The sequence below is a fragment of the Sebastes umbrosus genome, chromosome 4 (genome assembly GCF_015220745.1).
Source record: "Sebastes umbrosus isolate fSebUmb1 chromosome 4, fSebUmb1.pri, whole genome shotgun sequence".
NCBI lineage: Eukaryota > Metazoa > Chordata > Actinopteri > Perciformes > Sebastidae > Sebastes > Sebastes umbrosus.
The window spans coordinates 20,878,971-20,984,305 of record NC_051272.1 but is presented as its reverse complement, the minus strand read 5'-3'; the positions used below and the strand labels follow the sequence as shown (position 1 = coordinate 20,984,305).

The 105,335-nt window shown below is 38.8% G+C and overlaps 6 protein-coding genes and 1 pseudogene across 9 annotated transcripts; 2 read left to right on the top strand and 5 right to left on the bottom strand.

The window, feature by feature from the left end:
* Positions 1-3,707: 3,707 nt before the first annotated feature.
* hsp90b1 (heat shock protein 90, beta (grp94), member 1) lies at positions 3,708-12,753 on the top strand. Its single transcript, XM_037766997.1, has 18 exons — positions 3,708-3,875; positions 5,214-5,316; positions 5,642-5,783; positions 6,561-6,677; positions 6,774-7,105; positions 7,245-7,356; positions 7,488-7,616; positions 7,726-7,842; positions 7,938-8,075; positions 8,191-8,268; positions 8,375-8,440; positions 9,736-10,005; positions 10,145-10,390; positions 10,491-10,627; positions 10,760-10,838; positions 11,781-11,936; positions 12,230-12,361; positions 12,472-12,753. The coding sequence occupies exons 1-18, from the start codon at positions 3,827-3,829 to the stop codon at positions 12,496-12,498; spliced, it is 2,430 nt and encodes an 809-aa protein (XP_037622925.1). The 5' UTR covers positions 3,708-3,826; the 3' UTR covers positions 12,499-12,753.
* A 3,508-nt stretch (positions 12,754-16,261) lies between these two features.
* Positions 16,262-28,070, bottom strand: LOC119487335 (very long-chain acyl-CoA synthetase-like). The gene is made up of 10 exons (XM_037768126.1): positions 27,463-28,070; positions 23,449-23,658; positions 22,598-22,756; positions 22,357-22,481; positions 22,052-22,246; positions 21,272-21,362; positions 20,010-20,208; positions 19,528-19,625; positions 19,277-19,407; positions 16,262-17,486 (listed from the first exon to the last, which is right to left on the bottom strand). Exons 1-10 carry the CDS (start codon positions 27,938-27,940, stop codon positions 17,310-17,312), a joined length of 1,863 nt encoding a protein of 620 aa, XP_037624054.1. The 5' UTR covers positions 27,941-28,070; the 3' UTR covers positions 16,262-17,309.
* Positions 28,071-32,384: 4,314 nt separating this feature from the next.
* Positions 32,385-41,802, bottom strand: LOC119486837 (annotated as a pseudogene).
* Positions 41,803-44,048: 2,246 nt separating this feature from the next.
* Positions 44,049-55,167, bottom strand: LOC119486835 (very long-chain acyl-CoA synthetase-like). 2 transcript variants are annotated; one of them, XM_037767276.1, is made up of 11 exons: positions 55,090-55,160; positions 54,624-54,920; positions 51,371-51,580; positions 51,125-51,280; positions 47,046-47,170; positions 46,753-46,947; positions 46,575-46,665; positions 45,911-46,109; positions 45,730-45,827; positions 44,776-44,906; positions 44,049-44,674 (listed from the first exon to the last, which is right to left on the bottom strand). In XM_037767276.1, exons 2-11 carry the CDS (start codon positions 54,754-54,756, stop codon positions 44,498-44,500), a joined length of 1,515 nt encoding a protein of 504 aa, XP_037623204.1. In that variant the 5' UTR covers positions 54,757-54,920; positions 55,090-55,160; the 3' UTR covers positions 44,049-44,497. The 2 variants fall into 2 exon arrangements, with proteins under 2 accessions (XP_037623204.1, XP_037623203.1); XM_037767275.1 differs by having other exon boundaries at positions 54,624-55,167.
* A 3,628-nt stretch (positions 55,168-58,795) lies between these two features.
* Positions 58,796-76,520, bottom strand: cep152 (centrosomal protein 152). Of its 3 annotated transcripts, none has more exons than XM_037767272.1 (28): positions 75,913-76,520; positions 74,150-74,264; positions 72,574-72,683; positions 71,172-71,232; positions 70,756-71,076; positions 70,088-70,247; positions 69,688-69,828; positions 68,989-69,128; positions 68,647-68,847; positions 68,413-68,560; positions 68,150-68,241; positions 67,876-68,039; positions 67,514-67,715; positions 66,845-66,949; positions 66,622-66,752; positions 66,396-66,524; positions 66,192-66,306; positions 65,653-65,826; positions 65,302-65,562; positions 64,364-64,483; positions 63,606-64,262; positions 62,900-62,975; positions 62,598-62,744; positions 62,439-62,517; positions 61,377-61,459; positions 60,966-61,122; positions 60,775-60,878; positions 58,796-60,680 (listed from the first exon to the last, which is right to left on the bottom strand). In XM_037767272.1, exons 2-28 carry the CDS (start codon positions 74,234-74,236, stop codon positions 59,854-59,856), a joined length of 4,992 nt encoding a protein of 1,663 aa, XP_037623200.1. In that variant the 5' UTR covers positions 74,237-74,264; positions 75,913-76,520; the 3' UTR covers positions 58,796-59,853. The 3 variants fall into 3 exon arrangements, with proteins under 3 accessions (XP_037623200.1, XP_037623199.1, XP_037623202.1); XM_037767271.1 differs by having other exon boundaries at positions 71,172-71,235; positions 72,577-72,683; positions 75,913-76,519; XM_037767274.1 differs by lacking the exons at positions 74,150-74,264; positions 75,913-76,520 and adding an exon at positions 73,044-73,407 and having other exon boundaries at positions 71,172-71,235; positions 72,577-72,683.
* Positions 76,521-76,742: 222 nt separating this feature from the next.
* galk2 (galactokinase 2) lies at positions 76,743-85,014 on the top strand. Its single transcript, XM_037767277.1, has 10 exons — positions 76,743-76,792; positions 76,871-76,959; positions 78,475-78,598; positions 78,676-78,769; positions 78,879-79,025; positions 80,127-80,225; positions 80,449-80,601; positions 81,714-81,924; positions 83,049-83,250; positions 84,475-85,014. The coding sequence occupies exons 1-10, from the start codon at positions 76,743-76,745 to the stop codon at positions 84,680-84,682; spliced, it is 1,377 nt and encodes a 458-aa protein (XP_037623205.1). The 3' UTR covers positions 84,683-85,014.
* A 121-nt stretch (positions 85,015-85,135) lies between these two features.
* atp8b4 (ATPase phospholipid transporting 8B4) lies at positions 85,136-104,028 on the bottom strand. Its single transcript, XM_037766974.1, has 27 exons — positions 103,986-104,028; positions 99,328-99,419; positions 99,113-99,226; positions 98,920-99,018; positions 98,774-98,835; positions 98,577-98,649; positions 98,302-98,372; positions 96,928-97,007; positions 96,613-96,771; positions 96,444-96,532; positions 96,162-96,358; positions 95,615-95,823; positions 94,874-94,917; positions 94,105-94,270; positions 93,822-94,010; positions 93,421-93,536; positions 92,265-92,429; positions 92,069-92,180; positions 91,868-91,973; positions 90,419-90,560; positions 89,868-90,051; positions 89,531-89,754; positions 88,451-88,534; positions 87,770-88,015; positions 87,533-87,671; positions 87,312-87,442; positions 85,136-86,616 (listed from the first exon to the last, which is right to left on the bottom strand). Exons 1-27 carry the CDS (start codon positions 104,026-104,028, stop codon positions 86,302-86,304), a joined length of 3,651 nt encoding a protein of 1,216 aa, XP_037622902.1. The 3' UTR covers positions 85,136-86,301.
* Positions 104,029-105,335: the final 1,307 nt, after the last annotated feature.

The following is a 105,335-nucleotide window of genomic DNA, read 5'->3' as shown; positions in this document are numbered from 1 at the left end:
CATGCATTAAATATTCATAACCCAGGAATGGACACATTATTACATAGAGCTGCTATAATGTAAAGTAGACTACAGGCAACTTTCAGACTTAGTGGCACTTATGGAAGCCAAAAATAGATCAAATAAAAATAATCATGGTACTGTACTGTAAGTTGAAAATTTTAATTTTTTAGGACATTTGAAAGATTGCTTAATGCAGTACCTGTGAGGGTTTCTGGACAATATTGGCCATTGTTTTGAGTTGTTAATTGATTTCCAATAATAAATATATACAAACATTTGCATAAATCAAGCATATTTGCACACTCTCATGTTGATAAGAATATTAAATACTTGACAAATCTCCCTTTAAGTCACATTTTGAACACATAAAAAACATGCGGATATGGACAATCTGGCGATTAATCACGATTAAATATCTAAAATGACTAAATAACTTTCTAATGAATTTAAGTATTCATAGTGTATTCTTATGATGTGTCAGGTTTTCGCTTTTTCTAGCATTAAAAGACTGAAAGATTCTCTAAGACATTTTGTCACTTATGGAAGCCAAAAATAGATTAAAAAAAATAATTATAATAAAAAAAATTTAACTTTTTCGGACATTTGAAAGATTGACCTAACGTGTCATCATTTTTACTTTAAAAAAAAAATCAAATTTGATGGAGTAAATCTCTCGCCTTATGTTTGTGGGGTTGATTTTATTTTTCAATCATACTGACTAATTGTGTAGTTTGTATTGAAAATGCAGCGATACTCGCAGTGGCAGATGTATCATTCCCTCAAGTTTATTAAAAACTTGATTAGTGTTGTGACATTTGATGAATGCGTGTTTGTTATATTTGTTCATATCAAAGTAATTTTCTTTTTAAATAAATGTTGGTTTAAAAAAGTCATTTCATACTTGCTAAGACTCTTCTTTTCCATAGAATGTTTTATTGCTGCATTTTAGTTAACAGAATCATCCATATATGTTGTTTAGGATATCACATTAAAATTGCTATTCAAGGTCTCAGAAAAGGCAGTACTGCCAGTAATACACTCTATTTACAAAAATGACCACTGTATTTGGGCTTATGGTTAAATTCCATTGCTAATGTAGAAAAACAATATTGTATTGCCTACTCTGTTGCCACTACATTCAATAAAATACAGCACTATACAGTGTTTTAGTACATTGTATTATAACAGTAATCAAATTAAATTTACAGTAAGCCAACTGTAGAAGAAAAACAGTAGACTACTGGCAACCCTGCTGCCAGTAGTCTACTGTTAAATCTAGAAAATACAGCAATGTACTGTAATTCTGCACATCGTATTTTTACAGTAGCATATTGTAAAGTTGATTACTGTAGGACTACTGTAAATTAACTGTAAACTACTGGCAACCCTGCTGCCAGTAATTTACTGCTAATCTACAGGACACAAGTTTACAGTGTAATCAAATCACAATTAACATTTATTAACACACATAGATGCATCCACCCAAGAATATTGCGTGATGCCCTACATCAAGGGGCCATAACATTAAATATTGCTTGGATAAACAGTGGTTGTATATTATTACCTGCTCAACTCTCTCCCCATTGATTATAACTGGGCTGGGGTCACCAACAGACCTGGGATCAAAGACCATTTCTTTAGTTTTTTTAACGTTTAACATCAGGTTGTGCCCCTCACACCACTGCACAACCTCTTCTATCTCCAACTTATATAAAGCAATGTCTGAATCTTTTGTCAGTGAACTGAGTATGGCTGTAATATCATCAGAAAACGTAAAATGTAGTTGTAGTGTTCAGTGTATTTTATAATGACTTCCATTCCATACTTAATGTAATTTAACACACACACACACGTACATAAGGTCACACACACAGGTACATAAGGTCACACACACCACACCCATAACTGTAACTATAAGAGGTTTTTTGACACCAAGCCAAATCTTATGCTCACACAACCGGTTACACACCCATCAGACAGGCTGAGCAAGCAGCATTTTAATGAGCATATTTGTATGATAATGTTACACACTATTTATCAAACCATTGTTGATTCCAGTATGACACAATCTCAGTTTTCACAAATTGTTTAGATGGTGTGTTTAGGGGGGAAAAAACAACTTTATATCTGCATTTTCAACTCACCACTTGAACAGCGACATCATGTGGACAAACATCAGTGGTGCAGATAATGTGAAGTCATTCTTTGTTTTTTTCTTCTTTTTCTTCACAAGATGAATGAATTTGGAAACAGTGTGGCAAAATAAATACAACTAACAGAATTATCATCCTCAAAACTGAGCAGTCAGATTAATCATTAGTTAGACTTAAGTCGAGATATTGACTCACTTTCTCATTATTGTGACTAAACTTTATACTTTATGTATCTCATATTGTTTTACCATAACTATCTACTTTGTCATTCCTCATGGTAAATCAAAATTATGAGATCCTAGGTCATAATTTAGGCTTTTTAGGGCACACTTATGAGATGCCTCATTCTAATCTATTTTTTATTTTTAGCAGAGAGGAAAATAGATTTTATTTCTGACAGGAATTAATACAATAATGTTTAATTATGAGATACTAAATCATAATTTAGTTTTTTAGGACACACTTATGAGAGGACTAGTTCTAGTTGTTTTAATATTGCATACGTTGATTGTGTCTCATTATTCTGACTTAGTAGCTCACTTTTGTCTTAAGTCCAAATTTATGACAAACCTTTGACTATCTCATAAGTTTGACTCAGAAAGTCTACATTGTGACTTAGTATTTCATAACTCAGTCAACATTATGAAATACTAAGTCATAATAATGAGATAATTCATCAAAGGTTATTATTATTATTATTAATTTAGGCTTTTTAGGGCACACTTATGAGATGCCTCGTTCTAATCAATTGTTATTTCTAGCAGAGATGAAAATAGATTTGATTTCTGACAGAAATTAAAACAATCATGGTTAAATTGAAACTGCTGTGTGTTGCTGAGTGCTGTTGTTGAAATTGTTGTGTGTTTTTGTGGGTTTTTTTGTTCTTCTTCTTTGAGGTATTTATTTATTTTGTCTTATCTTTTATTTTCTTTGTTTTCTTTGTTAGATATGTGAAATACATGAAATGTCATGTCTCTCTTTCTTTGAAATTCTGACTAAACATTTCATTGTATAATGTAATTATTAATATTGTTAGTCTGTCTGTATGTGTATATATGTCTACATGTATATATGTAAAATTCAATAAAAAATATTGTTAAAAAAACAGAAAACAATCATGGTTAATTATGAGAAAATGTTCCCCCTACAATACTGAGCAGGATATAAATCGTTCAGTGTATGCTTCCACAACAGGATGATCTAAGTACAGATATAATGCTGCAATCAGTGACAATAGAGCCATCAAAACAAAATCGTAAATGTCACCCAGCTTCAGGGTCACTTGGCTGCAACATTGCATAAGAAAAATCTGAAAAATCAAAGTTAAACTACCCTTCTCATTCCATACTGAGAGGTAAATTTTAGGGAAGTGATGTGCTGATTATTCATTCCTGGCCAATGGTGTCCAGCCACGATTTTCGGGTATTGACTTATGTTGAGGAATCTGATTGGTCAACGCGTACCGAGAACTGTGCTGTGATTGGTCGAGGGTTGTGCGTGGTGCGCTATGATTGGTCGGTCGTCACGGGTTGAATAGAGTGGGCTCTTATGGTGGAGAGAGGAGGCTACTCGGTCTCTCTTGTTAAGGACAGTCAGTGTGCTGCTGCTGTGAGCACTTATCTGATCTCCAGGCTTTTGTTTCAGGAGCTCAAGATCCTCATTCATTCAACATGAAACAAGTTTGGGTGATAGGTGTCCTTATCGCTCTCCTTGCCTGTGGTGAGTAGACTTTACTGTCTCACTTTGTATTACCCAATATGTTAGCGCACATTAGCTCAGTACGCTAGCTGTTAGCTTTACCTTGGTGCTTCTCCTCTGCTCATTCATAGATTTGTGGTTTTAAAGCTTCATGTTGTCCGTTTTGTGAATGATAAACAGTGTTCACATTTCTAGTATCTGTTATTCCGTGTTGGCTTTCCAGAAGTTTCTAGTAGAAACAACCATGTAACGTTGTGTTAAAGCTGTTTGATGCTAGCTAACATCCCCCTTTAAAACCGTTGCTATTGGATACAGGTATATCTCTGCTATGTCTAAGAAAACAGCCAGCCTACTTAACATTACAACATTAAAACCATTGCTATTATATACATGTAAATCTATGTTATGGCTAAGTAAAAAGCCAGCCTACTTAACATTATACCTTACCTATTACCCCATTAAAATCATTGCTATTGGATACATGTATATCCATATTCTGGCTAAGAAAAAGCCAGCCAGTAGGCTTACTTATTACCCCATTAAAATCATTGCTATTGTATACATGTAAATCTATGTTATGGCTAAGTAAAAAGCTTGCCTACTTAACATTACATCATACCTATTACCCCCATTAAGATCTTTGCTTTTATATACATGTAAATCCACCTTCTGTCTAAGTAAAAAGCCAGCCAGCAGGCTTACTTATGAACCCATTAAAATCATTGCTATTATATACATGTAAATCTATGTTATAGCTAAGAAAAAGTCAGCCTACACCTCACCTATTACCCCATTAAGATGGTTGCTAATTTATACATGTAAACCCATGTTATGGCTAAGAAAAAGCCAGCCAGTAGGCTTACTTATTACCCCATTAAAATCATTGCTAGTGTATACATGTAAATCTATGTTATGGCTAAAAAAATGTCAGCCTACTTAACATTACACCTTTCTTATTACCCCATTAAAATCATTGCTATTATATACATGTAAACCCATGTTATGGTTAAAAAATAGCCAACCAGTAGGCTTACTTATTACCCCATTAAGATCATTGCTATTGTATACATGTAAATCTATGTTATGGTTAAGAAAAAGCCAGCCTACTTAACATTACACCGTACTTGTTACCCCATTAAGATCATTGCTATCGTATACATGTAAATCTATGTTATAGCTAAGTAAAAAGCCAGCCTACTTAACAATACACCTTTCTTATGTAGTGATTTTGAATGTCTTTGCAGAGCAGTTCAGTCTAAATTATCTTAAATGCAGAATATTTCTCCATATACACCTGAGAGTAAAGTGTGTGTGTTTTTTTTTTTTTTTTTTAATCCATTGACTTTTGTCCCTTGGCAGCTGCTGTAAAGGCAGAGGATGAACTTGACGTCGATGGGACAGTAGAGGATGACGTTGGTAAAAGCAGAGATGGCTCAAGAACAGATGATGAGGTGGTGCAGAGGTAGGTGTCACTTTGAATATCTTCTGTTGAGAGTGAACTGTGTTTGTCAGGAAAGGTTGACTAAACCTAGAGTTAACAGCACAAGGTCAAAATGGCCAAGCTTGTGCACACAAACGCTCATAGTTACCCTTCAATTGTAGTGGTGACAAAGCTTTGCAACGTCTACTGCATGCCCCTCATTAAGACGAGGGAAGCTTGTGTGCTTACTGATTGATCCCTAGAGGGGGGAACAGATGGGCCTTTTGTTTATTGGCAGCTATGATTTGTTGTTGTGCACGTCCCTGATCTCACCTGTGTGTGCCTGTATGCATCTGTCTATCTCCAGAGAGGAGGAGGCTATCCAGCTGGATGGATTGAATGCAGCTCAGATCAAGGAAATCAGAGAAAAGTCGGAAAAACACGTTTTTCAGGCTGAAGTCAACCGTATGATGAAGCTCATTATCAACTCTCTCTACAAGAACAAGGAGGTGAGCAGGAATAAATAGCATCTTAATGTACAATCACCAGTTTTGCAAGATGATTTCTGTGGATTTACTTGTATCAGAGAGGTGTTAATTCAACAATGTTTATTAGTGAGGTCGTAGTTGGTGGTATATTGAATTGTGTTTCTATTTGTAATATTCTTTCCCCCTCATGTTTGTAAATGGAGTGGGCATATTATTGAAAACATCTCTCAATATAATATACAACATCACTGCAAACTACCACCTCAATAATAAGCATATAGTTAAATTAATACCTATCTGACAGTGTCAATCAAAACTGAACTTTATTATTGTTATAAAGGTAGAATTTATGGCTGAGCTGTTGTATTGGATTGCATTCGATTTCACAGATGTACTTCGTAAGAGTGTTTATGAAACTAATCAAAACAGAGCTATGTAATCTGAATAAACTGCCATTTTATGTCACTTCATTAAAATACTTCAGTTTGTACGGAACAACAAATTCAATATGAAAATCATTTACATCAATAAAAATGCCACCAAGGCGCACATTAAAACCGGCACCAGCCAAATTTTATGGCATCCAGTTTTGAACAAATATTCCAGCCACTCTGTATTTTAAATATTGAAAAGTTGCAAGCTGCCGCTGAATTAATGAAAGTTATATATTAAGGCACAGGTGCCGGTCTCTGTCATCCAACAGTATTCACTGTTTTGTCCTCATTATGATGGTATGTTTTACAGACCACTTCAGAAAAGGCTGAACTAATGATGAAATGATTATTGTTTCTGTTTCAGATCTTCCTCAGGGAGCTGATCTCCAACGCTTCAGACGCTCTGGATAAGATCCGCTTGTTGTCTCTGACCAACGAGGACGCCATGAACGCCAATGAGGAGCTGACCATCAAAATAAAAGTATGCATAAGAATAACTTGCTGTAAGTCTTTCTTGGTAATGTTAATAGTTCTTTCTCTGTTGGTAACTTAACTGTGTTGTCTCTATTATCCCCAGTCTGATAAGGAGAGGAACATGCTCCACATCACTGACACTGGTATTGGAATGACCAAAGAGGATCTGGTGAAGAACTTGGGCACCATCGCCAAGTCCGGCACCAGCGAGTTCCTCAACAAGATGACAGAGATGCAGGATGGGGATCAGTCAACCTCAGAGCTGATTGGCCAGTTCGGTGTGGGTTTCTACTCTTCTTTCCTCATTGCCGACAAAGTCATTGTCACCTCCAAACACAACAACGGCACCCAGCACATCTGGGAGTCTGACTCAAATCAGTTCTCTGTCATCGAGGACCCCCGTGGGGACACGCTGGGCAGAGGAACCACAATCACGTGGGTTTACATTTTGGTTTTATTCATCTCAAAATCACCTATATTAGCTACTTCTTACTTCCTGTTACAACTTTGCTCTCAAATGTTAGAGTAGTATTGATTTTGAAATTAAATCCTCCCCATCTTTTTCTAACCTCAGACTGGTCATGAAAGAGGAGGCCTCAGACTATCTGGAGCTGGAGACCATCAAGAACCTCGTCAGGAAATACTCTCAGTTCATCAACTTCCCCATCTACGTTTGGGCCAGCAAGGTGATTACTTGAGACACTTCCTCCTACACTTTGACTCAGACGTGATCCCGGCACAGTTATATTACCAAACTGACAAAATATGGCAAAGAACAAATTGCTGTAAAGTAATTTTTTTCCCCTCAACATGCCAGACTGAGACAGTTGAGGAGCCCATCGAGGAAGATGCTGAGGCAACAGAGGAGCCAGAGAAGGAGGCTGCTGAAGAGGAGGCTGAGGTAGAGGAAGAGGAGGAGGACAAAGAGAAGCCAAAGACAAAGAAGGTAGGATGTTCATACAGCAGTGGGCGATATTATTATTGTAAGGACTATCAAATGTATCTTAGTATTAATATATAGGCATATATTTTTTTGAAAATGTTTTATTGTGTAGGTTGAGAAGACCGTGTGGGACTGGGAACTGATGAATGATATCAAGCCCATCTGGCAGAGACCAGCTAAGGACGTTGAGGAGGAAGAGTACAAGGCTTTCTACAAGACCTTCTCTAAGGTAAGTGAGCAGTAGCGCTTTGTCAAACAGCCATGTAGATTGTGTGCCTTCCTTCCTTGTAGGCTCAACATGTTTAATTTTATTAATTCAAACAGGACACCGACGACCCTATTGCCCACATCCACTTCACAGCTGAGGGTGAGGTTACCTTCAGGTCCATCCTGTTTGTGCCCACTTCAGCTCCCCGCGGCCTCTTTGACGAGTACGGCTCCAAGAAGAACGACTACATCAAGGTATTTTCCTCAAACAGTATTCCGTTTCCATTTCAAGGGATTGTATCGTCCTTTTTAAAGCACAATATTCAGGAATTCCCTCAACTCTGTTTCTAAATGAATGTTTCTGCAACAGCTGTTTGTGAGGAGAGTTTTCATCACTGATGACTTCAACGACATGATGCCCAAATACTTGAACTTCGTCAAGGGAGTGGTGAGTGATTTCTAACTCTAGATGAGTCATGTGCCAATATGAGCTCTTTGGTATTTGCCTAGATAGCATCTGCACTGGGATTTAAATTTTAAATTTATTTTGCTAGGTTGACTCTGATGACCTTCCCCTGAATGTGTCAAGAGAGACACTGCAGCAACACAAACTGCTCAAGGTGAGTTTCACATCTAACATCAATACAACACCATCTTTTCAATTATTATTATAATTATATATATATATAATTATATTATTATTATTCCAATTATTTTTCATTTGATCTGTTTTTCATTTTATCTGTAAAGATCACTTTATGTGGTCTTTGCTGACTGGTATGAAGTCTTTTTAAGACTTTTTAATTAGATGCAAAAACCTTATTGATAAGCAAACAGGAAAGGAACCTTATTGTATAGCACATTTCAAAACAAAAGTCAGAAAGTGCTTCACAGGAAGAAGAAAGGGGAAGAGACAACAAATAATAAAATAAAGAACAGGTTAGGAATAATGAATATTAAAGGGCGGGTCGATCTGTTTTTTCCAAATGGAAACGCCCATTCAGCCATCAGCAAAAAGCTGTGATGTAGGTTATCAAAGTAACCTAATCAATAAGGTTATGAATAATGTGAACGCTAGCACTAGCTGAGTCAAAGTTAGCTGTACTAAGTTTGGAAATAAATGTTAGTTTTTTTTTTTTTTTTTAGGTGGGGTTGTATGTATACTCCTTGGTGTGAGACAATATTAAACATTTTGTGAATGGAGTCTGGTGGCTTTGAAGGGAGCTATATAATAGCTTCAGTAACCTGTCCGAAAGGGCTGTCTGATGGTGAGGTAAAGGGGCTGTGGACCGGAGCAGCACAAAAACATATTTTATTCACCTAAAAAAAATCAATATCAGTTTAAGTGTACGCTATATTTAGAATATTTTCACCGCTTTACCTTGCCATCAGACAGCCCTTTCCAACAGGAAACTGAAGCCGTTATATCGCTGTCTTCATAGCCACCAGAGTCCATTCACAAAAACAGTCATTTCACCTCACAGAACATGGGAGTTGCTGGTCTACCGCTGTATCGATCAGTTAGTTTGTTTGTGTTATTGTGTGACTTTCGTGGCGTCCACACAGCAGTACATTGCTTAGCTTCCGTGCCGGTACTCCTGTCTGCTTCTCCAAACTAATTTACTGTATGTAACGTTAATACACTGACTATAAGAATGTATATATACTGTACATGTAGCAGCATCATCATGCAGAAACCTGCGTCAGATCACGTAGGAAAAAGTTTTTAGAAGGGCTTGGGAAAATAGCATTTTGACGCTAAAAATGCTTGGATGTGAATACATAAGGAACACCACTGTAAAACTACAGAAATATATAAAACCTAAAAAAACAAACAAAATAATGGACCCACCCATTAAACTAAATGTAAAGGGAAAGTGCAAGAAAATGTAACGCATATATCCTCTCTGTTCAGGTTATCCGTAAGAAGCTGGTGCGTAAGACTTTGGACATGATCAAGAAGATTGCAGAGGAGCATTACAACGAAAAGTTCTGGAAGGAGTTTGGAACCAACATCAAGCTGGGTGTCATCGAGGATCACTCCAACAGAACCCGTCTGGCCAAACTGCTGCGCTTCCAGACCTCCAACAGCGCAACAGACGTGGCCAGCCTGGACCAGTATGTGGCGCGCATGAAGGAGAAGCAGGACAAGATCTACTTCATGGCTGGTACCAGTAGGAAGGAGGTGAGTCGATGTATTTGTATTGTTTGGTCGGGTTAAAATGTATCCTTAAATTACACTTGCATCAAATAAACCAAGCTTTTCACGTAAAATCAAATGTAATAGCCTGGCATTAATCATCTGTCACATTTCCCCTCTGCAGGCTGAGTCTTCTCCCTTCGTGGAGACGCTGCTGAAGAAGGGCTACGAGGTGATCTACCTGACAGAGCCAGTGGATGAATACTGCATCCAGGCACTGCCCGAGTTTGACTCAAAACGTTTCCAGAACGTCGCTAAGGAGGGCGTCAAATTTGACGAGAGTGACAAGACCAAGGACAAGAGGGAGGCCCTGGAGAAGGAGTACGAACCTCTCACTACTTGGCTGAAGGACAAGGCCCTGAAGGACAATGTAGAGAATTATTTTGTAAAATTCAGAAATAAACACCAGCTGCTAAGTTACGTCTATTTCATAAGTCGCATTATTTAATACGACGCTATCTTTCCCACAGATTGAGAAGGCCATCCTCTCCCAGAGGCTAACCAATTCACCCTGCGCTCTGGTTGCCAGTCAGTACGGCTGGTCAGGAAACATGGAGAGGATCATGAAGGCACAGGCTTACCAGACAGGAAAAGACATTTCTACAAAGTGAGTAATGATTTTGTGCTTTTCAGTGATGCTCATTATCACGGTTGTAAAATGCAAATGTGGAACATGTTGTGGCGAGCCTGACTGCTTACTGAGCTCATATGATAATTTCCCCTCTTCTCTCTTCTCCAGCTATTATGCCAGCCAGAAGAAAACATTAGAACTCAACCCCAAACATCCTCTCATCAAGCAGATGCTTAACAGAGTCAATGTAAGTCTGACTACTGTCACTTCACTATATTTGTACTATTTTAATGATGACATTAGGGATGGGGGGGGGAAGCGATGCAGCATAGTATCTCGATATTTTGTGTGGTAATATTGTATCGATACACGGACATCTTTTATTATAGAAACTATTAACCTCTTAACAATCCAACAGGCCCGGCCGCTATTCTGTATTTCAGAGGTTGTAGTGGGCTTAATCTTAAAACTAGTGTAACTATACTGGTATCAAATGAAACTGGCATGGCCGTTTTCAAAGGGGTCCCTTGACCTCTGACCTCAAGAAACATGAATGAAATCTGAGATGAACAGAATGAAAACTGTATCTTATTAGATAAAACATGTTGACAAACTACATAATTTGCAGTTGAAAAAGGAATAAATCGCAATATATCTTATTACAATACTCGTATTGAGACTTAAGTGTCATGATAATATCGTATCGTGGGGCCTCTGGTGATTCCCTCCACTAGATGTCATATTATGGCATTTTATAAAATAGCTTTTTTTCCCCTATAGCAGAATGATAATGTGTGGAGCCAGACCTTTAGCGCTGTGGAGATAGGTCTGGCTATGTGAGACGGTAGGTCATTCACATCAAGCAATATAGTCTTTCAACAATTTTTAAACGTGTCTGCACGTCTAACACGTCTAACGTGTAACATGCTGCACGTCTATCATGGCTAAACATGGTAACACAGTTGTTCTGTTAGAACACAGACACTAGTGGCTCTGTTACTCCGTTTATAAACAAACATAGTGTTATGTTAATCATGTTGTCATATTGCTTATTACTAATGCAATACGAGCTGGGTTTAGCGCCGGGACGCTGTTGGCACAGGCTGCTGATGTCCGCTATCAGAACGTGTCATAATGACACAATTGTCAGTTCATAAAATCAAACTTCTTTTCTTTCATGTCCCTTTAGACTGACGGCGAGGACCAGACTGCGTCAGATCTGGCTGTGGTTCTGTTTGAGACGGCCACGCTGCGCTCAGGCTACCATCTGGCTGACACAAAGGCTTACGGAGACAGGATAGAGCGCATGCTTCGACTCAGCATGAATGTACCCCTGGACGAAAAGGCAAGTCGATGCCAGCTGCCACTTTCTGTACTACTTTGGAAACATTTGCATAGCAAAGGTTTCAGTTTCAGTGTGCATGTGTCAAATCACACTCTTATCTCTGACTTTATTAAACAGCGTTATTTCTGCTTTGGAAATGGTTCCACTTTCCTTTTTTTTGTAGTATTTTCTGTCTTTGTAAACATTTTAGGAATCTCTACCTCCTTCAGGTTCAGTTGGGTCATTTTATGTCCGCTCAGTGATGGTTGAATATTGCGGGCATGTTATGTTAAAAATGATGAACTATTCTACAGATTGAAGAAGAGCCAGAGGAGGAGCCAGAGGAGGAGCCAGAGGAGGAGCCAGAGGAAGAGCCAGAGGAGCCCGCAGAGGAAGACTCTGATGATAAGGAGGAAGTAGTAGATGACGAAGATGATGACGAAACGGTGAGAACACTTAAAAAAGCGGTGGCATCTTAAGGATGTAAAGAAATCAGATGCCGGAGTATTTGTTCATCTGGCTGTTTTTTCATAACTTTAATTTTGTTCTCTTACAGATAAAATCGCACAGAATTGAACTGTGAAGCACTGAATAGAAGAGCATGAAACAATGGAGCTGGAGACGGATTTGGGTCTCGTTCCAGCGCCACCGTGGTCGATGTTATCCTGGGTGGGGTCCCTGGGTTGGGGTTTTTTAAGGCGAGCATTGTTTGTTTTGTTTTGTTTTTTTGATTTTTATTACATTCCTCATGACTGTAAATTTGTTAATATTTAACTGACCTGTCTATGGAAAGCGATCCTGTCTCTTGATCGAAAATAAATGTTTCCTGGAAAAAGGACATAATAGTGTCTGTTTGGTGATGTTAGAAAAATGCACAAGTTAAACTGAGTGGAAGTAATTTGCTTTGACTTTAAGGTGTAAATGAGATGTTTTTGTAAGTAAACGGGGAAAAGTAATGTTTTGTGGTTGAAGATGACAGATTGTGGTGGTGTGACAAGGGATGAACACTTCATAGAAAAGGCTTTTAGCCAACTTAAATTTGTACTTCTACAAATACATGTCAGGTTCAGTACAAAGTACTGTCTGTCCATCAGCGCTTTGAGTTTGTAAATGCAACATAATTCACCCAAACATTTCTCAAGAGGCCAAATCCTAAAGTTCAGATTGCAAAATTAATTAATGTTCAAGAAACTGACAAAATACAGAAAATATAAACGCTTAAACCGAGAAAAGAAGTTTATATCAATTCAGCCTTTCCAACAAGAAAACATTAATTTCCTGCACAACTTAAACATTTTTTCACATGAACCATCGAAGGAGAAAACCTTGACTCAACACGATGCCATCGGATTTCTACTTCGTCATTGAAACATCAGAAATAGTCTTAAAACTACTAAAACAAATAGTCGGGGACCTCCAGTCCATTATTCCTTCCACTGTATACGACCCTGAACAGGGAACAGATTCAGCCTGGATGCCTCCTACTGCATCTGTACTGTATATACTGTATTACCCATGGTATAATGCTACTATCGTTCTACCTGCTGGACCACTGCTGTGTGTTTCTCTCTGCAGCCAACGAGACGAGAGGAAAAACAAGCAGAGCTGTCAGTGAATAAAATCATTTTCAGTCTTACGGTGTAGGCTATTTATTAATAGTGATGTTAAATGGTTTCATTACTTGAGGAATTATGCATTATCCAGGTAAGAGTCATTTAAAGTGGCAGTAGGCAGTATATTTTTTGGCATAATTGGGCAAAAATCCCATAATAACCTTTCAGCATATTGTAATTCAAGTGTTCTGAGAGAAAACTAGACTTCTGCACCTCCTCATGGCTCTGTTTTCAGGCTTTAAATCTAGCCAGTGATGGGAGACTTTGACCAATCACAGGTCATTTCATTGAGAGAGCGTTCCTATTGGCTGTGCTTCGGTCATGTGACCGGAACTTGGCGTTCCTTCACCAGATTTCACAATGAGGGCGTCATAAACTTTCTCATTTTACAGCTAAACCGTGCATTACAAGATGATGCTAAAAACATTTTAGGCGAGAAATAGGCACTAACATAACATAATATTGATTCATATTTGATAAGCGCTGCCTAGTTTGACCGTTTAATCAGAGTTCGCGAGTGACAGCCGGCTCTCATAGACAGCAGCTGGACAGAAGACCTCAGATCAGCTCTGATTGGTTGTTTACCTCCGGTATGTGAAATCTTGCAGATGCCGTTAGGAGCACCAGAGGACACCAGAGCACACCGGAGGACACAGAGGCACATGATTTTTTTCAGGATACCTGTTTCATGTATTACTGTCACGATATAGCGACCGTTTTATAAAAATAACTTTTTTTAATCATATTTGCTCCAATCTCACCTACTTCAGCTTTAACTACTGACAGAATGTTGGTTGTTGTACTTTTACTGTCACTATGGTTTGTCAGTCACAAAAAGGGTGTATAAATACAAGTCCAAGTCTGAATCAAGGTGATCTCCATTTTTCAGACTTTTTACGGACTTTTTTTTCCGATATCCTTCAGACTTTGTTTTTCACACATTTTTCAGATTTATTTTTTTTTGGAAATCTTTTTCAGACTGTTTGTTCGAACATTTTTCAATCCTTTTTCAGACTTTTGTTTTACACACTTTTTTTTTTGACTATTTTTTTTTGGACATTTTTTTCAGATTTATTTTTTTCCAAACATTTTTCTGACTTTTTACAGACTTCTTTTCCCGATATCCTTCAGACTTTTGTTTTTTCACACATTTTCCAGATTTATTTTTTTTTGGACATTGTTTTTAGACTTTTTTTTTTTCTAACATTTTTCAAACCTTTTTCAGACTTTTGTTTTTAACACATTTTTCGGACTATTTTTTTTTTGGACATTTTTTTCAGACTTTTTTTTTTTGAACATTTCACACATTTCGAACATTTCAACATCTCAGAACCCGTAACAGGCATTGTATAGTATGTCGGAAAAAAAAAAAAAAATCATAGTATAGTATGTCGAAAGTTTGACAAAAAAAGTTAACAAAAAAGGTCATATTATAGTATGTCGAAAAAAAGACATCTTATAGTATGTCGAAAAAAGTAATTTAAAAAAGTCATGGCATGTATGCCTAAAAAAGTTTTTAAAAGTCATAGTATGTCAAAAAAGTCAAAATATAGTATGATGAAAAGTAACAAAAAAAATAATAGCATAGTATGTTGAAAAAAGTTTTTTAAAAGTCATACTATGATCATGTTGAAAAAGTAAAAAATAACGTCATGGCATAGTATGTCAAAAAAGTTTTTAAAAAGTCATAGTATACTATATTGAAAAAGTAAAAGAAAGAAATCATAGTATAGTATGTCGAAAGAAGTTTAAAAAAAGTCATGGCATAGAATTTCCAACAAAGTTAAAAAAAATTCATAGTATGATATGTCAACAAACGTCACAGTACAGTATGTCAAAAAAATGTCTATAGTATGTTGAAAAAACCTTTTTAGCAATACTATGCTATGACTTTTTTCGACATACTTTACTATTATTTTTTTTTTAAGAATGACTTTTTGTTTTACTTTTTTGTAATACTATATTATGACTTTTCAACATACTATACTACTACACTGCCTTTTTATGAGTTTTTGACCTTTTTCGACCTACTCCACTGACTTTTTAATGATTTCCACATCACACTACTGTACTGGACTAATTGGCTTCCAACCTAGTTGTGAAAGTCAAACTTTCAAGTGAAGTAATGATAAGAAAAACACATTTAAGTCAATGGGGAGACTAAAGTTCAACTTAAGACATCAAAATGTCTTAACTTTCTCTGCTTTCTGAAACCAGCTGATTTCAATATTTTTACAATGTTTGTTACGTAATTAAACTTGTGACAAAGTCTGTGTATCAATTTATGTCAAAGGTTGTGTTGGTCAATCACCCCATGAGAGTCAGAAAGTTGCTCTGTCCATTGATTTGGTTACGATTGATAACAGAGGACTTTTAGGGGCAGAATAACCAAAATACCATAAAACACTCCTTTACTATTGTTACATGATAGAGCTGTAGTCTAACAGTAGGTCATGTTAGTGCACACAAGCTGATAAAGTAAAGACTGGCTGTATGTAACATCAGTGCAAAGGTTCACAGTTAAACACAAAACAGATTGTACCAATATGTGACATGAGTAGGGCTTAAAGTTTAATATCCAAAGCTAATGTACAGTACATGTATGTAATGATTTTTTTCAGTCTAATGCAAAAAAAAAAAAAAAAAGCTCTAAAAACAGTCAATTTTGGCTCAAAATAAAACATTTTAAATGCTACAATTTATCTGGCTAATCATGAATTAAGAGTCAGGGGGAACAAAATCAACCAGAGTTTAATTATTAAAAGAACAACAGTGGCAGTATAAGACATACCTGTATATCACATAATGTCAGTTTTATGGAGTACATTTATAAAAACTGTAGAGATGCATGGTAGTTGTGTTAATTAACAAAAAACCTCTCTTAACCCCCCTATTATCTTTGGGGTCAATTTCAATGTTTCATGTCTCTAAATCAGAGCTTGACATCTTTTTTTTTTGCCTCATTTTAATGGCGTTTCCTAATTTAATGAGAACATCTTGGTATACATAAAATTAACATGATGATATGTTTTCAATGTCCTGCACGCATTGGTGTTCTTTGGGGTCAATTTGACCCCTGGCTGTTTTAGCTGTATAAAACATATAAGAAACAGTTTTTGCAGATATTGAGGTCACTATCGGATGCAGTTTTTCAATCTTTAGGGCCCTAACATACCATAACCGTACCTGTAGTAGTGTGAGAACCCCTGATATGTCCCATTTTCTGCCAATGAGGTTTAGTCGCAGCTTTTTGACAGTGAAAGTGACTTAGAGGAGATTGTGTCTGAGGTAATGTTGAGTAGGACCCTGATTATGAGTCATTCTCCTCTGATGAGAATGAGAAAGATTCTGCTTCCAAGAGTGGACACGTTACCTTAAAAAAATGCAACATTATTATGGTCCCTCTCCCCACTTGAATGACAGGGTAGACTTAGTGCTGCTAACGTGATCAAAGGGTTTACAAGTCTCACCAGATACGCTGTCAGCCATGTCCAAGACATGAAATCAGCATTTGTGCTCTTTATAACGCTCAAGCAATCGAAAAGGATATATGGAGATGACAAACGTAGAGGGGATGTGCGTATATGTGCGTTAAATTGCTGCTGTCAAATTGACCCCAAGGATAAAGGATGACAAGAGGTTTAAAACATGATGTAATGTTTCTAAGTCAGTCTGTCCCTGAGATTAGTTGACTGTTAAAAATGGTCTATGAATGAGATGTTACATCTTTGTAAACAAACGGGTCGTCTGGTACAACACTGACTACTTTAAAGTTTCTGTGTTAGAGTTTTATTTCCCTAGAAGAGATCGCTCTGTAGATGTCCTCTGTCATGGGAACGTACAGCTTCTTCTCAGGATCTAAAAAGTATAAACGGTCTTTGATGTCAGCTGGGTTGAATCCCTCCTCCACCAACTTCACTTTCTTCATCTTGAACGTTCCCGTCATCTCCAGGCAGGGCTACGAGACACATGTTGTTAATTTTAAAAGTAGGTTTCTCCAACTTACATTTGAAAACCAGCAACAAACAGAGGAACAACACTCTAGAGATGCACCGCAGATACCGATCTTAAAAAGCGGATTGGGTAACGGCCAGATTTCAGATCCACATTTGTTTCTTCATCCATGTCCTTATAAATTCAGCGTTTCCGCTAAATTCACACTTCACACTTGCTGGCAGCTGACTCCATTTGTAACGCCACAGAAGTCCCTGACCTCATGTTAAGCTACTGAAAATGATCCCAGTCAGTTCCACGCAGTGAGGTGTACAGATTTTAAATTTGGTAAAAGAAGAGCACACATATCGGATCTGTAATTGGTATCAGCAGATATCTGAGTTAAGGTACCAACATGGGTGTAGATTTGGTTTCAAAAGTGGGGTGACACAGTAAAGTCAGAGGATCAAATTTAAAGTAACACTTTATAAGGTCATGTCTATAATGATAATCATACATGACAACTTATAACAAGGTTTATAAAATATAATAAATGTTGACAAGATGTATTATAAGTTCAGCATTCATAATGTTTTAACCGCCGAAATCACAACAGTGTTTGAAAGAAGAATCTGCCTCATGGGTTACACATCACATTATGACTATCATAACTTTAGTCAGTTATTAAGACACATAGAGATCTAATCTAACGCATAATAACAAATAATAATACGTCATTATGTCTCATGAATATGCTTATAATGCATTATAAATATGACCTTCATATAAAGTGTTACCTATATTTTTTTTAAGTATACAATTAATATAAATCATTAATTTATATGGTAAATGCATTTATATAGCCCCTTTCTAGTCTTCCAACCACTCAGAGTGCTTTGCACTACATGTCAGCATTCACTCATTCCCACACACACGTTCATTCACTGATGACAGAGGGGCTGCTTTGCAAGGTGCCAACCTGCCCATCAGGATCTAATGTTTGTATATACTCATTCACACACCCATGACACAGCCTTCGGGAGCAATTTGGAGTTAAGTATCTTGCTCAAGGACACTTCGACACGTGGACTGGAGGAGGAGCCAGGGATCGAACCGCCGACTTTCTGATTGGTGGACGACCCGCTCTACCTCTGAGCCGTAGCCGCCCATATATAATCTACCAATGTTTAAATTGGTTATCATGCTTTCTATAATGTTAGTATACCAAAAAGCCACATAAATTGCTGTATTATGATGCACTAACCAAATAATCATCTATGATTTCCTTGATAGAGACTTGATACTTTTCTATCAATATTATTATGTCATATAAGAAATGTTTAAATTTATAATTTCCAAGGTCAACAACTCACTTTAAAACTCAATAGATAATGTCTTCTTTCTAACTTTACTACAAAGAGCCCTGTCTTATACTGCATTATCTTTGATTGATGATCAGTTCCAGACTCCCTTTGGGAGAATTATCTGTAAATTAATAATAACTGAATTATTTTATTTTTACCCAAAAATGCAGAAGAATTGGGGGACTTTTTTCAGCCCTGAGTACTGTCTGTAGTTTTCCTCACACACTGCATACAGCCTCACCAACCTCCACCAAACAGGTAGGGCAGCTTGTAGGCTGGCCGAGAGGGAACACCCAGGGCAGACAACTCTGTGAATTGCCTGCTACCCTGGTAAAACCTGTAAATCTGATCCAAACTACAGTAGATCATTTTCTACCGTCCACAAGTGCCACAAGGCTGCAGGTGCATGAAATAAGATAAAAGTGCAATGCAAATTATCATTATTCTTTACCTGAATCCTGATGAACCGAGGTCTTGCGTACGCTGGGAGGTAGTTGACAACCTGCTTGTAGGTGTGCGAACAGTCAAAATCTTCTCCTTCTTTCAGAGTGACAGATGCCATGCCGATCCGCCCCTCGTGACCTTATCAGACAATTCAATCGCATACATATAGAATATATTTAAAAAGCACACAATACAGTATTTTTAAAATGTGGCTTAACACTTCGACATGACTATTTCTGACAACATCGGTGTTCTTACCTTCAACTTTAACACCGTAGACATTTGCCTCCAAAATGCAACCAGCCATTGTGAGAATGTCAGCAACCTCCGATGTGGCAACATTTTCTCCTTTCCATCTGAAACAACAACAAGAAGGAACTAAAATAAGAAACACTTGTGCAACATGTTATCACAAATGACTTCCTTACTGGCACCAAAAATATCTTTTGAAAAGTGTTTGGAAAGAACCGATCTCATATAAATGAGAGCCATGCAAAGTCAGAAAATGTGACGTTTAGCTGTAACTCCCCAATTCTGCCAGTCTTTTATAATGTGAAAACAACAAGATGGAGTGACACTTTGAATTGTACGCAACTACAATCCATCAACCCTAAAGATTTAGGGCATATCCACACTAAGATGTCTAAATCTGATATATCCATGCTGAAACACCTCCTACTGTATCCTGTGATTGAATTAAAACAACAAAACAGATCAACACAAAATGAGTCACTACTTGCCTGAAAGTATCACCAACTCGATCCTGAAAGTACACAAAGTTCATGTGATCAAACCGGAGCAAATCTCCACTGTTGAAGAACAGGTCGCCTTTCTTCAACACGTCACGAAGCCTTTTTTTCTCAGTCTGCTGATGGTTGCCAGCGTACCCAACAAAGGGCGACCTCTGAGTAACCCTTCCCACCAAAAGTCCCGTCTCACCTGACAAAAAGATGCATGAAAAAGGTCAATCACAGTTTCCCCTAGACACTTTAAGGTTACATGTTTTGTCCAACCAACAATCCAAAACCAAATCATATCAAATTAACAAATAAAACGGATAAAATCAGCATATCTTCGAATTTGAGAAGCTGCTTAATAAAAAGTAGGGCTATCAAAGTTAATACGATAATAACGTGTTAAGGCAAATTCATTTTAACGCCACTAATTTCTTAATGAATTAACACAATTGGTATTTCGGAGGGTGTAACAGGCTCAGTTTTAAAGCTAAAGATACTGATATCATATGAAAAACCTAAGGAATCCATTGGTACCAACCACGTCATACTAGCTTGTCGCGAAGGAGGTTAAATAACACTCCAAACTTGCGCTAAATTTTGGCATGGAAAGATTGTCATGGCCATTTTCAAAGGGGTCCCTTGACCTCTGACCTCAAGATATGTGAATGTAAATGGGTTCTATGGGTACCGACGAGTCTCCCCTTTACAGACATGCCCACTTTATGATAATCACATGCAGTTTGGGGCAAGTCAGTCAGCACACTGACACACTGACAGCTGTTGTTGCCTGTTGGGCTGCAGTTTGCCATGTTATGATTTGAGCATGTTTTTTTATGCTAAATGCAGTACCTGTGAGGGTTTCTGGACAATATTTGTCATTGTTTTGTGTTGTTAATTGATCTCCAATGATAAATATATACAAACATTTGCATAAAGCAAGCATATTTGCCCACTCCCACGTTGATACGAGTGGAAAATACTTGACAAATCTCCCTTTAAGATACATTTTGAACAGATAAAAAATGTGTGGTTAATTTGCGAATAATTACGGACAATCATGCGACTAATCGCAATTGAATATTTTGATCGATTGACAGCCCTGATAAAAAGACAAACAATTAACTTATTATCAACATCGTTGTCAAGTACTTTTATTTCACGCGACTAATCGATTAATAGTTTCATCACTGAAGACAACAAATGAAGTACTGCTGCTCATGTCAAAGAAAGAGAAATGTACGTTTCCAGCTGTAATAGTGACTCACCTACGTCTGCCTTGATGCACAGACCCTCAGAGTTCCTGACGGGCTCCTCCTTCTCAATGTCAAACTTGATCAAAGTGAACGGGAAGAAAAACTAGACAGAGGAAAGAAACAGTTAATTAGTTAAAAGGTGTATTGTTTGTGAATAATTGAACAGCCTACTGATGATGAAGTTTCGCTTCGCTTGTTTAAACAGATGGAGAGTCTACAGCCACGCTAGCAGCTCTGTGAGACTGTACTTAGACACAGTGGTGCTTTGAGCTAAATGCTGACAGCAGGTATAATGTTTACCGTATTAGTTTAGTGTGATAGCATGCATACATTTGCTAGGTAGCACAAAACACAAAGTACAGCTGAGGCTGATGGAACCGACATTATATTTTGAGGGTATTTGATCATAAACCAAAGTTTGTGCAAATTTAAATTATGACCCGATGGTGGCTCTAGAGGAAATGTTAAAGAGGACATATCATGCTCATTTTCAGGTGCATACTTGTATTTTGGGTTTCTACTAGAACATGTTTACATGCTTTAATGTTCAAAAAACACTTTATTTTCCTCATACGGGAGTGTTAGAAACACTCTGTTTGAGAAAAATTTCATGGTGACGCTTGAGGAAAAATCAGGGGATTACCAGTGTTATTAAGATTCATCCTCTGGGAACCAAGAATCTCTGTACCAAATGCCATGACATTTCATCACATATTTATTGAGATATTTCAGTCTGGACTGAAGCAGCGTTGCTAGCGTGGCTAAAAACAGCGGACATGTTCCGCTACTTACCTTGTGGACAAAATTGACTCGCCCCACTGCACCGATCTTTGACGTGTAATTGATGAAACCGATGTTTCCCTCTGTGGCAGCGTACAACTCTCTGACTTTAATGTCCCCGAAGCGATTAAGAAACTCTGACCAAATATCTGTTCGAACTCCGTTGCCGATTGCGATTCTCACTTTGTGGTTCTTCTCGTTGTCTTTCTACAAAAAGTGAGATTGACTCAGAATCAAAGCAGAGACATGCAAAGCTTCATATCTTCATTCAGGACAATACTTTATTAATTCAACCGGAAAGTTGAGATTCCTTTTACCCTGGGCGTGTTGCAGAGGTAGCGCATTGTTTCACCAATGTACTGCATCACTGTCACATTATACTTCCTGCAGTCGTCCCAGAACTGAGAGGCAGAGAACTTTCTCTTCAGAATAACGGTCATACCTGCAATAAACATCACATAACACAGCTTTTATCTCAGTATAAACGTATACAGCACCTTCTTAAGTGCCCAAACCAGGTGTGTGAATGCTTTTGAGGAGTTAGAGGGTTTATATTACCTCTCTCCATGGCGCCGACCATCCCGATGAGGAAGCCTGCACTGTGATAGAGAGGCAGGTTGATGTAGAAGATGTCCTCTGATGTGATTCCACATGCCGCCTGGATGAAGGAGGCGGCCCACATCCTCTCTTGGGTGACAACGGCTGCTTTAGGCAAACCTTCCAAGGTCCAAAAATAATAAATCATCATCAGGTACAGTTAGTATTATGTATATGCAGTTTTGAAAGGAAACCTCTCACTCCTGCAGTATGAGCCACTTCTCTGTTGTCCATTCAGAGAATCTGTTTGTTCCAACTATAAAGCGAGGAATCTCTGTCTGTGGGTATGCATGTGTGTCCTTCGCATATCTCGAGAACCGCTCATCCGATTGACTTCACACTTGGCGAGTGTGTTGCTGGGGACCCCATGGAGTGCTTTGTCAAAATCTGGACACGCATCACATTCGATATTAATAAACTTTGAATAAACAAGCACACAGCCACTGTGCAGCTGCGGGGGCGGAAGCAGGAAAAGCCAACACTAGGACCGGCAGTGATTCATGGAGAGACCTTCGTCTGGTCAGCTAACATTACTGCCAAGCAGGTGAAATATAGAGTTATATTGTGGTTTTAGCTGACGTGTGCCGCCTCACTGTTTTGAGCGATGCTCGTTCATGTCTATTTAGAGCGAGCACAAGTGCGAGCCCGACGCTGACCTTCGTTGAGTTAACAGCCACATGTGTCGCTGTTAGCAAGCATTTCTGAAAGTTACAAACAGTCCCTTTAAACAGTTTCAACAAAACTGAACATTATAGTTATTGTTGTATTAGACTGCATTAGTTTAGGTGTTTCAGAGGAGTTTCCTGGTGTACCTGTGGTGCCCGACGTGTAGATGTACAAAGCAGTGCTCCTGATGTTGATGTTGGCTCTGAGGTCCGGAGACAGCGGCTGATCTGAGGCCTGGGAGATCTTGTCAGACAAAGTGTTGATGCCCTGGATACTGCAGGTCTCTGACATGAGGTACACACTGATGCCTTGCGCTTTCAGCGTCGGTAAAACCTCCTCCACAGCGTCCTGCAGCTCTGCAAACACAGAGAGCCATTCAAGTTGTACACAATATGTCAGAGCGCTGTGTTGCGCAATGCAGCACATGTAGGGTTCATGTTACCTCACATCCCACTAGGACACAAGCACATGCTCGGACTAAATGTGTGCAATTCTCTGGGGTGAAACTCTACCACATAAATGGGAGAGCAAAGATACAAGTTTTCAGAGTGCCTCAAATGAACTCAGTAGTCAGGACTGTATGTACAACACAATGACTTAATCCGTGTTGGGAAACAGGCTGATTAAACTTTAGTTCCTGATCACTTTTGCTGAATACGCTGTTAGTAATACTGACCTCATGTGACTCCTAAATTGTCCTTGCAAAAATGTCTTTTCCGGTCTATATTCTTATAAATGTTCACCACTGCACAAAATCACACTGCTCTGTTTGGTTGGAATCAACAGAACAGAGGTGAGATAAAACATTTGAACTACTATGATAACTGTTGTGTTATCTAAGACAACATGAAACAAGTCTTGGTTTATCCTGTGGAGATTAGGACCGGATGATAATAACTCAATATTATCAGTTGTTGTCTTCGTATATAATCATACTGTGACGAAACGTTCATATCAAAACATTGTGATTTAAATGCTGGTTTCCTAAAACACAAAATAATTAGGGCTGTCAATCGATTAAAATATTTAATCGCAATGAATTGCATGATTATCCATAGTAATCACGATTAATCACAAATTAATCGCATATTTTTTATCTGTTCAAAATGTACGTTAAAGGGAGATTTGTCAAGTATTTAATACTCTTATCAACATGGGAGTGAACAAAAATGCTTGCTTTATGCAAAAGTATTTATTTATATTATTGATAATTAATTAACAACACAAATCAAAAGTATGCTCAAATCACATGGCAAACTGCAGCCCAACAGGCAACAACAGCTGTCAGTGTGTCAGTGTGCTGACTTGACTATGACTTGCCCCAGAGCTACGGTCTCCCCTGCGTCCTCCGACCGCGGCCTACACTGTTTTGCAAGACGGGCTTCTCTAGATATAACTTTGCGGTTTTGGTGCTTCTGTGTAGTTAGTTTTGGAGTCTAAGTCTGAACAGCGTAGCCACATGCGAGCGCGCATGGGACGCCGACCCGGATTGATTTATACGTGTAAGAAGTTACAAACAGTACTTTAATACTCTTATCAACATGGGAGTGGACAAATATGCTTGCTTTATGCAAACATATGTATGTACATATTACTGGAAATCAATTAACAACACAAAACAATGACAAATGTTGTCCAGAAACCCTCACAGGTACTGCATTTTGCATAAAATATGCTCAAATCATAACGTGACAAACCCAACAGGCAACAACAGCTGTCAGTGTGTCAGTGTGCTGACTTGACTATGACTTGCCCCAAACTGCATTTGATTATCATAAAGTGGGCATGTCTGTAAAGGGGAGACTCGTGGGTACCCATAGAACCCATTTTCATTCACATATCTTGAGGTCGACGGACCCCTTTGAAAATGGCCATGCCAGTTTTTCCTCGTGAAAAATTAACCGTAAGTTTGGTAGTTTCCATGGTTGGTACCAATGAATATACCAGTATCATATCTCTAGCTTTAAAACTGATGATTCCTTAGGTTTTCTACTTTCATATGATACCAGTATCTTCACTCAGCTTTAAAACTGAGCTACAACCTAAAAATCGCAAGTTGTATTAATGCGTTAAAGAAATTAGTGGCGTTAAAACGAATCTGCATTAACGTGTTATTAGCGCGTTAACTTTGACAGCCCTAAAAATAACAATTTCAATCAATGAAATTTACACTTATTTGAGTTTTTATCCTGTTCATTTTGTCTGTACTTCTCACATCTAGTGCAGGCTAAAACAAACTAATCATTAACAGTCTTTAATTGATGGTAAACGTTGTTAATAAAAGCTGTATAGTACTGTCACAGTTGTTACCTCCACAAACCTACAATTACTATCAATATGTGGCCTGATAGTTTATGTGAAAATTAGAATGTAGGTCTCTTAGTGTTGTAATCTAGTGGTAGAAGATCAACTCAGATCTGTTAATTAACTTTAAGTAGCAGCACCACAGTAGTCGCACATAACCACTGGACTGTTCTTCATAATGACTCCTAGAGCTCAGAGTGTACATCAATCCCTGTGTCAAAATCAAGTTTCTAAACACTTCATTATTGTAGTTTATACTGTATTAACATGGTGTGTATTCCTCATATATGCTATAACCAAACTACAGGGCAGAATAGTGCTACAGAACAGTATGACTAGTTGGTTTGTGGGGCTCAAGACAAAATAAAGAAACTACCATGTGCAGTCTGCTGTTTGCTCTGTACCTGACGTTGACGAGGTCATTAAAAGACACACAGACAGTGGGTTAGGGGGATGGAGTGACCTGCCAAGGGGAACTCCCCTTGGCAGGTCACTCCAGCCCCGATAGCGACAGATCATGTTCTTAGCTTATCAGATGCTTTGAACGTAACACTGCGAGCCTAAACAATCATTACCTGTAAGGTAAATACAGCTGTCGGAGAAATGTATTGAAGTTCAAAAATCCATCAAGAATTTTGTGTTTTATGCACGTCTAAAGCTGCTAGTGAAAGAAGTATTCTGTACCACTAAACAATGTAAAAATACCAGGTAAAAGTTCTTTTTTAAAAGTCCTATTTAAGTTAGAGCACAGAAGTATTATCAGTATAATGTACGGTGCCTCCCCTGTTCCCTCGGCCGCGGTCGGGAGGCTGAAGCAGGAAAAGCCAACACTAGGATCAGCATTGATTCATGGAGAGACCTTCGTCTGGTCAGCTAACATTACTGCCAAGCAGGTGAAATATAGAGTGATATTGTGGTTTTAGCTGACGTGTGTCGCCTCACTGTTTTGCTCACATTCAGGTAGCGTGTGCACACGGGCGAGCGAGAGCAACAGGACGCTGACTTTCGTTGACTTAACGGCCACAGGTGTCGCTGTTATAACCAATTTCTGATTCTTACAAACAGTCCCTTTAAGATACATTTTGAACAGATAAAAAAATGTGCGATTAATCACAATTAATCATGATTAAATACTTTAATCGATTGACAGCCCTAATCATTTTTTTCATCATTCTCTAATCTTTGCTCTTTTTTTAGTGAAATATTGGAGAGTTTGAGCCTTGAACATCTATTTAAATGAATGTGAGAAGAAGGAATTGTCTCTTTGGATGATGTTAACAACTCAGTGACATCTAAAAACGTGACATGTGGCCCCAACTAGAAGCAGTGTTGTTATTAAGCCAAATACAAACCGATTAAGTAATTAAGTAAGCACCTCGAAATTGTACATAAATTAAGTATTTGAGTAAATCCATCACTTGAAGTTGCAAAAATTTGGAAATACTTAAAATACCAAAAAAAAAATGGTTTGCTTTGTTGTTGTTGTTTTTTTTAACTCTACTCTTTCTTTTTGTCATTATTATTATTGTTATTTATTTTCTTGGTTTTGAATGTTGAGGTTGTTTTCTCTAAGTGTACTTGATGGGTTTGTCTGTAAAGCTCATCTACTTAAAAGTTGGCTTATAGACTGTTGTAATTACAAACAGTGGATTGCATATATGAAAACAGCCTGGAAAAAAGGGAAAAAATGAAGTACAAAAAAATAAAATAAAATACCTCATAAATGCACTTTGGACTTTCTGCTTCTGTGCATGCTTTACAGATTAATGGTGGCTGAAACCAGAAACTCAGAGAGCTGCAGACCCTTGTTTTGTTCTGTGCACCCCTGAAAACATCAACATGTTTGTGTATCTCACCCTGAGAGGCGATGATCACTTTGGCTCCACAGCAGGAGAAACAGTGCAGCAGAGACTTGGATCTGATGTTGAAGTTGAGCAGAGCAGCCGGACAGCCAAGCTTGGCCAAACCGAGCCAAGTCCACATGAAGCTGGGCTCGTTGGCCAGAAACAAGGCGACCGGATCCCCCTCCTTCAGCTGGGCTTCAGCCTGCAGAGCTCTGGCCACCCTGTTGCTCTGTTTGTCCATTTCGCCATAAGTATACTGTCGTCCTTCAAAGTGCACAAAGACCTTACTGGGATGCTTCTTGGCTGCATCCAAGAAGCAGTCCAGGACGCTGTAGAAAGGCTTGCTTTTCTTGTATTTGAAGAGCCTAAAACCGAGTTTAAGGCTCCTCAGGATGTAGATGCACTCGTCTGCTAAGTGAGGGGAAAAAGTCCTGAGGAAGGAGAAGGACAGGATAGCCAGTCCGGCTAAAACGGTGAACCAGATGTACATTTTGCAGCACGTTTTACGCACATCTGTCACCAGAGAGGCAGAGGAGGTTGTTATGCAGCTCAGTGCGATTTGTGACAAAGTTCACCCACCCAGCCTCTCAGGGGCGGTCCTCAGCTCTCTGGTCCGATGACCCCTCCTTCATTCCGGAGGGCTTTCTAGCTGCCAAACCAATGTCTTTCCACACCCACTCTCAAACTGATTTTACACTATCCATATTTTTATGTGCTCATGCTGCATTACTCTCCTGGTATGCTGCACAACCTGTTCTTTTATTAGACATTGAAACAAAGTGATTAGATAAGCTTTAGACAAACATTCTGCATGCATTTTACAGACTGGTTTTTACACCAGCGACTCCTCCAGGTTGTGAGTGTTAACTGCACTTTATTTCATACTAATCTTTTTTTTTTTTAGAGGATAAAGTGTGAGCAGCAGAAACTAAGTAGGCTGAATTCCACCTATGTAGATGGGCTCATGTTGCATTACTCTCCTGGTATGCTGCACAACCTGTTCTATTAGATATTGAAAAAAAAGTGATTAAATAAACTTTAGACAAACTTTCTGCATTTCACGGACTGGTTTTACACCAGCGACTCCTCCAGGTTGTGAATGTTAACTGTGGTTTATTTCCTACTAATTTTTTTTTTTTTTTTTTAGAGGATAAAGTGTCAGCAGCAGAAACTAAGTAGGCTGAATTCCACAGATGTAGATGGGTCTGCAGGACAGATAATAATGCACACAGTGCACTTTCATAGACTAAGCTACTGGAGTTACCCTGCACTACACTCATTTTTAACAGTCTCTTCTGCACTATATTCACTTTTTTTAATAGTTGTGTATCACAGCTGTTACCCTGCACTATATTCACTTTTAACAGTTTTCTTCATCTCCTTGTATTTTTATATCTGGTCTATTTTTTTTGTACTTTGTACTTTGCACTACTAACTTTTTTACTGCCTTTTTACTAACATGTTTTGCACTATGGAACTGTGATGCTGGAAACTAGAATTTCCCTCTGGATCAATAAAGTTACTATCTATCTATCTATCTATCTATCTATCTAAATCCGCAATCTGAGCACGTGGTGGGTATGCACTCCTTAAACTGAGCTGTTTTTGTCCACTGATTTATGAGGAGGTGCGTCACACTGGTCATAAATATTAAGTGTTGAGGGTCTAATGTTTTTGACAGCTTTCCTTTTTGCTTATGGAGTTGTCCCATGTGTGAATCAGGTCTGCAACAAATGATTATTTTCATTACTAATATTTTTTTTAAATAAATAAATTAAATATTAAGTCAACAAAATGTCAGAATATTGTAGAAAATGCCAATAACCAGAACTCACGGTGATGTCTTCAAATTGCTAAATCCCAAAACATTATCTGAACAACTATATAAAACAGAGTAAAGAGGTGAACCCCACGCTGTAGGTCGATAGACTCAGGCACACAGAGACACAGGTCAAACTTGCGTCACAAAAATAACCTCAGGCTCGATTTGGAATCGACTGCTGTGAGACGCAACAAGACTTGACATGACTTTAGAAGTCAGAGAGAAAAACATAAAAATACAGTACAATTCGAGGACTTTGAGTGGAAGTCAATCTGCGATAGCTCTCAGTCATTCTCCTAACAGTCGACACAAACTCTTACAGTTCAACCTGATTCACAGGGTTTACTTGACTCCTAAACGCCTCCATAAGATAAATAGTAGCTATTCAGAATATTGCCCTAGATGTAAGTCTGAAACAGGGACTCTTTTACAGATGTTCTGGACAAGCAGATGCCTGGAGCAATACTGGAGATCTATCCTGGACATCATTAAAAGGATTGTGCAGGTGGAAATCCCAACCAACCAGAGACTGACACTACTGGGGGACCACTCAGTTTTACCAGTCAATCTGAGGGGCAATATTCGCTTTATCAGACTAGCCCTAATCGTGGCTGGTAAATGTATAGCCATTCGCTGGAAAGATGGGGTTTCTTTTTGGCTTAAAGAGCTCTCATCATATTTACCTTCAGAAAAGATTATGGTTAATCTCAAACAGAAACCATGGCTCTTTGATAAATGCTGGGGTGACTTTGTAACCTTTTTACATCCTGGTACTTCTCTTAATGGTGTTGTCCAATGTCAGACCGTTTAAGAGAATATACTGCATGTATATAGCGTGTCTATCTCTTGTACTACTATTACTTCTGTAATTCTCTCTCTTTATTTGTTTTTACTTATTTATATGTGTATGTATGTATATATGTATATATATATATGTATATATACGAATATATATATGAATATATATGTTCTTTCTTCCTTTTCTATTATTTTTTTACTTTCTCCTTTTTCTTTTTCTTTATTTATTTTTAATAGTGCTAACAGTGTGGCTGTGAGCTACCCAGTGGGTCACGCTCACATGCACTAAAAGGCACGTGCAGCCACCTGGCTACGTAAACAAAGCACAGATAGAAACTCGGATTACAACACACACACAGAGGGAGAGCGACATTACAAACAGTTGTTTGATGCCATATTAATGCTCTGAATATCATATAGAGAACCTTTAAAGTAAAATAAAAAACAACAACATAATGGTGGATGTTTTTTTTATTTTACCATTGGGTTGCACATTTTCAATAAGAACATTTGAGTGAGTTAGTCTTTTTGATGCTCTTGTTAACCTCAGTGACCATTTGGTTAATGAGATTGATCTCCCTTCCTGAGCTGCCCGGTCTCATTCCCCATGTGTGTGTTTACCTGTCGAGGTGTCCTCCATGCTGCTGAACCCCGGTTGGCTCCAGGGGCAACACAGCCTGGGTCACGCTGCACCCAACCACAGGGTGGAAAGAGAGTTTCTGTCCTGGGAGCTGGTAGGTCATATTGATCTGAAACACTGTGCTGCGCTTCAAAAGAACCCACATGAATATTTATTTAAGGAAACAAACCATGTGATAACAAACAGGCCACAGAAGGAAAAGCACACGTGTTAGGCTATGGATACTGTTAACAATCAGTAGAACCACGTTAGTGTGCCAGCATGCACAGTGGAAGGACCCTGAAACTCGTAAAGCTAAATGGAGTGACGCCTGTATTAATGTGATTAATTACACTTGTGGTTTTCCTGCTATTTAATGCCATGAAAAAGGCTTATTAACAGCGTGCACACTACACACTGCAGAAGAGTTAGTTTAGCTCTGAGAATATCTAGTGAATGTACAGTGGACGTTTGTGCAGAAATAACTGCTGCAGCTCCTCCAGACCAACAGAGGTTTCCGTGTCTTGTGAAGTGACGGGGCTCCACAGAGAGAAACGTTATCGTCTACGACCGGGTGCCGGTGTCTTCCCTGTTCCTGGTCAGGAGGTGATATTGTGGTTTTAGCTGACGTGTGTCGCCTCACTGTTTTGAGCGATGCTCGTTCATGTCAATTTAGAGCGAGCAAGCGCGAGCCCGACGCTGACTTTTGTTGACTTAAAGGCCACAGGTGTCGCTGTTAACAAGCATTTCTGATTCTTACAAACAGTCCCTTTAACATGCTGTAGGTTTAGACAGCAAAAGTTGATATCACCACCTATAATGACAATTCTCCTGACAATTTACTCAGCTGTAGTTAAGTAACATATGGACGACAAATAACAAGCAACTGCATTACTTTCTTATTCGATTTAAGTAGAAACCACATGAATTTGTGCTTGCGATCCAATCAAATCTTGTTTAAAGGTGCAGTGTGTAGGATTTGGCAGCATCTAGTGGTGAAACTTCTCCTGTGTGCCAAGCGTGTCGGAGAACTACGATGGATGACGCTATGGTGGCTAGAGCCAGTGTTTGGTTTGTCTATCCTGAGCTACTGTATATAAACGGCTCAAAAACACAACTATTCTTATTTTCAGGTACACTTTTATTCATTATACACTAAAGAAAACATACTTATTAATGTTATATTCCATTTCAGCCAATATAGATCCCTCTAAATGTTACACACTGTTCATTTAAAACTCTGTAGAGCACAAATAAAGGCCCAGAGTTCAATTTATAGAAAATAAGATTTCAAATTTAATTCACAATGTTGATCAGAAAAATCTGAATAACACGTCCCCTAAAATCCTACAGCGCTAAAGAGAGGGACGGACGCAACATTCAACAATCATACCAGAAGAAATGTATTGTTTGTAAGGCACAGATTCTAGCTCCTACACAGACAATAGCCACGATAGACCAGAATATACGCAGCGAGATGTCACTGTTTGAATATCAAGCTCCCAGTTTTCTTCACTGGAAAAACTTGTTTTCTAGGTCTAAGTGAAACTATTACATCTTAGTGCAACAAGCTCAAACATGTTCTCTGGAGGAGCGTTAAAATAATTTTGAGATATGTATGAAATTACTATAAAAGTAGAAGAACAAATGTAAATAGATAAAGATTAAATCACAAGACTTCATCACAAAACAACTCCTCAAATGCACCGAACATCAAAGGTGGCTGCTCTGTTACCGTGCAAGCAGGTGGATTTTTCCTTTAACAGAGAGGAAACGAAAGCCACTTTAGATTTTGATCTTCCCTGATGTAATTGAGTTGAATATGACCACCGTAAGTGGGACGTAATTCTTGTCTCTTTCATCCAGAAAGTAGAGAGGGTCTGTCATTTGATTTGGGTTGAAACCCTCCTGCACCAGCTTCACCTTCATGTGCTTGAACGTGCCTGTGACGTCCAAGGAGCTCTGTAATCACAGTAAAGTGAGTTTTAAGGGGGAAATTTAAAAAAGGCTGAAACTGTCAAGATGCTTTGGAAAAACTATTACATGTCTGGAGAAAAATCACCTGAATCCTCATAAAACGTGGCCTCGCGTAGGTCGGCAGGGAGTTTTCAACATGTTTAAAAACCCCTGCTGAGTCAAATCTCTGTCCTTCACTTAAAGTAACGGCAGCCATTCCAGCTCTCCCCTCCTGACCTGGGAAACGTTAAAGAGTTCAATCAGAGGACAGCAGTTAGGTGGTTTTGGGTTAATTTTTGAAGGATGCCATCAGGTTGCATTCTGGGAAATGTGGAATCCAGTTTTTTTGGAGCTTGACATATAACTAGAGACTAAAGGCTGGGGTAGGTTTATAACAAACTAGCTCATACAACATGTAATGCGAAGCCAAAAGTAAAAGTGAAGGGTGAAAAGCTTGCCATCACAGAGGGAAGTGAAACGCTTGATTGGGGAAAACAAATACAGGAAGTATGATGTTGCATGGATTCAGTAAGTTAAGGGTATATGTATCCTGTCTCTATCTTGTTTCAAGATTTAGTGGCAGAGTTATGACTCTGAGAAGAAGTATTGCAACTACTTTAAAGATGAAGTTGGTAACTTCATAGTGCATGAGACAGGTAATCTGAAAAAATGACGTTCCTTTGTGTCCTCCTGTGCTCCTAACAGCATTTGCAAGATTTCACAGCGCCGAAGGAAAACAACCAATCAGAGCTGAGCTGTCTCTACAGCAGCTGTCAATCACTGCTCACGAAATTCCAATCAAACGGTCAAACTGGGCAGCGCTGATCAAATATGAATCAATATTCTGTTACTGTGATGCCTATTTCTCGCCTCAAATGTTGTCAGAAACATCTTGTAGTGTACTGTTTAGCTGTGACATGAGAAAGTTTGCTCCGGACGGTGGGCGCTGCTTGGTTTTGGCTTGAATGTTGTCAACATGGTGGCTGGTTCACAAACTTTCTCATCTAACAGCTAAACAGTACACTAAATATGTTTCTAAAAAAACATTTAAGGTAAAAAATAGGCATTACAGTAATAAAATCTTGACTCATATTTGATCAGCGCTGCCTAGTTTGACAGTTTGATCAGAGTTTGTGAGTTTCGCGAGCAGTGATTGAGATCTGCCCAGAGGCTCCTTGGCTCTGATTGGTTGTTTTTGTTTGGGTGGGGTAGAAACTTGTCACAAATTATCTGTCTCATGCACTACTGTCAGGATATAGTGACAGTTTTATAAAATAACTTTTTATCATATTTGCTTAAGGTTACCAACTGCAGCTTTAATCTCCTCCTCCTCCACTGCTGCTGCAACTGTAACTGCTGACCGTGTTGAATTGGCCAAATCATTTGGAGAAACTGACTTCCTGTTATTTTCAGAAGACTTTTCAGTTTACTTATTTGAACTTTGCCCTCTGTGCTGCCAGCCTGTACTTTGCCACCTCTGATTGCTTAACATAGCATAAGGATTACGTAACCTGCTGAGTCACAGTTCAGCAGTAGGATCCTCTGAGAGACACGACCAGCAAAAGTGGATCCTTAAGAAGTCCTGAATGGCAGGATGAACCTGATCCTCCTCCCTAGTCTGGTCTTGCAGAGACCAAAAGCAATGATGCATTCAGGCCAACCAGGACAATGATTTCAACAATACCACTGAGAAACTGGGGCAAGTGACATGATACTTGAACTTATGGTACCATGCCCCTTGCCCCAGTTTCTTCATCGGTCAGTTGAAATCATTGTCCTGGTCTTATGTACTCCTGGCAAACAGTGTGTCTGGTTAATGGTATATTTATCTAAACCTTTATTTCCCTGTAATGCCCTTTGATTATAGCAACATATTCAGACTGCAAACATTAGCAAACAGTGTAGTTTATGACTGACTCACAATTTATTGTTCTAGTTTTTACACTTTCACCATTATATGATAACAAACCAGTCACGTGATTACTTTAAGCAAAATAATTTAGTTAGCTTTTGGTGTAACTTTTACAAAGATAACTTTTACAGAGCGAAAAGCGCATGTGTTAGGCTACTAATACCGTTAACACTCAGTAGAGCCACGTTAGTGTGCCAGCATGCACTGTAGAAGGGCCCTAAAACTCATAAAGCTAAATGGAGGGCAGCTTAAAAGTTTGAGTTTAGGGGGCGGCTGTAGCTCAGTAGGTAGAGCGGGTCGTTTTTCAACCGCAAGGTTGGCGGTTCGATCCTACAGTCTGTATGTCGATGTGTCCTTCAGCGAGACATTAAACCCCAAGTTGCTCCGTGGGCACTTCAAAGCAACTCACTGCTACTAAATGCTTAGGATGGGTTAAATAGTTCAACAGAACAGCCATCTGAGTGCAAAATACCTTGTAAAGATTATATTTACTGACTTTGAACCACCTGAACACTCCATTAAACAACTGACTGACATACGATATAATTTATATATATACGATACAATAATAAACGATACTGAGGCATCAAAGGACAGACTGGTTGTGTGCTTCAAATTACCTGGCACTTTGACTCCATACACGTTGGCTTCTTTAATGCAGCCAACCAGTATGATGATGTCAGCCACCTCATTTGTAGCCACATTCTCTCCTTTCCATCTATTAACAATAATAACAAAAAAACTTTGAGGTTTTTAAGCATTACTTTAAATTAGGTGGCTGAAATTGGAAGATGAATTCACCTGAAAGTGTCTCTAACTCAATCCTGAAAGTAGAAGAAATTATCTTCATCAATGGACAGCAGGTCATCAGTGTTGAAGTACAAGTCTCCTTTCTTGAGGACGTCATGCAGCCTCTTCTTCTCAGTTTGCTGCAGGTCTCTCACATAACCAAAGAACGGAGCCCCCATTGATATTTCAGATACCAGAAGTCCAGGTTCACCTGCGGAAATTGAATACAGGAGAGATCAAAATTTCATTTTGTCGAATACTTTGTTTTAGGACCAAATATATGAGTATTTAGCTCAACTTAAGCTCAACATATTTTACTCATCTATTTCTTTATTTTTTAATCTTGCCTTAATTTGATTTGCACCTTGACTGACTACCAACCACCCGCTCCCAAGCACATACACTGTACACAGTCACATGATATTGATATTGATCTTGCCCAGTTCTTGGACCCTCTAGAAGAGGCTTTTTTTCCTCCAAAATAAAAGCCCCCAACTCTTACTATATGTTAACAGGGAACAAGGGATGGGCCTTGCTTTTCAAAATAAGAATTGAACGAGTTCTTTCTAATACAAAACCCACTATTTGTAACTTTAAATGATAAAATGTAAACTGCACTTCAGGTCTCCATATTCTCTGGGGAAAAAAGAAAATTGAGGACATGACCTCAACACACCTTTGGCAGCCTCGATGCAGAAACCAGAAGAATCCCTCACAGGCGTTCCTTTATCTATGTCGTATTTGATCACAGCATATGGATAAAACCTCTGCAAGATGTAAAAAGAAAAGCCAAAACATTGCTTATTGATTGACAGCTTTTACTTCATAAAGTGGAATAAAATATGAACTTTTACCTTGAGGAAGAAGGAGGCTCGGCCAATAGCTCCGATCTTGCCGATGTAATTCAGCAGAACAAAATTCCCTTCAGTTGCTCCATAAAACTCTCTGATTTAAACGTTTCCAAACCTGCTTAAGAAGTCCCTCCAAACATCGGCTCTGATCCCGTTGCCTACCGCAAGTCTCACTTTGTGGCTTCGATCAATGGGTTTCTGTCAGGGAAAAGACAACAGCTTTGTTTTTTGTTTTTTTTATTTATGATGACGTTTAATGAAGTAATACCATTAATGTTAGTGACATACTGTACCTTTGGTGTGTTGCAGAGGTAACGCATAGTTTCACCTATATACAGAATGACAGTGACGTTATATTTTATGCAGTCGACCCAGAACTGCGATACAGAAAATGTACTCCTCAAAGCCACTGTGATACCTACACAGCAACAGGATGAGAAATAACACTCTTATAGGATAACATTGGTGATATTCAATATTTTTCTTGTCAACAAATCCATGAAAAGACCAAAACCAACAATGAATTGATTTACAAGCAAATATTGTCTGTGTAACAAAGCCTTATAGGACTTGCTCCTCTGCGCCACAGACCTCCATTATTTTCTGAAAACTATGAAAACACGTCAACGAGCCACACTGTTGCACTGTGAGACATTTTCCTTAATTACGATGAAAACTGTCACTGAAAGTAATTATTGCTCAATGTAAATAATCACCAGAGCTCTTGCTTCCGACCTTTTTGTCTGACTTACCCCCACAGTTTGAGCTCAAGTACTCCTTCATTCGCTTCATCGTCATGATCCAAATCTGTCAATATGAACAGATAGATTTTAAACTGGATGTTATTTAACACTAATAATCGTATTAAAGTGACACAAATATGTCAATGTCTAAGCCAGGACTTTTGGTCAAGTTTGTAGTTGAAGCTGCATGTTTCAATCTTTTATCCATGACATTTACTAGTTTTCACTAACTTGCAGTTGCAGCAAATGGTTTTACAGCTGACTCAGGCTGACTTGAATAGGACTCACTTCCCACCAACCCGTGATTGCTGGTGGGTAATTTGTTATTGTGACAAGAAATATAGTTAAAATTAGATTATACTTTTTCATTAGCTAAGCTATCCCTGATTGGAAACCAGTGCACCAAATGTGTATTAATCTGCAGCTGAAAATAGTATAATATATATAATATAATACATAACTTACTAATGTCTGAGTGTTGTTTGCAAAAATACTACAGTGTTCTTGGGTTGAGTGCCACACATAAGGTAGGGAAGTATTGAGAGACTAATGCATTTTTGGTTTTGGTCTTTTCATTGGATTTACGGACAATACAAATATAATATAAGAACAATCTTATTCCTTAACAAAATCACTGATGCTGGTAAAACAATCCCTTAACAGTTTATCAAATATCAAATATAGAGCTGTCAATTGCTTAAAAAATTTAATTGCAATTAATCACAAATTAGTCAAACATTTTTATCTGTTCAAAATGTACCTTAAAGGGAACTTTATCAAGTATTTCATACTCTTATTAAATGGGTGTGGACAATATGCTTGCTTTATGTAAACGTATGTATATATTTATTGTTTGAAACTGTAAATCAACACATGTGATTTACATGTTACTATGTACCTGTGGTCTAGCATATGTTGGACAAACCAAACGACCCCTTAAACAACGAATATCTGAGCACAAAACTGCAATCCACACAGGCAATATGGATTATTGGTGATACAGGATCATCTGGAAGACTAGCCTATAATTAAAAATGAATGAGGTTTATTCAAGTGTCCCCCTACTGCCATCTAGTGTATGGTCTTAATAGTGAACCAATAATGGTCAGGAACAGTGTTTTGTGGAGCTCAACATTGTATGTAACAGGGTTTGGATTAGATTTAACTATAGGCTATGCCTGTGATTGGTCCCTGTATCTAGAGCTATGTGATAGGAAAAGTGATTGGTTCCCAAATAATTGGATCCAATTCCCAGCTGTGTGTTAACTCTGCCCTTGTGTATATTATTGAACTGAATCTGTATACTTCACATGCTCTGAAGAAGGCTCTGTGCCAAAATGCGTAAACGTATGTCTATTGTGATGTGAGCCAATTAAACAAGTGGGATGTGCTACCCTATCACATTTTTATGCATATATTTATTGTTGGAAATCAATTAACAACACAAAACAATGACAGATATTGTCCAGAAACCTTCACAGGTACTGCATTTAGCATATAAATATGCTCCAATCATAACATGGCAAACTGCAGCCCAACAGGCAACAACAGCTGTCAGTGTGTCAGTGTGCTGACTTGACTATGACTTGCCCCAAACTGCATGTGATTATCATAAAGTGGGCATGTCTGTAAAGGGGAGACTCGTGGGTACCCATAGAACCCATTTTCATTCACAAATCATCGAGTCAGAGGTCAAGGGACCCCTTTCAAAATGGTCATACCAGTTTTTCCTCACCAAAACTTAGCATAAGTTGGGAGCGTTGTTTAACCTCCTTCCTGACGGCTAGTACGTAGTAAGTATTCTTTAGGTTTTCTAGTTTGATATGATGCCAGTATCTTCACTCCACACTACAACCTAAAAAACGCACGTTGCGTTAATGCGTTAAAGAAAATGAATTTGCGTTAATACGTTTGACAGTCCTAATGCAAATGTGTGCATACCTCTGTCAATGGCTGCACTGAGTCCCCCAAAGGCGGCGGTGTGAAAGAGAGGGAGGCTAATATAAATCACATCTTTGGAGTTCATTCCTGCTACAGACAGAAGGCAAGCCATGTTCCACAGTTTGGAGTGAGAGATCAGTGCTGCTTTAGGGAGACCTGTTAAAAGAGAAGCCAGAGGTACATGTAGTGTAGGTACTGTTACTTTCACTGTTGAATCCTGAACATTTAACATCTGAAGTAGCTTACCTGTTGTCCCTGATGTGTAAATGTAGGCTGCTGGACTCCGCAAGGTTAAATGTGACCTTAAATCCTTTGATAGAGGCTCAGAGGAGGCCTGGCTCATTTTGTTTTTGAAGCTTTCCACATCTGCAGTTTTGCATCTGTCAGCCAGGGTGAAAACAGTGACCTGCTGGTCCAACAGACTGGGCAGGACCTCCTCCACAGCATCCTGTAGCTCTGGAAATGAAACCAAATCAACATCTTCTCTGTAGCTGAAAGACTTTTTTAATAAAGTAACTGATGTTTTTGCTCCCCTGCAGCTGAGGCAGCGTATTACACCAGTGGTGGGAAAGTAAGTGCAGTTAAAGGGACTATTTGTAACTTTCAGAAATGCTTCTTAACAGCGACACCTGTGGCTGTGAAATCAACGAAAGTCAGCGTCGGGCTCGCGCTTGCTCGCTCTCAATATACCTGAACGAGCATCACTCAAAACAGTGAGGCGACACAAGTCAGCTAAAACCACAATATCACTCTATATTTCAGCTGCTTGGCAGTAATGTTAGCTGACCAGACAAAGGTCTCTCCATGAACATGATTTAGATCTGACCCTAGTGTTGGCTTTTCCTGCCTAAGTGCAGGCTGAGGCAGCGGGGCTCTCCAGCGTGTCTCCCTGCTCTCTCCGCCCGCAGCCAGAGAGAGCAGAGGAGACACCGGCACCCGGTCGGTAACGAGAAGACAACTAAAGTAAACTAAGTAAATCTCTGTAGAGCTCCGTCACTTCACAAGACACGGAAAACCTCTGTTGGTCTGGAGGAGCTGCAGCAGTTATTTCTGCACAAACGTCCCCTGTACATTCACTAGATATTCTCAGAGCTAAACTAACTCTTCTGCAGTGTGGAGTGAACGCACGTTCACGTCTAGAGGTGGAGCGAGCTGAGCTGTCTGAGTGAAGGCGAGCAGGCAGAGGAGGAGGGTACAGCGGCTACACGCGAACGCGCATATGCGAGCGCGCATTTGTGACGACCCGCTACATTTATGCGCGTACAAAGTTACAAATAGTCCCTTTAAAGTACCAATACAACAATGTAAAAATACTCCAATTACAAGTCTTGAATAAAAATGTTACTGTACTGAATGTACACAAGTATTATCAGTGAAATGCACTGAAGATAAATTGTTGATGTATCACTCAAAGTGCTTCTAAAAGATTTGGAAGCAAGCACATCTGGCTGTAGATGTTTTCAATGCTGATGAATGTTTTTTGATACCTTATGTTTCTACAATCTGAACTGTACTGGAGTAGATGTGTAAACCTACTCAAAGTTGTACGTAAGTAGTCTAAATGTAGTTAATGACATTCCACTGCTGAATATTTTGACAAAAGTACAATTTGTTGATAGTACTTTTGTTCTTTGTTAACATTTACAATCCAGGATTGTTACTTGTAACTGAGTATTTGTACACTGTAAACCATTGCTGTTAATTTACAGCAGGATTTCAACAGTATTAACCTGTTATTGCTAAAAACAGTGCTTTACTGTTCATACAAAAAAAAACCTGTTAAATTACGCTCATAGGCCATTTTTTAACTGAACTATAATGCATTCTTAAAAAACAGCACTTTACTGCTGATCAACTGTCTAAAGTATCATCAGTAACAGTTTCATGCAGTATTGTTTTAATTCTGGGACCTGATCTGCACATGTGAGGCTTGTACATTGTACATGAACGTAAAATCAGTGAATTAGCTTTATTGTTCTTCACTCACATGTTATTATGGTTTGCATTCTGTGCTTGTAGCAGCTATAGACAGACATTTGGGGAAAAGAGTCAACAAGTCTATTATAGCCTTTTTTTTAAAATTGTATTTAGTGTGACTATTCCTATGTCTGTAACCTGCTAAGTCTATTCATCTAGGCAAAAAATAATGTTTATTAAAATGTATGTAAAAAAAATACAACCTAAATAATGCATTAAAACAAATCAGTAAGCTAATGTAAAAGGTGAAAACAGCTATATAATGTATCTTTAAACAGTAAATTAACTGTAAAATACTGTGAAATTAATTAAAAAAAAAACAAAAAAACAGTTCAAACTGTATTTTTCATTAACAGTACAAAGCTGTAAATTTCAGCGACAGTATAATAATGTTAATTTTACAGTAACATAAAGGCAACCCTGCTGCCAGTTCTTTACTGTTATTTTACTGGGAAGTTCTTAACAGTGTACATGCAGACCTCACCTTCAGCTGCGACCAGAGTCTTGGCTCCGCTGCAGTTGAAGCAGTGTAACAGAGACTTGGATCTGATGTTGTAGTTGAGTAAAGCAGCAGAACATCCGATCTTCATCAAACCAAACCACAGCCACACAAACATCGGCTCGTTTCTGAGGAACAGAGCGACCGTGTCTCCTTCTTTAACAAGTCCAGTCTGCAGGAAAACCCGTGCTGCTTTGTTACTGAGCTCATCCGCGTCCTGGTAGGTGAAAGTCTCCCCTTCAAAGAGGATGAAGGGCTTGTGAGGCTGCAGCTTCACCACGTCTACAAACCGGTCCAGGATGGAGTAATTAGTCTGCATGTATTTTAAGATACGACGACTCGTTTTTAGTTTTGCACGAAAGTGTTGGACATCCTGGAAAAAGTGCGGATGGCGGAATAAAAGTGCAAGAAAAATCCCAGCAGCAAACACTATCCAGTTAATCATGTTTACCTGAGGAGCGTCAGGGACTCTATGATGAGGTTCACTAGATGGAAACAAGGTTGTACCAGAGATATATAGAGGAGGAGCACAGGCATCACAGGGTAGACTGGGCTAACAATGTCTATTTCCCTTTAAACTATCATTTGAATATCAATATAATATACAAGAAATATGTTCAAGAAGGCCTAAAGAAATGTATGGGGTATATATACAGTATATATATACATATATAATATGTTTATTTGGTTTTCTTATTTTCACAAACACAACAATACAAATAAATAAATGAATTTAAAAAAAACAACAACAAACAAACAAACACTGGTAAAGCTCAGATCAAAAAACATAAATTATATATGAGGTCATGGGAAATAGTCCATAGTGCAGGGAAGTCACAGGATATTTGAGTTCATGTTCAGGAGACCAGAGATCAGGTCCAATATAATTCAGATAGGGCTGCCAAATATTGAAGACTGCTGGACTCCGCAAGGTTAAATGTGACCTTAAATCCTGCTCAGAGGACTAAAGGCTCGTAGTGATTAAAATTCCTCGTTGTTGTTTTAACATGTCGTTTATGAGTTATTGATCTGGGAAGTTCAAATCTGTCAATATTTGTCCAACTTTAGTGAACTCCTTCAGTTCTGCATCACTCTTCCACGATGAAAAAGTGAATAAACTCTATATCTGTAGAACCGTGTTAATTTGTTAACCAGTATTATTTTGGTATATATACATATATACATATATATATATATATATATATATATATATATATATATATATATATATATATATATACATATTCTTTACCCCAAACTCCAAATGTCCATTTAGTTTTTATCTTCCCTCAACAACAGAAGAGATCCACAAACAGCTGACTGACTGAGCTCTGCTGCCACCTTCACGAGTGACACAGTTCTGCTCAACAAACATTAATTAATGGCCTTTAACTAATAACATAGTGAACCTGAGCCAACGTGGCTATGCTACGTAACATATTTAACATGCATATTTAACAAACATAAAATACCTGTGTAATGGGACACACACAACCAGACAGGAATAGTGTTAAGGTGGTCGGCACAGCTCGCTCCAACTTGGATGAGAGGACAGAAAGGTCTGCTGCATTAAAACTATAGACACCCATGACGTAGCAGCCACGTTTTCATTAGCGTCGCCTCTCAACTGGTAATAATAAACAACATAATATTGGCGACTTTTCCACACTGTGTAACAACTTAAATGAGCTAGCACCGAAACCAACTTACCCACAGCATGAGAGTCTCTTTCTGCTGCAGGGGACCCACAGTGCACCTGCATGTTATACAAAATACTGTGTGTATATATATATATCCGTGGAGGACCTGCCAAATGGTTAGATTAACCTCTTCAAAATCTGATGGCTGCTATTCTGTCTTTCAGAGGTTGTAGCGAGCTCAGTTTTAAAGCTACCGGTATCATAGGGAACTAAAAAACCTAAAGAATCCCTTAGTCCCAACCGTGTCTTGCCATCTTGTTCGGAAGGAGGCTAAATAACGCTCAAAATATACACTAAATTTTGGCGAGGAAAAACTGGCATGGCCATTTTCAGACAGGTCTCTTGACCCCTGACCTCAAGATATGTGAATGAAAATGGGTTCAATGGGTACCCATGAGTCTCCACTTTACAGACATATATGTATTGGATGCAGTGACACAAAGTTGAGTGTTTTTTTAAACGAATTTTTTTTGCTGGAGCCCAGTTTGTAATTTATTTGAGAAGGTGGTCCTCGGAAATGTTTTTAACAATCAGAAGTGGGACTCAGGATACAGAAGGTCGAGAACCCCAGCATCCATATAACATTCAGAGCATTAATATAGCAGTAAACAACTATTTGCTATTTAAAAATATGGAGGAATAATGTCTAACTGAGCAGAGAATGAAGTTGCTCTCCCTCTGTGTGTGTTGTAATTTGAGCTGCTTTTTTTAACTTTACATAGCCGGGCTGGCCGCGTGTAGCTTTTAATGCATGTTAAGTGCATTTGCGTGTGCCCCAAGCAAATTTTTATGACGGTGAAGAGGTCCCGCTCAGTATGTAGATATAAATGGCTCATTCTAAGATAATGAAAACACAATTCTTATTTTCAGATGAATATACACTAAAGAAAACATACTTATTAATATTATATTCCATTTCTGCCAAGAGGTACCCCTTAATGCTACACACGGTTCCTTTAAAACTATGTAGAGCACAAATAAAGGCCCAGAGTTTAAGTTTTCAGTCATTTAATTCACAATATTGATCAGTAAAATCAGAAAAAAATATTTTCCTCAAATTTATCAGCCCTAAAGAGAGGGACGGACGTAACAAACATTCAACAATCGTATGAGAAATGTATTATTTACAAAGCACAGATTCCAGCTACTACACAGACAATAGCCTCAATAGATCAGAATATACGCAGTGAGCGCACAGGAAAAACTCTCTTTCTCGCTCTAAGTGAAGCTATTACATCTCAGTGCAACATCAAACATGTTCTCTGGAGGAGCATTAAAGTCATTTTGTGATATGTATGAAATTACTGTAAAAGTAGAAGTACAAATGTAAATAGATAAAGATTTATCACAAAACAACCCCTCACATGCATTGACCATCACAGGTGGCTGCTGTGTTATAGTACAAGCTGTTCCTTTAACAGAGAGGCAACAAAAGCCACTTTAGATTTTGATCTTCCCTGATGTAATTGAGTTGAATGTGTCCACCGTAAGTGGGATGTAATTCTTGTCTCTTTCATCCAGAAAGTAGAGAGGGTCTGTTATTTGATTTGGGTTGAATCCCTCCTCCACCAGCTTCACCTTCATGTGCTTGAACGTGCCTGTGACGTCCAAGGAGCTCTGTGATCACAGTAAAGGGAGGTTTTAGGGGGAAATTTCAAAAAGCCTGAAACTGTCAAGATGCTTTGGAAAAAAATATTACATGACTGGAGAAAAATCACCTGAATCCTCATAAAACGTGGCCTCGCGTAGGTCGGCAGGGAGTTTTCAACATGTTTAAAAACACCTGCTGAGTCAAATCTCTGTCCTTCACTTAAAGTAACAGCAGCCATTCCAGCTCTCCCCTCCTGACCTGGAAAACGTTAAAGAGTTCAATCAGAGGACAGCAGTTTCCTGATGTAACACATTATTGATTCAAGGACAAAAACTGGGGCAAGATACATGAGTTTATGGTACAAAGTACTCTTGGCAAACAGTGTGTCTGGTTAATGGTAAATTTATCCAAACTTTTATATCCCTGTAATGCCCTTTGATTAGCAACATACCCAGACTGCAAACATTTTATTGTTCTAGTTCAACAGAGCAGCCATCTGAGTGCAAAATACCTTGTAAAGATTATATTTACTGACTTTCAACCACCTGAACACTCCATTAAACAACTGACTAACACATTATAATATACGATACTGAGGCATTAAAGGGCAGACTGGTTGTGTGCTTCAAATCTTGGCAAAAGAAGGCTGCATTTTCTTTCTCTAACAGATTGGACAGGCCTTGTTGGTCTGTTACGACAGACTCAGTCAAGAAATGCATCCTTTAATAAACAATAAATGGGAGGTGTTTTTAATGAGTAGAGTTTCTGCAAACTAATCAACTTATTCACTTCAGTTATAAAAATAATCACAACACGTCTATGTTATTGTAAAGTGAATATCTTTGGGTGTTGGACAAAGGTACATTGGGCTTTAGGACATTATGAAAGGCATTTTTCACTACATTCTGACATCTTATAGACCAAAGGATTAATAATTGAGAAAATAACTGGCAGATTAATCAATAATGAAAACAACCGTTAGTTACAGCTCTAGTTTATTGAACTATTTCTGCTCACACACTTTGCTGCTGCAATTGTGACAAGAAAAGACAAAGAGAAGAAGATATACAGTAAAAATTACCTGGAACTTTGACTCCATACACGTTGGCTTCTTTAATGCAGTCAACCAGTGAGATGACGTCAGCCACCTCATTTGTAGCCACGTTCTCTCCTTTCCATCTATTAACAATAATAACAAAAAAACGTTGAAGTAGTTAAGCGTAAGTTTAAATTAGGTGGCTGAAACTGAAAGATGAACTCACCTGAAAGTGTCTCCAACTCGATCCTGAAAGTAGAAGAAATTATCTTCATCAATGGACAGCAGGTCACCAGTGTTGAAGTACAAGTCTCCTTTCTTGAGGACGTCATGCAGCCTCTTCTTCTCAGTTTGCTGCAGGTCTCTCACATAACCAAAGAACGGAGCCCCCATTGATATTTCAGATACCAGAAGTCCAGGTTCACCTGCGGAAATTGAATACAGGAGAGATCAAAATTTCATTTTGTCGAATACTTTGTTTTAGGACCAAATATATGAGTATTTAGCTCAACTTAAGCTCAACATATTTTACTCATCTATTTCTTTATTTTTTAATCTTGCCTTAATTTGATTTGCACCTTGACTGACTACCAACCACCCGCTCCCAAGCACATACACTGTACACAGTCACATGATATTGATATTGATCTTGCCCAGTTCTTGGACCCTCTAGAAGAGGCTTTTTTTCCTCCAAAATAAAAGCCCCCAACTCTTACTATATGTTAACAGGGAACAAGGGATGGGCCTTGCTTTTCAAAATAAGAATTGAACGAGTTCTTTCTAATACAAAACCCACTATTTGTAACTTTAAATGATAAAATGTAAACTGCACTTCAGGTCTCCATATTCTCTGGGGAAAAAAGAAAATTGAGGACATGACCTCAACACACCTTTGGCAGCCTCGATGCAGAAACCAGAAGAATCCCTCACAGGCGTTCCTTTATCTATGTCGTATTTGATCACAGCATATGGATAAAACCTCTGCAAGATGTAAAAAGAAAAGCCAAAACATTGCTTATTGATTGACAGCTTTTACTTCATAAAGTGGAATAAAATATGAACTTTTACCTTGAGGAGGAAGGAGGCTCGGCCAATAGCTCCGATCTTGCCGATGTAATTTAGCAGAACAAAATTCCCTTCAGTTGCTCCATAAAACTCTCTGATTTGAACGTTTCCAAACCTGCTTAAGAAGTCCCTCCAAACATCGGCTCTGATCCCGTTGCCTAACGCAAGTCTCACTTTGTGGCTTCGATCATTGAGTTTCTGTCAGGGAGGAAACAACAGCTTTATTGTTTTTTTTTTTTATTATTTATGGTGACCTTTAATGAAGTAATACCATTAATGTTAGTGACATACTGTACCTTTGGTGTGTTGCAGAGGTAACGCATAGTTTCACCTATGTACTGAATGACAGTGACGTTATATTTTCTGCAGTCGTCCCAGAACTGAGATACAGAAAATGTACTCCTCAAAGCCACTGTGATACCTACACAGCAACAGGATGAGAAATAACACTCTTATAGGATAACATTGGTGATATTTGATAATCCTTTTGTCAACAAATCCATGAAAAGACCAAAACCAACAAAGAATTGATCTACATTCAAATATTGTCTGTGTAACAAAGCCTTATAGGACTTGCTCCTCTGTGCCACAGACCTCCATTATTTTCTGAAAACTATGAAAACACATCAATGAACCACACTGTTGCACTGTGTGGCATGTTCCTTAATTACGATGAAAACTGTCACTGAAGTTCATTTTTACTCAATGTGAATACTCACTAGAGCAGTTGCTCCCGACCTTTTTGTCTGACATACCCCCGCAGTCAGAGCTCAAGTACTCCTTCATTCGCTTTATCAACATCACTCATCATGATGACCTTGACAAAATCACTGATGCTGTTAAAAGTGCACTCTATGGCAGTCTCCCCAGCTGTGGTAAACATTGTGCATGGTACCAGTGCCGAAGACCCCAAAGACCTCAACAGCTACAGACTGGTGGCATTAACACTGCACCTGATAAAGACCCCGGAGAGGCTGATCCTTGTTCATCTCCACCCAGTCCATTGACTGGTGACCTCATCAATGGATCCGCTACAGTTCCCCTATCAACCTGGCATCAGGATGGATGACGCTGTCATCTACCTCCTGCATAGATCCCTCTCTTATCTGGAAAAGGCTGGGAGCAGTGCTGTAAAATTGACGGTGCAACCAGGGCGGTGCACCGGGGCCAAGAAGCTGTTAGCGGCCCAAAAATCCCCTTCCTACACCACACTGTTCACACTGAATCCATTATATGTACTTCTGTTACGTCATGTAAACAAACCACGGCTAGGCTACCTATCAGCTGTGCACTGGAGATCAGACTAGAGACATAACCACTTACTGTATCTTCCTTCGTTTGTTCTTTTTAAACAGAAAAAACACGTTTAATATTGTGATATTTACTGGAAATGACATAGCCAACAGGAGTAGGAAACTTTCAGCTCTCTGGCAATCTTCCTCCAACCAGCTGCCACCTTATTAAGGTTTTTGTTGTGAAATGAGGAGGTAACATACAGATAACTTATCATTTCAACTTAACCAATCAGCTGCTCCTGGTCCATCGAGGTGATTTCAGGGCATGCGACAGGAATAAATAGAAACAGCTGGGCGTCTGACAAAAGCTCAGCTCAAAAAGGCGTGCCACGTCGTGTTGTGTCGCTCACGGCCAGGACATTTCAATAAAAAAGGGCATGGTTCTTAAGCAGTGTTCAGGGATTTAAATATATAACACTGTAATGGTCTCATATGTTGGAAAATGTGTATCTACTGAAATCTGTGTCTGTGATAACATTTGGCTGCTGAGTCCAGGGCAGGCTGTTAAGTTAGCGTTGATAAATTTGGCAGTCTGGCTGCTGTCCGTGGTGCTGATCTCAGGCTGGTTTGCAGGATGGGAGTTGCATGGTGAGCCTCTCCATGCCGGCATAGCAATTGTCTGCTTTGGTTGTGTTTGTACGTGCGTGTGTGCGCACAAGCGTGTGCTTGTGTTTGCGGCGAGGGCCCAAGAAAAAAAATTTGCACCAGGGCCAATCACAATTATGTTACTCTGCTGGCTGGGAGCACTGTGAGAATCATGTTTTTCTATTCCTCCAGTGTCTTCAGTACCATACAGCCCATGCTTCTGAAGGACAAGTTGGAGTGCACGGGGGTGGACCACTACCTCACAGCATGGATCCTGGCCTACCTCACCAACCAACCACAGTATGAGAGGATACGGGAATGTGAGTCCGACATGGTTGTCTGCATGGTTGTCTACCGCAGGGAATAGTTCTGCATCCCTTCCTCTTCACCCATTACACTGCACACTTCACACACAACACAGCCAGCTGCCACCTGCAAAAGTTCTCTGACAACTCTACAATCGTCGGCCTCATCACGGACAGGGGCGGCAGGTAATACAGAGACCTGATCCAGGACTTTGTGGAGTTGATGCCAGCGGAACTGCCTCCAGATCAATGCAGCACAACACTCCCCAACACTCTCCTCCTGTACCAGTGAACATCCAGGGAATGGACATTGAGATGGTGAAATCTTACAAGTACCTGGGTGTTCACCTGAACAATCTACTGGACAGGACAGACAACATAAATGCACTTTACAAAAAGGGACAGAGCAGACTCTATCTGCTGAAGAGACTCAGGTCTTTTGGAGTTCAGGCACGCCATCTTCTATGGAGTGGTCTGCTGGGGCAGCAGCATTTCGACTGCTACAGGAAGAGACTTAACAGACTGGTAAATGACTGTCAGCTCTGTCCTGGGATGCCCCCTTGAACCAGTGGAGGCGGTGGGAGACAGGAGAATGATGGCTAAGCTATCATCCCTGGTGGAGAACATGTCCCACCCCATGCAGGACGCTGACAGCACTGGGCAGCTCCTGTAGGCTGCTTCACCTGCAGCAAAAAGTATAGAAGCAAGGAGACAAAACTCCAGTACTTTTTTGACAAAAGCTGCTAGATGGCGCCGCGATAGCGCTGCTGCCATTTTGGACTGAAAACTGCAATGAATCCATTGCCATGGATGTAAACAGAGACGTCTGAAAATCAGGGGACTTACATATATTTTTTAAGGTAAATCAACTTCATAGTACAAACACTTAAAGGGACTATTTGTAACTTTCAGAAATGCTTCTTAACAGCGACACCTGTGGCCGTGAAATCAACGAAAGTCAGCGTCGGGCTCGCGCTTGCTCGCTCTCAATATACCTGAACGAGCATCACTCAAAACAGTGAGGCGACACAAGTCAGCTAAAACCACAATATCACTCTATATTTCAGCTGCTTGGCAGTAATGTTAGCTGACCAGACGAAGGTCTCTCCATGAACATGGTTTAGATCTGACCCTAGTGTTGGCTTTTCCTGCCTAAGTGCAGGCTGAGGCAGCGGGGCTCTCCAGCGTGTCTCCCTGCTCTCTCCGCCCGCAGCCGGAGAGAGCAGAGGAGACACCGGCACCCGGTCGGTAACGAGAAGACAACATAAATCTCTGTAGAGCTCCGTCACTTCACAAGACACGGGAAACCTCTGTTGGTCTGGAGGAGCTGCAGCAGTTATTTCTGCACAAACGTCCCCTGTACATTCACTAGATATTCTCAGAGCTAAACTAACTCTTCTGCAGTGTGTAGTGAGCGCGCGTTCACGTCTAGAGGTGGAGCGAGCTGAGCTGTCTGAGTGAAGGCGAGCAGGCAGAGGAGGAGGGTACAGCGGCTACACGCGAACGCGCATATGCGAGCGCGCATGTGTGACGACCCGCTACATTTATGCGCGTACAAAGTTACAAATAGCCCCTTTAAATAGCCCTCATTTAAATTGATATGTCCTAAAAGTTGTAAAATTAACTAATAGGTCCTTGACGTGAAAGAAATCTCAAAATCTGTGTGCTGGATTTTTCTAATTTCCATTTATGTCCATCGCTCAATTTATGCTCCTCTTGGAAGTGGCCAGGCAAAATAGTTTAATAAATAAATAAGTAAGTAAGTACGTAAAGAGTTATAATAGTATGCATATTTATAATATTTTCATTGTTCAACACAAGACATTTTATAGACATTAAAATTATGACGATAGAATAGAAATAATTTTGTTTAACTTTTGTACAGCATTTTGTAGGCACTTTGTAATATCAATGTATACCACTGTGCAATATCAACATTTCATATTCATATGTGCAATAATGTAAACCTAACCACTCATTATATTATCATATCATTTTATCTTCATTGTTTAATTGATTATTTATTATATCTTGTTTTGTTTTTTACTAATGCCTCTTGTTTGCACTCTCCCCCTTTGCTGCTGTAATCCTGAAAATGTCCCCGTTGTAGTACTAATAAAGGATTATTTTGTCTTATCTTAAAACTTTTCTCTAACAAGTTATCAAATAAACACGCAAATATGTTCATACCTTTGTCAACAGCTGCATGTAATCCCAAGAAGGCGGCGGTGTGATAGAGAGGAAGGCTAATATAAAGCACATCTTTGGAGTTCATTCCTGCTATAGTCATAACGAGAGATATGTTCCACAGTTTGGTATGAGAGATCACTGCTGCTTTAGGGAGACCTGTTAAAAGAGAAGCCAGAGGTACATGTAGTGTAGGTACTGTTTCTTTTACTGTTGAATCCTGAACATTCAACACCTGAAGTAGCTTACCTGTTGTCCCTGATGTGTATATGTAGGCTGCTGGACTCTGCAAGGTTAAATGTGACCTTAAATCCTTGGATAGAGGCGCAGAGGAGGCCTGGCTCATTTTGTCTTTGAAGCTCTCCACATCTGGAGTTTTGCATCTGTCAGCCAGGGTGAAAACAGTGACCTGCTGGTCCAACAGACTGGGCAGGACCTCCTCCACAGCATCCTGTAGCTCTGGAAATGAAACCAAATCAACATCTTCTCTGCAGCTGAAATACTTTTTAATAAAGTAAATTAAATTTTTTCTACCCTGCAGCTAAGGCAGTGTATTGCACCAGTGGTGGGAAGGTAAGTGAAGTAAAAGTACCAATACAGCAATGTGAAAAAACTCCATTAAAATCTCACATTCAAAAAATGTACTATGAAATGTACTAAAGATAGATTGTTGATATATTAATTTGTATTCTGTAGCTGGTTGAGCTAGTTTTAACTACTTAATAAACTGTTCATTATTAAGTCCAGTGGTTCTCAACCTAGGGGTCAGGCCCCTTCAAAGGGTCGGAAGATAAATCTGATGGGTTGTCAGATGATTAATTGGATAGAAAAGGAAAAAAAGTATTAATTCTTGTTTTGTGAAATATTGGATACGTTCACTTCTTTGAGCAAGAACAGTTATAAATGTAAACATCTGGGAAGTCTAAATAATTAAAGGTGACAACTATAGGCATTTTTTTTACAAGGCGTCACAAGCCATAAAAGTTCTGATTCACTATCTAAAGTACAAGTGTGACCTGCAACCTCACTGCTAGATGCTGCCAGATGTTACACACTGTTCCTTTAAATGCTGCACTGTATTTCATAAAATGATAATAATGTTTTGTGTAAAACGTCTTAATCTGTGAAGTAACAATCAACTAAAACTCTCAAGAAATTTAGTGGAGTAAAAAGCGCCATATTTCCTCCTGAAATGTTATTATTTTGTTATTTTCATACATATTTTCAAGAATTTTTTTCTTGGTGGGTCTGTGCCACATCCAATCAATTTCAGCAAAAATCCCGGTGTGATTTAATGCAAAAATAAGTGAAGGTATCAAAAACACATTACTACTTTGCAGTTAAATAATTAACAATTATTTTATTCCAACAGGAAGAGTAAATAATGCTTTTAAAAAACACAACAGTATAAAATGTACTCAGTGGTGGAAGTACTTAAATACAATTTTGAGATATTTCTACTTTACTTGAGTATTTCCATGTTCTGCTACTTTATACTTCTATACTCCACTACATCTCAGAGGGAAATATTAGACTTTTTACTCCACTACATTTATCTGACAACTTTAGTTACTTTACAGATTCAGATTATTAATACAAAATATAATCACATTACAATCAAATTACACATATTACTGGGTGCATTCCATATTTAAAACACAAATATTGACAATTTGTATAATTTGTTTTATTATTAGTAGTAGTAGTAGTAATGTTTTTGGGGTTTTTTGTTGTGTGTTTTGTTTTTTTGTTTGCTTTATTGTTTTTTTTTTAACTCTACTCTTTCTTTTTGTCATTATTATTATTGTTACTTCTTTTCTTGGTTTTTTTTGGTTTTGAATGTTGAGGTTGTTTTCTCTATAGTGTACTTGATGGGTTTGTCTGTAAGCTCTTCTACTTAAAAGTTGATTTATAGACTGTTGTAATTACAAACAGTGGATTGCATATATGAAAACAGCCTTGAAAAAGGGAAAAAATAAAGTATTAAAATATATATATATATATGTTTTTTGTATGTGACTCAGGGAGGGCGGCGCCCTAGCGCCCTCTATTGGCCGGCCGCCACTGTCTATATACTGTATATACTGTATATACACTTATCTCGTGCACACTAACTAAAACGGGGTAATGTTTTAATTAAATTGAGGCCAAGAATTACAACTGTGTGCCCACAAATTAGTAAATTGTGGCCTCAATATATATTTGCAGACCTCACCTTCAGCTGCGACCAGAGCCTTGGCTCCGCTGCAGTTGAAGCAGTGTAACAGAGACTTGGATCTGATGAGGCAGCGTATTACACCAGTGGTGGGAAAGTAAGTGCAGCTAAAGTACCAATACAACAATGTAAAAATACTCCAATTACAAGTCTTGAATACAAATGTTACTGTACTGAATGTACACAAGTATTATCAGTGAAATGCACTGAAGATAAATTGTTGATGTATCACTCAAAGTGCTTCTAAAAGATTTGGAAGCAAGCACATCTGGCTGTAGATGTTTTCAATGCTGATGAATGTTTTTTGATACCTTGTGTTTCTACAATCTGAACTGCATTGGAGTAGATGTGTAAACCTACTCAAAGTTGTACATAAGTAGTCTAAATGTAGTTAATGACATTCCACTGCTGAATATTTTGACAAAAGTACAATTTGTTCTTTGTTAACATTTACAATCCAGGACTGTTACTTGTAACTGAGTATTTGTACACTGTAAACCATTGCTGTTAATTTACAGCAGGATTTCAACAGTATTAACCTGTTATTGCTAAAAACAATGCTTTACTGTTCATACAAAAGAAAACCTGTTAAATTACGCTCATAGGCCATTTTTTAACTGAACTATAATGCATTCTTAAAAAACAGCACTTTACTGCTGATCAACTGTCTAAAGTATCATCAGTAACAGTTTCATGCAGTATTTTTTTAATTCTGGGACCTGATCTGCACATGTGAGGCTTGTACATTGTACATGAACGTAAAATCAGTGAATTAGCTTTATTGTTCTTCACTCACATGTTGTTATGGTTTGCATTCTGTGCTTGTAGCCAGCTATAGACAGACATTTTGGGAAAAATGTCAACAAGTCTATTATAGCCTTTTTCCTAACAAGTGCCTTTAATTGTATTTAGTGTGACTATTCCTATGTCTGTAACCTGCTAAGTCTATTCATCTAGGCAAAAAATAATGTTTATTAAAATGTATGTAAAAAAAATACAACCTAAATAGTGCATTAAAACAAATCAGTAAGCTAATGTAAAAGAAAGGTGAAAACAGCTATATAATGTATCTTTAAACAGTAAATTAACTGTAAAATACTGTGAAATTAATTAAAAAAAAAAAAAAAAAAACAGTTCAAACTGTATTTTTCATTAACAGTACAAAGCTGTAAATTTCAGCGACAGTATAATAATGTTAATTTTACAGTAACATAAAGGCAACCCTGCTGCCAGTTCTTTACTGTTATTTTACTGGGAAGTTCTTAACAGTGTACATGCAGACCTCACCTTCAGCTGCGACCAGAGTCTTGGCTCCGCTGCAGTTGAAGCAGTGTAACAGAGACTTGGATCTGATGTTGTAGTTGAGTAAAGCAGCAGAACATCCGATCTTCATCAAACCAAACCACAGCCACACAAACATCGGCTCGTTTCTGAGGAACAGAGCGACCGTGTCTCCTTCTTTAACAAGTCCAGTCTGCAGGAAAACCCGTGCTGCTTTGTTACTGAGCTCATCCGCGTCCTGGTAGGTGAAAGTCTCCCCTTCAAAGAGGATGAAGGGCTTGTGAGGCTGCAGCTTCACCACGTCTACAAACCGGTCCAGGATGGAGTAATTAGTCTGCATGTATTTTGCGACACGACGCTTTATATCTAATTTTAACCGTACGTGTTGGACATCCTGGAAAAAGTGCGGATGGCGGTATAAAAGTACGAGAAAAATCACAGCAGCAAACACTATCCAGGCAATCATGTTTACCTGAGGAGAAACTTTAATGAGCAGCTCGTACTGGGGGAAAATGAGGTGTGAACATCTGGAGGAGGAGCAGGTCTCATATCAAGGGTTGGAACATAAACATCTGGAGGAGGAGCAGGTCTCATATCAAGGGACGCTGACTTTCGTTGACTTAACGGCCACAGGTGTCGCTGTTAAGAAGCATTTCTGAAAGTTACAAATAGTCCCTTTAATCAGTGATATACAGCATATTTACCATTAAAAAGGAGATGTTGATTTGAATTATTTTCATTACTGATTAATCACCACCTACCCTCAACTGGTACCGATTTATCCTCAAACTTAGGAACCTTAGAAACAGCTGTACAACCTGATATATATTTAGACAGCTTTTCTCCCATCGACCTCCACAAACTGACTTCACTGATCTCTTCATCTAAATCATCTACCTGTCTTCTAGACCCCATCCCAACTAGACAGCTTAAAGAAGTTTTACCTCAATGTGTCTTTACTAACAGGCTATGTACTACAGTCCTTTAAAGTAGCTGTAATTAAACCTCTTCTTAAAAAGTCCACTCTCGATCCAGAGGTCCTAGCCAACTATAGACCTATATCTAACCTTCCCTTTACCTCCAAAATCCTCGAGAAAGCAGTTGCCAGTCAGCTGTGTGACTTTCTACAGAACAATCATTTATTCGAGGATTATCAGTCAGGATTTAGAGTGCACCATAGCACAGAGACAGCACTAGTGAAAATTACAAATGACCTTCTAATGGCATCGGACAAAGGACTTGTCTCTGTACTTGTCTTGCTAGATCTCAGTGCTGCTTTCGACACCATTCACCATGACATCCATTACAATTACAAAGACTGGAACATTTAATTGGCACTAAAGGAACTGCACTAAGTTGGTTTAAGTGCTATTTATCAGATCGATCTCAGTTTGTACATTTTAACGATGAGTCCTCCATGCACGCCAAAGTTAGTCACGGAGTTCCACAGGGTTCTGTACTTGGACCAATTCTATTTACCTTATACATGCTTCCCTTAGGCAATGTTATTAGAAAACACTCCATAAACTTTCATTGTTATGCAGATGATACCCAATTATATCTATCGATCAAGCCAGACGAAACAAACCAGTTAACTAAACTTCAAGCATGCCTTAAGGACATAAAAACCTGGATGACCTGCAATTTCCTGATGTTAAACTCAAACAAAACTGAAGTTATTGTACTTGGCCATGAGCGCCTCCGAAACAAATTATCTAATGATATAGTTACTCTAGATGGCACCGTCTCTACATGTAAGAGAAGGCTAAAGACTTTCCTCTTTGATAATGCTTATAGTTAAGCTGCTATAGGCCTAGACTGCCGGGGGACTTCCTATGACACACTGAGCTCCTCTCTCCTTCTGTATATACTCATGTCCCACTCATTGTTACTAACTTCATTCCTTCCCGGGAGTCCTTGTGCCTCCTTGTCTTGCAGGTAACCGTGGAGCGGGGTCACACCTGGAGCGAGGTCATACCTGGAGCGGGGTCACACCTGGAGCGAGGTTATACCTGGAGCAGGGGTACACTTGGAGCGGGGTTTCACCTGGATCTGTAAGTCTCCGGTATTGTGGCTGCATCTGCTACCACGTCCGGTGCCTGCTTGACACCAACTTCCACCATCATTAACTAACTACTTCTGTACGAGGGACTACCAATGCTAACGAGGGTTTTGTGTTATCAGTCCTACTTGTATTAGCTATTACAACTACTAGGCTATTCTCTCGCTCTCTCTCTCTATCTATATCCCTCTAGCCGGTCTCGGCAGATGGCCGCCCGCCCTCCGCCCGGTTCTGCTCCAGGTTTCTTCCCAGTAATCGGGGAGTTTTTCCTGGCCACAGCGCGCTTGGTGGATCCTGTTGGGTCTCTAAACTATGGTGTACAGTCATAGACCTATAAATAAAAAAAATAGGATTGTAGGATAAAAAATACCATATGAAAAATTACCATACGTCATAGATATTACCAAAAGTAATCTCAGATAAAATTAAATATTAATAAAAATAATGTTTATGCTGAAGAGGCTCCACTCTCATTGCAAATTAATAATTCCCTCTTAATTTGCTATAAAATGATATTTGTTAAAACGAATTAAATCCAAATATTAAAACATTTCAAATCTATGCACAGCATATCTCATTAACATGATATAAAATATTTTAAAATATAAAAAAAAACACAGAAACAGAGACAGAGAGAAAACACAACACTGTATAAACTTGCACCTGATAAGCCTACAGGGCAGGCTACTGGAAGCTGCCAGTATAGGTCACTTAAGGTATCACAAGTTAAATATTACAGCGTGGGCAGAGCTATGGCTTTTGACCCATAAACAAGTGCACTTATCTGTGATATCAGAATCACTTCTATGCAAGCACACAGTTGCAGAGACAAGCTTTGTGGCTTGTCAATATGCATTTTGGAAAATTACAGTCTCGCTTTTTTATGATTTGGTGTCCTCCTCGGTTGTCTTCCATTAAGTCCACTTTGGCTCAAACAGTGACGGATGGTGCGATCTGACACTGATGTACCTTGACCTTGGAGTTCACCTCTAATCTCTTTGGAAGTTGTTCTGGGCTCTTTGGTTACCATTCGTATTATCCGTCTCTTCAATATGTCATCAATTTTCCTCTTGCGGCCACGTCCAGGGAAGTAGGCTACAGTCCCATGGACCTTAAACTTCTGAATAATATGTGCAGCTGTAGTCACAGGAACATCAAGCTGCTTGGAGATGGTCTTATAGCCTTTACCTTTAACATGAAGGTCTATAATGTTCTTTCTGATCTCCTGAGACAACTCTCTCCTTAGCTTTCTGTGGTCCATGTTCAGTGTGGTACACACCATGATGCCAAACAGCACAGTGACTACTTCTCTTAGTCAATGCACCATTGTTGAAATAAGTAAACCCTTGTTTACTTTATTACTTAATAGGTAAACCCTTGTTTTACAGTTAGAAACAAGACCTGCTGCTGCATTTTTTAAAGCTAGACTGAAACGTTTAAAAGTGAAGGGCCACCTATTGTTTAACCTGTTGTGTTGTGTAATCTTGTCTAGATTACAAAAACAAAAGTTAAAACATTGCTTATTCATTGACAGCTATTCATGTGGAATGAAATATGGACTTTTACCTTGAGGAAGGTGTCTCGGCCAACAGCTTCGATCTTGCCGATGTAATTCATCAGACCAAAATTCCCTTCAGTTGCTCCATAAAACTCTCCGATTTAAACGTTTCCAGGTAAACATGTTTACCTGTGGAGGAACTTCAATCACCAGCGCGTGGGACTAGATGTTGAGTTTTAGGCTACACTGCTGGGGGGAAATAAGGTCGGAGCAGAAATGTATGCTCAGTTTTACTACACCAGCTGAATATATTGATTTGTATCCAAATCGGTGATTTACAGCATTTAACCATTAAGAACGAGATGCTGAGAGGACAGTTGCAACTGACAGTTATATCCATTTTATTATTTTCATAATTGATTAGCCTATAAAAATGTCAGAAAATGAAAAATGGTTTGGTTTATATTAAATTGTAGTAGGACTGTATTTACTTTATGTCATTAGAGATTACCAAAAGTAATATATTAAATACTTAACAGGATTTTCTGAAGAGGTTCCACTCATGAAAAATTCATTATACCCTCTTAATTCCGTGACAAATGAACTATTCCCTCTAAATTTGCAATAAAATGATACAATTTATTAAAACAAATTAAGTCAATATATAAAAAACACGTATGATCTATGCACAGCATATCTCATTAACGTGATATAAAATATTTTAAAATATAAAAAAACACAAACACACCGACTGAGAAAGAAAACAGAGCACAGGGGGACATGAACTTTGTATAAACCTGCACCTGATACGCAGTGGTAGGTTCAGTAGGCTTACAGGGTACTGTGACCTGCCAGTATAGGTCACTCGAGGTATCACAAGTTAAATATTACCGTGTGGGCAGAGCTGTGGCTGTTGACCCATAAACATTTTCTTACAAGTGCACTTACCTGTGATATAAGAATCACTTCTAAGCAAGCACACATTTGTTTACTTATTTATTACTTAATAAGTAAACCCTTGTTGTATATTTAGAAACAAAACCTGCAGCTGCATTTTTAAAGCTAGACTGAAATGTTGAAACGTTATGTATAAGAGGCCAAAAGAAATAACCTCAAAACACATCTAGACAATGTAACCAGTGCTTCTTTCACACTGGGAAAAACTACAAATTAAAGCAATAGTTTGATATTTTGGGGAAATCCGCTTACTCGCTTTCTTGTTCAGGAGTTAAATGATGAAGATTGCTACCACTCATGTTTGTATAGTAAATATGAAGCTACCACCAGCAGCTGGTTAGCTTAGCAAAAAGACTGAAACTTATCTTTGGACAGAGCCAGGCTGACTGTTTCCCCATTTCCAGTTTTTATGCTAAGCTAACCGGCTGCTGGTTGTAGCTTCTCACTTGGCAACATGACAGTGGTATCAATCTTCTCATCTAACTCTCAGCAATAAATCAAATAAGTGCATTTCCCAATATGTCAAACTATCCTTTAACAAAGTTTATGTAACACACATACACACAAAGACACTGCAAGCAGCTATCAAGGCAAAGGTTCTACATCATGTAAACTTTATACACTGAATTAAAAAGGCACTATTTGGTAAGCTTACTGAAATTGTCAAGTCAGTTTCAAGCTCGTCTCCCTACTTCACTTCATACCTGCCCTCCACTTTGTCATTTTTGTTGGTAGAATGGACTGTCGAAGCCGCTGTCCTGCTGGCGTTGTCTCAACTCAGAGAACAGAGGCCTGGAACAAACTCCATGCTGCTTCTCTGCCTCAGAGCCAGGGGTGGGCTCTCTGTGGGTTTTTATCTTTGCAAGGTGAAAGTTCAAAGGCTGGGTGTTAGGTGTCTTTTTGGCAATTTCATTATAGACAGTCAGGTCAGAAGCATCTGGGGTGAGACCGCCAAACTCTCCTGAGTCCCTGGCTGACACAGCAGAGATAGAAAAGGGCTTCACTGGCTCGACTTGTCTCCCAGAGTAAGAGAGTGTGGAAACCTGGAAGCCTGTGTCTGAGTCACTACTGGTCATGCTCCAGTCGGTCCGTTTCTCATCTCTGATAGGAACCTCCTGGGTGAGGAAAGGTTTACTCTGTCGATCAGAGTCGGGGTGGCTGTCTGCTTTGCTTGAATCAACTCCCTGGAGGTACAGCTCCCTGCTTCTACTCCTCCTAGACCCTTTGTCAAAATCCACCTGGGATGGAGAAGCCATCTGTTGAGAAGGTTTGTAAGAGCTGAGGTGTGTGTGAGCAACAGTTTGGGGTTTCAGTCCTGCATCTACAGAGGCGTCTTCCTTCCCAGATGCAAAAATGTCCTGGTGACTCAAAGGTTTAGTCCTCGCTGCAGCGGTTTGTTTCTGCTCTGAATCAGTGGAGGTCTTTTCCCTGTGGGATCTCTCCTCTGGCTTGACGTCAGGGAGCTCAGTCAGTGTTGACGGGTTCTTACTGAAACCTGCGTTTCTACCTGGAACGCAGTCAGCTGTGGTCACAGCCGTCAAACAACCTGTCAAAACAAAACACAGATTCCCACCACATTGATATTCTGAAACAAATAAAGAAACATCTACAGTAAAGCAGAGCTGCACAACAGGACTCACTTTGTAAACCGTAGTTCTTTCCAGATTTACTTTTGAAAGGCGTCTCCAGCACTTTAGCCATGGCTGCCAGCTTGCTTGCAGCGTTCATTATTTTCTTTTCAGCCCTGCAGAAGACAGGAAGATCAATACAATTAGCCTGAGGAGCCATGATGAAGCAAGCCAACAAGTTTAGGACAATTATGGCCTCTTGCCCTGTAGTCTTTCCTCCATCCTCCAGTAACTCCTGCAGACAGGTCAGATAATAGCGCCGCATCTTTCTGGCAGTGTCCTGCCTCTCCCTCTGCACCTCCCTGTGGATCATCTCTGCTGCTCGCTCCCGACTCTCCTGGAGGTAACGCAGCATGTCTCCTGCCATTAAAAACACAATTATGATCTGCGCTTTTCACTAGGTACATGTACGAGAAAATGACTTGCAAACCTGCATCAGATTCACAAAGTGAGGACATAACAAATCCAAAGTATAATACGGGACATCATAGTGTCAAGTTTTGTCTGCACTGTCTCCTTCCTCAACCCCTCCAGGGGGGTGTAACATTGAATTATGGTGTCCCAGAATACTTTGAATCTACACAGTTCTATCAAAAATCAGCACCATTACAAACCTCTGATCTTTTCTACAGTCGTCAGGTATTGTTGCTTCATCTCCTCGAGGCTTTGCTGAACATTTTGTTGGTGATCAGAACTTCTGTAAGCAAGAACAATTCAGTTGTTGCCATCATTTTATTGAAATTAATGAACAACTGTTATCACTATGAATACTACTACCACCATGCTCATCTTGGAGTTTAAAATAAATGAGGAAATCCATATATCAAATAAAAGCTTCTTGAAGAAGTATTATTTCTAGTTTCACTGAATGCTTAGCAGAACTTTACTATTATCTACTGAAGCCAGATTTTATAAATATTAAATAATAAATCTGAATAACAAGTTTGAAATAATGTACAGTCGACCAGATGGTAGTTTTTCAGAGCACTGTAACTCATAACAGTAAGTGCTCACTGAACTTTGATGTATTTTCAGCTATTTTAAAGTAACTACTTTGTTTTGCAACCAAAACAAAAACAATGTAGATCAAGGATTTTTTTTCTCAGTTTTAAAACATTAAGCTTTCCTTTTCTATAAATAGTCCAGAAAATTAACCATATAAATATTTTGTATATTGAAGAGACTTGTAAAATGACAAAGTTTGCGACCCCACCGCCATGTTGAAAACAGTCGGGCCAAAACCAAGCACCGCCCGCTGGACGTCCATCAAAAGCTTTTTTGATATGGTTTCTGAATGGATCAGGATGTTGGGGCTGGACATTATATCTAGAAGGACTTGATTTGAATATTACTGAAAGTAAAAGTTCTACTCGAGCTAGTCATCATAATGAGGACCGTAGGCTGGCACATTTAATATAATAGGAGAAGTCCCAAAAATCTTTAAGATTTTATTGGACAGAATATCTAAATATGCCCCGAAATGCAAGTTGATTAAGCAAAATCTTTGACACTTGAAAGGAAGACAGAAGGGAGGGCATTTATATAAAAATACACATTTGTTTCACTTTGGTCTAACGTGGTATGTAACAATAAACAAAGCAGCAATAAGCAGCCAATGAACCAATATTTCATTGGACCTGAACTGAAGATAAAAAATTATAAAAAACTGCACAAACCCTGAGGACGCTCTCTTCACCTCCTCTAGCTGCTGCAGATGTCCCTCTTCTGCCTTTTGTAAGCTGCTTTCGTGCTCATCTACAATACACAGATACAATTTATGTTGAGTAAATCTATTTAAATGACATTTAAAGAAACTTTTTAAACACATTTAATACCTTTCTGATGCTTCATGGCAGTTTTGTGCTCTCGTACGCTGTGCTGGAGTTGACGACAGGCTTTCTCTAAGTGTCTCTGGAGCTCCTGGTTCTTCTTCTGCAGCTTACCTAAGGTCTCAGCCTGCTCCTTCCTCTGGGACAAAGAGCCTGGAAATGGTAAACAATACGGTCATGTAAACTTCTTGATGGGCACTCCACTATAGTCTAATCAAAATGATTAATATTGCACTTCATAAGGATTTCAATCGAACGTTTTCACAATGCCCTGCTTAGTGAAGGGACAATGAGAGTGCATTACATACTTTGCTTTTTGTTGATTTCTCTCTCATGCTGCTCCTGTGTTTCTTTTAACACAAGGCTCAGTCTCTCCTCACTTATCTGTGGGGGCATAAATAAAATCATAAAGGGAAAAACAAGGGTAAGGGACATGGCTTGGCAACCTAGAGCAAGGCACTGAACCCTTAACTGCTCGGACTGCCCATCATTCTGACATCTCTCCACATTTGATGCATGTGTGTAAATCAAGGAAAATAACAACAGAATGAAAATGAATTTCCCCAAGGGCACAAATAAAGTACATTATACCACATAAAACACGCAACAGAATAAAAACGGTACATTCAGACAAATGCTACAGCATTTAAACATGACAGTACTTGTGACAAACGGAAAAGGACAGGATGTTCACACACTAAAAAGTTCTCAAAGTTTGTATTAATACAATGTTTTGACCTGCAAGTAAAAAAGACGTGACGAAGACCTTGCAGGTTGAAACATTACATTAGTAAATAATGTCCTTTTCCTTTGTTGACTTGTCCTGCAACTGTACCCAACTCGGGTTGGCTGTGCAAACTACACACATTTATTTTGCTTTGAGTACTTCTTGTGCTACAACCTCTGCCCTCTGCAGACTCAATATTTGAATCATTGAGCAGAGCCAGTCCTCCTAAATCATTAACAGATCAAATCACTTATTTCATCTTTACATAACAGATAATAAAAACTCACTTTCTTCCATTCCTTCTTGGCTTGAGATACTGCCCTGCTGACTATGTCTTTGCAGGATACATGGATGATGTGTGTTATTGTGCCCTCTGCTGTGGCTCCACTGGTCCTGCTGGTGTCTTCAGTGCCCTGCTGATCTGTTTTGGGATCCCTGAGAAGTTGTGCCTGGACCTCTGCCAGACCAGTTTGAAGCTCCGCTTGTAATTCATCTCTCATCTGCTTTCGCTGAGCCTGCTCCTTCTCTGCAAGGTGACATCTCCACTTCTCCTCTCGAGCCCTCAGACTCTGCTGTAGCTTGGCCTCCATCTGCAGGAGCAGCTCCTTCTTATGGAGATCGGCGTCCTCTCTGGCCTGCTGCAAAGCCTGCTGCAAAGCCTGCTCCAGCTTTTTGCGCTGCTCTTGCAGCTTGCTTTGGTACACCTGTTCACTGCGGACCTGGATGACAGAGATCTCCTGTTGTTTGTCTCGGTTCCAGGCTGCTCTCGCTCCGGCTAGCTCAGCCTTCAGCAGGGCAGCTTGCTCGCTCCCCCCTTGGTCCAGCTGACTCTGGAGAGCTGCCACCTCCTCTTGGAGCTCCTCCACCTTCTGCGATCCAGAGCTCTGCTCCTCCAGCTGGTTCTTGTGCTTCTTATGCCACTGCTCCTCAGCCTCCATTAAGGCCTGAGATACCCAACACATTTAAATTTATATATTATGAGAAAAGACAACTCAGTTGACAGCAGTGACACTTTTTAATTCACAAAGATAAAACCCTGTCATACCTGTTTTTCTTGTAGTTCTTCCCATTTCTCCCTCTCTTTTTGGAGTGAGGTTTGGTATTCTGGTAATGAAGTCAAATCCTCAATCCAGCGATTGTAGGCCCTGGTTACTGCACCTTCAACCTGAAACACCAACACATTTATGTCCATTACTAAATTTGTCAACCACTGATGAAAGTAAGATAGCCAAAAATGTTAGGGGAACAGAGCATGGTATGCTGGAGAAAACCGGTTTCTGGTATACCGGTATGAAGGTATACCATCGTATGAAAGTTCATGGTTATCATACCGTGTACATTTGATCTACGGTATTCTATGGTACCTGACATAAGTGAGTGTGTGAAGTAAAGATACAGACCAACAGTGTATGTTGATTGTTAATAATCACAGGACATTATTTTAAAAGCTCACAAGTAGTTAATTACAGGCTATAGTGCTGCTAAAATGTAAACCAACATGCTTCAGTTATATAACATATTATAGTTATACACTTTTTTTAATCAGGTTTATAATTCTGTTTCTTATTATTCTGTTCTCATTCCTTTAAGAGTCATTGTAACTGATAATAATAACAATAACAACAATAACAACAACAACAACAATCACAATAATACAAATAATAGTGTAATACCGTGATACAGTGAAACCGCGATATTTTCTGAGATGGTTATGGTACTGTGAAAACCTCAAACCTCAACCCTACTTCATTTGCTTATTTCAAATAATGGAAGGATGTGTCATGTAAATCATCACGTACTGTAGCTGGGAAATCGAAAAAGTGAAGGAGAAAAAAAAAATCTAAACGGTGTGTGAATATCCCAGCGTTAGCAAATCTAGTGGCACTGGATTGATTCCAAATGGTGCCACTCATACAAAATGTACAGTAAAGCATCTTTAGCTAACTTGCACAAGTATTATAAAAAAGTAAAAAACACACTGACCTGTTTGGCCATGTCTTCCAGGTGTTTCTTGTGTAGCTCTCTCTGGGCTTTTTTCCTGGCTTCCTCCACCGCTTTGCGTTTGACTTTGTCGGCCTCCAGTTGCAGCTGCTGTTTCTGAACACTGAGTCTGGAGTCCAGCTCCTCAACAGTAATCGTCACACTGCTGGCCTCAACCTCATCTGCCTGACAGGTTGCCTCAGCAGTCTCTTTGTGTTTCTCTCCCCTGGCCTCCTCCAGCCTCTGGACCCAGGTCTTCTCCATCTGCACAGAAGCAGTACAAACATTCAGGTCTGATGTAAAATCACCATTAGGGACTTGAGGGAGCTGGACAGTTATGACAGGAGAGCCTACATTTTGTAGTTCCTCCTTCCAAGCAGCCTTGGCTAAGGCTACATGAGAGTCCACCTGCTGCTGGATCTCGGTCTCCTTTTCTTTGGACCAGAGAGCTTTGAGCTGGTTTATTGAGGCCTGATGCTGAGCCTCAAGCTCAGCCCTCAGCTTCTCCACAGCTTCTCTCATCTTTTGCTGGTAAAGATAACCAAATCATAAATCAGTCTCAGTCCACAGGTAATCTATGTTGGATACAGGCAACTTCAGCTAAGGGAAACAGATTTGTGAAATACAGCGTGTAGCAAGCAACACAGTAAACAAATTGTCAAATATGAATAGTAAAAGCTTCGCATCCCAGCTGAGTCAACACATACAAAAATCAGTACTAAAGTAAATAGTAACGCACTAATATTAATCAACACAAAGCAATACCCTACAATAGTGTATCTTGATCTTTTGAAATCTGTTAATTTCTCCATTCCGATGGTTTGATGAGCATAAGAACCATGTCCCACTGCTTCTGATATTGTAAACATATTTAAGGATCTTGTCTTGTATACCTCATTGACTCTGATCAAAGCCTCCTCCTTCTCAAGCATGTCCTTCTCCTGGCAGACAGATATGTAACACTCTTGCACGGCCAACATCTTATCGTTGGCCTCAGACAGCTGGGTCCTGTTAAGAAGTAACAAGTACTAAATGTAAATGAGCTGCAAAAGTTTCCAGATAACGACAATTTTCATTGACAGGTGCAGAGGACTCACTGTAACTGTTGGACCTGCTGCTGGTGCTGCGCAGTCAGCTGTTCAATCTCAGCGTCGTGTTCCAGCAGGAGCTCGGTACTGACCCGGTCCACCACGTCGTCCCTATACTGCTGATGAATCCGCTCAGCTCTCCATGAAGAAACAGAAACGTGTTTACATGAATACACACTTTAGGATAATTTAAGGTAAAGAAAACATTATCTTATCTCTCTCCTCCGTGCCTCACCTCACAGCAGCCTCCTGCTTCTCTTGGTCCAGTTCCTGGATCATCTGCCTCATCTTGGTGCAAAGCTCCAAGTTGGCACACCTCACCTTCTCCTCACTCTGTTTCAGCTCCTTATTCTTCTTTTCTAACACCTAGAGTTTGGATAGAACACCACCAGTCTCATGATATAGTCTAAAAGCAAAAAATATAATTAATTTGATGATTTGACGAAACTATAACCAACCTCCACTTGCTCCTGCAAGTGTCGTTTGTCTTCCTGTATTCTCGTGAACTCTTTCTGAGACTCTCCAGTTATGTCTAGATGTTTCATCTGGCTGCTCTCTCTGACCTGTGAAGACAGGTGCAGCTTTTTTTATGATCACTATTTGAATTAGAGCCATTTAATCTCTTACCTTGTATTTATTTATGCATTGTTTTATGCTTGTAACATAACATTTATAAGAGCTTTGGTGATATAGAATGGCTTTTCCTAATAGCTGACATTGAGAGTTATTTCCTGTGTGTGTGTATTTATTTATGTGCATATGTATATGGATATGCTTCATAATTTACCTATTCTATTGTTTATGCTTTGAATTTCCTTGAAAAACACTTTGTGCTTATGGCTTGAAAAGTGCTCTATGAATAAAATCATTATTATTATTATCTGTTTCTTTTTATGCCAACACAACTGAATAGTTTTGGTAAGAACATGCATGATAGATCCTTATGTTTAATAGTTTTGTCATCTTACCTGAACCAATTGCATGTTTTTCCTTTTTCTGTTTGTAGCAGCAAGAAATCAAATTGGCCAATCTACCTAAATCTGAATAATAGCGATCAGTCAGTGTAGTTTTAAATGCTTTGCTCAGCAATGCAGCTCGCGTCTGGTCATGTAGACGGCAGTCCTTACCGAAGAGCAGAGCTTGGCTTCATCTAACTGGGTCTGCAGCTCGTTCACTTGAGCCTGACAGAGCTGGAGCTCCTCCTGCAGCTGACTGATCTTCTGCCGCTTCCCCTTCAGACTACCCAGGCAGCGCTGCATCTCCACTCGCAGCAGCCGCAAAGCTTCATCTTTGGGCAGCTTGGAGTCCGACAGGTGAGCCAGAGCAACACTGACCAAACAGTAAGGCACATTAGTGGTGATAATGAGGTGAAAATATCACCAGTTGACAAAGTTTCACAGTATATACTAGCAATTATGGCATGAAGACAAAATGACACTCAGATTCAATGTAATGATGACAAAGTCTCTACCCTATAATCATGGTGTACCTGTGAAGCAAGCCATTTTTCCTGTTAGTTTTCTTTAATCCTAAATCCACACAGGATTCAGACAGCTGGTTGTCCCAGTCGCTGTTCAGGTCTAATGCAATAACGCCGTGTTTCACAGCAGATTCATACAGCGTGATCTGCTCCTTCAACTCAGCCAGATCCTCCTTTAGGATAAAAATAAAAGATGAAAAGTTTAATTAGTAAGCACATCTTTTTAGAGTAATAATGTTTTGAGAATGGTTCCATTCTGGGGCAAAAAAATCTGAGAGCAAACCTGTAAGACTGTGTTCATGTTTTCACTTAGTGCCTTGGATGATTGAGCTTGTTTTAGTTTGATTTGTATCTGACTCATTTCCTGCACTGAACCTGAAGAAAACAGAACCACAACAGAGAAGAAAAGATTATTTGGAATTGAGAGAATTAAAAATAAAACACATGCATAGAAGTTGCTCATTGATGTTCTGGGATTTCTTCTCAACAGAGTTTTCAGCAAGTACATAAAATACAAAAAGGTGGTTGAAATCCACATTCACTCACTTGTCTGCAGCAGCTTGGCACATTGTTGCTGACTCTCCTCCAGACGCTGAGAGAGGGTGTTTACAACTCTGGCTCTCTCCAGTTGCTCTTCTTCCCTCTGGCGCTCCAGCTGCTTCACCTGCTCTCGTAACCTCTGACCAACATCAATCTGTAAGCAACAAAACAACAACACAGGAGTTTACTATGTCTGCAGGTGGCTTAGACTATAGCTCCTGTGACAGTAACACTACAGACCTGTTCGTTCAGAGCCTGAGCGGTAGAGTCTAGCTTCTGCTGTAGTGTCAACAGCGCAGCGTCATGCTGCTCCTTTATGACAACAAGATCTCTGTCGTGCTGCTGCCGCGTTCTGGACAGGGTGTCAGAGCGACAAAGCTCCAACATCTGCTGCTTCATGCTGTCCACTGCAGCCTCCGCCACCCTCTGCTTCTTCATGGTCTGCAGACAAAATTAAATTACTGTATACATTTCTGCCTTAATAAACTGATATATTGCAGACTATCTTTTATTTAGCTTTAAAACCATTATTAAGAGGATGAAAAGGAGGAAAATGGTGGAGTGTGTCAGTGCAGAACTTACCTCCTTGTCTCTCTCAGTGAGGACCTGCACTTGCTGCTCCATTGCCTTCACTTTGTTTTGCATTTGAACCTCTCTCTGCTTGGCCTCTTCAACTAAATGACTGGATTCCTTTAGGCTTACTGCTAGGCCATCCTTTTCGTCTATTGATGATAAAAAAATGTATTATGTTCCTGCAAGCAGCACATTTAGTAAGAAAACAAGGACACCTAAGGGCAGCGCAGGACCCAGTGTGTCTGTAGATAGTGCAAGCCCTCTTAACAGCCACAAGAGGGCATATATACACAAGTAAGTGAGAACACACACACTTTTATTTCTGTCTATCAATCTCAATCAATGCAATAGAATGATAGATAACCTTGATTTTAATTGTGTATCGACAAAAACAAAACATATTTGGAAAGTATAAATGTCAGACAATAGTCAGACATTGAAAAACTATTCTTTAAAAGAGGTAGTCCCTCATACGTCTTTAAGGTGGCCTAGAGAGAGGGGATTATTCATTCCAAGTTCAACAGCTTAAATTTTAGCTTTTAAATGCATGTAAGAAAAAAGAACAATAAATCATAACATGCAGCAACATTGAGTTTCAATCTTTAAAAGTATTACAAAAATCTGTATAATCACATTACTTTACATGGGCTATGTACTGCAAGCAATTCCCACCCCTCATTTTGAAAGCAAAAACTGTGTGAAACACACCTTTGGCAATTGCAAACTGATGCTCGATATATCTCATATTGCGTCTTGAATCCTCCAGTTTTCGCTCCAAGTCTTCAATTTGCCTCTGCTGAGCCTTATTTAAAATCTGCAGCTGGGCAAGCTGCTCTCTATCAGCAGTTTCTGAAACACAGCACAACATGTATATTCAACACAACAATCACGTACCCCTTATTTAAACTGTGTGGAGACATTTCAATTTTCAGCGATATCATTTGAAAATGTATTGCTCAATGGCACTTTGACAACAAAACAATACCTCAGATTATTCACTTGTATATGTTGACATTCATGGCAACAGGATCACTTTTCAACTATTACTGTGACTTACATGTCTCCTGTGCTAATAATCCAGCAACTAAAATAAGAATGTAAGACTCACGTTGTGTCGAGTCGAGGAATTCTCTTTGCAGATGGTCGAATTGGCCCTCTTGGTGAACGGCCTGTGAGTTGAACATCTTTGGCTGATGGGCAGGATGGTGAGGGTTGTAGCTGGCCTTGTGCTGATCCACTCCTCTGTCCAATGCGCCAGATTTTAAATTCTGAAGATCAAAAACACAAGAAACAGCATGTTTGAAATACAAACATTACTGTGTTCAATAACTCAAGAATAAACCAAGTCAAAGTTTCACCAGTAAACTAGTCTCTCTTTTTCAAATACACAATAAAATTGTAAAACGTGCACAAGACTGGTGGACTAGTTGTCAACTATTACATTTATCGCCAACTATTTTATAATCGATTAATTGGTTTGAGTAATTTTTTTAAGAAAAAAACAGTAAAAATTATCTGATTCAAGCTTCTTAAATGTGAATATGTTCTGACAGTAAATATATCTGAGTTGTGCACAAAACAAGACATTGAGGACGTCATCTTGGGCTTTGGGAAACACTGATCGACATTTTCACCATTTTCTGACATTTTATAGACCAAACAACCTCAATTCGAGAAAATAATCAACAGATTAATCAAAAATGAAAATAGTCCTTGCAGCCCAAATGGAAAAGCATCTGAAATGACAAAATAGACCAAACATAAATCTCCACTCACTTGAAAATGGTTCCTGCCGTTGTTGGGATCCCCGTAGTTTTGGTTATCTCTGCGTCCTCCGTCTCCATTATACATTACAGCGTTATTAGTGCCTTGAGGATATGGTTTGGACTCATACTCGTCTGTGGAGAAATCGTTGGTCTCTGTCGATTTTTCCGTGCCTACGCTGGTGTATGAATAATCTCCCTGGGTGAACTGATGATCCTGGTTCCAGGTGCGAGGCGGAGGTTGACTTTGAGGGTGATGTCCATTGATCTGAACAGCTCCATCCCCAAAAGCGTACTCATCATGGGAGCGCTGATCATAATCAACTTCACAGTTCTTCAGAGAGACATTGACAGTATTAGTAATGCTTTTTTTTCTTTAGAAGTTCAGAAGTTCAAAAATCTATCAGTGAAAACAAAATAACAACCTACCTGTTCATGAGAAATTGGCCTTGGATGATCTGACCATTTCTGAGTCCACGTGGACTGTGGGCTGAGTGGAGAAGGCAAAAAACATAATTATATTACAATGCAACCAGGTATGTCTGATTGTTTTGAACCACACCCACAGTTCTTCAAATCTGAGATTACTAGTGTCAGCAGCAATATATTAGTGAGGTTGCATGCTTTGCAGAGGCTTTGGAGCGTGTCGAGTAATCAGTAAGTTTTCTGTGAAGCGCGTATCGAAGTTTGTATCGTTTTAGACCAATGATGTCATTGATGATGCCCAAAGCCAAAACACAGCTGAGAAATTATTGTTCTTGAATAAAAACAAATAAAGTCTGCCCTGTATCATTTTCCTATAGTTAAGCACATTCACTGCCCTCTGCCCGGTTAAACCACTGCCACTTTCCCGTTTTAGAACACTAATTTTGACTTTCCTGCCATTATTATGATACAATTACTGACCAAAGGAATAATTTACCTGTACAACATTTGATGCATTACTCACAAAACAATTATAGTTTATTTTACAGTTATGTTATACAATCATTATATATGCTACTTACCAGAAAATAGACACAATAGTGATATAAATGGATTAGCCAACATGGAAATAGATTTTTATTTCTTTTTTTTATTGTTGACTGTCATTATTCCCAAGCCTTTACTAGTGCAAAATACAGTGCCTATATCACAGATCACAAGGGATGCAGCAATACCGATCCGACCGATACTGACTCAAATAGCTGGATTGGGTATCAATGACAACAGTGCCGATCTAGTCCATTTGATTCTATGTTTATATACTATATACATTATATAATGGAATTTTAATTCCAGTTTAAGTTTTTTTGAACAAATTTGTTGATGCATTAATAAAAAAAGTGTACACTTGAATTGTAATTCCTGTTAATTTCGAAGATGTTTTACCAAGATGCTGGTGTATGATTTATTATTTTAGTGACAAATAACAATTCAGTTAATTTATATCCATGTATTTATTTGCTACATTTTGTTTTGCAAAGTTAGAAAACAATGTTTAAGTCGAGCCTGATGTTGCCTTACATATAAAAGAATGATACCAGTCACTTCCACACAGTGAGGCATACAGCTTATTAATTAAACACTGGTGTCGGATCGGTACTCTGTAACGGGCGATACCCAAAGCCCAGGTATCAGTATCGGTATCTGGACTGTAGAAGTTGGATCGGTGCATCCCTACAGATCACATTATCTATAATATATCTGCCTGTTTCACTCTTTGACCAACAAGTGGTATTGTGTGCACATGAAGCCTCGAGAACTGAACTCTTTTGCAAATCAATTTGCTGGAGAGATTCAATGCTTTATGAAGCTTCATCTCGCCATCACTACAACATATGTGTGTTACCCTTTTCCAGTTTTCTTATTACTGCAGGTAGAGTACTCCTGTTCTGGGGAGGAGGAGTCTCTGCTGTCGTCCAGCATGTCATCGGGCAAGTCGGTGAGCAATTTGTGCAGCTGCGGAAAAACAGCACATGGAAATGAGTCACCAAGGTTGCTCCGCAACCAAGTAATAAAGTTATGCAAATAGAAGAAAAAAAAAAACAGCCCAGAGAAGCAACCACTGACAGAGTGAGAGACACAATGTGTCAGGGGGTACATCTGTAGAGTTTTGCTCCAAAGTGATTTGAAAACAAGATAAACCAAAATTATTCCCTCGGTCCATACAATCAAACAGAGAAACAAAAAACTGACAAACAACAATGTATTCTTCTGTCAAAACATCTTTGCTGTTAATGACACAAAAACAAGTCAAATCCACCTCTGCATCAGTAACAGACTGACCAGGCTTGAACAAGCGGCGCGAGCTGGACTTACTTCCCACAAGGACTGTTGAATAGTCCTCAAATCCTCCACCGTGTCCACAACCGAAGGACCCATATTATCCCGCTTACACATTAACAAAGATTGGAGAGGCACTTCTGCTTCAGCTGTGAAGCCACATGATAACCTCCAAGACTAATCTTTCTGTACAGAAGACTTTCTGTGTGAAACATCCAAAACGTGTCTGGCATGTTGTCGGCAGAGGCTCCCTGCGGTATCGCTGTGTTTTTTTTGCTCCCAAAGAACTCCATTGTTTAGACAAAACATATAGCAAGGTTAACTGGAGCAGAAACATTCCAATTAGTGGTGGCAAACATTTTCCACTTGACCAACTTGTGTATACTAAATAGGCTATATCAAAGAAAAAAAATCCATTTGAGAATTAAATTCAAAGCCCCATTCTTCTGAGTATTAAAGCCCACTGGTAACTCATTCAGTTTCTTCATGCTTGCTTCAGTTACTCAAGTACAAGTGGGACCAAGCACAGAAACATGGTAACCTAAACCTGAACCTCTCTAAAAAAGAAAGTAGGAAAAAAATCACAGGGCAGAGCTAGTTTCTGTGTGACACACCTGGAAGGAAACCTTTTCCTTGAGCCAATAATAGCTCAGGTTCATGGTGCAACAGATTGTAGGCGTGAGTAATAACACAGCATGCCTGTCTAGCTGTGTAACAGAGCATACCTCGAATGCTTCAGCAGAAAAAAATGAACTCAGAAAAACAACAAATAAGGACCTAACAAATGTAATGCACAAAAATATATCAACATGCCAATATGCATAATCTGTGAGCAAAAGGTGATAATAATTATTTTGTAATAGTTATCTCTGAAGTAGAGACAGGTAATACATACAGCACTGCACACACCACAGGTTATTGTTTCATAATAATGGATATCTCCTGTCGTCTGATATGTTGGATAACTGATGTTTGAAAATATGTACAATCCAGAAACCAGCAGGAGCTCAAGAAATCACAGCACATTACCGTTAACAAAAGCATACTTGCAAGTGACACAAGAATATCCAACAACGAGACACAAGCGTGACTGTAAGACAAACGTTATCTCAACAACTTTAGCTGTAGCTATGCGTTTATACCTCTTGCTCTCTTGCATAGTCCTCCTGGTCGTATTCTTCTTCATCATGCTGGGTTTGAAGAGCAGCACTGTCAAAATCAATAGACATGACGCAGAGCCTGTTGGTGTAGGATGCTCTGCAAAAAGAAGTACAAAAAATAAACTTAAGAGGGAAAACACAAACAACCAGCAAAAGTGTTTGTTACGTGTGATGTTGGCGTTAAAAATAGGATTCAGAAACCTCAGGATTTTTATTGCTTATAGTGACCTAGATGTTGTTTCCAAGACAACAGTGGTGTAGCCTACAATAGATAGATAGATAGATAGATAGATAGATAGATAGATGGATGTACTTTATTGATCCCAAATTGGGAAATTATTGTGTTACAGTAGCAGGTTAATCAAGCAATGCACAGGAACAGTACATAAAATGTACATGTCAACACTAAATAAATATATCTATAGAATACAAAATATAAAGAATATTGGAATAAACTATAAATATACCTGACTATTATAACTAGCATAACAAATCTAAATTATAAACATAGAATAACCCACTTTATACAGTAGCAAGTTAGCAATAACATACTATAGACATTAGCAACGTATTCAAAGATACTATATATACATAAGTAAAGTGTGCAAGTTACAATATTTTGTTCTTTAATAAAAAAATTAACGTTATGGACCATGAATGGTTTACACACAAAAATGTACCCATAATATTGTGATTTCATGTGGCTATCTGCAAATTGTATTGTCAAATGGCAATATGAATTGCACTTTTAACGAGACCTATGATAGATAGATAGATAGATAGATAGATAGATAGATAGATAGATAGATAGATAGATAGATAGATAGATAGTAACTTTATTGATCCCGAGGGAAATTCAAGTTTCCAGCATCACAGTTCCATAGTGCAAAACATGTTAGTAAAAAGGCAGTAAAAAAAGTTAGTAGTGCAAAGTACAAAGTACCAAAAAAATATACCAGATATAAAAATACAAGGAGATGAAGAAAACTGTTGAAACTGAATATATTGCAGGGTAACAATTGTGATACAGGACTATTAAAAAAGTGAATATAGTGCAGAAGAGACTGTTAAAAATGAATATAGTGCAGGGTAACAGCTGTGATACACGACTATTAAAAAACATTAGCAAAGTGTGCAAGTTACAATGTTTTGTTCTTTAGTAAAACAAATGAACATTATGGACCATGCATGGCTTACACACACAAAATGCTAGTTATATATTTTCTATTACCCATAATATTGTGATTTCATGTGCATAGGCTATCTGCAAATGTATTGTCAAAAATATGAATTGCACTTTTAACAAGACATATGAGCCAGAGCAATGCAAGAGCAATGCAACAAAATGCAATGTAACATTTTTTACATGTCTTATCAATCAATGTTTTAAGAAGTATATAATTTAGTGATATGTCACTTTGGTCAGTTCTTTTAGTCCTGATACATCCATGAGGGGGGGGGGACAAAGGAGGACGGTCTGCAGGACAAATAATAATGCACTATACTCATTTTCAACAGTCTCTTCTGCACCTATATTTCCTTTTTTTTAATAGTTGTGTATCACAGCTGTTACCCTGCACTATCTATCTACATTATAAACATAGAATAACCCACTACAGACATTAGCAAAGTGTGTAAGTTACAATGTTTTGTTCTTTAATAAAAACAAATGAACATTATGGACCATGCATGGCTTACACACCAAGTTATGAACCAGCCAAAACAAACACACAACGTGTTCTTACCTGTTAGTATAGATGGGGCTTCTTTTGGTGAGTGTGTTATTCCAGTCTTTAAGTGACGTTATTAGCAAACAGCCACATCACTGTTTACATCACACAGCAGCTAGCTGACTAGCTTCCTGTTAGCTTGCCTTAGCAACAACGAGCCCAGCAACAACAACTTAAAAACAACCTAGACATGCTTTGAAACACAACGCGTTTAAACAAAGATGTGGATTCGTTAGACAATAACAGCTTGTGCGCGTCCTGTGGCTGAGTAGTGCTGGTAAACCTTAGTGAGGTAACTTTACAGAGCTAACCGTAGCAGCATCCGGCTAGCTGCCTGTTGAGTGCTCACTTTAAAGACTTCCCCACTTTGAAAACTCGCGCGCATTAGCAGCGCCAAACCACCGCGGCTCCGTGCGGGTGTTCTTGGTCAAATACACACACTACACGTAATATAGCTATATATACACACACACTATATATATATATTATTTCACTAACAGCATATACTAGTTTAATATCCATTCGCTGTAACAAAACATGCACAGTAAAAGCTATTTCCTAAATATTATTGTCGCTGCGGCCAACCCCCGGATCTAGTAGAAGCTATCCACGCTTCCATGGTAACAACGCGCTTAGAATTATGGGAAATGTAGTCGCCGTGATTTACAAGAGCCGACGTCAATGGGTTGAACCACGCCTCCTGTCCTCCAGACACTTCCGTGTTTGTGCTGCTGCAGCTCCTGTGACAGTCAGCTGATCGCGACCAGGATCTGCTAATAAAGCTTTAAAGCTCTCCTGTCTGACAACAAGAAGAAGTACAGTCATAGGTATTTAAACAGGTAGAAATGGCCACTAACCCTCCAAAGCTAAAGACTGCGGTCACTGCCAATGAAAGGTAAGTAGCAGTATAGATGCAGATTGTCAGGATCACATGTGATACTCACTTCATTTCTTCTTTTGTAATTCTTTACAGGCTACAAAACTTGAAAAATAGTTTTGAAACAAAGTTTGGAGGATCTCCTCTCTTCTATGCATGTGCACCTGGAAGAGTCAATCTAATAGGTAATTTCACTTTATATGGTATAGTATTGTATAGTATAGCATATTATAGTATAGTATAGTATAGCACAGTATAGTATAGTATAGTATAGCATAGCATAGCATAGTATATTGTAGTGTAGTGTAGTGTAGTATAGTATATTATAGTGTAGTGTAGTATAGTATATTGTAGTGTAGTATAGTCTAGTGTAGTGTAGTGTAGTATAGTATAGTATAGCATAGCATAGTATAGTATAGCATAGAGTAGTGTAGTATAGTATAGTATAGTATAGTATAGCATAGTATATTATAGTATAGTGTAGAGTAGTGTAGTATAGTATAGTACAGTATAGTATATTATAGTATAGTATAGTATAGCATAGTATAAAATAGTATAGTATAGCATAGTATAGCATAATATAGTATAGTATAGTGTAGTATAGTATATTATAGTATAGTATAGTATAGTATAGTATAGTATAGTATAGTATAGTAAAGTATAGTATAGTAAAGTATAGTATAGTATAGTATAGCATAGTATAGCATAGTATAAAATAGTATAGTATAGCATAGTATAGCATAATATAGTATAGTATAGTGTAGTATAGTATATTATAGTATAGTATAGTATAGTATAGTAAAGTATAGTATAGTAAAGTATAGTATAGTATAGTATAGCATAGTATAGCATAGTATAGTATAATATAGTATAGTATAGTATAGTGTAGTATAGTATAGTATAGTATAGTAGCCTATTTAGTTGACTCAAGGTAGTTTTCTGTCAATTCTAACATATTAGGTTGATGTTGCTGTATTTACTCCAGATACAATGGACCTACAAGAACAAAGTTACATTATGAAAACGTTGTGATAATGGTAATTAGGTGTCAATTAACAAATAACCTATTTGAAATTTCTTTGGAATTACTGCCAAATTACCCCAATATTTACCTCAACATTTATTGAAAATGACTTTATTATAAACATTATTTAATAATCATATTCTGCTATTTCCCAAAAGCTGGTAATTTATTTAACACATTTCCAGGAAAAGAATACAAAGTTAATTGATATGCTGCTGATCAATAGATAATAATTAGCAAATAACTTTCTTTAAAAATCTACATTTTGTGTAGACAATAAGTCATACAATGAGATTTGTGCCTGATCAGAAGTGTCTTCTATTAGTTTTGTTTTTCCACCTCCGAATAAAGAGCAGCACACAGTCGCTTCTCAAGCCTAAGGGCCCTATTTGAACTATTATATGTTATTTTATTATTATATAATGTTTATAATAAAGTGATTTCTGATAATTCTTTAGGTGAATATTGGGATAATTTGGCAGTTATTTTAAAGAAATTTCAAATAGGTTACTTGTTAATTATCACCTAATTACCATGACATTTTCAGACCTGTAAAATGAAGTGTTATCAATGTTTTCAGACACATTTTTACTATTTGCTCAATACTGAAATTGTTTTGGTATTAACAGTTAGATGAATGGCTTCTGCTAATGATAACATCTCTCATATTTTACAGGAGAGCATATCGATTACTGTGGCTATTCTGTTCTTCCCATGGCCATTGAACCGAATATCATGGCGGCCGTCTCAGTGAACAATTCAGGGACAATCAGACTGGCCAACACAAATCATCAGTACAAGTAATGACCCATGATTATTGTTGAATATTTACAGTACACTGTGCAAACACATGTACAGTATCATCATTTGTTTTCAGGGATTTCACTGTGTCGTGTTCAGAGGACATCGCCATAGACAGAGACAATCCAAAGTGGCATTATTATTTTCTCTGTGGAGTGAAAGGTATTCAGGTAAGATCTATGTAGTCTGCATTCATGACAAATTTAGTATGCAATAGCAAAGTGATACTTTCTCCAAATGAGTAACCTTCCTTCTGTGTTTTTTTTTTTTTTTTTTCAGGAGAAGTTTGGGATTGCTCCTTTAGCCGGGATGTCATGTGTTGTAGATGGAACCATTCCTCCCAGCTCCGGCCTCTCCAGTTCTAGTGCCTTAGTTTGTTGTGCCGGGCTCGTAACAATGGAGGCAAATCAAAAGTCCCTCTCCAAGGTAAAATGCTTTATAGCGCAAGCAAATGTGACTCCTGACTTGAAAACTAACCTATAATGTGCTTTCAAATGTTCTATTTTATGGCTGCCCCCTCTAAGTCGTCTAATCGGTCGTTTCGGTCTTAGTCAACTACGATTTCTTTAGTCGATTTGTTGTTTTCTATGCTTTTTTTTTCTTGCTGAATGACTTATTTCCAAGAAAGCACGTCTTGTAAACAAAACATTTAAAGTGGTGCTTTTATGTGATTATTTGTGGAGAAACTCAGTTTTACAGATCTGTCGATTAAATCAGTGATTCTCAAATTCGGGTCCAGGGATCCCCAGGGGTCCGTGGCACTCAGAGGGTCCACGAGATAATTTACTATAAATTATAAAATTGTGCTGTATCATTAAAAATTGCATATCTACATATGGATACCATTTGCACCAATAAAACAAGGATATTTTGTCCATTAGTCCCCATATTATCTTTTGGAACTCTGATATGTTTGTGACACACAGCAATAAATTCATTATTTTTTAAGTTGAAGCACTAACTGAAAGTCAGCTTTAGACTGGTACGTTTAAACGTCTAGATTTATTAGGACTATGCCTTTGTTATGCTTTTAAGATCAATTACTTGAAAAGTATAAAGGCTGTCAAGTTGAGTCCAAATGCAATTTGAATAAAATTACCCTCTGTCTAAATAGGATATAACACCATTCAATAACATTGCAAATTTCCCCGCTGTGGGACTAATAAAAGATTATATCATCTCATTTTAACATGATTCAAATTGAAATGTGTTTCTGTTTATCACTATGAAACAGGTCTGAAATATTTAGGTTGAAAAGTTTTAGAATACAAATACACATATTTCCAATGGCGTCTAAGAGTAGTAAGCATTATGCCTAATCTGTGTACGATTAAGAGGGATTCCTTGGAAAATGTTCTCCCCTTTAAGGGGTCCCTCGGCCCAAAAAAGTTTGAGAACCCCTGAATTAAATCAACTAATCAATGAGTCGACAAAATCGTATGAGTGTTAGTTGACTAAGACTTTCTTTGGTGAAGAACAGCCCTGTTCTATTTAGTCATTTTCTCATCATACTCTGTGATCCTTCAGGTGGAACTGGCTGAGATTTGTGCCAAAAGTGAGCGCTACATTGGCACAGAGGGAGGCGGTATGGACCAGTCCATCTCATTCCTGGCAGAGAGAGGAACTGTATGTCACTTTCCTTTCAGTAGATTTGGTCAAACATGTGGTAGCTACAAGTTGATCAGGGTCATTTTTTCACACAAACTATTAATACACTGAATACATTTAAGTCTGATTGGGACCTTATACAAGTAATGACTTGACTAACGGTTTGTTTCAATTGTCTCATGTATTCAACAGTTACCACTTGTTTCATTGTTTCACCTTTATTTTTTCAACTGTCTGTCAGGCAAAGCTGATAGAGTTCCAGCCTCTGCGGGCCACCGATGTGAAGCTCCCAGATGGGGCCGTGTTTGTGATTTCCAACTGCTGCGTGGAGATGAACAAAGCTGCTTCTTCTCACTACAACATCCGAGTGGTGGAGTGTCGAATCGCCACAAAGGTACAGTGATCCTGTCCAGTGGTTCTCAACCTGATTCTGGAGAGGGGGTGGGAGGAGGGAAAAAGGATGATTCATGGAGCTGGAAAATATTTTAAATTATAAAAAAAAAACATTTTTATGACACAAAGTTTATGACCATGTCTCTGAATTTAGATTTTGCTCGATTGATTTGCTGTTGTGAAATGCTAAATATCTTCAACACTCCTCTTATAATTAATTAAATCAAGCAAACTGGAAAGGTAAAATAATTATTTGGTTGTACCTTCATTACACTTCATATAATAATAATAATAAAAAACTTTATTTATATAGCATGTTTCATAACATAAAATGCAGCTCAAAGTGCTTCACAAGAGAGACAAATCAATAACAGGTATTAAAACCAGGGGACACAATAAAATAATAGAATCCTAAAAAGATACAAAGTAGGATAATACTATTAATAATAACAAGTTGATAATGGTAAAAAAAAAAACTAATTTAAGATATGAAACCATAAAACAAGTATGAGAAATATAAAATAATAACAATGCTGTCTTTGAAAAAGGTAGACTTAATTAAAAGCAAGATAATAGAAATACATTTTGAGGTTTTTCTTGAAGTTATCAACAGAAGTTACTTGTCTTATTGCATCTACATTCTGTCATGGGAATCGTGTGTAGGCATCACTTTGTTTTAAGGGATCACAAGCCAAGGAGGCTTAGAAACAGTAATCTGTAGGACCTTTAAATCCTGTCAACATAAACATTTTGTCCATAAACACAATGATAAATCATTATATCATCATATGCTATCATAAACATTAAGGTTTGGTGCAAATCTCCTAGAGTGGAGAGAATCATAATACTGAATATTACAACACAAATGTTATGAATTAGATTATCATGTAACTTTAGCATCCTTGTCACAGTATTGGACTTAATTAAATAAATAACCTGCAGCTGTGAGATGGGTAATAAAACTTTAAGCTGCCTAAAAACATTTTGTAATTACAATTACTATTTAATTTGACTATTTAGCATGTAGTGAAGCATTGTCCTTAAAAACAGGAGAGTGTGTGTGTAAGAGGAGAGAGGGGTAAATAATCTCACATTTCATTGTCTTGAACTCAGATGCTGGCCCAGGCGCGAGGTCTGGACCCGTGCAGGCTGTTGAAGCTGGTGCAGGTTCAGACGGAGCTGAAGGCCTCCCTGGAGGAGATGCTGGCTCTGGTGGAAGAAGTGCTGCATCCTGAGCCGTACAGCCGAGAGGAGATCTGCAAGGCGCTGGGCGTCACCGCCGAGCAGTTCTCCACTGAGCTGCTGAGCGCCAACACTCAGCATGGTGAGCAGCATAACACAGAAACATCATCTCTGAGCTGAATCATGTCTAATCTGTGGAAATTATTAGTGGAGTTGATTAGTGGAAAGGTTAAACTATGGCAATTTTGGTAATTGATGAGTTATCTCGTAATATTCCACAAAAGCTGCTCAAATCTGAATTTTTGCAATGTGAAGACTTGTTGTTTTCTCTTCTTCATATTATTGTACATTTAATATCTTTTGGGTTTTTGTGCTGCTGGTCAGAATAATAAAATAATTATTTTTAGGCTCTGGTAACTTGTGATAGGCATTAGTCATTTTTTATATTTTATAGATGAACCAAATTAGAAAAATGTTTAATCAACAATGAAAATGATAGGTAGTTGCAGCCATATTTACTTTGACATAGAACTAGGCAAAACATTTTTTTTAAATATTAATATAGTATTGCGATATGAGAGTAAATATCATCTGGAATTTTACTTATTGTCACAAGAGCCGCCCCCTCTTGGTCCCTCGTCGTTTTGGTCTTAGTCGACTAAAATTTCTTTTGTCGATTAGTCGTTTTTTATGCTTTTATCATGTTAAATGACTTGTTTCCAAGAAACTTATGAGCACATCTCTGATAAACACAGGATTTAAAGAGGTGCTTTTGTGTGATTCTTTGTGGAGAAACTCAGTTTCACAGATCTGTCGATTAAATCAACTCATCAATTATCCGACAAAATCATAAAAGTGTTAGTGGACTAAGAATGTTTTTGGTCAAGGACAGCCCTAATTGTCTTATTGTGATATTTGTATTTTCCTGGACTTATATATACTTTACTATCATTATTATTATTATTATTATAAAGTTATGTGATGCAAATTTCCAACCATTTTCATCTGCTCTGGCTGACAAAAATAATCAGTAACCAGCCATTACTGATGGTTTTCTCTCTCAAAAACCTTCTTATGTGTAAACATCCTCGAAAGAGCAATAAGTGACTCTTATAATATCACATTCTACTGATATGGAGGCATTTGTTAAAAAAATATATAATAAATTATATTTAAAACGGGTTAGTCTAACCCAGCCCTATGTGGACATCGTCACAACCAAGCAGATGAATGACCGGACAAACATCTGCCTCTCCTCTCTCTCAGTGATGCATTTCAAGCTGTACCAGCGAGCCAAGCACGTGTACGGTGAAGCTGCGCGGGTGATGCGCTTTAAGAGCGTGTGCGACTCTGAACCCGCCGGGTCCGTAGGGCTACTGGGAGACCTGATGAACCAGAGCCATGCAAGCTGCAGAGACCTGTATGAGTGCAGCTGCCCTGAACTGGATCAACTGGTGGACATCTGTCTGTGAGTACAGCTCACTGCTATTATTAGAGATTTAGACTCAGGACGGGATGGGATGAAATGAAATGAAATATTAGCCAATCAAGTTTTAAAGACTTGACCAATAAAAAAGTGAAGAACAACCAACTTTAGACAAATTTGCAAGTTGTGTGGATGAATTCCACTTAGCTGCTTTGGTCTGATGCTGGCTTCCTATTCCATACTACACACTAATCATACAGAGTATAACATACTAAACTCTATTCTGTTTTTTGTTGTTGGCATATAAGAAATCAACATATTAAACCATTGTATACTAAACATAGACTGTATATAAGAAGTGGACGTAGTCACCGTTACGTCACCCATTGGTTTGTGGACTGACGTTTTGAGTTAACTTTCATGAACTGAAAACACACTGTGAAAGGGTTAAAGTTGTAAGACGAATACACAGACAACTCCCAGATTGGACAACGCCGTGGTAGCGACCTGTCAATCACAAGGTAGCCACGCCCTAAAGCATACCCTCCTTTATGGTCTATTTGACTCTAAATGGGACCATAATTTACTAAATGAACATCATGCTGTATTGAAGAAGACTTGAAACTTGTGATTGAGACCATAAACTCATGTTTACAATGTTTACTGAGGTAATAAATCAAGTGAGAAGTAGGATCATTTTCTCATAGACTTCTACACAATCTGACTTCTTTTTGCAACCAGAGGAGTCGCCCCCTGCTGGCAATTAGAAAGAATGACAGTTCAAGGCACTCCAGCATTGGCTTCACTTTTCAGACCCGGAGGTTACCCACTGATACTAATAGAAGATGTAACTGTATTTAAATCAAACTGCATCTTTAAAATGCCACTACCAATTAAACCTAACAAAGGACTGAAAAATCTGATTACAAGTTTATCCATTTCCAGAATGGTGTTCAACAACAGCACACTCAAAAATAAATACTTTTTTTTTTCACATTCCCATCAGCCTCAGCTGTACTTTTTGTTTAGTGCTAATTAGCAAATGTTAGCATGTTGAGAGCTTAAAGCTCCACCGTGCCAAAGTACAGCTTCACATTGAAAAGCAAGTAGGATGAAAATAAGAAGAAACTTGGGAGTAAACATTGTGTGTGGACATCTTTATCCAAATGTGTATATTTAGTGCGGGTTGGTCAGTGATAAATATATAACCCTGTGTGAAATATTGTCTTTCCTGAAATATTGACTTCTTGTCTCTCTTGGCAACAGGAAGTCGGGGGCGGTTGGCTCCCGGCTGACAGGAGCAGGATGGGGCGGCTGTGCCGTCTCCATGGTTCCCGATGAGAAAGTGGAGTCTTTCTTACAGGCAGTGAGCGAGGCCTACTACCGCCCCGATCCACGCAGAGCAGCGATGGAAAAACAGAGTTTGTTTGTGTCAAAGCCGGGTGGGGGAGCCGCAATTTTCCTTGGGGAGTAAAATGTTTCATCCATATCTGTTTATACAACAATGATTCATTCAGATACACTGCTGCAGGGAAATACATTACATTTGTTTACACTTACACTTGATTCAGAAGGCACTTACAAATGACCAAAATATAAACTCAACTCTACTGTTTACAAATTATTCTGGGATATAATGGCCAAAATTGCTGACAATGGTGAATTATGTCTTACAAAGGGAATATGCTTTTTATGTTTTAAATCATGAAGGTTTTTGTAATAAATTGATTTTGTACAGCTAAATCACTGTCTCATTGTTCGCCTCAAAAAAGAAAAGATGACAAATAAAATAACAATCATGTTTAATTTGTGCTGCTTTATAAAATCTATCCATACATCCCTTTTTACTTTTTATACATGAACATAATGTAGTTAACGAGGGCAAAAAATCCTGAAGAATCAAATAAAAGGAATATTTTCAGGCTTTACATAGCAGTGCAATTGAAGTAGTCATCATTGGAGCAGCATCACTCAGACATGTTTCTTCTGGCTGTTTAAATGTGTCGGGTTTGTGTTGTGTTAAAGGTGTGAGAGCCGCGGGGAAGTCAGGGTAGAGAAGTCCTGATTATATGATCATACGCTGGGCTTTAGCTTCATCACTCGAGCATTTTTCACTTCATTAAAGAGCAGCGATGGTGGAAGCTAAGTGGTCTAAGGCACACTGTACTGTAATGTACGTAATGTAACTGCAGCATTCTGCATTTAAATCTGTTCAAGGATTTTTATCACATCATACCTCATCCAGACAGTTTCCCCTTTCACTCTTTCTGGTCAAATATCGACTAAAAACTTGATGGATAAAAGAGGATATAGTTGTTGCTGTTGGTTTAACCTGCAGTAGGCAGTATATTTTTGGCATCATTGGGCAAAAATTCTATAATAACCTTTCAGCATATTGTAATTCAAGTGTTCTGAGAGAAAACTCAACTTTTGCACCTCCTCATGGCTCTGTTTGACATGTCTGACATGACCAGAGCAGAGCTAATAGGAACGCTCTCTCTCTGAAATGACCTGTGATTGGTCAAAGTTTTTTTAAAGCCTGAAAACAGAGCCATGAGGAGGTGCAGAAGTCTAGTTTTCTCTCAGAACACTTGAATTACAATATGCTGAAAGGTTATTATGGAATTTTTGCCCAATGATGCCAAAAATATACTGCCTACTGCCACTTTAAGGTACTGAAATGTCACAAGATCAATCAGTCAGAAAAGGACATGCTATTAAAATAATATTGAATAAATGCTCCAAGCACTTAAAGATCAAATTAGATCAGTTGACACAGGAGGACAAATATTTCTTTAACTTTGGCAACTCATGCATAATGTGCGTAATCTGAGTTTGCACATTACACAAAAGCCTGACATGATAAAGATGAAAAAGTTATCTGTTTTCAATCAGCTGGTTTTTGGAGATGTTTTCTCAAGATTATCATGTTTTGATTGGCCTTTAACATTAAACAGAATCCACACCAATAAAAAAATGTAGGTATGCCTGTGTAGTTGAATTTGAGCATGAATTCACCCAAATGAAGGACACTCATACCTTGTGCTTGGTCTGTGGGATCCATGCATACGGTACCCTGTAGTGTAGTTACAGTCATTGTGCTGTTGAGTCAGTTTTTGCTCTGCTGCTGCTCTCTGCTGCTCCTGTGATTTCATCAGAGACACAAGAGACTTCGTTCTTTCTCTTCAACACATTTTCTATCCAGGTGGGGCTGTGTGGTGCTCTCTCAGGGGAGCGAGCAGAAGACACGGTGCTCATCCTCATGTTTTTTCCTGAGGTTATCAGCTCTCCATAGCCCTGCTGGTGAGAGAAGGCGTACGCAGAGCGGCGGGAGCTCGTCCTGCGAACTCGCCTCAGGTTCTGTCCCTGAGGTCCCGGTCTCTTTCTGGACTGTTGGAGATGACGAACCTGTTAAAATACAGATGTACTGACAGCATCAAATGTAAAAGTACTTGTTCTGCATATAGTGGCCCCTGTGACATTATTAGATGCATCAATGTGTAAATAGCCGTCACTAGTTTTAACTACTTTATATACAGTAAGGGTAGTTTAGTCCACTGGTTCCCAACCTAGGGGTCAGGCCCCTCCAAATGGTCACAAGATACTAAATCTGAGGGGTCACAAGATGATCAATGGGGCAGGAAAGAAGGAAAAATAAAGCTCTATATAAATTATTTCAGTTTTTCACTAATCTTTGTATTTATTGTGAAATATTGGATCATTTGACCTCTTTAGGCCTCAAAGTAATTTCTAGGAAATCATCTGGGAAGTTTTGGTAAATACACCATTTTTTGTCAGGGGTCACAAGTCAGGAAGGCTGGGAACTGCTGGCTTAATCCTTAACTATGTGTTCTTTCCGAAATTGTATTTTATAAGTTGATTACATGAAATGTAATGGAGTAAAAAGTACATATGTCCCCCTGAAATGTAATGCAGTGGAAGTATAAAATAGCAAGACATGGAAATACTCAAGTAAAGTACATCTATTTTAACACTGCACGTAAGTAAATGTCTTCCCGCCACTGAAATACAGCCCTATGAGTAATGTTAATGAAGTGTTCATCGCTTGCACCAACGCTGTAGATGCATCAAAGTTATTGTACCTTATCTGTTGGTGTTGGGAAGAGATCTACTCTCAGGAAGCTGACGACTAAGCCGGGCACAACACACACCACCGTGGTGAGCAGAATGACCAACCACACACTCTTCTCTGACAGACAGTTACGAGCCGCGCCTGAGGACACACACACACATTCGAGATTTATACTCAATTTCCATGCATCAGTATTATTTCTTCACATGTATTCAACTGAACTAAACTTACCTATGAATGGGAAATTACTTGGAAAGATGCCAAACATGCCGTCACTTTGCATTGCAAATAATATGGCAAAGTACACAATCAGACTCCCCCATATGAAGACGTGATTGACAGCTGTCCAGTAGTGAGTGTCGAGTCCAATCTAGGAACAGATGCAGGCATCATAAACATAGTTGCTTCTAATCATAAATATAGTTGCTTCTAATCAACGGGGCTATTTCTGTCTGTTTGTACTCTCACCTGAACATTTACAACAATGACCAGGGATGTTGCTATGGTAACAGCAAACGCTTGATGGTCAGAAAAGTTGGAGCCGTCCTCTTTCACCGTGACAGAGAAGGCTCCGTAGGGAATGAAGAAGAGCAGGAATGACGTGCCCATCCCCTGCAGCGTGCACAGGAAGAACTGGCGTTTGTTGAAGAGAAGGTTCTGCTGGCCGGGTTTGTAGAGGCTCGGGTAGCGAAGGCTGTTCTGGTCATTGACGTCCTGTAGGAAACAGATACCATGAGTGTTATGTGATATCATTATAGATAATGGTAGGGAAAGGTTGACATATTGAAGGCTTGTATGGCAGATGGTAAATTCAGTATGTTAGAATATACGATATTGATATGGGTTAATAAGGTTAAGGGTTTTAGTCACACATTAGTTACATTTAGTGTAGTACCTACTGCAGGGTTAGATATTTAGGTACCAATCATAACACAGTAAAAGAGGTCTATACAGTAATAAAATATTCACCTGTATGACTTGACAGTATCTTGAAAAGAAAAACAAAAAGGAAAGTATAAGATGGCTCAGACGATTGCTGGAAAAATAAATAGACTTTAGTCCAAATTAAGAAATTAAGAGTTTATTTACCATTTGATATTGACTAATTGAGTCAGTGCTTTATTATCATCACATATTTAACAGTATTACCTGATCAAAAAGTCCCATCGCCAGGACTGGTAAAGATGTATAGACTATATTGAAGAGGGTAATGAACCACTGGTCATACACAGTCTGTGGAGAGAGGACATTTTATAGATAATTAAAAGAAATATGAAATGGTCTGTGCCTTTAAATCCAGGCTTTTCAAAAGATAGTGTGCCATTTCAGAGTAAAATTGACCACACACTGACAGAAAAAAAAGTAAATGAGGCTCTTAAAGGTGCAGTGTGTAAGATTTCCACTCTCTCCTCCCTTTCCAAGATGCGGTAACGTGAGCCGCCGAGTGCACAAATGTTAACGCTGTCACTTCGCTCAGAGGCCATCCTTACCATAATAACACTACTTTAGGAGCAACGGAAGTCAGACGGCGGCTGGCGGTATCACGGTTTTGCACTCTGCAGCATGTGGGAGAACTATGGTGGCCTTCAGGTAACGTAAAAACGTGAAAGGCTCTCTCTAAAGCCAGTGATTGGTTTGTCCGTTCTGGGCTGCTGTAGAAACATGGCGGAGCAACATAGAGGACTTTGTGAATTAACAATTAACTTTCATGAACTGAAAACACACTGTGAAAAGGTTAAAGTCGTAAGACGAAAACACGACAACCCCGTGGTAGCAACCTGTCAATCACAAGGTAGCCATGCCCTAAAGCATCCCCTGCTCCCTATGTATTCTTAGTTTTATGTGATTATACACTAATGTAAACATAGCTTTGAATATTATATTCCATTTCTGCTAATAGATCCCCCGGAATGTTACACACTGTTCCTTTAATATGCAAAAATAATTAATTGATTTCATGTGCAAAAGGTGACACAATGTGAAAATATGTGCCACTAAGTTTCGGTTAAAGGACCATCGTCAACAGAACTTACAGACCATGTAATCCTACAGACATAAAAAGGCAAACAGACTAACCGCTATGACCAATCAGGAGAAGGGAGGTAAGAGATAAAAGGAGTTGTACATCTATGAAATGGGATATTTGACGTACATAATTAACTCGGCACAAAAAGGAAAAACTTTCAAAAGTCATACAGGCCTCATGATATATCGTAGTATTCTTCTTACCTGAGCTGAGAAACCACAGAAGAAGCCGTACCAGAAGTGTACCAGCGTGAAGCCAAAGTTCTTGTAGAAGAAATAGCGCAGGAAATTACACATGCGGAAGTAGGACCAGCGCCCGTGCACCAGCAGGAGCCGCCGCAGGTACCGAAACTGAGCAAAGGAGAAATCTGATGCCAGAACAGCCTGCATCCCCTCCTGACCGCTGATGCCGACACCAATGTGAGCAGCTGCGGAAAAAAATTTGCCCTTTGAAACTAAAATATGGAATAAACAATAAAACTGGTCCCCAAATGTCATGACATGAGGAAACTAAATCTTAGGCTCTATGAGTGAGACTTACTCTTGATCATGCTGACATCGTTGGCTCCATCTCCGATGGCCAGGGTGACGGCCCTCTTGTGCCTCTTCACCAGCTCCACCACCTGGGCTTTCTGCATCGGAGTGACCCGGCTGCAGATGACTGTTTTACACAAGCAGGCCAAGTCCAGCAAGACGTGCTCCAGCTGTGGCTCCAGAGCGTGAGCCTGCAGGGAGAACACACACATCACACGTATTAAACCCATCATTACCATCCTCTAACGTCAACCTCCTGCAGAGCAAACACCAAGCAACAGCTCAGTGTAACATTTCCACCGAGCTGCTGCTGCATCGTGCACAGCGAGGGACCAGTTCCACTGTGAGGAAATTAACGTTAATGAAAACCTGTAATAGAGCCGAGGGCCCTCAGCAGCTCATTAGGGGCTCACCACCGTCAGCAGCAGACTCAGCAGGCAGCAACTCAAACACCGTTTAGTAATAAACCTGCAGGCATCAGTACCGAAATAAAAACAAGCAGAGGATAAACTCATAGTTCGAACAAAGGAAAATGCTAAATAATGTAACATATCTTACCAAACTGTGTCCATTGATGACTAAAGCGTACTCCGCAATGATGGTTTCTTCAAACACTGAGTCATCTGCAGACATATCTGCCTTCTCAACATCTCCTGCACTGCTAACTCCACTCAGGCCCAGAACGTGCTCTTTAGCGCTCCTGAGGAAAGAGGAAAGACAGTTAACATACATTTTCAGCATGTTTATTGAAGCTTTATTGAGTCAACTGGATAAAATATGACTTATAGGCATTGAATTTTCAAGATTTTCCACACATGAGGTGTGCACCCGATTCGACTGTTATCAGTCCATTAAATGTGCGTTGACGCTCACTACAGGCATCATAGATGTGGGTCAGTAGGGCTTCTATTACCATAGACTGTATATAAGAAGTGGACATAGTCACCATGACGTCACACATTGGTGGGTGGACTGCAGTTTTAAAGCCTTGAGTTCGGCATTTTGGCCGTCGCCGTCTTGGTTTTTTGCAACCAGAAGTGACACGAGAGGTGCGCGCAAAGTACAACCGAACGCTGAATAATACATTATTAGGTGACTACAATGTTACAATTAACTTTCATGAACTGAAAACACACTGTGAAAAGGTTAAAGTTGTAAGACGAAAACACGACAACCCCGTGGTAGCGATCACAAGGCAACCGTGCCCTAAAGCATACCCTGCTTTATGGTCTATTTTACTCTACATGAGACCATACTTTACTAAATGAATATCATGCTGTATTGAAAAAGACTTGAAACTAGCGATTGAGACCATAAACTCATGTTTACGATGTTTACTGAGGTAATAAATCAAATGAGAAGTAGGGTCATTTTCTCATAGACTTCTATACAATCAGACTTCTTTTTGCAACCAGAGGTGTCGCCCCCTGCTGGTTATTAGAAATAATGCAAGTTTAAGGCACTTCCACATTGGCTTCACTTTTCAGACCCGGAGTTTGCCCACTGCATACTACGCTTACACCCACTACGTTGTAAAAATGAAAGCACAACTGCAAACCAAAACGTTGTAAAAATGCATGAAACGTTACATTTTGAACACAAATAAAACAGCTTAATTAAGAATAGGGAATAACATTGTGTTCTGGCTTAAAACAACTACGTTTCAAAAGTGAAAGGGAAACTTAACACTTGTGAATACAAAGACAACTCCGTTGTTGGTTTCACACGGGATGAGCACTCCGGTGTCCTGGCTCTCCCATTCATCGCCACCAACCTCCAACTCTTATGGAGTTACACGCTGTCTATGCTACGGCGTCTCACTTCCGCTTCTGCTCCTGTCATAACTACTACGGTCACTTGAGGTTGCTGTCATCCTCTTTTATTACTTCTTTTGGTGATCAACCATGTGAATAGATGACAAAACCTACTAATGACCCACATCTATGAGCCTTATAACCATTGATAATGCACATTTAATAGCCTGATACCAGTCTAATCAAAACTCACCTGAGCTGCTGCTGCACCTCCAGCAGTGTGTGGCCAGAGATAACAAACACCTCGTTCATGTCGTCTCGTAGCATGTTGCAGGAGTAGCCGATGTTCATCGCTGTCTCTGAAATGTTTTATACAATTTACATCTCTGTAGATTTTCACAGTATCAGTTTTTTTTCTGGTCAAAAATGAATTAATTTAGGTGAATTATGCTACCTAGTTTGTCTCCTGTGAGGACCCAGATCTTGATGTCGGCTAGATTTAGACAGACAATAGTTTCTGGGACTCCTTCCTGGAGTTTGTCCTCGATGGCTGTGGCTCCTAGAAGCTTCAACCAGGACAGAAGTCAGTCTGCAGAGGCTAAATGAGTTTGACCGCTTCAAGGATGTAAACAAAAGGATGTCAATGTTACCTTCAAGCCCTGCTCGATCTCCTCGTAGAGAACAGCCAGCTGATCCTCGCGGTTCTCAATCACAGTGCTGGCGAATAAGAGCTTCTTCATCCAAACGTCAAAATAATCTTCATCGAGATCTTTGTAGGCCAGAGCTAACGTTCGAAGCCCTTCTCCAGCAAATTCCTGCAGAGAACATGGTTGAAAAGCAAACTCTTATAACAGTTGTACAGGGCACTGTGCGTGTTGTCAAAAGTAAAGTGAACAATTTACTGAATTTGGTAGTCATATATTTTTTTTTAAATAAGCATTCATTGCTGTGACAGACACACAATTCAATATTTAAAGGACAACTTCGGTATTTTTCAACCTGAAGCCTATTTTTCTCATGTTTTTGTGTCTAAGTGACTAACGGGGACAACAATTTCTGAAACTGGTCCAGTATTGAAGGATAACGTTGTAACCGGCAGCCACCAAACGAGCTGCGAGGGCAATTGAGCAGCATCAGTGTAACGTTACATTCACTAAAAGTGCTTGTTTTTGCCACTGACAGGTTCAGATTGTTATTATAAGTGTCTGACAGCATTATGGAAAGGAGTCTTCAGAGAGATAAAACTTTTCTTTTGTTTTGCTTGATCTGTTTGTTATTGTGTCCAAGTCCCGCTCAAGGAGAAGTCTTGTTGTGAAATTTTATTATCCGTATATTTCAGAACGAGACTTCTCCTTGAGCGAGACTCTTTCCATAATGTCAGACACTTAATAATAATTACAATCAATTAATAACAATTAGAGCCTGTTATGGCAAAAACAAGTCTACGTCTACAGCGCTCTCCCTCAACACTGGACCAGTTTCAGGAATTGTTGTCCCTATTAGTCAGTTAGACACAAAAACATGGGAAAATAGGATCCAGGTTGAAAAATACCGAAGTTACCCTTTAAATCATATATTTTTCAGTAGAGACACAAATACAATCTCAATCCAGCTATTTCAGAAATTGACAAAACATTACCTGCATCAACAGCTGCAGCAGACATCAGTGTTATGTAAGCACACTTGATGTTTTTAGTACTTTGTCTGGTTTACTTTAAATACAGACGGATAGTGCACTTAAATGCATAGTGCACTTATTTAAAAATGTAGTTATTGAGTGATGTTATCGAATCTAACAACACTTACATTGAGATGTTCTGAGGTAGTGTACATGAGGTCTTCACTGGATGGATCCAGACGCTCAAAGATAATAGTGTCGGCTCCTTTGGAGTACAGTTTAATCTCTCCCTGCGGGTTTCTCACTATAAAACACAGCAAGAGAACACAACATCACTTTTCGGATCAAATCCTATTTGCATACATACAACAAATACATTGATTGCAGACTGCAAATAGAAGCATGTACATAGAGACTTTTAACTTCACGCTATTCTTGGAAAAATAAAGATATATTACTAATTGTCACAGGTATTATTGAAAAATGTTAAATAGGAAGTCTTATTTTCTAAATGATCAATGTGCACATCATGTCATGATGACTACTTGTAGGCTAAAGGGAGTGCTGCTGTTATAAGTGAAGACCTAACCAATGACACTCATTCTCTTGCGCACGTTGTTGAAGTCCAGTATGGCGAGCAGCTGGTAGGTGATGGCTTGTCCCATCTCATACAGTGTGATGGTCTCGGGCGTTCGGGCCCGGAAGACAAACCCAAAGTTTCGCGCTGCAGTGACCAGGGCTCCTTCGTCAGGTGATTGAGCCTGGTACACCAGAGTTCCTTCATGTCATCCAACAGAAACATCAATCAGAACCACTTCAATATATATTTCTGTTTTTACTGGTGCTACATCTGGACCGTGTGCACAGCTTACCTTCGCTCTTCTCCTCCGGCATGACAGTGTGGCACAAAGCAAGCAGTCTAAAGAACTCCTGCACTGCTGGATCCTCCAGTTTAACGGCTTCAACCAGGCTGCCATCATAAAACTTAAACCTTCGGTCACAGAGCGCGTTGAAGGAAAAGTCCACACAGGCTGTTTTCTGAGGGAACATTGACCACCAACATAGTTATTGTTTTATTAATATTGTTGTTCCAGAGTTAAGGATTTATGCTTCTTACGGGTACAGTGTGTAGGATTTGGTGGCATCTAGTGGTGTGGTTGTAGATTGCAACCAACTGAGTACCCCTCCGCTCATTCCTCCCTTTCCAAGACTGCGGTAACGTGAGCCGCCGAGTGCTAAACCGTGGTAACGCTGTTCGCCTCGCTCAGTGGCCATCCTTACCATAATAACACTACTGTAGGAGATACGGAAGTCAGACGGCGGCTGGCGGTACCACTGTTTTACACTCTGCAGCTCATGTTACCGCAGTTTCACAAGCGTGTCAGAGAACTACGGTGGCAGAGTTGGTACCAGAGTTTGGTTTGTCCGTTCTGTAGAAACATGGCAGAGCAACATGGCAGACTCTGTAAAGAGGACCTGTGTAGATATGAAAGGCTCATTCCGAGCTAACAAAAACACAATAATTCTTAGTTTCAGGTGATTATCCACATGAAAACATAGTTAATAATATTATATTCCATTTCTGCTTATAGATCCCCAAAAATGTTACACACTGTTCCTTTAATATGCAGACTCACTTACTTCTGTAATTTCCACCTTCCGCTCAAATTCATCATAGACGTCACCTAAGAAAAAAAAAGATAAAGTAATGATTTAAATATCAGAAATATGCCACTGTGATAGATAGTTCTGTACTGGGGATCAATATGGATGTGTGGAAGTACAAACTGACACAATATTTTTTAGAGTGAAACTGTTGATTCTGAAATTGTCCTTTTCACAGCAGGCATATTGACATGTTATTTTAGGGTAATCACAGGCGTAATTAATAACATTAATTATGGCCCTGTTCCTTTTAGGCCCTGGTATTGTGCATGCTGGCTCACTGAAATGGCTGTGACATACTAAATAGAACGAGACCATAATTAACTTGATCAATTACACCTCAGTAATTGATCAAATTAGTTATTAAGCACAAAAGCATAATAGGTCCTCTTTAAATCTGACCTGTAATTCCTGTTTCCCAAAGTTATAATTATAGAATTTCATTATGTTTTAATGATCAGTGAATTATCCAACTATCATAAACCAGTTCACTAAAACAGATAAAACACACATGAAAGTGTCAGTCAGTGTGGTCTTCAAGTGGTATGATGGAGGTGTCAGTTGATATACTGTAGTTTTCTTTGTCCATTTCATTTATTTGTTTAATTATTCAGTCATATTATTATGATTTCTAAATGTAAAGGTAACCCAACTTTAGTAAAAGACTGATTTCAGAACAGTATTAAAGTTTTAAAGAGTTTCTAAAAAGGTCCATACCGTACGTCTGTCCATTAATGGAGCACTTGCTGAAGACCATGATGTTCTGGGTGAGGGTGCCTGTCTTGTCGGAGAAGATGAACTCCACCTGGCCCAGCTCCTCGTTCAGCGTGGTGGTGCGAGCCACTGCCGCCGTGTCCGACTGACTGGAGTACATCCGCTGGTCCCAGTTAATGAAGTAACTGTGGCCGAGCCGCAGGACCTCCACACTGAAGGAAGGTTTAACCAAATAGTGGTACTTTTACATTACATAAAAGAAATGTTAGACATTGTCAGAGCAGCAATATAAACTGTCATCAGAATAGTTATATAGCATTTTGGAAATACACTCAACATACGATACGATACGATACGATACGAAACGAAACGATACGATACGATAAGATACGATAAGATACGATACGATACGATACGATACGATACGATACGATACGATACGATACGATACGGTACGGTACGATACGATACGATACGGTTAGATATTGTCAGTTTGCGCTGAAATTCATTTTGCATCCATAGTCAACATGTTTAATATCTTTGTCCTTACCTGACATAGAGTGAAATGGGCACAACAGTGTTGAGGATGATGATGTAGGACCAGAAGGTGAGGAAGCCAGAGAAAACAGCGCTGCTCTGAAACTCATCCCATGGCAAAAACACCTGGAAGTTTCTGCCGATCCAGCTCTCCCAAACAGTGTTTCCAATTGCCAAAATAACACCCATACAAACGAGGAAGCCAAAGATCTGAAATAGAGATCATCATTTTATGTTCTTACAAAATTGTTTTGGTTTATTAAAAGCTTGCATGTAAAAGCAACAAACAACCTACCCACAAAACCAAAGTGTTCATCAATTTGTCGATACTTGTCCTTTTAAATTTAGTCTTTCCACAGTTCTGCATGAGTTTGGTTTGTAAACCTGTTGGAGGGATGAAACAACTGTCAGTGTTGAGAGAATAATGAGAGGGTTTGTGGATAATGAAAGCATCAAAATCATACCAGCAAAGATGACCATCCCAAAGCACCACTCAGTGTTTCTGAGTACACAACCTCGCAGCAGCATTTTCTCATTGTCCAGAGGGTGTTTATTGTCTCTCCACAATAAAGTTCCTGTGAATTTATCCAGCTTGTTGTTCGGTGGCTCACAAATGACTTCTCCTGAGGAACAAAGCAACTGCAGTCTTAAACCAACATCAGTCATCACAGCAGGAGGGAAATCCATAGACATGTCCACATACAGAAAGCCTGAGGTATCCATAAGTGATTTATTTACACAAATGTAAAAATAAACTAATATGTCAAGGGTCCTCTCACCGTCAAAGTCCATCAGTTTTGTGATATCTCCCAAATCTGAGGTGACGGTCAAAGACTGACGAACTTTCAGATTCGTCTCTCTGTTTGGTGAGCAATGGAAAAAAATAATTTGTCTTCTGTGGTGACGTAGAAATGTAACAGTAAACCAGTTTACTGTTAAGAAAAGTTACATTAGGGGTGTTGCCATATCCTGATATTCAGTGGTGGAAAGTAACTAAGTACATTTACTCAAGTGCTGTACTTGAGTACAGTTTTGAGGTACTTGTATTTTTGACCATTTTTTATGCTACTTTATACTTCTACTTCAAAACAACTCAGAGGCAAATATTGTACTTTTTACTGTTCTACATTTTTTTGGTAGCTTAATAATATTAATAATGCAAAATATAATCAACAAATAAATTATGATGATTATTACACGGCTTTGTTGAATACTTGATTCTGATTACGGCGTTCTACGGTCTGTTATTTCTTTATCGCAGATCGTTGCTATGGACGCAGTTCTGATGTCAGACTCTGGTGGACCGTCTTTGTGTCAAATTATTGATTTCTTAAGAATTAGCCGTGTAATAAGTGGGATAATGAACAGCTAGCATGTCATTGTTATGAAATAAACCCCTTCAGGGCGAATGCAAGATGCCGCATCAGGGTTTATTTCACAACAATGACCGGCTCGCTGTACATTATCCTTCATTTATTATAGATTAAAATAAGAATTTATTGATCCCCTGGTAAAATTCACAAGCTACCTACAGTATACAAAATAATTACAATTAGCTCTATCTTTACCAGCTGCAACATTAAAGTAATACGTACATTAATCTATCAATAACTATAATCCAGTAATGTAACATTTAATATATAACTATAATATATTAATAATAATTATAATTCTGAAATGCATAATGAGTACTTTTACTTTGGGTACTTAAAGTATATTTTGATGCTAACTAATACTTTTGTACTTTTTCTTATGTAAAATTTTAAATGCATGACTTTTAATTGTTTTACGGATTTTTTCTATATGGTAGTATTGCTACTTTTACTTACGTAATTGAAGATAACTCTGATATTTTAAAAATGAAATATTGATATCATGTTATATGAAAATATGATAATATTGTGTAAATAATCCAGTGCCTCTTAAAAACGCACAATAAACAAAGTTAAAGATGCATTTGATTGATAGCATTATTATTAATGTTCCATATGATAATCATGTAGTGAAAATCTAATATTGTGACAGCCCGAAGTCACATACACTATTTTCTGTAAAAACAATCCACAACAAGAATCTCACAGTTTCCTTTCTCACTTGTATGATACGGTGTTTGGCTGCAGTTTAGATTTATTCAGTTTCACTTCAGCTCTTACCCATCGAGCTCTGCAGTCTCAATATAGCACAGTCCATAGGGCTCACTGCTACAGAGGAGGAGGAGGTCTGCCTGTGAGTAAAAACCAATATAAAACACCCAATAAATCAATCTCTGCACCACTGAACCTACAAGAGCTTCTGAATCGCCCAGAAGAAACTTTCAATTGTTGACCTGAACTTCTCTTATGTGAACATGAGAGTCAGAATTGAACATCCTCTAATAAAATAAATAAGCAGCACAAAATCGTCCAATTCCCAGAGTACTTTTACTCACAGCAACAAACTGATTATTCTCTAGTTTGATGATATCTCCCACTCGAACGTTCATCCATTTCTCATTCTGCAAACTTGGAATTTAAATACAAATAATTAAACCACATAAAATGTTCTTGAACACACAGTATATAATCATTTGTGCATGTGATTTGGCTTTTCAGTAGTTACACAAAGCATCTTAAGAGGATAAAGTACCTTCCCATGATGAGAACCTGAGACTGGCGGTTGTTGACTTGCTGGTCGCTCCTATGTCTGAACTGAAATTTAAAAAAAAGGGGTAATAATTTCTCCATATGAGATAAAAGAGGAGCATTTAGAAGAGCTGTAAAAAGTGCACTAACATAGTCATCTGTGGCGTCCTTCACAGCCGTGATTACCAGCACCAACACCAAAGGCACGATGGTTGTGAACCACGACAGAGAGGAAATTTCTGGAATTAACTAAAGAAAGGAAAAGCAGGTTAGCTGGCTCGGTTTCACACCATCTCCCCACAAAAAAAAGTACATTCATAAAAGCGAATAAATGCCCACAAACCTGCAGTATCAACAGCACTAAGAAGTAAGCGTTGGCCACCCGCTGGAACTGCTCAAACAGGTTGATGGGCAGGAAGGTGAAGACGTTGTACTTTGAGGTTTTGATGTGGTTGTCCTGAAGAAGCACACATTCAGATATAAAACAGTGATGAAATAACCACAGCCTACACTTGTTGTTGTGAGTAAAGCATGTATGTAATTTTGAGGTCTACTTACTGCATAAGAAAACTTTTCATTGTAGTCCCGCGCATTGGCTTTCACGTGGCGTTCCTTCTCTACATACAGAGAACACATAGAGATTACACATCCTTAAAAAATAATATAATATGTCAGACAATTATGTTTAAAGTAGCAGTGAGACTTTCCATTGGGAGAACCTGGATTAAAGAAAAGCTTCAGCTATATTGCAGTGGTACAAAGAAATACCACTGCAATATAGCTGAAGGCTTTTCTTTAAACCACTGAAGCGGAGAGCGTTATTAAAGGTGAAGAAGTCATATCTTTCATAAAATATGGGATTTATACCTTACGTTTTTGGAATCAATACCTGATAATGTAGCTTCTTGAATTTGACATGTACCAATAAGACTGTGCCTTTCTCAAACAGGCAGGTACTGTATGTATGCATTTCTGCATGTGGGAATTTGTATAGATATGTGCGCAATCATCTACACCGAGTGCTCACAGTTCATGGGTGGTTATAAGGGTGAATGGGGGGAAGAGGTCTCAAGAGACTTGAAAGATGTATTATGTTCAAAATAAATAAAGATATGTGAGAGAAAAAAAGGTAAATGCAGGATTGGGAGCATTTCTATTGCCTCTCAACGGCTCTCAGCATATCGACAGTGAGCCGGCGGCTCATAGCTACCGGTGCTAACAGAGCTAACAGTGTTAACCTGAGGGGGAACCGGAGGGTGGGTGCTACGATGGGTGCTTCCGCTATTCCACTGGCTATTCCAAGGCCGCTGTCATACGGCGGCCTTGAGCTAGCCAGTGGGGCACGCTCACATGCACTAACATGACTAAAAGCACACGCGGCCGGCCCGGCGATGTCAACAACGTAAGGAAAAACTCAAATCACAACACACACGAAAGGAGCGTGACTTCATTCTCTGCTCAGGTAGACATTACTCCTCTACATCTTTACATAGCAAATAGTTGTTTGCTGCTATATTAATGCTCTGGATCTCGTATAGAGCACCTTTAAATATTACCCTTTAAAACTAAATATTTACCATTTATCTACAACTACACATAACTCATATGACACTTCCAAGCCCCCAGGAAGAGCACCGGGCTTTGAAGCAAATTTTCATAGTGGCCAAACGGTGGAATTTGAACTTCTGTGTCCATCACATGATGTCATTGGGCCAAAAAAGACTTTGGAAAAGAGAGGTCTGTAACTGTGAGATAATTTTTCTTGAGGTAAATCAGCTACCCAGTGTGAACACTCTAATAGCCCTTATTTAAATCATTAGATCCTAAAGTTGTTAAATGCATCAATAGCCGAATTCAGTTATTTTCCTTCCTCCGTTCATGTGAATGAGACCCAGACCGAGGCTGGACTGAGGGCTGGAAGGCGGAGTTAAAGGAAACGCTACTAGGCCTGCTCTACGGGCCCAATGGATGCGAAAGATCACTGGATGATCCGGGTACTTTATCACTTAGCAATCGAGCCATTTTAACTTAATGTGCCAACTCTCATAGGAATGAACGGGAGCCCGCCTCCAACGCTGTATCCAGATCTCTTTATACATCCACGGACACTTCCAGTCAGCTATGCCTTTTTGTCTCTTTTGTATTAAAAGCTAATTTTCTTTTTCACTTGTATGGCACTAAGATTTACAAGTCCACAGCTGTGCTGGCCATTACTCTTTTGGTACCTTTCTTTTCTTTCACACAGTATCATTCACCATATCAATTCTTATAGCATCATTATGATGGGTTATCCTTTCGTTATGCACATGAATCCACCATGACACCTAAATATGGTCGATCTACCCTCAAAAGGACAGTAAAACTTGGACACCTCTTTGTGTGAGTCAACTTAATGGTATTGTGAAATTATAGCTGTAGTGTCTGCGGCATGTGGTCTCTGTCTGAGCTTGCCCTTTTTACCCAACAACTAAAGACCTCACACGTCAAAGTGATTCATTATGGCTCATTATCACTCCCACCTTGGTCATTCTTCTTAAACAGTCTCAACAGGAAATATATTCACAATCTCAACCAAGTGATGCCAGTCATCTGCAACATGACAAAACCATTTATCAGAAAGGCTGAAGCAGCTCACTGCTAGATCTGTTGTTTCCAAATGAGGTTAAATCATTGTTGAATTATGCATAACGCACACGCACCGAGCTGCAACAGGATAGACCTTCTCACACATCAGACTGGCCTCATCCTGCTATCAGTTACTATGACGATAAATTATTAAGAAAGGCTTAGGTCTGCTTAAACATTTAATTAGGAGAGGTGTTAACGCAATATTGCTTTTCTAATACAGCACAAATTTATGTCGTTTTTTTAACAGACTTATTTCTGGAGGAGCTTTTTCTTTTGTTGAGAAAGACTTGGAGCAGCTTACAGTGAAATGTTTCATAAATACTGCAGGAAATAATTCAGACCATATTCCTCCTGAGGGTAACATCGATACAGGAAGCTTTTAGGTGATCAGATTCTCTAGCTACAGGAAATGTTTCTTTCCAAAAGGATGACAACACAATAACTATACTTAAAGTTCTCTATTAGTTCATTTAAAATATATATCTACTGTAAATACACTTGAATCCCATTCAAAAACATGGAAATATCTGAGTCTGTGCAGGTCACCTGCCTCTGTGTGTGAGGCGGAGAGTGATTACAGGATGCTGCAAATGACAAATACACGCAAACCACACTGAGGCTACTGTATACTGTTTCATTTGATCTCTATATATAAACCAGTGCAATGCACCAGGACAGGATTAGCTGCCTGAGAGACAAGATAAGTCTCCAGCTTTTGAAAGACAAACACAAGATGAAGCTATAATTTACATTTTTGCTTTTTTTTCTCTACAATTTACACACCTCAATCCTCAACCAGTTACCCTGCACACTAAACCAGTTGTTCCTGTTGTTCTCCTCTACATCGTTTTAGATCTAGAAAATAAAAAAAGTCGTACCAATGTGAGTATTTCTCCTCCAGAACGCCATCTCCTCCGCGGACCTCTCAAGGGTTTCCCTAAAATGTAAGAAATCACTTATAAGTACATTTACCCAAGTATTGTACTTAAGTAGAATATTGAGGCACTTCAACTTTCTGCTACTTTATACTTCTCCACAACACGTCAGAGGCAAATATTGTACTTTTGATTCCACTATATGTATTTGACAACATTAGTTACTAGTTACTTTGCAGATTTAGATTATTAATACAAAATATAATCAACAAATAAATTAGATGTTGTTGTATTATTATAGGTTAAGATATGATTTTATCAATCCCGGGGGGAATTCACAAGTTAGTATATACAGTAATTAAAAACTTAACCAGCTGCAAAATTAAAGTGACATATTAATGCAACAATAATTATAGTCCAATAATATAATACACATTATTTTGAAATGGGCCATTCTGCATAATGAATACTTTTACTTTTTGTACTTTAAGCTGGCAATATTTTGATGCTAATACTTATGTGCATTTTGAATGCAGGACTTTACTTGGAACAGAGTATTTTTACACTGTGGTATTGCTGTAGGATCTGAGTACTTTTCCCAACACTGCATTTACTAAGTAAGGGATAATATACAGCGAGCCGGTCATTATTGTGAAAGAAGAAGATTCTTTCATAACAATGACCGGCTCGCTGTACATTATCCCGCTTATTACACGGCTACTTGCTGAAGTAATTAATATTTTGACACAAAAACGGTCCGCCAGAGTCCGACATCTGAACTGCGCCCATAGCAACAGTCTGTTATACATAGAAACGGTCTGTTATACAGAAATAACAGACCACAGAATGCCATGATTGACCAGTCAGAATCGAGTATTCAACTCAGCCGTGTAATAAAGTACAGTATTTAAGTACACTTTACTTTACATAAATATTATAATTTCATGCTACTATCTACTCCACTACATACAGTATATTTGACAGTTTTAATTACTGGTCACTTTACAGATGGAGAGTTTATATACAAAACATCCTGTATGATGATGCATTGTTATAGTTTAATTTATCCGATATAAAACTGATAGAATTAGCTCTACGTCAACTAACTACAACAATAAATTGCTACTTACACATGAATATGCATCAGTAAAAAATAATCCGGTAATAATATATATAATAGTATAACACTCACAGGAGCCATTTTTGTTCATATGAGTACTTTACTTTTGATTTTTAAGTACATTTAGCAAACAATACTTATGTACCTTCACTTAAGTGGCATGTTCAATGCAATTACAAGTTGTAATGGAGTATTTTTACATTGCTATATAAGTTAAGGATGTGAATACTTCCTCCACCACTAGAAGAATCCACCATTAACCATCTAAACTACTACAAAGTGTGGAGCTGAGCATTTTGCAGCGGGACAGTATTGCAGGCAGTGAATGTGGAGGATTGATAGATATAGAATATAGTTTGGTGTTACATCTGAGGGAACACACAAAGCAAAGCGGTGTCTTGTTTCTTTTCTGTTCAGAGGAGCAACTTTAATTAAACTATTGGTGTCAGCAGCAGGGGAATCCCTAGTGAACCCTGTTTCCTGAGCAACACATCCCAGGTGAGCAACACAACGCTGCCTGGGAGTGTAACTATAACAAGATGTAGAGAAATACACTATATGTTTGTAGCTATATAGACTAAATGCTTTCTTACCTTGCACAAGTTTGTCACAGGCGCAGTCTTGTGTTGTCTCCATGTATACTGTCATTTATTTCAAGCACATTTATCTGCATTAAATGCTGTTATCCTCCTCCTGAAAAACAAATCACCAGACATGGTAGACACACTCCTGTAAAACAACAAAGCCTGTTAAGCTGTGGTAAGAAAAAGAAGTAGAAGAAGAATACAGTGTAGACTGTGAAAAGGGCTGCAGGCAGGCAACAATAAGCAATGAGAAATAAACCAACTGATGAGCATCACACACCGAGAGAGACGACATGGAGGCTGGAGCCTGAGAGGAGGGAGTGTATGTGTGCTGCAATGAGCATCCTTCTCTCTCTCTCTCTCTCTCTCTCTCTCTCTCTCTCTCTCTCTCTCTCTCTCTCATTTGAATTGACTCTAATTAAGCTCACAGTGGTAAAAAAAAAAGAAAAAGAAAGTAACTGAGTACCTTTACTCAAGTACAATTTTGAGGTGTCAGTGGGAAATATTGTAGCCTATCTTTAACTCCACTACATTTATTTAATAACTTTGCAGATTATAATCAATCAATAATAATAAAATAAAATAAACAAATAAATTATGATGTACTATAATGGATGAAGATCAGTGGGTAGTAATGGAGGAAATATGATTTTTTTTTAAAGTTGTTTTTATAAAACGGTCACTATATCCTGACAATAGCATGAGACAGGCAATCTGAAAAAAAATCATGTGCCTCTGTGTCCTCCGGTGCTCTTAATGGCATCTGCAAGATTTCACAGACCGGATGGAAACAGCCAATCAGAGCCGAGCTGGAGCCTGCCGTCTCTGAGGAGCTTTCAATCACTCACAAACTCTGATCAAACTGTCAAACTAGGCAGCGCGGATCAAATATGAACAAATATTCTGTTACTGTATTTCTTGCCTCAAATGTTTTCAGAAACATCTTGTAGTGTACTGTTTAGCTGTGAAATGAGAATGTTTGTGACCCGGCAGTTATGTTTGGATCAGCTGAGGAAATACCAAGCACCGCCCACCAGCTGGAGCACAGCCAATAGGAACGCTCTCTCTCTGTGATTGGCCAAAGCCTGAAAACAGAGCCACGAGGAGGTGCAGAAGTCTAGTTTTCCCTCAGAACACTTGAATTACAATATGCTGAAAGGTTATTATGGAAATTTTGCCCAATGATGCCAAAAATATTCTGCCTACTGCAGGTTTAATGCATCAGTAATTATAATTCTATAATAAAATATTTGTATTTTGTTTTTTTTTAGGAATGGGCCATTCTGCGAAATATGTGGGTTACTTTTACTTTTTTGTACTTTAATATTTTGTTGGCAGTAGTTTTGTACTTAAAGGTAC

Bases quoted from the DNA above. Each gene is read 5' to 3' on its own strand.
- hsp90b1 (XM_037766997.1), top strand. From the start codon at position 3,827: ATGAAACAAGTTTGGGTGATAGGTGTCCTTATCGCTCTCCTTGCCTGT. The intron at 6,678-6,773 runs GTATGCATAAGA...TATTATCCCCAG, and splicing joins AGCTGACCATCAAAATAAAA to TCTGATAAGGAGAGGAACAT. The intron at 12,362-12,471 runs GTGAGAACACTT...GTTCTCTTACAG, and splicing joins ACGAAGATGATGACGAAACG to ATAAAATCGCACAGAATTGA.
- LOC119487335 (XM_037768126.1), bottom strand. From the start codon at position 27,940: ATGTACATCTGGTTCACCGTTTTAGCCGGACTGGCTATCCTGTCCTTC. The intron at 21,363-22,051 runs GTAAGTAGCGGA...TCCTCTGTCTAG, and splicing joins GAGTCAATTTTGTCCACAAG to TTTTTCTTCCCGTTCACTTT. The intron at 19,626-20,009 runs GCAAGTAGTGAC...TTGTTGTTTCAG, and splicing joins CGAGTTGGTGATACTTTCAG to ATGGAAAGGAGAAAATGTTG.
- LOC119486835 (XM_037767275.1), bottom strand. From the start codon at position 55,083: ATGATTGCCTGGATAGTGTTTGCTGCTGTGATTTTTCTCGTACTTTTA. The intron at 46,666-46,752 runs GTAAAAGTTCAT...TACATCTTGCAG, and splicing joins GAGCCTCCTTCCTCCTCAAG to AGGTTTTATCCATATGCTGT. The intron at 46,110-46,574 runs GTGTGTTGAGGT...CAATTTCCGCAG, and splicing joins CTGCATCGAGGCTGCCAAAG to GTGAACCTGGACTTCTGGTA.
- cep152 (XM_037767272.1), bottom strand. From the start codon at position 74,236: ATGTCTATTGATTTTGACAGTGCTGCTCTTCAAACCCAGCATGATGAA. The intron at 60,879-60,965 runs GCAAGAGGCCAT...TGTCTTCTGCAG, and splicing joins GATGGAGGAAAGACTACAGG to GGCTGAAAAGAAAATAATGA. The intron at 60,681-60,774 runs GTGAGTCCTGTT...TTGTTTTGACAG, and splicing joins AAAGAACTACGGTTTACAAA to GTTGTTTGACGGCTGTGACC.
- galk2 (XM_037767277.1), top strand. From the start codon at position 76,743: ATGGCCACTAACCCTCCAAAGCTAAAGACTGCGGTCACTGCCAATGAA. The intron at 76,960-78,474 runs GTAATTTCACTT...CATATTTTACAG, and splicing joins TGGAAGAGTCAATCTAATAG to GAGAGCATATCGATTACTGT. The intron at 79,026-80,126 runs GTAAAATGCTTT...GTGATCCTTCAG, and splicing joins ATCAAAAGTCCCTCTCCAAG to GTGGAACTGGCTGAGATTTG.
- atp8b4 (XM_037766974.1), bottom strand. From the start codon at position 104,028: ATGGAGACAACACAAGACTGCGCCTGTGACAAACTTGTGCAAG. The intron at 99,420-103,985 runs GTAAGAAAGCAT...TTATTTTTTAAG, and splicing joins CTGTGACAAACTTGTGCAAG to GATGTGTAATCTCTATGTGT. The intron at 98,650-98,773 runs GTACTTTATCCT...TTAAATTCCAAG, and splicing joins CAGGTTCTCATCATGGGAAG to TTTGCAGAATGAGAAATGGA.